The 144,179-nt window shown below is 39.3% G+C and overlaps 2 protein-coding genes, 1 non-coding gene and 1 pseudogene across 9 annotated transcripts; 1 reads left to right on the forward strand and 3 right to left on the reverse strand.

Moving 5' to 3' along the window:
- Positions 1 to 46,542: 46,542 nt before the first annotated feature.
- LOC129511228 (small nucleolar RNA SNORD52) lies at positions 46,543 to 46,610 on the forward strand. Its single transcript, XR_008664777.1, has one exon. It is a non-coding gene; the product is annotated as a small nucleolar RNA SNORD52 (small nucleolar RNA).
- Positions 46,611 to 67,860: 21,250 nt separating this feature from the next.
- RDH14 (retinol dehydrogenase 14) lies at positions 67,861 to 73,099 on the reverse strand. 3 transcript variants are annotated; one of them, XM_055327614.1, is made up of 2 exons: positions 72,639 to 73,099; positions 67,861 to 68,936 (listed from the first exon to the last, which is right to left on the reverse strand). In XM_055327614.1, the coding sequence occupies exons 1-2, from the start codon at positions 72,999 to 73,001 to the stop codon at positions 68,319 to 68,321; spliced, it is 981 nt and encodes a 326-aa protein (XP_055183589.1). In that variant the 5' UTR covers positions 73,002 to 73,099; the 3' UTR covers positions 67,861 to 68,318. The 3 variants fall into 3 exon arrangements, with proteins under 3 accessions (XP_055183589.1, XP_055183588.1, XP_055183587.1); XM_055327613.1 differs by having other exon boundaries at positions 72,618 to 73,099; XM_055327612.1 differs by having other exon boundaries at positions 72,609 to 73,098.
- Positions 73,100 to 73,347: 248 nt separating this feature from the next.
- On the reverse strand, positions 73,348 to 96,482 carry NT5C1B (5'-nucleotidase, cytosolic IB). Of its 5 annotated transcripts, XM_055327608.1 has the most exons (11): positions 96,450 to 96,482; positions 94,106 to 94,195; positions 93,587 to 93,769; positions 92,831 to 92,968; positions 91,559 to 91,564; positions 90,842 to 91,315; positions 90,381 to 90,548; positions 88,994 to 89,123; positions 86,233 to 86,355; positions 85,629 to 85,813; positions 73,348 to 76,478 (listed from the first exon to the last, which is right to left on the reverse strand). In XM_055327608.1, the coding sequence occupies exons 1-11, from the start codon at positions 96,480 to 96,482 to the stop codon at positions 76,155 to 76,157; spliced, it is 1,854 nt and encodes a 617-aa protein (XP_055183583.1). In that variant the 3' UTR covers positions 73,348 to 76,154. The 5 variants fall into 5 exon arrangements, with proteins under 5 accessions (XP_055183583.1, XP_055183584.1, XP_055183582.1 ...); XM_055327609.1 differs by lacking the exon at positions 91,559 to 91,564 and having other exon boundaries at positions 93,587 to 93,719; positions 94,107 to 94,195; XM_055327607.1 differs by lacking the exon at positions 91,559 to 91,564.
- LOC129511221 (U6 spliceosomal RNA) lies at positions 89,500 to 89,600 on the reverse strand (annotated as a pseudogene).
- Positions 96,483 to 144,179: the final 47,697 nt, after the last annotated feature.

Below are 144,179 nucleotides of genomic sequence, written 5' to 3' on the forward strand. Positions count from 1 at the left end.
ATCTGTTCTGGTCATCTGTTCATGTTTGACAAATCATCACAAAACCTGGCAGTATAAAATAGCAATATTTTATTATAGCTCATGGTTTTTTAAGAGTCAGGAATTTGAGAGAAGATGGGATAGACAGTTCTGGCATTGAGTATCACATGCAGTTGTCCTCAGGAGCTGGAAAAGTAGGAGCTGAAGTGAAGCCAGTAGGTGCATGCTGGGGTTTCCCTTCCCCTCTCTCTGCTTCTCCTTATCCCTCTTCATATAATCTCAGGAACCTTCATTGTGGTCTTTCCACCTGGGCTAATTTGGGCCTCCTTATAGCATGGCAGCCTTTGGAAAGTCAAAGTGCTTACATGGTGACTAAAAGCTTCAAGAGTGTGTATTCCAGGGGGCTCAACTGTTGAGCTATTTTTAGTATACTTGTGTTTGAAGATGAACAGAGGCATTCAAGATGATTTTTAATGGCTTGGAGTTACTTCCTTATCCTTTTACTAATCAATCATAAAGATTTGGTAGGAGGTGAGACCGAATTACTTCTATGTTCCTCTTCAAATCTATTTGTCTACTGTTGTCGATTTTAGTTATTCTGACAGGTGTGAGGTAATAGTTCATTGTAGTTTTGACTTGTATTATCCTGATGATAAATGATGTTGAGCATCTTTTCACGTGCCTGTTGGCCATCTGTATGCCTTCTTTGGAAAAAAGTCTATTCATGTCTTTTGCACATTTTTTTAAATTGGATTATTTATTTTCTGGGTGTTGAGTTTTATAAGTTTTTTTTCATCTATTTTGGATACTAGCCTTTTATCATATATGTCATTTGCAAATATCATCTCCCATTCCATAGATTGACTTTTTTTATTGTTTTCCTTCACTGTGAAAAAGCTTTTGATTTTGATACAGTCTCAAGACTTTATTTTTGCTTTTGTTTCCCTTCCCTTGAGACATACCTAGAAAGAAGTTGCCATGGTAGATGTCAAAGAAGTTACTGCCTGTGCTCCCTTCTAGGATTTTTGTGGTTTCAGATATCACATTTAGGTTATTCATCCATTTTGAATTTATTTTTGCGTCTCATGTAAAGAAAGTAATTCAGTTTCATTCTGTTGCATGTAGCTGTATAGTTTTCCCAACACCATTTGTTGAAGAGATGTTCTTTTTCCCATTAGATATTTTTCTTTCTTTGTCAGAGACTAATTGACCATATAATTTTGGACTAATTTCTGGGTTTTCTATTCTGTTCTATCGATCTATGTTTTTGTGCCAGTAACATACTGTTTTGATTATTACGGCTTTGTAGTATAACTTGAAGACTGGAATTATGATGCCTCCAGCTTTGCCTTTCTTTTTCAAAGTTGCTATGGCAATTTGGGGTCTTTTTTGGTTCCATACAAATTTTAGGATTGTTGTTCTAGCTCTGTGAAAAACGTTGTTGGTAGTATAGACATTTGGATAGTATAGACATTTTAACAATATTTATTCTTCCAATCCATGAGCATGGAAGTTCTTCCCATTTCTTTGTGTCATCTTCAATTTCTTTCATTGGAGTTTTATACTTTTCAGAGTACAGAGTGGCTAAAATCAACAACACGAGAAACAACAGACATTGGCAAGGATGTGTAAAGGAGGAACCCTCTTGCACTATTGGTGGGAATGCAAACTGGGTACTATCATACTGGAAAAGAGTATGAAGGTTCTTCAACAAGTTAAAAAATAGAACTACCATATGATGCAGTAATTTCACTACTAGGTATTTACCCAAAGAATACAAAAATACTAATGCAAAGAGATACATGCACTCTGATATTTATAGCAGCATTATCGACAATAGCCAAACTATGGAAACAACCTAAGTGTCCATTGACTAATGAATGGATAAAGGTATGAGATACACATTCTCTCTCTCTCTCTCTCTCACACACACACACACACACACACACACTATGGAATATTACTGAGCTATAAAAAATAATGAAATCTTGCCATTTACAATGACATGGATGGAGCTAGGGTATGATATGCTATGTGAAATAAGTCAGCCAGAGAAAGACAAATACCATGTGATTTCACTCATATGTAGAATTTAAAAAACAAAACAAATGAGCAAAGGGGGAAAAAGGAGAGAGAGACAAACCAAGAACAGACTCTTAACTATAGAGAAAAACAGATTGTTACCACAGACAGGAAGTGGGGGGGCATAAAATAGGTGATAGGGTTTAAGGAGTGCACTTGTGATGAGTACCGGGTGTTATATGGAAGTATTGAATCACTTTATTATATACCTGAAACTAATAGTAGGCTGTATGTAAACTAACTGGAATTTAAATAAAACTGAAAAAAAAAAAAAAGACTTACCTGTCTGGAATCCTATTGGGATTTTTTTTTTTATTAACCTCTTAAAAGCAGCCTGTTAAATGGGACTTTTAGGTCTTTGTTGAGACAGTCCTGTCCAGTTGATTTTCTGCTTTTGAGTGGCGCGTCCGGGCCATTAGTGTTTCTGTGCTTTTGGCTTGGTTGGTTGGTGTAGAGCTTGCCATTGGTTTCTTTTTGTCTTTTCTGTTCTGTGTTCTCCTTTTTCTGTTTTCTTTTGGATTAATGAATGTTTTTCCTAATTCCATCTAATTATCACCTTGGTTGCCTTGTTAGCTATACCTCACCGTGGTTTTTGTGTTTGCTTTGAGGGTTAAAGCAGGAATTGGTAGATCCTCTGTAACGGGCCAGGCCATGTGGCCACCTGACCGTGTCTCGGCTCCACGCCCATCTGCCTCTTCATGCACGGGCTGTTAGGCAGCCACGGTGGCTGTCTCTGTTAGAACGTCCTTCTCTAATATCCACTCACCCCACTTCTCAAAGTGTCTGAAGACGACAGCAGCACCCCTGCATTAGTCCCCTTGGCCCTGGTGCTGATGGGCTATTGTTACTAGGTGTCTCTTCTTAAAAGTGAGACAATAGTGACTCTACTGGGACGCCTGAGTGGCTCAGCTGTTGAGCATCTGCTTTTGGCTCAGGGTGTGATCCCAGAATCCCAGGATCAAGTCCCACATTGGGCTTCCTGCGTGGAACCTGCTGCTCCCTCTGTCTGTGTCTCTGCCTCTCTCTCTCGGTGTCTCTCATGAATAAACAAATAAAATCTTTTAAAAAAAAAGTGACTCTACTAATGCTTACTGAAGTGTCAGGTACTGTTTTATATACTTTTCATGCATTGAATGATTTAATTATTACAAATATGCTAGAGATTGGAACCATTTTTTTTCTTTTGCAGATGAGAAAAAAAGAAGTACAGAAACATTGAGCAACTTGTCAAAAGTCACACAGCTGGTAAGTGGCAGAGCCAGGATTTAAATTCAGGCAATTTGATTTAAGAGATTATCTTCTGGGGTGTCTGGATAGCTCAGTCAGTTAAGCATCTGGCTTCAGCTCAGGTCATGATCCTAGAGTTCTGGGATGGAGCTGTACATCAGGCTCCCTGCACAGTGGGGAGCCTACTTCTACCTCTCCTCCCCGCTCATACTCTCTCTTGCTAACTCTGTCTGTGTCTCTATCAAATGAATACATAAAATCTTTAAAAAAAAAAAAAACGTCATCAGTTTAAGCTGGTTTCACATTTAAGTTACAGAGAATTTTTGACATGTTTGTTCTTTACATGCACAAGGGATAAGACCTCTTAGACAAGCATCTGGAAATCTAACTGAAGAAACAAGCAGCATGCGACAGATCTTAATAAGGACTCCAGGCAAAGGTTATAGGAGCCATAAAAGGAAGAGAACTGGGAGTGAGCTGAGCTTCCCTTTGGAGAAAGAAACTTAAAAGGACTCTTAAGAACAGACTGAGGGGGGCACTTGATGGGTGAGCACTGGGTGTTATACTACATGTTGGCAAATTGAACTCCAATAAAAAAATACAAAAAAAAAAAAAAAGAACTGATGAGCATGAGAAAGATGGATTTGACAATCTAGGTGGTGGGAGGAACTTGCTATGCCACATAGCTGGTAATATTGCCAGTTCCAGTCTTAAATTCCTTTGGGTCCTGACCATTAGATTGTCACCCTAAGGGAGAAAAGAGGACAGTGCTCCTCCATAAGGTTGGGACAGAGATGAGAGGCCTCTGAAACCCAGAGTACTTAGTCTCTTTCTGGACTCCCCAACAAACTGCATAGAACTCCTGAAATCAAATGACATCTGGCTTCCTCTGGGGAAAATGGTTGCAGAGCCAGAGCCTTGAAAATAAATTAGTTGCCACTAATTCTGTCCTCATCTTCACCTGCCAGGGACTGAAGACCCTCTTTTACCAGGCAGGAATTATGAAAATGGAGAAAGACGCCATTTCCCTCAGACCCACAGTGTCACCCAGCTGCTGCTAGGTGGACCTTGAGTTCAGGAAGCAAAGATCATACCCACCTTCCTCACTAATGTGTCCCCAGTAAGTGACATGTGATCTGTATTCAGTAAATATGTGTTAAGTAAGTGAATGAGTGAAGTAATTGATGAATAAATGAACAAGTGGGATTTCTGCGTCTATGTTTATCAGAGATATCGACCTATAATTTTCTTTTTCTAGTGTCTTTGTCTGCTTTTGGTATCAAGGTGATGCTGGCCTTATAGGATGAATTTTAAAGCTTTCCTCCCTCTTCTATTTTTTGGACTAGTTTAAGAAGAATTGGCATTATCTCTTCTTTAAACGTTTGGTAGAATCTTCCTGTGAAGTTATCTGGTCCTCAACTTTTGTTTGTTGGGGGTTTTTTGATTACTGATTCAATTTCATTGCTAGCAATCTATTTTAGTGCTAGTATCTATCTATCTATCTATCTATCTATCTATCTATCTACCTACCTATCTATCATCTATCCATCCATCCATCCATCTATCCATCTATGAATGACAGAATATTACTCAACCATAAAAAAGAATGAACTCTTGGCATTTGCAAAAACATGAGTAGACCTAGAGGATATAATGCTCAATGAAATAAGTCACACAGAGAGAAATAAATGCTGTATGATTTCACTCATATGTGGAATTTTAAGAAACAAAACAAATGAACAATCAAAAAATAAAAGAGAGAAACAAACAAAAGAGACTTGAAGAACAAATTGGGGATTGCCAAAGGGGAGGTGGGAGAGTCAATGGCTGAAATAGATAAAGAGGGTTGAGAGTACATTTATTGTGATGAGCACTGAGTAATGAAAAAAAATAATGAAAAGAAACAGGTGAATTTGTATGGGTGGGTTTGGAAACCAACAACAGGAATCAGAAGCATTATAATGAAGATGAGATTGTCCCTCCTATTACCTAAAAAGGCAGGTAGTCTGAGGTGAGAGTCCTGTGTCCAGAGACCTGGCTTAGTGGTACAATTCCCACTTCCCTCTAGAGGCATTGAAACAGTGTGTTGGAACACTGAAAAGACCAGCCAATGTAAAATTTGCTACACTTAATTCTGAAACCTCTTTTCCCAGGTACTCAGAACTCAGGTTTGAATCTATTTGGGGGTAAACTGAACTCTAGAATTATCACAAACATACAGCTCTGGATGGTCCTTGCTGTTTCTCCTTGCTTATATTTGAAGCATTCTTACATGGTACCAAAATCAACTCAATGTGATGTTATCTTTGTCAGCAGGTGGCTTAGTCTGAATGCCTTAATAAACAGAAAGTTCATTATCCTTTTGATAAACTGCTCCCTTGTTGTATAATAGCATTTATTGTAGGAAAGGATTTCCCCAAAAGGAAACAAGCTGTGATCTCCTGGTGAGAAACATTAAAGCAAACTTTCACCATCTCAAAATAACTCTTCAGAATGAATTAAGATTCTGGATAAAAAACTAGTTTGCCCCAACTACCAGTAAATGATAATTTTTTGATGACTTGGGAGATTAGAAAATTTAAATGTGGTCTGGATATTAGATTTACTGAAATCTTACTGAAATGGAAAAAAAAAAGAGGTAAATAATTGACTGTAAAATATGGGTTTCCAAACCAGAATGTATGGTGTATACAAAGCAGGATCTTATTTTTACAAACATAATACAGTTAATATAATAATAAAGTATACCTAATAGTAAACATGTTATATGTATATCAACATATACATATGTGTTAATATGTACATATGTACACATATGTACATGTGTATATATACACACACACTCTATACACACATACACAAACACAGATGTATCCCTACCATGTTGAGGGTAGAACTCTTTCACATGATAGCGATGTAATGATTCCATTGTTTCTCTCTACCTGACTCGCTAATGGAAACCCACCCATTTCTGCATACACCCTCATACACCCATGATGCTGTCAGTCCTCCTTATACTCTTCCTGAGCCAGCAATGATATTGTGTTGTTCCTCTGGGCAGAAAAATCCTCCCTTAGCTTTTCTACCATCCTGCTCAAGACTCATGAAGCCTTTCTAGATCCTCTCCATCAGCCATCTGCATTGCTTCTGTGATTCTTTGTCAAGCTTCTCCCTGCACAAATTTCACTCTGCCTAAGAGTAGAGATTTGCTTAGAGAATTGCTTTTACAGATTGCTTACAGAATTGTGATGCATCAGAGAGAAAGCAAGTTAGAATCAGGATAGCCAGATGTAAAGTCTAAACTGTACTTCCATCAAACTGTTGGATTTTAGGAAAGTTTTACAGTTTCTATAGTTTCTACACATTCCAGATAGTGATGAAAAAGCCAATCTGACACCATTTATGAAGTTCTTGCAAGAAAATAGATGCAAAAAATGCTCTGAGATGGCCACATACCATGTGTGTGGATATAAGAGACAGTGGCTGCAAAATGTGGAATGAGGCTGGGACTGTAGTCATAGCCTGAGTGACATTGAACATGTCTTTCCCACCCTGCTCCTCATATTCTGACCTAAGATCAGAAGTCAGGTGCCAGATATTAGAAGCCAGCAGGTGACTCTGGAAGCTTACCAGGGACCTAGTGAGGTGGATAATCACAGAGTCACAGATCATTCCCTCCTTAGATTTTAAAGTCAGCGCAGGTGGTCAAGAGCAAATCCTGAGAAAAACTTACCCTGTAAATAAGAAGTATTTAGTTTTAAACAAGTCTTGATTTGAATTATAATTCTGTACTTTTCTACATATAGGCCTTGTGCTAGAAGCTAAGGACTCAGAGACACTTAAGACTTTGAGGGCCCCCAAGGTAATAGGGAGACAGCCTTGACTATAAAGCCAGTGAGAATATAAAGAACCAGAGTTGGATTTGGCTGAATATTCTATTCGGTTACTAAGTGCTGAGCTGAATGGACTAAATGAAAGCTCATGGATGCCTTTCACATGTCATCATGGCATCCATGTAATGTCCATGATAGCAGGCCCTGTGCTGAGTGGTTTGCATTTGATCTTATTTAATCTTTCCAACATTCTTGCAAAGTAGTTTCATAGTCCCTATATAAAGTTGAGAAACAGGTGGCTCAGAGCAGCTTGTTTTGGTGACACAGAAACATTTCCCAGTGGCTTCACTTCTCACTGGCTTGCTGTCTCCAGGTCCTTTGTCCTCGTCCATCCTGGTTCCCTCCCTGTAGGCCAACAAGACTGTCCGATGATTCTGTCTCAGGAAGGACACTGGAAGCCCAATGCTGTCCAGTTCCTGATGACTCTGGGTACTGCTACTCTAAGGCACAGAAAAGATGAGCCTAATTGGAATGTGGGCCAGTCTAATAGTCTTACTATCCCTGATTTCACATTTGGAATTGTTTTCTCAGATGAAAATCAGGAAAATAGACTCAGAGCCACAGAACTAAAATGAAGGCAAGATATCCCATGGTCATCTCACCTGCTTCTTGATCCAGGTGGCTCGATTGATGGTAGTTCTTACTCCATAGAGGAACAAGGAGGGCAGGTGACATGGTGGCCTGTGGACAGCCCCAGAGTGCAGTCTCTCCTAGAGCGGCTTATCTAAAAATAACAGATTGGGTTTTCCACCCTACTTCCTCCTCAGCCACATCTGAGGCCTGGGGAAAACGTGAGAGGCAACATCTCTGACTTCGAGGATCTCACTCCCTATGGAGACGGAGATGGTACCAGAGGTATGAACTTGACCAGAGTAAGTTTTGGCAATTCAATGTGAAGTCCAAACTCCTTCACTGGGCAGTCAATGCTTTCTACAATATGACTTCAACCCACTTTCTCAAATCATACACTCATTTCTACCACCACCCACGAAGTACTGTACCTGCCTGAACTGTTGGCCATCCCCTAAGCAAACCAGGTCATTGGTGGCTGAGCATGCAGCATAGCTCCACCCCACCCTTCCCACCTGTCACCTGTACAAGACCACTCACACTCCAGGATCTGCTTCAAGTCTGTCTCTTGCAAAGAGGTACCGGGAGCCACACATAGAGCCTCAACAGGCAGCCCTGCCTCCCAGGCCCTACCAAGACGAGAGGGGAGACATGGGCCAGGGCTGTAGACCAGCACTCCCATGCTGCCTCATGGACTCACTGAGTATGCAGGCTGGGCCATTCATTCAAGAGCCTCCAGCAGCAGCCCGTTCACCGAACCAAGAGGCAATAGTGGGCAAGCAGGAAAGGTGTCCAAGTTAGTGGCATCAGTGGGAAGACAAGCTAGAGGTGCTGGATGCTGAAGCCAGCATGGGCCTCTGTCCTTTACCCTTAAAGCCGCTGACCACCCAGAGGAAGTGAGAACAGAGCACAGAGAGCAGTATGTCCTTACGGTGGGGCAGACTCTGGGAATGAAATCAGTGTCTGTTGCTCCTCAGTGGTCCTGATCATTGACACTGAGAGAACATTTTGTCGAGGTTTATTCAAGTTTCTCTTAAAAGCCTTAAATGTTCTTTAAGTCACCGGGTAGAAGGATGCTAGGCAGCCCAGAGTGGGAGCAGAGCTGCCCCAGCTGTCTCCCTGAGCCTGTCTTGAAGCAGCAGATGAAGCAGCAAGGAGTGTCTCAACAGATATGGCTGAGAATGTTCCAGAGGCCTGCCTGCCAGGCTTCTACATTAACCCTTTGTTCTGCTACTCATAAGTGACTGGACCTCAGTTTCCCTAAATCTCTGAACTGAGTGCAGAATTGAGTTAGATCTACCATAAATCCTGAAACATCCTTCTAACCTGGAATGGAGACTCTAAAACATAATGAACGAATTCTTTTGGCATCAACCTCCAAATGGCCGATTTTCTCATTAAAACCAGGGAATGGATCATTTTAAAGAGATTATTTCCCCCCAAAGATAGTAATCTGCAATTTAATATTACAATATCATTTCTTGAAGTCAGTGGTTAGAACAGCTGCTCAGAGAAATTATTAATTTCCTGCAGTGAGCTGTGATCGGGAACTCACTGGCCAGAATGTCATTATTTTTTAAGATGTGCATTATGCATAGAAATATTGCCTCGAAACTCAAATGCATCATGATAGTGCTTAACTGTGGGCCATGTTGAAGAGGAGTGATTTAGTGGAGTTAGATTTTATTGAGTTGCAGAAACACATGGAAATTGATCAGCGGTCAGGCTAAGGCACACAGAGTAAAATGCACGCATTTTAGGTCATTTTAGGTCAAGTATTAGCTTGGTCACTTCTTCGGCTGACTCTGTTAAATCTGGAAAGTCATAGAGGCTAGCATTGGGGTCATTGGGTGTCTGCATTCTACTCATCTACTCCACGGGAGGCCTCCTGTTTTTCTTTCAATGAGGCAGGCTGTCTCAGCCATGGCATTTGATATTTTGAGCCAATCTTTTGTTGTGGAGACCGTCCTATGTATTGTCAGATGTTTAACAGCATCCTTGACCTCTACCCACCAGATGCTGTAGCACACTTCAGTTGTGACAACTAGAAATGTCTTCAGACCTTCTTTGCCAAATATTTTCTGGAGGTCAGGGGTTGGGGCAACATCACCTCTGGTAGAGAATCACTGCAAGAAGGGAGATCTGTATCCATTTAACTGGAGGTCCTTCTGGAGGCCAGGGATGGACCAAATAACCTCCCACCTATTTCCTAGCTCCAGCATCCCAAAGTTAATCTAAAATAAACTTATTTCATTGTTTATTCGGTTTAGTTACAAGCTGATTTCCAAATGAAAAATTGCTCCATGCTTTTCCTTTTTGCAATTTACAATGAGTAATGGACAATTTTTAAACTTCCTTGTAACTTACGAGAACAACAAAACGTACACAATTTCATTCTTACAGGGTGAGTAGTTGGCTTTAATAAGATGATATTTAACAACTTGCTGAAAAGTGTGCTATTAAACAGTGAAATAAATACCAGTGCAAGCTACCTTTGATGTCACTTATAAAATAACCATTTTATCCATTTTCTTGGATATCTTCATGCTGATATTCCATTTTTCCATCTCTTCCCGTTCCATGTAGGCCCCCGTAAGCCTCAGACATTATGTTCAGATGAAAACCATTCTCTCAACAGAGATGCTAGGTCTGTCTTCACCATGGCCCTACCCATTAGTCTATATTGCCTCCCATTCAGCTCCAAATGAGTCAGCTATGAGCTTCAGATTTAAACAGACCTGGCTTCTAATGACAATTCTGTCATTTACAAGCTATGTACTTTTCAACAAGACACTTAGCCTTCCTGAGCAAACATAGTAGACATTGTCTGTTTTGGGGAGTTGTGCAAAATTAATGAAAAAATGAGTAAGAAGGCCCTAAATATGTACCTGATACACATACACACACACACACACACGCACACACACACTGTTTGTTTCGTTCAGAGGGTGGTCATGCTAGTGTAATACGGAACATGTCTATGGGGCATTTCCTTCATTGTGATGATGCCCAGCCATGATTCCCACGCCCATTTTCTTAGCTCCTCATTTCACTTAGATCTGTACCTGAGTTCTTTAGCTTCAAGGCTCCATTTGGAAGAACAACATCTCCGAGCTGGGTTCCCCATGGGGCTACTCAGAACAGTTGGAGGGAACTCACTGGGCCAAACAGTCTTTCTCTAGAACTTGCCCACTGTGTGTCCAGCTTGCGTGAGGATTCCAACACTAATGACTAAGTGATGGATGATGGTGCTCAGTAGGCTAAGACCCAAGGCCAGGTGAGAATGGCTAAAATGTTACTCACTGTTCACCTCCATGACCACCTGGCCTACCATCCATATAGATTCCAAAAGAACACTGGAAAGGCTCTTTAACTTGGGACTCAGTGAAGATGACAAAAGCATTGTGAAGAACTGAGCCCTTACCATAATGAGACTGGACATGAACTCATGAACGGAGACAACTCATGCATCATATCTGAAGTAGAACATTAAGAATTCTAATATGGGCTTTGAGACTCTGCTTATTGCAATTCTTTTTTTTTTTTAAGATTTTATTTGAGAGAGACAGAGAGTGAGACAGCATAAGCAGGGGAAGGGGCAGAAGGAGAGGGAGAAGCAGACTCCCCATTGAGCAGGAAGTCCAATGTGGGTGGGGCTGCATCCCAGGTCCCTGGGATCATCACCTGAGCCAAAGGCAGATGCTTAACTGACTGAGCTAAAACAACAACAAAAAAAAAAAAAAAAAAAAAAAAAAAAAACACACACACACACACACAAAAACAAAAACAAAAAACAAAAAAACCAAAAACCTGACAGCCATCCAGGCACCCTTGCTTATTACAATTCTTATGGGACCCTCTAGCTAGAGAGTTGGAGGAACTGGAACTTAGCCTCTTGGATCCCTCTTACTAATCCTAGGTTCTCTGTTCTCTGCAATGTTACTTTTTTATTTCCTTGTTACCGCTTGCAGAAAATCTTAATTTTTTACTCATTCTTCCCCACACCAAGAAATGTCTTTATTAAATCTTTTTTATTTTTTTTATTTTTTTATCTATTTATGATAGTCACAGAGAGATAGAGAGAGAGAGGCAGAGACACAGGCAGAGGGAGAAGCAGGCTCCATGCACCGGGAGCCCGACGTGGGATTCGATCCCGGATCTCCAGGATCGTGCCCTGGGCCAAAGGCAGGCGCCAAACCGCTGCGCCACCCAGGGATCCCAAGAAATGTCTTTATTGATTGATTTCCATAGAGAGTCAGTCCCTTTAAACAGCTCTATGCAAGACCACTGCCCTCTTTTCGGATTAGCCTCAGCATGGCCTTCTTTTATTTATTTGGTTCCATAATTTTCTCTCAAATATGACCACTTTGCTCCATAACTAGGTTCCCTTTCTCTCTGTCTCCCTCCCCTCCCTTCTATTCCTCATGTTTTCTGTCCCTTTTCAATTTGGTGAATAATTTTAAGAATAATTTTAAAATAATAGAAAAGTCCCCATGTACTCAAAACTCAAAATTAATCAGTGTTAACATTACACTATATTTTTGCTTTGGGGTTTTTAATTCTTTTTTATTTGTTGATTTTTAAAAAATTTTAATAAAAGAAAAATATTAGTACGTAATAGGAAAACATATATTTACATCCTTCTAACAAACCCTAAAATTAATATCTCATTCTCCTAAATAAGACAGGAATCTCAGAAAGGTTTAATTTCTCTCTCAATTTCTTTCTCTTGTCCTCTGTGTTTTTACTTTCTTGTAATTACATCACATTCTGATGTTAACTTCCCCAAATATTACTGATATTTGTGGTTGATAAAATTTTGACACACTGCCATATTTTTACCATCATCTGTTCTCATGTTACTTCTTATTCGGTCCCATTCTCTTCTGGGTTTATTTTTCTTCTTGCCTTAAGTATATGATTTAGCATTTCTTTCAGAGAATCTGTGAGTGGCAAACCTGTTCTTATTGCAGAGGTTCTTTTTTAACCATTTAATTCTTTCCCAGTTTCATCTGGGTGAGGTCAGAACATGCACCTGACCTCCAGCATGCTTATATTCTACAATTGCTCTTGTAGAAATGAGCCCCAAAGTTGAAACTGTATTCACTAAAGACCAGTGATGATTAACTATCCCAGAGAGGTTATTTCTCTCAGTATTGTCTTAAGGATTTATGACTTAGTTGGAATTAGATCTCCTTTGATTTGAATAACATTTTATGCAACACATTTAAAAAGGAATGTAATCACATTACATTACAGAAAGAGTCCTATTAAGTGCATCCTAGAGGCTCTTATAGGATCACAGCAGGATTCCCAGATCTCTCCTGTGTTCCTGCCCCTAAAGGGCTGGAACAGGACATTCTGCTTCCCTGGCAGTCTCTGCTGCCCTCCACACTCTCCTGTTATTGCTTGCTTGTAGACTACTCCCTGTCCCAAGGGAGGCTGATCATTTGAGTTAGTTTGTCTCTTTCTTTTGCTGTCCTTGGAAAGCCTCTTCCCTCTGCTAGCAGTTTCAGGGATCAATTGTTCTTTGGCAGAAAAAGAGGCTCGATGACAATGAAGAGTTTCCATTTCTTCTTCCTGCAGCTGCTGACCCGAGAGAACAAGCCAAACTGTGCACCTCATCACAGGAGAGGAAGCAGCCTGAGCCCTGGAGGTTAAATGGATTAACTCCCCCAGTCACCTGAGCAAAAGAGACCAGGATGCCTCCTTCCGTTGGGGCCATCTGATGAAAACAGATGACCTGTCTTCTCATGTGTACCGATACTAGGCTACACAGTTCTCTACGTCTATGCAAGGATGGGGAAGTGAGCCCATTTACTGATAAACCAATCAGTCTGTAAGTTTCTGGGGAAGAGCTGATGACATGCAGAAGAAAGCATAACTGTTGGTAAGAGAGGCAGCAAAGCTAAAAGGAAGAGAATATAAGCTCTTTATCGATTTATTGCCAACTTTCCCCCTATTTATCAATATATTTCACAGTTTTTTTCAATGCTTTGAAGCAGAAATTGAAGCATTTTGCAACATCTCTTTTTTTCCCAGGTATTTTGTTGACTGTTCTTCCCGTCAAAGACTAACTTCAGTGCCAGATGAGGTGGATTAAGACCAGATTTGCTGTACATGTGCTGTGACAAAGAGTGCGGTTGGAATGCATCTCCTTTGAAAGGAATGATGGTCACATCATCTCTGTCCTGGTCCCCAAGGACTTCATCTGCCTCCTCTTCTCACTGTGTCTTTTCCGGAACATACTGGATGAAGGGTATGGGAGAGTATGTGACACAGTGCACTTCCAGCTCAACAGTGAGGTACAAGCAATTAGATGGGCCTGCTTCAGCTCTCCAGAGCTCCTTATTCCCTTGGGGCAAAGGTGCTTAAGACTAAACCTAAAACTGAAAAGGAGAGGAAATCCTAACATAAATATCACCTCTCAGTTACAGTTCATTTTCCTTTCCCTACTTGTCTCTCATAAACACATGCATATTCGCTTAGAGCAGTCTTACATTCCAGAAGTGAAGACATTCTAAGAGAGGAAAGTTTGAAAATTCAACATTCAGTTACCTTTGCCCTGATTGCTGTGTAAGTCCTGGTGAGTCATTGTTCTTTAAAAAATGGGGGTGAGCATCTCAATGATTAATGAAGGTTTTCTAGACTGGCAGGGGGCCTTACCCAGATGCTAATAAAATTTTCCACCTACGTCTTGGTTTTAGAATAAATAGTAGAAAAAGAAAAAAAAATATGCAATTGCATGCAGATTTTTTTTAAAGCTCACTGCTTTTGGACACATTAAGGATTTGTGTAATCATGGTGATTACCACTTTTCACTTGACTGTTTTTCAGTTACTAAATCAATTTTTCCCTTTTGAACTTGGATTTGACCTCTTTGACATTTATAAATGAGTTGCAAAGTAGAAATCTTATTTTTCAGAGTGCTATACCTTTTATTTTCAAAGACCGATTTGTACAGTGCCATTCTTTTATACTAAATTACAAACTACCACCAATTCTGGAAATACCCTGGATCAGCAATGGATACCTTCTCTCATGGATCCCATAGTGAAGGTTACCTGGATGGCAAAAACACTCTGCTTCCTAATTTATTGCAAAGAATATACCAAACTGCATGACTCTCATAGAGAAAGAGAACAGTTGCCTTCACAGCTTTGGGACAATAATGAGAACCCTAGAGACTATGTTAACTTCCCAGGTGATTACCTGATATATGAAAAAGATGGCAAAGCTGGTTTTTCCCATCATCTCATTTCTCTTTTAGGCTCCTACTTCAACCTACCATACTCTCTCTAAACCCCAGACACATTTTCCTGTTTGTCATCTTCTTGGGGAAACCAGTGCTTATACAGAACTCAATTCTCTTTCACTTTTAATAGAAATTTACTTATTTTGATGGATGCTTTAGCTGTATGCCAACATTTATTCTCCCATTTTTCCTGAGCACAGAACTAGACTACATTTCCCAGATTCCCTTGCTTTAGTTGTGATCATGTGATTGAGCTCTAGCCAATGAAATCATGAGTGCCCCTTCCAGGTATGGCCCATTAAATTTTTCATTTTTGCTATTTCATGCATTTTTAATCTTTAAGACTGAATGGAATCAGGACCTTCTGTCCCCTCAGCTGCCATCCACAGACCTGGAACCATCCTGAGATGTTAAGTGACTTAGAAATAAACTGCTCTTATGTTGAATGATACATATATGGAAATTTTTGTTACCTCAGTCTAATCTACACACAAAAAACTTATGCTTTAGTGCACCCTTCAGATAAATCTGGAGTTTGTCATGCATTGCCTTAAAGCTTGCAAGATACAATAAAAGTAGCTATCCAGTGGTGGGACTCTGATGATTGATAATAGGGAGTTTCTGGTCTTAAAGTTTAGTTTATGCTCATCAAAGAACAACCACAAATAAAATAATCAGTCTTGTAGAGATAGCACCTCTATCATTTAGTTCATGGCAGCCTTTTACCACCAGTCATAGGTGAACTGGCTGACAGGGGAGTTGGATATTTTTCTACATGTCTATGCTGGCTTTAGATATGGCTTGATATAGGAAAGAAACACTAGCATTTTGTAGGCCTTGCCTGCTGAGGAGCCTTGTTTGAAAACATTACTTTCTAATTCCCTTTCCAAGGGGCAGGATTCACAGTCCGGTATCTGGGAACCTGAGCTTGGTACCATTGTAAACTCCTGATGCCCAGAGAGATAAGTAAGCATCTGGGCTATTATCAGGAGCAGCATCCTCAGGGTTTCCCATCAGATTGCAGATACGGTATCTGGCATTGGATCATTAGGGCCAGTTTGGATAGGGCCAATGAAATGGAGTGCTAGCACACACAGGCAAATGAGCAGGGGATTGAGGGTTGCTGGTTCATGAGGAAACCAGGAGAGCTAGGTGGGATGGTGAGCCAAAAAGATGAGATTCCTGATGATGCAGAGCCAGGTCCTGGGCAGTGCAGAAGTAGGATATGTTTTACGCTTTATCACAAAGAGACATTGATTCTAAGATAATAATCATTTACCAGATGAACTTTATTGGATTGAAGAATCTTATTTTATTGCTGTTAGCCAAAGATCAACCTTGGGCATGTGATCTGTTTCTCCCTCCCTCCTTCTCCTTCCTTTCCCTCTCTCCTTCTTGCCTCCTTTTCTCCCTCCCTTCCTCCTTTCTTCTGTTTCTCCCTCTTCTTCCTCTTTTATTTACTGTGCACATTCTATGTGATAGAAATTGTGTGCAAAGCACTGCAGTTAAAAGAATAATTTAACTCGCTTTCTATCCCCATGGTGTTCACAGACTCCTGGAGAAAAACAAGAGTGAAAATAGATGCTCACACAATGTGGAAAGTTTCAAGGAACAGAATGCTAAGGGAACAAAGAGGAAAGACATCTAAATCTGACTTTAGGCTGCTCTTTCTAGATTCTTGACACACGTCTCTCCATTTCAGAAATCAGTTCCCTTCTGTCTTTGGGTGTTCTGTAATTCTGACGTGGACCAGGAACAGAAGAATCTTGAAATTAATCAGACCCTTATGGCAACTTCTATTCGTAGAAAACCTTAAAGAATCCAGCCCCCCTAAGAGTTTGCCCTGGCGGCCCTCCTTAGGCCCCTGGAAGAAGACCACTCTCCCACTCTGAGTGATGTCCTATTGGAGTTTGGCAACACAGAGCCAAGGTCAGTCTGGTGTTTCTCACTTTATAAATTCTCAGCTGTCAAGAGATGCTAAGGGCACCACTCACAGTCAAATGTACCCCAAGGCCATCAACATTTAAAAACCAGCCATTGTTTACCAAGTTCTGTCAACCAGAATTGGGTATTTCTTGCATTTGTTTGTTTGAGGAAAAAGTTATTTTGCTCTTTCTAACCACCCGCCCTGCAAAAAGGGAGAAAGTGTTTAAACAAACAAATTTCACAAGATAGTCTTCTTCCTCCAGTTGAGGGAGGGCAAGCTGTCTCTATAATGATACATAAAATTGACTTGGTCAATAGAATGAAGAAGCTACAGAGAGTTGCTTTAACCTAACATATATGCTTCAAGATCCTCATTGCAAATAGTATGTGAGGACTTTAATCTGTTTGGTTTTTTTTTTTTTTTTTTTTTTTTAGATTTTATTTATTTACTCATGAGGGACACAGAGAGAGAGAGAGAGAGAGAGAGAGAGAGAGAGAGGCAGAGACACAGGCAGAGGGAGAAGCAGGCTCCATGCAGGGAGCCCGATGTGGGACTAGATCCTGGGTCTCCAGGATCACACCCTGGGCTGAAGGCGGCACTAAACCGCTTAGCCACGGGGCTGCCCAAGAATTCCATTTTCATGTACATGTGGTCTTTGGCACTGAGTTGTCCAAAACTAAGACACTCTTGGGTTCGAATAGTCTACACAGAAAACCAATGCAAGTGTCGCCACAAAAGAGAAAACCCAAGAAACACAGAAAAGACACTTCTGAAAAGACCAGCTTTAATTGGTAAAGATGTGGTGGAGCTGTTACAAGATGCTAGTTTCCATAGGCTCCTGCTACCACCACCTCCATCCCTCTTGCACTTCTGCATGCTCCAGAAAATACCATGAATGAAGGGATGTGGTTTTGTGACTATTTGGAATATAGAACTCACCCTTTCATGGATGCCCCCCAAACCTCCATGTTCCAGCTCTCTGTGTTTAGTATAGCAACTTAGAATTAAAAGAAAAACATCACAACCCCAACAGATTATTTCAATTTGGGGTTTCTCAACCTCAGGACTATTGACATGTGGGAATAGATCATTCTTAGATGTGGGGGCTGTCCTGTGCAGTGAAGAATGATTAATATCCCTGGCTTCTACCCACTAGATTCCAGTAGCACCCCCAGTTGTGACAACTAAAAATGTCTCCAGACATTATCAAAGTCCCCCTGGGTAAAGAATCACTCCCTGTTTAAAACCACTGAGAGGCACTTCTTTGCCGTTTTTGTGTTTTGTTTCTTTTAATGATCTGGAAGACATTAAAAATATCACATGCTTGAGCCATTGTTCAGTAGACAGATTTTGGATTCTTTATAGCTTTCATGTGATCCCTCTGTAAGGATAATTGATCAATAGTTATCTTCTTTAATTGTTAGGGAATGTGAAGGTTGTTTTTATTTGCAGGGCTTGAGAAAATATGCTGAGACCGAAGATCTTGCAGGGGCATATTTGAGTGTGAGTTCTGACATCATTTTTAAATTGTGTAATCTTAAAATAAATAAATAAATAAATAAATAAATAAATAAATAAATAAGTGACCTTGGAGTTAATCTCTCTGGCTATGCATTATTTTATCTAATCCTTTGAAGAGCTGTTGCCAGAATTAGCAGATAAAAAACAGAACATTCAGTTAAATTAGAATTTCAGATCATTTTAAATAAACTTAAGGTAAATACTGAGTCTCTTCATTGAGGATTGAAAAGAATTGTTTTAGTGTGAGTATGTCCCATGCAATATTCAGTAAACTCATCATATCATATGTGGTCAAAGCTATTATTACTGTGAACTTAGCACTAGAGAGAGCCAGTTGAAAAAACTATGTGCAACCCCAGTCTTTAAAGCAAATGGATGTTTAACCCAAGCAGGACAAAGAGCTATTTGGGATCCTCCCAAAGGACTAGCTACAAACACTTCAAATCTTTCACAGCTCCTTATTCATTGTTTATCTTCTCTTTGTTATTCACATGTTCTGCTAGTCATGTGACCCAGTGTCTACTTTACTGTGTTGCTTTGTTATGGCTCACACCTGTGAGGTTATACAGAAAAATAATCAGAGAACAAACTTCCAAATATTTTGAGATATGAAGAAAGTCAAAGTGTGTCAGAAAGAGTTGCACAGGACAGCCCCCACATCTAAGAATGATCTATTCCGACATGTCAATAGTAGTGAAGGTAAAGTGGGTCATGGATTTCAAAAGAACTTTGTAGATAATCCCTGCAAGTAGATTTTCTTTATTTTCATTTTTCCCCCCTTACCCTGGATTAAATAATTTTGATTTTATTTAACCCCTTTGAAAAGAAATAGTGAGCTACAATTAAGGGACGGGATAAATGGAAAATTGTAACTCATAAGTCCAAAAATAATTTAGGGAGGATTGACAGGTTGTTAATCAATTTGCAGATAAAAAGACATGAGCTTTGGAGTTCATCAGATCTGGTTCAATTGTTGTCACATCCTCTTACTAACTGTTTAGCCCTGGGCAAGGTACTAAGATTTTCTAAGCTCATTTCATTCTTTGATAATGTACACAAAATATTTACTTCTCATGATGATGTGAGAAACAAATAGATAATACATATGATTTATTTTGTAAAGATTTGACAGAATCATGTAAAGATGATTTTTTTATAAGCCATAAATCAGTACAAAAGTGTTGGGCAGAAATGTTATATTTTTGTCAAAATATAAAAAAATTGTATCTCTGACTTCAGGAAATCATATGCACCCATTAAGTTTTGGTTTGAATGTGAGCTGTAGTAGAGACGTAGTTGCCTGTGTCCTGTTCTTTCTCTCCTGTTTTACAAACAGACACGTGACTTGATTCAGTGCAGCAGTCTACACAGCTAAAAGAATACATATCTCAGTCTACTTTGCAGCTTTAAGTGGCCAACGAGGTATAAATCAAGGTAAGTCAAGGCATTGAAGGGGTGGGCAGATCTTCCCAGAAGATTCTGGGGTCAACTCAGTGGAGAGGTGTGGGAATCTGTGCTTCTCCCTTTCTTTCCTGCAGTTTGGAATGTGGATGGGATGGTTAGAACTGCTGATGACATCTTACAACCATGATGTAAACTTGAGGATGAACTTTATATGCTAAGGAAAGTGGAAAATAAAAATAAAATTAGACTAAATCTCTGATGACCTCAGAGCTATCATAATTGACCCCCAACTATTTACTTTTTTATGTAATAGATAAGCAAACAGAAATGTGTGCTTTGCTAAAGCTTCTGGAATGTTTTGTTGTTGTTGTTGTTATATGCAGCCAAATTTATTTTTAGTACACTAGGGAAAGTGAAGTACTGTTATGTGTGTTTTTTTTATTTCAAGAAGGTTTACTCAAAGGAATTGAAAACTTACAGAGATACAAAAACCTGTGCTATGCTTATACAGCGTTATTATAATTTCCAAACCCTAGAAGATACCAAAATGTCCTCTACTAGCTGAATAATTAAACATACTGTGGTCCTTCCAACAATGGAATACTATTCAGCACTAAAAAGAATGGGCTATGATGCCATGAAAAGATGTGGAGGTCCCTTACATGCACATTGCTAAGTGAGAGAAGCCAATCTGAAAAGGCTGCAAACTGTAGGATTCAAAACATGGCATGGTGAAAAAAAGCAAAACTCTGGAGACAGTAAAAAAGATCAGTGGTTGCCAAAGACTATAGGGGAAAGGATGAAAAGGCAGAGGACAGAGGATTTTTAGGGCAGTGACATTACCATGTGTAATATCATCATGATGGATACATGACATCATACCTATGTCCAAACCCACAGAATGAATGGCAATAGTGAACACTAATGTAAACCACAGGCTTTGGGTGATTGTGATGTATCAATAGAAGTTCATCAAGTATAAAAAATGTATCACTCTGGTGGGGGATGTGGATAATAGGGGAGGTTGTGTATGTGTGGAGTGGGGGATACATGGGGAATCTCTGTACCTTCCCTTCAGTTTTGCTGTGAATCTGAAACTGCTCTAAAAAATAAAATCTTAGTTGAAAAATATTTCATGCAAGGGCCCCAGAAAGAAATACTTCTCTTCCTCAGTGCAGATGCTATGAACCTAAGCTTAAGCCTGACTCCATATAGGTTATTCACATGTGTTTCTCTTCATTCGTATGTGTTTCTCATCTCTGAGCAACTGTCTCCTATATGTAAGTGCCAGGGCCATAGCTGAATTGGTTGCTTGTATTCTAACTAATGCAAGGGGCAGATGAAAAGTCGTCCCTCTTGACTATGCATGACATGCCACTTGGAATACATAATGAATGTGTAGCAAGTTTCATGTTAGCATTGTGGCATTGTGGACTCTCTGGTGGATTGTGGTTCCCTGTGCATTCTGGGAACAACCGTGTAGGTGCTTAAAGAACTCCCCTTCTTCATCTCTGGGTGGTTTTCCACCCAGTTGACCACCATCGACATGTGTCTAATACATTTCTTGTACTATATGGAGGAAGAATGTTATTTCACATGTACAAATTTTGTTTTTTTTTATTTGTTTCAATTGAGTTTCTTTTTTTTTTCTTTCGCCATTTAAAAAAAAATTCCAGTTAGTTAACATACAGTGTAATATTAGTTTCCAGTGTAGAATTTAGTTATTCATCACTTAACATCCGGTGCTCATCACAAGTGCCCTCCTTAATACCCGTCCCTCATTTAGACCATCCCCCACCCAACTCCCTCCAGTAACCCTTGGTTTGTTCTCACATATTCAAGTTTTGAATTTCTCCTCACACTTTTGTAAAAATTATTACCATAGCTATATTTGTAACCATTTATATATCATTTTAAATGTCTATCTTATTAATAAGCATTTATTAATTGAAAATATCCATTCCATGCTTTTGTATAGTCATAATAGTATTCATGGTGGTCAGCCTTAAAAAAAAATCTCAAAACTTTAGGAACTAGCCAAAGTAGACCAAATTATTTAGAAGATATCTAATTGTTCTTCTTTTGTTTTTCTATCTATTCTGAGAGGTATCTATCCCATCATTAGATAAAGCAGAGAATCATGGATTAACGATGGAATGAAACCCTTTAATCATATTATTATAATAAAACAGCAACATCCATTGATTGAGCATTCTACTACATACCAGGAACTGTGCTAAGTGCTTTGCAAATGTGAACTTAATTAATTACCCTCAGCACACCTCTATTTATTGATTAGTATCAATCCCCTCTCTTTTATGAAATGAACTAAAACTTTAAGATTTACCATGATTGGTATGAACAAAAACTTTTAACTTTACCATGATTACAAAGCCAGTAAGCTCTATGTGCTGTAGGGGTGGGCATGAGAAGGGGCCAAGAGTCCATTCAAACCCAGGCCTGATTCCAAAACTCATGCATAGTCTCTCTGTGAGACTCCGCAGCATCTCCACCCCATCACACTAATTTCATGGTACACAATGACACTAGCAAAAGAGAGAGAGAGAAAAAAAAACAATCTTTAAAAAAAAGGGGGGTGCCTGGGTGGTTCAGTCAGTTAAGCATATGTCTTCAGTTCAGGTCATGATCCTGGGATCCTAGGATGAAGCTCCTGTCCATCTGGCTCCCTGCCCATCTGCTTCTCTGCCCCTCCTCTGCTCATGCTCTCTCTCTCAAATAAATGAATAAAATCTTTTTTAAAAACTAGCAAAAGGATTATTTCATCTCTACTTCCTCCCCATAGACCCTAATCATACTTCTTGTTGACATGAGAAGGTTCTTATTCATGGATAGACAACCTCAGCTACAGAAACATGAGGTTGTTTTCTTATGAGGACAGTGTGACTGAGGAGAAAGGGGTGTTAGGAGTGGGTTTGTTTACTCCCTGAACTTGAATAAGCCACTTCTCTTTGCTGAGCCTTGTTTTCTCCTCAAGAAACAGAGTCTTGACTAGGTGATCTCTCTTACCTCTAAAATCTTTTTAATTTAGGGGGACCTGGGTGGCTCAGTGGTTTAGTGTCTGACTTTGGCTCAGGTCATGATCCCAGGGTCCTGGGATCGAGTTCCACATCGGGCTCCCCATGGGGAGCCAGCTTCTCCCCCTGCATATGTCTCTGTGTCTCTCATGAATAAATAAATTCTTTTTAAAATAATCTTAAAAAATAGGGATCCCTGGGTGGCCCAGCGGTTTGGCGCCTGCCTTTGGCCCAGGGCGCGATCCTGGAGACCCGGGATCGAATCCCACATCGGGCTCCCGGTGCATGGAGCCTGCTTCTCCCTCTGCCTGTGTCTCTGCCTCTCTCTTTCTCTCTCTGTGACTATCAGAAATAAATAAAAATTAAAAAAAATTTTAAAATAATCTTAAAAAATAAAATCCATTTAATTTGCCCAGGACATGGGGTAAGATTGAGATGAAACTATCTGGGGAAGTGGGGTAACCCCTAGGGCATTGAGTCCTTCATGTGATTTTTCAATCTGTGATTTGTTTCTCTTATATTTTTATAAAGCTTAGCAATTAACAGGGTACCAATTTGTATTATCCTCACAGCAACTCCTATGGATAGTGATAGCATTAGTGTCCTCACTTTGCAGAGGAGAAATTAATCCTTCTAGAGAATGAGTGACTTCTTGAAGTTATAGAAGAACCTGGTTGGGGTGCTGGATTTGGACCCTGTTATGTTCTCTGATCCAATTCTCCTTCTAGACAGCACTAAGCTCATTATTTCTGTAATCAGAGATCAAGAAATATAAACTCACTCCCGCTATTGGAACCAAAGCTTCATTATTATACTCAGGGTGAATATTTGTGAACAGTGGCTCACAATAACAATTTCTGCCATGTAAAGCTTCCAGAGTTATTACTTTCTGTAAAAATAAAGGAAAGGAAATTGTACCTCTGACTTCGGGAAATCATATCAACCTGAAGTTCTCTGTCTATATTTCTCTCCATGAATGTATGTATGCATACATGACATAATTTGTAGAAGCGTATATTTATAGTTTCATCACTTATCCAAGTGATTTTTACCTTTATTCTTCCTAAAGAGCACCTGCTAATAGCCAGATACTCAGTCCTGGAGATATCAAGACAGATAAGACACTTCCATCACCACCACCACACATACAGGACTCACAGTCCACTAGGGGATTCAAATGTGTTGAAAAAAACTCTAACAAAAGGATTGAAGTATCCATTATATAATAACATAGAGAAGATGGAGTGGGCTTAGAAGAGTAATTGACCCCTTTACTCCTTATTTTGAAGATAGGTAAATCACTGACAGAAAAGGATAACAAGGATAACAAGTTTTAACCAACAGAAGGTCATTTTGACAAGTCCCTCAAATATATATTCATGTCTTAATATCACAGTGCCTGAAATTATGCCATTTGTTGGAAACCATTTGAGAAAGAATTTCTAAAAACTTCCCAGAATGGAATAAAGAAGTAGTTAGTTTGGACCTTGAATGTATTACCAGTTTAGTTATGGGAAGAAAAAAAAGTTCCAAATACTAGCAACTCTTGTTGGAGGCCCAAACTGAACACTTTTTCTGGAATCCCCACAAAGGTCATAAGTCCTTAACAAGCCTCTTCTATGAAAGCACTTACTCAAGTACTCAAGTCCCGGAAGATATTTCAGCATGGCCCCTGTCGTCAAGACGCTACTTATGCCTTCTACGTCCTTCCTTCAATTCTTGCACATATCCCTACCTTTATCCACCTCTTCAACCCTACTTTGAGACCTAACCCAAAGCCCAGCTTTTTCTTGAAGCCTTTCCTATGGTAGTTTGAGAATCAGCCCTTCTCTCCTTTCTAATTGTTGATATTACTCATTTGCCAATTACTTTGTTCGTTTATACCATAATGTACCTTGTCCTGAAATAACTGGATACATCAGGTGTATTTTTGTGTACTTTGAAGCCAGGGGATGTACTTTCTAGAACTGTGCATAAGGGGAAATCTTTTTTTTTAATAAATTAATTTTTATTGGTGTTCAATTTACCAACATACAGAATAACACCCAGTGCTCATTCCGTCAAGTGTCCCCCTCAGTGCCCGTCACCCATTCACCCCCACCCCCCACCCTCCTCCCCTTCCACCACCCCTAGTTCATTTCCCAGAGTTAGAAGTCTTTATGTTCTGTCTCCCTTTCTGATATTTTCCACACATTTCTTCTCCCTTCCCTTATATTCCATAAGGGGAAATCTATTTGACTTTCTTCATGTGACACATACTTAGCACATTTATTTATCTGAATGAAGGATAATGAGGTATAAACTTTGCATGCTGGACAGGGCTGTTAAGAGTATACTTCAAGGCCCAAGCCACATTATATCAGATATATTAAAATGTACTTATATCTCGACTGGATATTGTGTATATATGCAGATTTATATTTGGAAAATCCCACATACATATGCATATGTATGTCTCTATATGTGTGTGTGTATGTATATACATACATACATAAATTGAGTTCTATATTACTAGTTAACATAATGTTTTGTTTCACAGATATTTAATTGACCACATTTATTTTAACCTTCCAGTTTTCCTTTCTATTTTAGAACCAGTACTTCTTTTGGGATAACATTTTCGTGGAATCTTGACCATATTATAGACTGTAGGCACTGGGCCTAGAGTCCCCTAAGGGACAAAGCAGAAGTGTGTAAGGCACTCAGTGGGGTAGGACTGATTCATGACCATCCCTGTTAAGTGGCTCTGAGCTCTTGGTTTTGTCCTAGCAGTCCAGCCTCATTGGAAGGAAGACATCTTTGGGGGAATGTTGGGCATGTTGACACAGACATTAGGTTACATCCCTCACTGCTGTTTCCACTTGTCCTGATTTTTTCCTAGCGTCCTCTTTTGCTCTGAGATTTTCCAGGATTTTTCACACCACTTAGGAGATTTGGAGATGGAAATTTTGAGTAAAATGTGTTCACTCGTTTTCATGTTATGCAAGAGTGAAAACAAAAAAGCCTCAAACTCAATTTAGGATGGAGTGGGATGGGGTGGAGTGGTGCCCATGCACGAAAACTCCAAACTGCTAAATTGCAAAAAGGAAACTTTCCTTGAGTTTAATTTTTGGTTTGGGAGATTCTCTGAAGGGATTTTGGAAAAAATGACAGAATTTTAAAGCAAATGAGAAACACCACTCACACGCATCCTCACCAACATGGACTTTAAGTGATATACCCATCTCTGTATATAAGTTGACAAGCAATAAAGTCCTAGTACTGCTGGTGGCTTCCTAGGCTAACGTGGTGATTCTAGGGATGTTATCTCCAAGTTACCACTCCCACTACCCCATTCTCAACACCCTTACAGCATATACAACTCTAGCACTAGTTTACATTTTGATTTTTGTTCAAAGTAATATTTCAGACTCAGTTAAACCTCCAAAACACAATGATAAACTTTCCTACTTGAGGGAAAAGAACATGCTAATGTTCACCCCACAGAGGACAGTTCAGAATGGCCTTGTGACAGTTGCCAAGTGGCCTCATATGATGTAGGTGCAGATAGAGCTGTACAGAAGTGTACCCTATACCACCCCATCTTCCTCCACATCCACTGATGGATGCAAAGGAAATGACCTGGTGCTCCTGGTCACCATCTTTTTATCCATACATTCCATTTTTGGTCAAATATCTACTGCTTCTCCAGGTTGCAGCCATCTCTGAGTTAACTGAGGAGAAGACACAAAAGCTGGAAATATGTCTGTAAGATGTCTCGTCCCGCCAGGTCGGGGAATCTGGGAAGTATACATGACAATATGAACGCTAATAAATCAGGAAGAGGCATTTGAGGCAAGATTGATGAGAAGTCAGAGGAAATATTGGTGTGGACAGTGAGCATTTTCTTTTCAGAGAGCAGAGAACCCTAAAGGCCAGCTCGGCCAGAGAAGCTGAGAGAAGGGAAAAAATTTGAGCTGGTTCTGGAAGGAGCAACAGCACTCACACCATAAGCTCAACTCACTCCAGTACTCAGAGTCCAGTTTCTTCATTTGCAAAGAGGCCACGCATCCCTGCAGAACAATTGACATCGGCTAAACTGAATCATGTGCTTCAAGCAACTAGTGCAATATCTGACATATAGTATGGGCTTAATACTGAATTGAATTATTATCATTATTTTCATTTTAGCTGGAGCAAATCCTAATAAAATATATCTATGTATAAATCAGAATGTTCTCTATGTGTTAGAAACATGAACGCTCACTCACCCCATTAATATCGTCTCTTGAAGGGCACCTGGCTGGCTCAGTCAGTAGAGCATGTGACTCTTGATCTCGAGGTTGTGAGTTCGAGCTGAATGCTGGGTATAGAGGTTACTCAAAGAAATATGGTCTGTTAAGAGTTGAGTATTAGTTGGTCTACTGTTACCTCCCATTGCTGGAAGCTCCAGAGAAACAAATAATTGTACCCACATTCCTCCCATTCACCTGACATCAGTTCATTTCCAAATTGCGTTAGTAAGAAAGTACCTGCTGATAAAGTTAGAGGGGAATTTTTAATATTGTTCTGGTTTGTTTTGTTTTGTTTTTTAGAGAGGGAGAGAGTGAGCACACACCCAGGAGTAGGGATGGGAGGGACACGGGGAGAGAGAGAATCGTAAACAGGCTCCCGTCTGAGAGCAGAACCCACCACAGGGCATGATCTCATGACCCTGAGATCATGACCTGAGCCAAAATTGAGTTAGATGTTTAACCAACTCAACCACCCAGGCTCCTCATGAAGTTATGTTGAAGTATATATAAAATTTTTCAGTTCTCAGGGAGCAACTGAAAAAATAAATCCCCACATGACTTGAAATTCTGGAAGATAATGGTATTTCTCTCCTTGTCCTGACAATAAAGAAGTGATTGAAGCAGGGATCCCTGGGTGGCACAGCGGTTTGGCACCTGCCTTTGGCCCAGGGCGCGATCCTGGAGACCCGGGATCAAATCCCACGTCGGGCTCCCAGTGCAAGGAGCCTGCTTCTCCCTCTGCCTGTGTCTCTGCCTCTCTCTCTCTCTCTCTCTCTCTCTCTCTGACTATCATAAATAATAAATAAAAGGAAAAAAAAAGAAAGAAATGATTGAAGCAGTGAAAAGTGTCAGTCTCACTGACCAGTATCACAGAATGGGACAACCAGACATGAATCAATGCAAAAGGAAGGGGGAGAAAGAAAGGGAGAGACAGACAGAGACAGAGAGACAGGAGAGGTGACTCAATGTGGTCTTAATTAGCAACTGCAGGGTGGGAGAGATCTTAACTGCTGGAACTGGACATTCTGAGATGTGGTCAGGGGAAAGAAATCAGGTTTCCCTTTTGCCTGAGGGCAAAACATTGGCAGTTCCTCACAGAAGCAGAGTGCAGCCTCAGGTTCTTATAATCCAAGGCACTGCTGGCTTGGAGTTTATCTAGATCAGAGGTGCAAGGTTCAGGTCTGTATGGAATCTGGCATTTGAAAATTTCATTACACTGCCACCTCTGGGTGATGGCTCCTTTAGTGTTCCCGAGAAAGGTATCTGGGATGATTATGACATATCCAAACAATAAGCACATCCCAAAAGCTTGGATAACAACTCGAGGGGAGGGTGAGATCTGACATTTGTATCCATGAAGTCTGTCCAGTTCCCTTCTTTCTGTCCTTAGCCCCTCCCTCCCTCTCTCCTTCCTTTTCTTTCTCCCTTCCTTGTTCATAACATCTTCATATTGAAAGACATATATTTATTTATTTATTTATTTATTTATTTATTAAATAATAAATTTATTTTTTATTGGTGTTCAATTTGCTAGCATACAGAATAACACCCAGTGCTCATCCCGTCAAGTGCCCCCCTCAGTGCCCATCACCCATTCACCCCCACCCCCCGCCCTCCTCCCCTTCCACCACCCCTAGTTTGTTTCCCAGAGTTAGGAGAAAGACATATATTTAAAGGTGAATTACATGATACACACACACACACACACACACACACACACATATGCAAGGTTTAATGAATGATTACAAAGGGAAAATTTTGTGAAAACAGCACCCAGTCAAGCTATAGAGCATTTTTAAAAGGATTTTATTTATATATTTGAGAGAGAGGCAGAGAGAGAGAGACAGAGAGAGAGAGAGAGAGAGAATGAGTAAGAGTTGGGGGGAGAGGGAGAAGCAGACTCCCCATTGAGCAGAAAGCCCATGCAGGATCTCAATCCCAGGACCTTGAGATCATGACTGAAGCCGAAGGCAGTTAATGGACTGAGCCACCCAAGCGCCCCACAATAGGGCATTTACAGAATCCCAGAAGCCCTGAATCTGCCTCTACCCAATTACAAGCTTATTATCTGCTGGTGGTGACCGTGATGCTCACTACTGTACTACTGTCATAATCATGTTTGTTTTCCTGACATGCTTCCATGACTTTAATGACCTGTTCATCTTCAACATTGTGTTTGGAGATTTACCTGTGTTATGGCAGGTAACTTAAGTTTATTTATCTTACTTTCTGTTTAGAATCCAGTGATAGAAATGTACCCCAATTCACTTAGCTGCACTACTGTTGGTGGTCAGTGAGGTGTTTCCGGTTTGTGTCCTGGATATGCTTATACATGTCCAACGGTGTGCACACACGAGTTCCTCTAGCATGTGCAGCTAGGAGGAGAAAGACTGAATCATTGGCTCCATGGTCTTCACCTTTAGGAGATTATGCCCAACTGCTTTCCCAGGTGACTGTACCAGCTTGCATTCCAGCCAGCAGTGAATGAGAATGCAGTGATGAGACTTTCAAAACCCTAAACAGCCCCTTTTTCTGATTCACCCTCTGTTGTCCCCTCCTCCCTACCATTCTTCCCTCACTAACCATCTACACGATTAGCATGATTTTTTTTTGAAAAATCATGGATTTGCCAATTGTTTTTTCTATCTATAGCTCAGAACCCTATCTTCAGCTTGAAATTAAATGGTTTTATTTGATTTATTTCGGATTCTTAATACACAGAAGACTGTGCTGCCGATTGCAAAGGACTGTGAAAGAAGCCAGACAACCTGAGTTTTTGGTCCTGGCTCCACCATGACCCATTGGATGATTGTGGACAAATGGTCCCATCCTATCATCTGTCCTGTGGGAGGATAATAATATTTTTCCTGGTGCTGCCGGGGCTGTTGTGACAATCAGACTGGAGCTGGCCGAGGACGTGCTCTAAGTAAACACAGGCAGGCTGTGCACGTGTGAGGTGCTGTACATGGAGCCAGTCTAAACTTCTGGGAACACGTTTCTGGGCTGTATTCCCAGCTACTTTTCCCCCTGGTTGGTGACTGTGAGCAGAGCCCTTGAGTTTTGAGAAGCTCTGTTAGCACATGAATGTAAGAACATGAGAAAGAAATGATAATATTTTTTTCTCCATAGGGAACTTCCAGCATCTCTGAGGAAACAGATTTTCTTTTGATCACAGAAGAGCAGAAGAGGATATTAACCATAGAGTGTCCACCAGTGAGTAGGTCTCTGTGCATTGGCCTTTGTAGGGGACAAGGAGCCTTGATCATGGAGAACAGGCTGGAAATAACTGAGTGTGGTTGCATGCAGGTCATTGGCTGCACTAGCCTTGGACCTGACACCGGATCTCTTGTCTTTGGTGGGCTCTAGGACTCCCAATGTTATCTCAGGGTAGAGAGAGAAAAGACAAGTCTGGAAGCTATAAAACAAGGCAAGTATCAGAGCTGCTTACAAAGTTCAAAGCCTACAGGACCAGACAGATAAAGATGTGTGAATCTGGCAAACAGGAGAGCACGTATTGCCCAAAGGAGACTAGCCACTGCTCAGCTGCAGCCCCTTGCAGCCATACTAGGTAGGGAGAGAGAGAGAGAAAAAAAAAAAAAAAGACAGAGAGAGGTGGGAGTGCCTGGCAGTAGGGAAGGATTTGGGTAATTAGCATATCTATGAAAGCAAGAGCAGAAGCAGCAGTGATGAATAATCATGCACCCATGAGACTACATTACATCCTTCCAGGAGCTTCCTCTGTCTAAACGGTGCCACCACAGTGCTACCAAGAGTTAACATCCTCCCCGGGGCCTACATGTGTCTCTCCCTGGGTGTTGGCGGGCAAATTTGTAGATGTAAGTTTCTCAGAGGCAAACGTATGCCTCTGTTTCAAAGGGATTCCCCAGGCCAACCCTGATGGGGCCAAACAAAATACTCCTGAGAGCGGGATGTGATGTATGACTGCCAGTTTGAGTCTTCTTTTCTTAAGGGGAGGCAATCTGTTCAAAATCAGCATCTACGGCAATGCTTCACCCTTACTTCAAATGTTCGTTTTGTTTCCTTTCTTTCTCTCTCTTTCCCTTCCTCCCCCTCCTTCTTCCCTTCTTCTCCTCCTTCTCCTTCTCCTTCTCCTTTTGAGGAAACACATTTTTCTTCCTTTCTCATATCTCCTAATCCTAAATTCATCACCACAGACCCAGAGAGACCACATTGAGTTGGATGGAAGAGACAGAAGCAGCTACTTCACTCTTAGAGGATGTGGGATAGGCCACTTTTTGGCATAGGAGAGAAAGGTGAAAGCTGGAAATTATTTGCTCTGAGTGACTCTGAGTGTCAAAGTCTCTCACATACTTCAGTACTTCAGAAGTGATAACCAAACTCTTCTCAAATTTGCCTTTGGACCTTCCACTCCAAAGAGATAGCTGCTGACAGTAATGTTTAGAATCTTGGGACACAAAGGGTGACTGTCTCACTGGGCTTGTCATTTTCCAGGAAAAAAAAAAAAAGAGAAAAGCATCTCCCTGACTCCCCGACAGTGGTGACCAAAGATAAATACTACCAATGGCACTGGCACAAGCCTTTGGGGATTCTCCGAGGCTTGTTGAAAGCACTGGAGCTCCTGACCAGTCATCGGGACACGTGTAGATAGCCAGGCAAAACCTCCTGCCAGACCTTACACTCCAACCATTCAGAAGATGTCTCTGAGTAGTGCCCAAGACAGTCCCATCGAGCTTCGTGGAAGTAGCACTGCTGAAGCATAAACATGCCTCCTTTCCCCAGATGCTTGGGGCTCTGTTTACAGATTAAATCTCAGGATGTGTATATTTAGTGTTCTTATTCCAGGATATTAATGGCAAGATGAACTTGTCTGGTGATGGCTCTGTCACATTAATGTCTGATGGACGGTTCAGATGTGAAAGGTGCATGGGACGTGCTGCGGGCTCTGCATGTGCTAGTCGGAGGCTGTGAGGCTGGAATGTGAACTTGTTTAGAGTGATCCCAAATGGAGTCGATTTAACCCTGCAGGAGTCAAGTCATCTTGAATACCACAGCTCCAGAAGGCAGGGGCTTGATAAATAGAACGAAGCATGCAAAATATTTACGTTGTGATTCACAATCTGCGTGATGCGGCCGAGCAGCATTTCTAGGCAGCTTTGTGGGTTTTAACCATTATTTCAAAATCTTTAGTCAGTTCAGAGGTCAACTAGCTACAGGGCTCTGCAGATTCTTCATGTCTATTTAAACCTCCTGGAGAGGTACCTGGGTCATCTCCTGCCTGGAGAAATCTGGAGAGAACGCTCACAGAAGGTGAGGGATGTAACTAGGCTAGGGAGTGATCTCTTGGATTTATTGAACATTCAGTGAACATCCATACTGTGCCTATCAGCCAGCTGGGTGATGGATGGGAGGAACACCCATTATGGTTCCAGAGTCTGATTAGGAGGAGAGGCCATCTTACAGGAAACAAATATAGACCCAAATGGAACAATTAAACTCAATGCCTAGGAGTAGATGGAAGATGCAGCCAGACTTTGAAGGACTTGGTGAGATCTGCTAATGTGTATTGGCAGCTTTGAGATATATGGGTCTGAAGTGACCCAACTGGAAAAGCATTTGGTGTTTCTTCACACATCAGCTTGAGCTGAAGAGTGTGGTTTCAGGAAAGACAGAAAAAAAGAGGGAGTAAGGAGCAGTGGATTCTCTCCCCCTCTCCACCTCATATCTGCCAGCTTGTGTCTCATCTCTTGCCTTCCATCCTTGCCACATGTCTTACTCACAACCCTTGAGATGACAGAGCCACAGAGCTCAGACAAGAGAAACAGCTCGGAGATTTCTCTGTGATGCTGCTACCTGATTCATAAATTAAGCCTCAAGAAGTCACCCTTTCTACTGCCTTGGTTAGGACATGGCTTACCTTCCCCGTCTCACTAAGGACACTCCAGAATCTGCAAATCCACCAGCCCTGAGTCCTAAAACCAGTAGGAAAGAGGAGTTGTAATTTTTTTTAAAGTTTATTTTTGTTGTAAAAATCAACCTTAATTTTTTCCGGGTCTCACTTTGTAACAACTGGTTGAAAGCAAACATCAGATGCCTGTGTATATTTATACAATATTAGTCAGCTCCAGAGTATTTAACTAAATATAGAATTGCTTTAAAAAGATGAACATTTTTTTTTTTGAGAGTGAGTTGCTTTGTCTCATGGACATATACGAAAATAAAAATATTTTGGGCTCTTTAAAAACCCATTGCAATACAGAAACAATGCTAGTAAGAATGGAGGCACTGGCTTCAGGCCGTTTTTCCAGCCAACACTTTCTGTGTGCCCCTGAGGGCCACACACTGTGTCAGATACTGAGGACAGAGTGACTCAGACATGGTAATTGCCCCTTGAACCCACCTTGCTCCTTAATAGGCTGTAGTTGAGTAGCATTGTCTATGGGCATCTCTTCTGTAGGACAAAGAGTTCCCCACTACCCAGCATTTTTCATCGCTGCTCTTTCATGATTCACACCAAAAAAAGGTCTCGCTTGAATTTGAAAAGAAAGGAAAGAAATGAAGAAAGGAAGGAAGAAAGAAAGAGAAAAGAAAGAAAGAAAGAAAGAAAGAAGAAAGAAAGAAAGAAAGAAAGAAAGAAAGAAAGAAAGAAAGAAAGAAAGAAAGAAAAGGAAAGAAAGAGGAAGGACAGAAGAAAGAAAGATGAGAAGTAAATACATTTGACAATAAATCTGAGCTCATAAACCTTGGGATTCCTTTTATAATACCATGTACTTCGAAATCAGGCAGTATTTTTCATTCAACATAGATTTCAAGGTAGCTCAAAGAAAACATAGGATTAACTGTAAGTAGTGGGATAGTGAGTGGGAGCCAAACTTCCAAATAAACACATCAGAGGCTTGGTCTAAAAAAAGACAGAACACAAATAACCTCCCCTTGATGTGCCTACAGTTTCATTTAACTGTCCCTGGGTCATGAACTAATTTGCCAAAAGGAGGTTAACTTCAATGCAACGAGGCAGCATCTCAGGAAACAGGTTTTATGCATGTGGTCTGTAGAGGCTGGGCCACTCGAGGCCCTGCCAGTGGAATGGCTCTCACGTGAGCACTTTTGAAAACTCTTTAGTATACATTAGCTAATGGGCAGTGCTTTCAGAAATTGGGAGGATATGTCCTTCACAAACATGGGCTTGGCTTATACCCAAATGCTGATGTCTCCAAGTCAAAGAATTAGCCCAAATAAATATTTTTTGAAAGGCAATGTGACCTTGGGCAGCCTACTTCCCTTCCCAGGCTAGGTGTATTCCCTATAAAACAAGGAACTTGCATGAGCTGCTCTTTCAAATCCCTTCCAGTACACGGAGGCCCTTCCCCAAAAGACTCAGCGCAGGAAGGCTGGCCTCTGCCCCTAGAAGCTTCCAACTGAAGGAGAACAGTCAAGTAGCCAAAGTCCTCGAGCTCAGCTGTGGGGTGGTTTTTATTCATGCTAATCGTTCAGAACTCTGGGACCAGAGGAAGACCAACAGCATTATATCATTTCCAGGCAAAGACCTAAGTTCTCATTTCGGGTCGCATGATTTCTCCCCGAATTTTACACTTCATCATCTGCTGCCTCGTCTGACCTGACTCAGTGAGTCTGCTGCTTTTAATGTGTGCGGAAGTTACCTGGGGATTTCGTCCACATGCGCATTCCTGGGCCTTGCTTCAAATGACTCTCATTCAGTGGGTCTGGGCTGGAGCCAGGGAAGAGGCATGCTTCACATGCTCCCCCTCGCAAGGATTCCTTGCTTCCAGGACCACTCTTTGAACTATTCTGAATTCGGGATCTGTCCCCTTCACATCCTTAGTCTCCCACAGGCCAGGGACCCCTCTGACGCAGAGGGCGTAGCCAAAGGGACATGCCAGGTCTTCAACCCAAATTTGATGGGAAGTGCATCAGTGAATGAATAAGGCACAGGTAACAGGGCAGCACACTCTCGCCGTGAACTCCCAAACACGGAGGTCACCTGGAACTCTTCGGGCAAAGCTTGAAAAGCTAAGATGAGTGAGAGAGGGGTTCAAGACAGACTCCAAGGCTGCGTCTCTGCCCTATCACCAGAAACAGTAGGCTGCTTGCTGGGGGATGCTTCTTCTCTCGCAAACACATTTATCCAGAGGGAGTCCCTAAGCCTCGCCTATATTTTAAGCTGCATCCCTCAAAATGTCAAAAGTGGGATTAAAGTGTAAATGATTGTCAATTCACTCCTGTCCCCCTGGTACGGTGCTGAGCATTAGGGGCCATCTGGGGATGTAGGGCAGCAGAGGGCGGGGCATTGGGGACGGTGTTTAAATGTAACTGAATAGAGTGAGCTCCGGTGTGTCTTGGGAGGATAAAGCAGTTCACAGGCTGCTACTTTTTTGTGACATAGCTTTTATGGGGGGAGAGCCAGAATATTAAGCTCATTGCTTCCAGATGGGAAGGTTGGACAAGACAGTGGGGCCTTGGCTCGGGAAGCCTGGACGCCGTGGTGCGATATGGATGTGACATATTGAAGTAATCGAGATAGAAGATCTGGCTTTAGCCAAGGCTGTCAGATAGATACTTTTTAAAACATTACATGGTTTGTAACAAGGTATTGTGTATCCTCCCAGAAACCCTGCCGCCTCGGTCTCTGGGAAGGCGGTGGGGGGAAAAAGTGTGCTTATTTTGCTTGAGTTACTAAAGCTCCTTTTATATATGAGGAATTTGGCATCTCCCGGCTGGGAGCGGCTGAGCCAACAGTCCGATGCACTTGTAATGTAGATCATGCTAGTGACTCGCTAAGTAAGTCCAGGTGCTTGCATAAGAGGCAGGGTCCTAAGCGCTCCCTTATTTGAGCCCTGAAGCAATCATGGCCCAGCGCCTCAAATGAGCCTCAAATCTGTTTAATAAATCATCTGTCTATTTATAGACTTAATCCAGGGAGAAATCCTTCGGGTTGTCTGATGGGGCCTGTCCCAGCAGAGGGCGCCCCATGCCCACCTCTTGAGGTCTGGGCTGCTCTTGGTTTGCTGGGGGTTTCAGCTCCCCTGGAAGCCCTTTGTCCAGTCCTTTCCTCCTCCTGTAACCCTCAGGCCCTGGGTGCAGACTTACGGGCCAGGCTGGGGATGGGGAAGAAAACCTAGATCTCTCTGGAGGTCTCCTCCTTATAGTCCACGGCAAGGGTTTTGTTCTGGATTGGCCTGCCCACCTACCCCATGGAAAGGAAAAGAAGGTCCAGCTGCATTTGGAAGTCCTCAGTTTGCAACGTGCTATCTTCCTTGTAATTCTCTTAGTCAGGGGACTAAGTTCCTTGAAGGAACTTCACACCTGAGAACAGGTTGGGACGGACGTCCCCATGGAGCCAGTGTCTGCTTCACGTTTCAAAGCCTGGGAACTGTTAAGCTTGTGTTTTGATTAAAATTTTGCATTAGCTTTTCTTCCCCCTTTCAATGCAATTTCAGGATATTTAATTTCAACCAATCATCTGAGGGGAGGGGGGTGAGAGAGAAGGTATGTGATGTGAAACAGCACCCGGGGAAAGCCAGCCAAGTCAGAAAAGAGAGCAGCTCTGGCTGTGTAGATGTGACAACTGAAATCTCTTTTGTTCTCCCAGGCAGGCCCTGAAACCAGAGCCCCTCAAGGACAGGAGATCTAGCCCCCAGCTTGGAATCAAGGCGACCAATTGTCCGGGCTGGCCTAGACTCTGCTGCCTTTGGGGGCCATGGGCAAGTCCTTGAGAGTTTTCTGGCTTTGGTCACCTGGTCGAGCTCTGCCTACCATTGCCACTGGTCATGGGGATATGGAGACAAAAATAGCAAGTCTTCAGAAAAGCCAGTCTCTGGAGGCTCTGGTGGGACATTAGTTATAATATCCTAGGCTCAAACGTCAGGTTACAATGATTACACTAAGATAAATGAAGGGACGTTAGGCAACATTAATTCACCCCTGTCTTCTGTAGGATGGCAGTCACTTATTCAAATGTCTGCAGGGGCCAGGCAAGTAATGCAAGCATAATTATGAGAGCATTCCTGGCAAACGGCAGGTGTGCAGGAAATATCTGTTGATGGAATGAGTGAATAAGAGTGCATCTGGTATGAGACATTAGGGAAGGGTGGAGACCATGTTGCATGCACCGGCTGTGGTGTTCAAGTTACAGTTCTTGAAAACCTAAATGTCTTCTGAGCCAAAGGCTACTGATTTGTATCTCTACACATCCTTTTAAATATGTTATGCCTACTTAAAAGACCAAGTAAGGAGGAAAATAAATTTGGTACTATAGAAAACCCCAAATCTCCCTAGTTGAGCCTGATTCTAAGATCTTACTCTTGCTCATAAATGCAGTTCTATTTGCCATTCTACTTACCCACTTGGATTAGGTTAACACAGTCATTTTGGAAATCATATGTGTGGATGGTATCATATAGAATGAAGGATCATAAAAAATTCTCGATTGCAGACCTCTCTCTGGGAGGCAGACTAATGAGCTAATGACCAATCCCCACATCATCTTCTTCAAAGAAACCCCCCACCAACAAAACCACAAGGTTATGATAGAGCCAGAGGGACAGCTGGCCTTGATTTTAGACCTGGTCATGGGACTGGGCTCTCCTTAGTTCACTGGGCTGTTTGCGAGGCTTCATGAGATAATGTCACATGAAAGGGCTTTGTCAAGCGCAATGTGCTGAATGAATAAAAAGAGTTGACGCTATCAGTTTGGGGGAGAGAAACTGGAAGGATAGTCACATACCGGTTCATTTCATCCCTTGAATTGGATTATTGGCAGGAATCTCTCTAAAGCTGAATAAAATTCTTCTATTTATGGGTCAATCTTTGTTTCTCCCTAATGTTATTTCTGACTTAACAAGTGTCAAGCGCACATTTTCATGTTAGCTGTGACCATCCCTCAGTGCTCACCGACAGCCCTGTCCCCTCTTTAGAGTGCATGGGGTGTGAGGAGCTGTAGGGCCAGGCACCATATAGTCTGCTCCTCTGCCTCCCCCCGACCCCCGTCCTCCCACAGTGGGTCCCATTCTCAGTCAACTGCTGTTTGCACTTTTTCTTTTCTTTCTTTTTTCTTTTTTTCTTTTTTTTTTTTTTTTTTTTTTTTTTTTTTAGAGAGAGAGAGAGAGAAAGAGGAGAGGGGAGAGGGAAAGAGAATCTCAAGCAGGCTCCACACTCAGTGCAAAGCTGGACACAGGACTCCATCTCACCCCCTTGAGATCATAACCTGAGCCGAGATCAAGAGTCAGATGCTTAACCGACTGAGCCACCCAGGCACTGTTTGCATTTCTGTTGTTTCTGTATTTAACTCAAGGATTTGGAGTGCAGATTCCCTGTATTATATTCTAGGTAAACATGTAGTGTGATCTCATCCTGGAGCCTACGGGAATACACCTAGCATTGCTCATAAGCAGGTAAAGGGAAGGGGATGGCTAAAACCAGCTCTTTCTGCCAGAACCAGCACTGCTCTCTGCTTTGGTGGAGGCAGATGCTTAGAGTTATGTTTCCAATAAGAGGCATGGATTTGCACTGCCTAATGATCAAAGTCAAAGTCCTAAGCCTGGAATTCGAGGCTCTCCAAATCTGGCAATATCTTTCTGGTCATATCCTCCCCCACCTCCTTGTAAGCACCCAGGGCTTCAGGCATCACGGAGCACCCCCCTTCTGCACACACATTCCACATTTTCTCACATCAAGCCTTTATACATATGATTTTTTTCTGTCTGAAAATCTATTCTGGACTGTCTTCTTGCAACATTCATGTGCATTTTTAGAGAGAAATGCTTCTATGCCCTTCATATTTTCACAGAGAAGGAGAGGCAAGGTAGAGGGTTTCCTTATCCTCTCCAGGGGTGGAAAAGTAGAGGAACGTTTCTGGTCTTCTCTCTACCTCTCACAGGGAAGGGTTGACAGGGCCCAGGACCTACACATACACTGGCTCAGCCCTCCCTCCCTATTTGGAGGGCTCCCTCTGTTTGCAGGTCAATGGCTTCCTGCCTGGTCCCTACCAGCTGCCTGTGGCCAAAGCTTATTGCTGCCTTCTAGAAGCAATCACTACAGTCCACTCTCTGTGCTTGTTTGTCCACTGGGGCAGGACTGGCCCGAACTAGTGATGTCCCTGCAGTAGGCAGGCTAAGCACATCTGCTCTGCAGACCTTCACAGGGGCCTCCCAAGCTTCAGATGCAAGGGCGGGGGTGGGGGGTGAGGGGCGGGAGTGGGCCATGTTCTCCCATTCAGAGGTAGCAGCAGGAACACCGATGCTTTTAGCTTCTTCATGTGACTCCATCTCTCATGCTTGATCAGTTCTGAATCCTGAGGGTGAAGAGAGAAGTTATTAATTATATCCTCAGACCTCAACACCCAAATATCACATCTTCAAAGAAGTCTTCTCTCTCTTACCAGATGGACTAAATCCCTCTCTTTTTCCTCTTAGCTTATGCCCTACAGAATTTGTTTTACTTCATTCATTTATCCTTATGTTCAATATTTGTTTACGGGTGTTTGCAGAGCTGAGATTCTCCCGATTTTAGAAGGTGATGAAAAGTCACCTTTCAAGTGATTGCCTCTGAAAATCCAGTTCTCACCCTCCTGTGGTATAATGAAGACAAAATTGGACAGAAGGCCTAGACTTAGGTCTTGGATTCAGACCCTATTAGATGCCAGTGAGGGTGCTTGGTGCTTTTTGAGACACAATCTTGAGACAGCTGAGCACCATTATTATCTCCTTTTTATAAGAAAGATAGTTGAGACTCAAAGACAGAAACAATAACAAAAAACAATAATAAAGAACCCATGGTCTGTAGTCAGTGGTTGGCAGAGCTAGGGCCTTGATCACTATGCTTCCTGTGCCACATAACATTCACCTTCTCTGCCCTTTGCCGTCCATCTGCAGTGACAAGAGAAATCTATAAAATGTGTCTAGAGTGACAAAGGCAGTGAATGATGCATGCTTCAGGCTGCCTGTGTATAGAAAGCTCCTGTGCAGGGCTAATCTCGTGGCTTTGCACACTCGAGGCAGGTCCAGTGGAAGTGGCAGGGTTGACCTGAGCCCTGGGAGGGGAGCTCTCCAGTAGGCAGAGAGGACTGGAAGGAGTGTGGCAGGCAGCTGGTCCCACAGGAACACAGGAGCACAGGCAGGGTAGAACAGGGAAATTCAGAACACGGTGGATTTACCAGCCCAACCAGACCCACGGTGGCCACGGATGAGATGGGAGGTAGTCAGAAAGGACAGCCAGGTCTCTGCTTGACCAGACAGTAGCTGTCAACCTAGGATGAACCACAGTATCACTGTTTTTGAAAATACATATCACCAGTTCCCAGATCTACTGTATCAGAATCTCCAGGGATGGTTTAGGAGCACTCATTATTTTACTCTCCCACAGATGACTCTGATGCTGAATAAAGGCTGAACATCATCGAGAAAGGAAGAAAGGGCATAAGGCAGATAAGGAGCCCTGGATTCATGATTTGGATTTGGATTCATGAATGCTGGATTGGAGTTCCGGTCTTTGCATTCACAATCTGGTTCAATTTTCTCATTTTTAAGATAGAGGCAATAATAGGACTGCTTACCTTCCTAGAAAGGTCATTAGGACAAAATAGCAAAATGTGGTACTTAAGAACCCCAGAGCAGCACATGCCCAGGGGAATAGCTAGGTAGCTATGCGCTGATGCTGGGAGCTGGAAGGGCCTGCAGGTGGCTCCTGAAAGCACTTGAGGCCTACGTGGCATGCGGGGAGGGCACTGGATAGTGGCTAATGCAATGATTCAGGTGTGAGCTGATAGAGCACAGCAACGGTTAGGCCTTGAGGACATCTGTGTGGCCACAGGCCAAAAGCATCCAGATTCTCTGTGGGTGAAAAGTGAGGCAGTATCCATACCCAAAAATAAAACCGTCTTTTCCCAACACTGGCCTGCGTGCCTGGAAATGACAGGAGGGCAATGAGATGCAGTTCTAATTTTGAAAAAGTCGGCTCTATTAATACACACTCGGAAGCAGTATGCTGGGGGTGGAGCGGGGCGTGGATGGTGGGCGATGTCCATGTATTGTGTCTTCCAGAGTATTGTCAGTGATCCCAACAAATGTCAGATACAGAAGTATTGGGAGAGGGGCTGTCCAGGCAGGAGGTCCTGGGCTCTGTGGCTCCAGTGTCTTTCAGAGGGAGGGAAGGAAGGACAGAGAACCAAAGCTCTAGGAGGTTTCAAGAGTCTGAACTGTGATGCCACACTCCTGATGATGCTCCCACCTTCCTCTGACCTGGATCAACCCCTCCTGATCCTGAAAGAGTTACTCCACCCCAGGGTGGGGGTAGGGGCTGCTGCTCGCCTTCCCGCCCGCCCCCCTCCTGGCAGCTAGCTACAGGACCTATTATCTCATGAACTTTCCCCATATCCTTTGGAGATAAGTATTTCCTTATGGTAATAATTGTTATTCTCATTTTAACAGCTGAGCACGTGCAGACACAGGGATGGTCCTGAGAAGAGGGAGACATTTTCTTCCTTTTCTCTGGACTCTGTCAAGTTCAAATCATAAAAATGGAAAGCACAGGGAAGGTCTCTGAGCATTTTCAAACCCAAGGTGGCAGGAGTGGCTCGGGAGAAGGAAGACCGTGTGGCTCTGCTGTGCCTTAAAATTTACGTTCACCAGTTTTATATAATACCCAGTGCTCATTTTTAAGAACTTCAACATCTATTCTTTATTATTAAAGCATATTTAATTTGCCCACACAGGGACACCTGGGTGACTAAGTGGTTGAGCATCTGCCTTCAGCTCAGGTCATGATCCCGGGGTCTCAGGATATACTCCTGCATCGGCCTCCCTGCATGCAGCCTGCTTCTCCCTCTGCCTGTGTCTCTGCCTCTCTCTCTATGTCTCTCATGAATAAATAAATAAAATCTTAAAAAAAAAGTGCCCCCACACACAAAAAATTTACATTCAGTTTCTTTGGGGGGGGTGGAGTGGGAAGGGGGCAGGCAGTAGATAGTTCCTTTTTATTATCATATGCCTATCAAGAAAGATGGAGCTTCAGAAATAATCTCATGCAGATTTTATTTTGCATATGAGGAAATGGAGGCCAAAAGAATTGGTGGAACATGCTGTGTGGGCAAGGCTGAGCCTCCCCCACCCTTCCCCCCATGGTCACCCATATGCCCCCCTGTTGCCTCCCACCCTAAACTCTTTCACATGCTCCACAGGCTGATTCTCCCAGCAGAGACACATCCAAGGGTAGTGCTGCCTTTCCTCAAGGTCATTGTGAGAGCCTGGCTGGAGGCCGCACTTATCTGTGAAGTTTGAGAAACATATTGAAATTATCAAGACTTGGAGCACAGCCGTTCTTCGCACTGAGCTTTCACCGCCTTATCGAGTTCCTACACTTGAACCTCTCAAGGTTTAGCCAGTCAGTTTTATTTGCCTCGTCGGAAGCCCTGCAATCTTGGGCTGGTCCCCAGGCCTGGGGTAAGGATTCTGGGAGGTATGAGAGCCCGCTGGCTCCATGGCCCTCTGATGGCCACTGAGGAGCTAGAGGGGCTCTGGGAAACTCCCCCCATTGGGAACTTCCCCCAGGTCTGGGAAGACAGGCCACCAGCACAGAGCGAGGGCCTGGGTTCAAAAAGAAGAGGCCAGCACAGGGCGATCCCCTTCTCTGCGAGGGATTTACTACTGGAGACTTCTCAAAATCAGAAATTTGAATAATCCAAAACTCCTTTTCTTATAGGCATAAGGAAGGAAGGATGCATTTTTGAGACTTACAAATTCAGAATTATCATAAAGACTGCACTTTTCTTTTGCTTTGAATGTACTTTTAAAATAACAAGTAATACGTAAATAAAGACTTTCAGGAAACTTAGAGATGTGTGCTGAAATGCTGCTTTTTAAAAATTTTCTCGGGGTTAGCTCTAGTGTTTTCCTAAATCAACTCAAAATCAGCTGCTTGAGTTATTCTGGCATATATGGTTGGTCATCCATGTGGTATTTAAGAACATCTCGATCTATTTTCTAAGGTTTTTATTCTCAGGAATGTTTCTCAGCAAAAGCACTATCCCCACCGCTTAATGCACCCTTGGATGACATTAATGCAAGATATAGAAAAAGAATTAAATGATGAGAACACAGAATAGCAAAAGAAATGACAGCAAGAGTTCCCTCCCCTGACCTTTTTGGGTAAACAGCAGAATGGACAGGGGAGGAACTTGTGTGTGCCAACGACTATAGCATTGCCATGGGCAATCACGAGACCAGGTTACAACTAAATCAGCACTATTGGTCATTACGCAATTCTTAACTTGTATAAAGTTTGGAAATTAGAGTTATTTTGAATTTTGATCATTTAGTGTACTACTTATTTTATTTTTAAAAAGATTTTATTTACGTATTTGAGAGAGAGCAGGAGCCAGGGGGAGGGGCAGAGGGAGTAGGAGAAGCAGGCTCCCTGCTGAGGAGGGAACCCAAGGAGGGGCTCCAACCCCAGGACCCTGAGATCATGACCTGAGCTGAAGGCAGATGCTTAACCAACCCAACCACCCAGGTGCCCTTCATGTACTATGTTTAAATTCATCTGACTTTCTACCATACTATGCAATATACAAAGTAATGTAGAAGTTCAGAGAAGGGAATGGGGAAAAAAGATTAGAATAAGGATTAAAATTTCATATATGATTCACCCAGCAACATATCCTCCAGTAATGTGCCATTCCTATGTTTTTAGCACATTGGCACACACCGTTGCCTATTTTGGGGAAAATCACTGCTGAGAAAGCATTGTAGCAGGCACATTCGCTTTATTCCGTTCTTACAACAATACCATGATGTCAGTATCCTTATAGTCCAGTGCCCCTTATAGTCCATCCTTTTGTCACTTCCTTGAGTCTCTGCTGTCTCCAGAATCGTGGCCCTGCACGGGGCCAATTCCTGCCTGCCCCAGCCAGTCCTAAATTCCAATGTTTATCTGCCCAGGCTAAGATTGTCTCTTAGCAGTTACCCTCCGCCAGGCTTCCCTGCCCCTCTCTCTGCACCGAGAACTGGCAAACACGCCGCATCAAAACAGCGTTTAAAAAATTGTGCACACAACTCAGCCCAAAAAATCTTGGCTGCTTCAGTAGCTCTCTGCTGCCTTTTTACTTTATCTACTTTTCTTATTCTCAGCTAGAACAGTGGTTTGCTGTAGCTACTGCATCATAACCAGAAGTGGAAGTTAACATATGTTTTTGAGATTTGTATATATAGTTCTGGGTCATTCTTTTTAACAGATGAATAGAATTTACATATATAGTACATTGTATTTATTTATTTATAGATGGACCTTGGGGTGTTTTCCAATTTTTCACTGTTAAGAACACTGCTGCAATGAATAGTCTTGCACATGTTTTCTTGTGCACTTCTTAGAGAATCCCTTTAGAATAAACATCTGGAAATGGAATTGCAGAGCCAAAGAGGATGCTCATTTTTAATTTCATTACTTACTATTGCCAATTCTCTTTCCAAAGTAGACGAACCGCTTTACATTTTCCCCAGCAGTGTGTGAGTGTTTGTGTAAAACATTACCACTAGCTCCGGTAATGTTTGAAATGAGACCGTTTAATTTTTGCTCACAAAATGGAAATGGATTTGTATCTTCTTATTTTGATTACTAGCAGCATTCATTCTCAAGTTCATTGCATTTCAGGGTGCCTTTTCTGGAAATGCCTATTCACATTTCTGCTCTATTTCTCAATTAGGTTTTCAAGCCCACTAGACCACAGACCCGACCCAAGGGAGCAGTCCTTGCAGTTAGTTTCAAACGTCAAGGGTGACTTCCTCCAACAGGCTGCGTCAAAAGCCCAAGAATGCTCTCGCCCTTTCATCCTAAGCAAGGAACAAAGAGTGCTCCTTTCAGGTTTTAGTTTCTTTCTGCTGCTCTCCTATTATCTTTTTCCAACACTCCCACCAAGTTCATTTCTGACTTATTCCAGGAAGGCTGTCCAGACAGATCTCATCCACAAAGACCCTTCCTTCCTCTGAAAACCTACCTCCACTAATTTCAGCGTCTGCTGTGCTTGGTACAGTCTAGAACTGTCCCCCTCAGATCAACTCGAAGCCCCTGGAGTCCAGGGCAGGGGAGTGCTGCAGAGCTTGCAAGCAGACATACAGGCTCTGCCTTTACCAGTGTGTGATCTTGGACAAGACTCTTGACATTGTTTCCTCATCTGTACAGTAAAAATAGTAACACCAGCCTCATAGCAATATTGTGAAAATTAATGCCTTTGCACCTTCAGCAGAATACTTGACTTAATAATCACTCCAAAAATCTTTGTCATTTCCATTATTATTGTGACTTTGTGTTTCCTTCCATGCTTGTGTAACACTAGGTCCTGGAGGGAGTATAAGGACATTCACTTTCTTTCTGTTACCTCCTGCCCATCTGCCCATTTGCCCTAAAATTTGGGCAGTGCGGTAGCAGTAGATAGGGAATATGCTTGAGGGTGGTGCTTACAGGTCTCAGGTAACACATGGGACCCATTTCACAGTAAAACTAAGATGGGGCTCCCACTGTCTGCGGCTCCCATATGAAATATTTTTTAGCTTGGGGGGCCCCCGGCTATGAATAGCTCAGTTCTTGACTGCAACTCCAACCGAGCCAAGTCTATGAAGCATGTTTTTCCTTCGTCAGTTTATCAAGATCAAAAGCTTCTGAAAGTACGAGTCCTTCATGAGATTATTTGCTTTGTAACAATAAGAATCTCATATATTTGTACAGTACATTTACAATGTGCAAGGTACTTGCACATGTAGGGTGTCACACAGTCTCCAAAATAATGCTTGAAGATAGTCGGGGATCATTAACCCCGTGTTACAGATGAATCAGGGGAGGATAACTTGCTTCAGTCCATAAAACTGAGAGGGGACAAAATAGGGCTTGGATTCAGGGCTCTTAAATCTGAATGCTTATTGATATAGCGAATATTCAGAGTCTTTACTGTGTGCCATGCCCTCCATTGAGTATTTTACTTATGTCCCACTTATACTCATTTTGCATGCCAACGAGATAAGCTTAGAGAGCTGATGTAACTGAGCCCTAGCACACAGTTAGGGACAGTAGAGCTGAGACTGAAACCTAGCTTTCTGGTTCTAGAACCACTGCTTTAACCCATATGCCGGGCAGCTTCCAAATACCAAGGTGATGAGGCATCAGAAGGCGGGAGGGCACCTCACCTCAGGCCCTCTAGGCTGAGGTGACCCTAATGGTCAGTTGTCATTGAGCAGGGTCCCCCATTGTCACCCCTTAACTCCCCCTGGCCACCTCTCTACTCCTTGGACCAGGTGCTCTGTAGATGCTGGCTCTTAGGGAACATTTAGCTCACTGAGGATAGAGACCTAGGCCTGAGGAAAAAGAGGATAATTTTATTTTTAAGATTTTATTTGAGAATGATGATTTCTCAGGCTAGAGTCTCTGACACTGGCCTTGATGACAAAAATTAAGTTCTGACTCATTTGGAGAAGGGCAGCCCGGATGGCTCAGAGGTTTAGCACTGCCTTCTGCCCAGGGTGTGATCCTGGAGACCCGGGATCAAGTCCCACATCAGGCTCCCTGCATGGAGCCTGCTTTTCCCTCTGCCTGTGTCTCTGTGTCTGTTTCCCTCTCTCTGTGTGTGTCTCTCATGAATAAATAAATAAAATCTTTTAGAAAAAGAGAGAGAATGAAACATGTGTGAGAGAGCACAAACAGTGGAAAGGGGCAGAGGGAGAAGCAATCTCTCCACTGAGCAGAAAGCTGGACACAGGGCTTGATCTCAGGACGCCCGGGGAACATGACCTGAGCCAAAGTCAGATGTTTAACCGACTGAGCCACCCAGGTGCCCCAGGAGGATAAATTTTGACCATAATTATGCCAATCTGGGCATAGAACTGTCATTCAGATGCAGGCTTCCTTGTCCCACAAAAAACTACTTTGAAGGAGAACACTGGGGAGATTTTGAATGTGTGATTTAATTAAGTGATCTGCATAATGATGTTCTTTTCAATGAAATAAATTGTAAGACATCATTTGGGTATAAAGGAAAGTAAGAAAAATGTGTGAATGATAAAGTAAAGAGAGTTCTTAAACGTGCCACAAAATCCATTCATTCTCCCAGGAATTAAGGTGGGCTGGGTTGGGCTAGACTGGCCTTGAGACCTTTCACACACACACACACACACACACACACACACACACACACTGGGCATGAACTCTTCATTAGCTAACACCCTGGTCAGAGGAAAAGGCAGCACAGGGCCACAGGGCCACAGGGACATGGACCTACGTACAGAGCATCCGAATGTAGATTCTCAATCCATGTCCTCACGTTCATGGACTTCAGGCCTTCCTTGTTCAGCAGAGTCCATGAGAGTTCTGACTCCAGTGTCAGAGGGAGCCAGAGTCACATGTACTCAGAGCTATCGTGTCTGCTCAAAATCCTGCAGTGGCTCCCCACTTCTCTTAGCAGAAACCTAACTGCTTAAAAGTGTCTCCAGACCCTGTCTGGTGTGACCTCTTTGTTCATCCTTGCCCCTTGTGCACTTTTTAGGAGCTACAATGTCCTCTTGGCTGTTCTTCCTCAAACGATGCTGGACACAGTCCCCACTTTATGACCTTTGAATGCTCTTCCCTCCATCTCACTGGCTCCTTCACCTCCTTCTGTGTCTTTGCCTAAATGTCACCCTTTCACAAGACATGCCATGGGAGTTTTATAATTATTACTATTTCTGCAGGCCCTCCTTTATCCTCTCCAGGTTTTTCCTACCACCTTATTAGTTTATAATTGATCTATTTATAGTATTCATATAATTTTATTCTTTACTGATGTCCTTCTCAACTAGAATTCAAGTTTCATTAAGGTAGAGTCTTTGTTTTGTTCATTGATTGATTCCAAGTTCCTGGCACAGTGCTTAACATATAGTCAGAAATAATGGTTGAAAAATGTAATGAATGAATAAATAATGCATGGAAGCCAGGTAACTAACCTCTCCAAATCTGCTTTCTCTTCTCCAAGTAGGAATAACCATAATATGTGATGAGAAGCTACATGGTATTGCTTCTATGTGCAATAAAGCAGCTCCTCCTTCTTATGTTAAAGCCATTCCACGTGGTTTAGATGGCAATGACCACAAGCCTAACATTGTCACTTAGGCTAGCCTGGCTCACTGGGGGACACTACCCCCCTGACTATGGTGGTACACAGAGGTGGGCATGTGGTTCAAGCAGGGCCAGACTATGAGACTAGATCAGTGTGCTTTAGGGGAGGGGCAGTTTGGAGGAACCCAGGCTGGCAGGGCCTTGGGGGTTGGAGGCTGTCATCCTGCAAACAAGGGTAGGCAGCTTGCCCAAGGATGAAGCCCAGCAGAGGCAGGTAGAGCAGAGCCCAGGGCCTCAAGAAAAATCAGGTTTTGTGTTCTCTCTGTTAGTAATGACTGGCTGAGGGTCAGTAGAGGCAAACAAAACCTATACAATGGACCCCCAAACTAACATGGAGATAGGAACTGAGGAGCCAGAAAGGAGGAATTCCTCTGTCCAGGATGCCATCTTTCAGTTTTAGCTTGTCAAACTCCTACTCAACCTTCAAAACCTCACTGGAGAATGTATTCATCTCCTAGCTCTCCCAGGCTGAACTGATCACGATTCCCTTGTGCCCCATGATACCAGATTTAGACCTTATCACACTCGTATCACGCTCGTATCACTATTAATTACAGTTATCCATTATATTGGTCTGCTAGAGCTGCCATAACAAAATACCACAAACTAGGTGGCTTGAACAATAGGAGCTTATTTTCTCACCGTTCTGGAGGCTAGGAGTCCAAGATCAAGGTATCAGCGGGCTTGGTTTCTTCAGAAGCCTTTTCCCTTGGCTCGTAGATGGGTTGCCTTCTCTGTGTGTCCTCACGGCCATCCCTCTGCCTATGGTGTCTGTCCTGACCTAATCTTTTTGTGGGGACACCAATCATATAGAATTAGGAAACACTCATATGGTCTCATTTTACCTTAATGACCTCATTAAAGGCCCTGTCTCAAATAGATTCACGTTTTAAGGTACTGGGGAGGGGGGGCGGGATTTCAACATGAGTTTGGGTGGGGGAGACACAATTCAGCCCATAACATCCAACTACCTGCTTACTTCCTCCAACCTCACTGAAATCACAAGGAAGCTGCTGTGTAAATGTTGGATGGACAGTGGAATGAAAGAATGAGTGAGTGAGTGGAAAACATTGTACTTCCCTGGGCAAACAGACCTTTCATTCAGGGGCAATAGCCACCCCCCTGGTCTCTCTTCTGGTGGGTCCGAGAAGATCCTTGTGACTTCAGGGAAGTCCAAGAGGGAAAGAATTCTACCCGAGGTTATCAGAGTTCCTTTGGCCCTGTTTCAGGTGAGGGCAGTGCTGTCAGGATGCTTGTATTCGGATGCCCAAGAATCAGATTAATCATCTTAATCCATTTAAAGTCTTCCTCACCTCCGCTCTCTTGCTCTATTCCAGCATCCAATAAATCTCCCTGAGCTGTCCGTTCTCCTTCCAAAGTTGCTATCACTTCTGACTAGCTGTAGCTTGGACTGGGACCTTCAACCTTTAACTGGTTTGTCTCCACCATGTCCTCCGCTTCAATTACCTCACCCTTGTGATCACTGCCTATCTGAAATACAGAGCTAGCTGTGCCATTCACCTGCTACAAAACCCCAACGATGCCTCACAGTAAAAGCCTATGTCACTTTTCTGTCCCTCAGATGCCATTCACACATTTGTGAGCCTTGCCTCATCCATCTCTCTCATACTCTGTAGAGTCCACACTCCTGCCACGCCACAGCCAAGGACCTCAGCCTGTACTTCCACTGTTGTGACCCCCTTCTGTTCCTTCTACCCCAGGGAACCCACACTTCCCAGGCCAATGCATAACCACATGCTTCACTAAAGCTTTCCCACTCACTGTTCATTGTCCTGTGGGCTCTTTATCACAGATCCAATCGCTTAGTGTTTAGCTCCTTGGTATGCATGTATTTATCTATACCTGCTGGACTGGGAGTGTCTTGATGGGCAAAAATTGGTCTTATTCATCAATGTATTGCCAGCACCCTGCACAGTACCTGGAATTTAAAAGATACTTAGAAACAGTAAGATTTTTCTGGATGCCTAATATGTGCCAGGTATAGAGATGCACGTGGGTCTGCCTAGAGACAGACATGACTTACAGTAGTGTGTTCAGCACCCGAAAGCACATGGGGGTGGGGAAGGCTTCCTGTTGAGGTGGCATGTGATCTGGGGTTCATCACACGGCTAGTGATTTTATGAAGGAAGTGAAAAACAATCCCTTGCCCGTGGAGGGTGAAAACAAGGGGAAGCATTCCCAGCAGAAGTAAGTGACCCAGTTGGAGAAAACGAAGAAGCAGCCAAAAAAGCTTCAAGAATACTGAGTGCCTGAAGTTAGCTAAGAAGTAAGTATCGTTTGCTGAAAGTTTTCATGCTGAAGTGAAGGTCCTTGGCTTGCAACGCAGGTCACCTGTTTTCATGAACTTCCAGATAGCAGAATAAAAGGCGATGGCCCACATATGGGATGACTTACATTGGTGCGAGGGAATGTGTGTGTCACTCTGATCAGGGGTGGTACGTGCTGTGTTATTAGGCCCAGGCTGAGGCCACAGTACAGCCATAAATCAAGAAGCGGGTGTTTAAAAAACAGTGGAAGTGTTAAGGAAACATGAAGTGGCTGACCTGTGGGGCTGGCTGTTACTCCCTACAAGAATTTCGATGACTAATGATGTGGATAAATAAGTACTTAACTTTCTCATAACCACACGTGTAATTTATTTAATTCTGGGGGTATTATGCAGTTCTGGAAGCCCTTTAAGATGATGGTGATCAGTTGAAAAAGATTTCCCACTATTCAGAAAAGGCCAGAACCTTTTTCTCCCAGATTTTTCCCCCTGGTAACTGGGATTAACGTATGGAAGGATGGGATTCAGGAGTAGCCACTGGCCTTTCTAGTTTAATTTACAGTTTTTGAAGTTCCAGCAGTACATAATAATCATTCAACTGGGTCTTTCAGAGCCTTTAAAAAAAAGTAAAACTCATCGAGAAAGAGGTGAGTCTCACCTTAAGATTTATTGGGTCACATTGACAGAGATTCATGGATCTGCTGAGGGAAAGGCCTAAATGCTCGTGAGGTTGAAGGATGATGGCAGGCAGGGGAAGGCTGAGACTTCCCACCCTGCCATTCATTAGCTGTCACTTCACACCTCCAAGACTCAGTTTTCTCATCTCTAGACGGGGCAAATGAGATAGCCTCACAAGGTCTTACGAAGATTAAAAGGTAAAGTCACATGGTGATTTCCATACAGGATATGTTTCTTGCAGGTGTCTGAAAGTCAGCTATATTAGGCTGAACAACCAATATAGATGTATTATAAGCAATAGCTGATCCCAGATAATTAGAAATGACAAAATCCCTATTTGGGCCTGTTTTGGTATAATCTTAAAAGTAATATTTTTAGTATTTTGTTTATATCCTTTGAGATATATATATATATATATATATATATATTTAGTGTATAACTGAATACAGAAATAATGAGCTTGTGCCCAATGAACATATGATTGAGGTTATATGCTGTCTTTCAGCACTCATTTTGCTCTTTACTCAACAAACACCACCAAGAAATGAGTATCCATTACTCGATGATTTAATCTCAAATGTGTTACTCTTCTGATTTATGTTGATTTATTTCTTCCCTTTCAAAGACTATTTCAAGCAATTTTTAAATAATATCGATAAAATGCAGTCCATATCCAAGTAAGTTCTCAAACTTCTTCCAATACACCTCTTTATATGAAGTAAGCACTGTACAGTAAGTCACTTGCATGTGTATCTCTAGTTCAGAATCTTCTTCCCAGGGAAACTTTCTTGTGATGTATGAAAGACATATAAAATGGTATTTTGGGGTAGTCAGAAATTAAGGAATGTTAACATAGATGGATTATAAATTTTAAAGACAGAGTCTGTAATACCTGTGTTCATTCTATGTATCCTTAAATAAAAATAATCTGAGTTTTAATTTTCAGAATACTATAATTTAGGTTACCCTAGTCAGAGTAGTAGATTATCACAGAAAAAATATCAGATTTGTCAGAAAGGCTAATGTGGATCATTATTTATAAACTAGAAATTCTGTTTCAAATATTTACATGTCTGTAGAAGACAAACTCCAAATGAAATATGGTGATCTTTAGATATGTCAATTATTTTTATGTTTGGAAACAATTTCTCTTGACCAGGTGAAACACTGCATTGCATGTTCATTTGCTTGATATGCTTCATCCTCAGAGAATGTGAAAGCAATTCATTTCATCTTCAAACATGCTATTTCCAAAGTTCAATTAATTAAGTCTAAATAATGAGGTTTTATTTCATTTACAATTACTTTAGGAAAATGATGCATTTCTAGGTTCCAAACATAACTTAGCAATAGTTTTGATAATATTAAAACTATCTTGTAAACCTCTGAAAACTAACATTAGTTCTAAATTCAATTACTTTCCTTTTTTACTTATTTAAAAAATAATATATATATACCAAAAAAATCATAGCACATATGCAAAAAGTTAAAAGTGCCTGTACCCAACCACTCAAGAAATAGAACATTCCCAGCACCCCAGATACCTAGATCACAATTTTCTCCCTCCTTCTTATAGTTATTCATTATCCTGCCTTCTGTGATGCTCACTGTCTTAGTTTGCTGTATTGTTTTACCACTTACATATGTGTATTGAAGATCACAGATGATTATCAATGATTTGAAACTCCTCCCACTGAAAGGCAGGATTTAGACTGTCCTCCCCTTGAATCTGATGGGATCTACCATTAGTGTAACTAATAGGATCTGACAACAAGTAATGCTATGCTATGCTATGCAGATTTCCCCACCCAGGCCTTAGGAAACAGCAGCTGCCACTTGAAATCCAGATGCCATGCTATAAGAAGTCCAAAACCTCACATGGACAGGTCCACAAGGAACCATTCCCCCACCCACCCCCCAACAGTCCTGCCTGAGCAATCAGCTGACAGCCAGGACCAAGTATCCAGCCATGTGAATGAGTTCTCTTGGAACCGGATCTTCCATTTCAGGCAAGTTGCCCAATTGGGGCTAGCTACATAATTTTCGGGGCCCAGTGAAACTGAAAATTCAGAGACCCATGTTCTTAAAGTAGGAGAAAAACTTTCTTTTATTTATGACCTCTTGGTTGATCTGTTATAGATTTTTGTTATTGTTGTTTGCTATTTAGTATCATGTACCCTTTGGCACAGGGATAGAGACCAAGTGAGTGCAGACCCCCAAAGGTACCTGGGCACTTTGCAAAGATAAGGATGGTTCAAGTGGGTGCCTGATGGAGGCAGGAGCCAGACAGTTAGGGATCCTCCTTGGGGTGCTGGGATGTGGCTGAGGCTAACCTACATTCAACCCAGGCTCCAGCCCTTTATTGCACGTTTCATTGTTCTATCAGATTTCACTTACAAAACACAAATTCAAAGATAGAAGTTGAAGAAGGAGACTACAGAGTATTAAAACCCAAGCATGGGTCCTCTTATGGGCATGAGGCCCTCTGTACATACATGTACTACACACTCCAAAACAAATGTGTGTTCCAGCTACTGCCAAGAGGAAAAAAAGTGAGCCCCCACCCCATGCAGAGCTCAGTCCCAAATAGCTGACGCAAGAGCAAAATGCATGGTTGCTATTATTTTAAGTAGCTGAGTTCTAGAGTACTGTGTTTCACAGCAATGGGGAGGCAGAAGAAGTTTTGATACCTATTAGTGGAATGGCATAAAATTAAATAAATATAAAGATGCCATGGTTTTGGGACTAGATAGCAGACAGAACATTGGAAGAGTCTCACAGAGATCATTAGTGAAAGCAGGAAAGATCTTAAGGAATATTCTTCCAGTAAGGGCTTTAAGGGCTGTAAGTGACATTTTTATTTTTTTATTTATTTGTGCCTTCTCTACAAAAGGTAGGCCAATTTTATAAACATTTTCAAAGAACCAACATTGTTGATTTTCTCTATTACAAATTTATTTTCTATTTCATTAATGTCTGCTCTTTCAATTTTTTTCACTTTTCTTGAGCCAATATTTGCTCTACTTTCTTCAACCTCCAGAAATGAATGAATAGCTGATTGATTCCCAATTATTCTCTATTTTTCATATATTCCTTGAGACTATTATTTTATTTTTATTTTTTCAAAATATTTAAAAATTTCTATGTTGATTTCTCAGTTGACCCATTGATAATTTAAAAGTATATTTCTTAATTTTGAAACATAAAATAATTTCTTTTTTTTACATATGATTATGTACGAGAGTGTCTTTATTCTATGAAATTACTAGTTTGAAATGATTTCAAAACATTTTTAAAAGAGAAAGAAAATGGGCTTAGAGTTGGTACATGATTTCCATGGTCTTATAGGTTTTAATGTCAAAGACTACCCAATATTCTTGCCAAAACAATACACTGTCTTGAAGTGACTCCCTTTCTTTTTTCTTTTTAAAATTTAATTAGGTTCCTTTTCTTACATTAGATGACTTATTTTATCTCAGTTTATATTTTCACTGAGAAGACATGAATCTATATACAAACTGAAGTTTTTCAAGTTGTTAGTTCTCTCTTATACAAGATGGGAATAATAGAAATCCGCTGGCTTCATATATCCTATATGATTTATTCAAGTGAGCGATCTAAGAATTTTTAGTAAATTATTGTATTGATGATCTCCTGGCAAGCTTGTCTGATGCTATAAAATCTGAAAAAAAAATGTTTCTGAACTCTGAGTAGAAATCTGGTATTGGTGGCAAGGGACTGTATGACTCCATGACTACACTCTCCTAGAAATATTAACAAATTTTTGTTGAAGTACCCCACCCATCACATGGGGTATGTTAACCTTAAGGCATGTTAGTCTTTCAGTAGATTTAAGGGCAATTAAACTCAAGATGTGGTTTCTTTTTTTTCTTTAAATATAGATGTAAATTTTACTTTATTTCTGGTTGTTATTTAGTTCCTGTTGTTTATCTTAACTGCATTGTGATTGGGGAATACATTTTATATGATCTCAAATTTATGAGATATGTTGAAACTTGCTTTATACCCCAATATAAAATCACTTTGAAATTTTTCTGTATCTGCTTGAAAATTCATGTATTCTTCAGCTATTGAGCGCAGTGTTCTGCAGCTGTCCATTAAATTAACTTTGTTAATCAAATTATTGTTCAAATCTCCTGCAAGTTCATTGACATTTGGTCAGCTTTCTGTATTAGCTACTGAGCAATATATGTTAAAAACAAAACAAACAAATAATTAAAACACGATGACAGTAGATAATGCTTTTCTGCTTTTCGCTTTGTGTATTTTGAGGCTCTATAATTTTAAATTTTTATACAATTAGGTTCATGCAATGTTTGAAAAAAACTGTCATAACCTCCTGGTGAATTAAAACTATTATTTTGAAGTGACCTTCTTTATCTATAATAATGTTTTTTTGGCTTACATTTTACTTCATCTTAATAACGTCAATTTTCATCTGGTGACTCTTTTCCTTTGATGCATCTTTTTCCTTTCTTTTGCTCTCAATATCCTCATACTTACATTTAAGATATATCTCTTGAAACAATGCACAATTGCATTTAAAAGAAAACAGTCTAAAAATCTTTGTTACAGGAGTATTTAATCATTTACATTTACTATAACTATACATTTTGGTTTAATTCCACTATATTATTTTGTGTCCTGTATTTGTCTCACATTTTCTACTCTTTCTCTTATTATCTTCTTTTTAAAAGATTATTTTTTAAAACTTTGTGTTTATTTAGATAATCTTTATCCGCAACATGGTGCTAAAACTCAGAACCCCGAGATCAAGAGTCTCATGCTCTTCCAACTGAGCCAGCCAAGCACTCCTAGGAAGATGATTTTTATTCTGTTGTGCTTTTTTTTTTTTCTGCTGTATTAGTTTGGAGACTATACCTTTTAAAAATTACTTCAGTAATTACCCTCTAGTACAGCATGCATCCAATCTTGACTTTTTAATCCTACTCCTGGATAATGGAAAACCTTTAGAATACTTTAACTCAGCTCACTGCTTCCCGATTTCTACTTAAATCTTACCAAGTATATTAAGTCTATTCTTTCACATTATTATCTTTATACAATAAATGTTCATAGGATTCTTATTTTCTAATATAATTATCCATTATATACTTCATATTTTCTTTGGTCTTATCTCCTCAGGACTTCCATCTGGAATTACTTTTCTTATGACTGAAGTGAATTGTTTAGAATGTCCTCTGATGGGGTTCAGCTGTGGCCGGTTCTCTCCATTCTGGTATGTTTATGTTCACATTTTTATTTTACACCCATTCTGGATATATACTTTGATTGAGTATGGAATTCTGGGTTGGCAGTTAGTTTCATTCAGTCCATTACTACCTTTCACATGTGTATATATTTCAGATGTGGCCTTTTCAGATTGACTTCTTTCACTTAACAATATGCACTGAAGATACCTCCGTGTCTTCTCATGTCTTGAGATCTCATTTATTTTTAGTGCTGAGTAACATTACATTGTTTGGATGTACCACAGTTTACTTAACTAATTACCTACTGAAGTACATTTTGGTTGCTTCAAAGTTTTGGCACTCAGGAGTAAGGCTGCTCTAAATATCTGTGTGCAGTTTGTTGTATAAATGTTAGTTTACACTGTGTGCCTTTTGTAATACTCCTTTTAGAATTAGGCTTATTGAAGTTGTAGATTATTGTTTTTCATCAGTTCTGGAAAATTCTCTGTCACTATCTCTTCAAATATTGTCTGTATTCCTATTGTCTCTTTGTCTTCTTTCTATAACTCCAATAAAAAATATTTTTTTTGAGAGAGAGAGAGAGAAGTGAGGGGAGGGACAGAGACAGAGAGGAGAAAGACTCTCAAGTGGGCTCCACACTCAGCACAGAACCTAATGCAAGATTCTGAGCTGAAACCAAGAGTTGGATGCTTAATTGACTGAGCCACCCAGGCTCCCTTAAAAATATATTACTTTCTATCTACCACATATCTTGATCTTTCCCCTAAAATGTCCATCCTTATGTCTCCTTTTGCAGCATTCCACATTATTTCTCCTGATCCATCTCTTTAGTTTATTACTTCTCTCTTCCACTGTGTTCAATCAGCAGCCAAATCCACCCTCTGAATTTTGCATCTGTTATAATTTTGTTATAAATTATATTTGTTATGATTTGCTATAAATTATATAAATAAGCTCATTTCTAGAAGTGTTATATAGTTCTTTTTTTTTAATTATTTTTTAATTTTTATTTATGATAGCCACAGAGAGAGAGAGAGAGAGGGAGAGAGAGAGAGAGAGAGAGAGAGAGAGAGAGAGAGAGAGAGAGGCAGACACACAGGCAGAGGGAGAAGCAGGCTCCATGCACCGGGAGCCCGATGTGGGATTCGATCCTGGGTCTCCAGGATCGCACCCTGGGCCAAAGGCAGGCGCTAAACCGCTGCGCCACCCAGGGATCCCGTGTTATATAGTTCTAAAAGTTTTCACTTCCGTAGTTTCTCTCTGATGAAATTTTCAAACTCATTTTTATTTCTCTAAGAATAGTATGTATAATTATTATATCATCTATGTCTGATAATTCCTGTATCTGAAATTCTTGGATCAATGCTGCTGATTCCTACTCATGGTCCTGTGTGTGTACCTTAGCTATTCATTGACTTTGAAAAAAATATTTATGGAGATTGTCCAAGCCGCCTGATGAAGGCCCTTCATCAGAAGAGGATTTGGGTTTCTTTCTGCTGGTCATCTAGGGTACTGACTGCCAGTCCTTAAGTGACATTAGACCAAAATGATGGTTTGAGCTTTTTTTGGATTGCTCTGGTGAAATAAACACACATTTCTGCCTCAGGGCCAGGACTTAGCCTTTCTTCCAGAGATGGGTTTTCTCTTCTTTCATATGGTCCCTTTTCTGCTCAAAGTGAAGACAACTTCCCTGTTCCATGGGAAAATTGGGAGTATAATTCGGCACTAATTTTTGTTTATACTTACCATGAATGTGGAGTCCTTCAGAATCCCAGGTTGATGCGTATTTGTGTAAGTGTGTACCAGATTCCAGATTTTGTGCAGGATTCCCTTCTACCCTTCTTCAAGTTCTGGACAGTCAAAACAAAACTTCACATTCACCATTGTTTCTGCTAAGGAGACAAACGTCCTCTGGGCAAAAGCAATTTTGCCTGCTCTCTTAACTTCTAGGATTCTTACTTCATATTTGCCTCATTTTGATCTAAAAATCTCTCACCATCTTGTTCACATATTTGTTCTATTTTTATCCAGAATTGTCAGTTGTCCTTGAGCAAGTATTGGTCTAAGGAGGCTTGCCTGTCATTTTCAGAAGCCAAAGTGCCCTCAAGTATTTTTTTTGTTTTGAAAATGAAACAGAATAAGTATTTTCCTTGTCACCTCTTACTTTATTCAGAAAATTTTACATGAACTAATATTGATATGTCAAGTGTGCTATCAATTGCAAAGTGGGAAAATTATTCTAAGTATTTGGACCCTTTAGAGGGTTTTCACTAATAGGATATGTATAATCTCTGAATTTTCAGCAGATGTTGGAGAGTTAAAACTGCTTTATTTCAAAAGAAATAGATGCGTTTATTATAAAGTACAGTAATACAGCTCTTTTGATCATTGTATTATGATTTAACTCAGACATTTCATTGTTTGTGCAATTTCTGCAAACCCATGAAAGATGATATATATCCCTTTGGCAGGAATCCAACAGTCTGGATGGGGCACTGGGTTTTTTTAACCACCCTGATAAATAATTTACACTTAGGGATATTATGCAGAAACCTTTTCAATTAACTTGTGTTGACAGAGAAACTAAATATAGTAGTCAATGAAAAAAAATTAACACATTCTTGACCTATCATGCAGAAATAACCTTATTTAAAATATTATCTATTCTAGAAAATGAATATATTAAATGGACAGACTGGGAAAAATAATTATTACAAATATGAAAATGCAGTATCTACTATTGTTGTGGTTTGAGAGTAAATTTAAAATTTTCTAGGTCCATTATTTTAGTTCACTAAAAGAAGTGTACACTGGTAGGAAGAAGCCAAAGCCTCTACAATCTAAAAAATTTGGTTCAAATGCTAGTTTCATTACTTTCCAGGCAAGCCACTTAGATTTTCTGAAACTCTCTTACCTTACCTGCAAATTAGGACTTAGACTACCTCGCAGGTTGTTACAAGGATTAGAGATAATAAATGTGAAATATTTCACATAAATAATTATTCTAGAAGGAACTTTCTCTAGTGAGTTTAATCACATCTCCTAATTTGTCCTATGAATTGACAATCCATGGGTTCAGGGATTTGCAAGAATGGTGCCATATTTTAAAGGGAAAATAAACCCTCTCTATTTTTTTCATGCATACATACTTATTTAAAAATTAATTATGAGCCACAATAAATACATACTGGTTGTGGCAGAATTAATTGTGTTGGTTTTGGCGAATCCATTCGCATCACCCAAAGGAAGACTACCTACTGGAATCCACAGGAATCTGCAGAAAGAACTGGAAGGCACTAGTCAATAATTTGAATGAACTATATAGATGTTTCCGCAGATGTAATCTGTGGCAAGATTAATTTTTTTGGTCTCTGAGCTTTCTTTTGTTGACATTCTAGTTTTCCTCCTATGAAGTCCCAATTATTATTGACTATAGTTGTCCAAAATGATGATATACTTACTCAAGGCTCTTTCATACATATCATTCCCTGTTTTAAGTAAAAGTGTACAGAACAATCCAGCGTTACTGTCACAAGGCAAAAGCCCTCTTGATTCCTTGTGAAGGTTGAATTTATTTTCCAGGGTGTAGGAAGAGACTATCTGCCAGGCCAGTTAAATCGGCTCCATCTACCCTGGCCATCAATAGGGTGATAGACACCTTAGTTTTCTGTCATTAAATAACTAATTAAATAATCAACCTAATATCTTGTGAATAATTAATATATTATAGCCCCGTGCCAGATGTTAGCAGGAAGCAGAAAATGTTCCAACATGTTCCTTGCCTTCAATGCACTATAGTCTCATTCTTAAATACTCACATCTAGCCTTTGAATCCCCTCTTACCTTTACTTCTCTGATTTGATTTGCAGCAGATAAATAGAAATAAATATTCCTAGGGTAGCCAGGGTTTCGGTTATGAATGTCTTTCTAATCCATTCACACTGCTCGAAACACTTATGCAGGATTATCCATCACACGTCATTCTACAATCTTAATCAAATTGCCTGCTGAAGGAAGCCTAGTATTTATTACATTTTTCCTAAATGGAAAACAGCTGTGATAAATTAATCTGTTCACCAGAAATCTCATATTAGGAAAGATTCGCAGATACTCTCTCACATGTCAGCCTTTCCAACTATGAATAATATATTCCTCAACCCCTACCTGTGTCTCTGAGTGTGGCTAATTGACTTGGCTCCTTTTACTTCTCTGTGGGGTATAACAGAGGTGAAATGTTTCCTGAGGCAGACTAGCAATATTTAGGTGATAAACACATATTTAAAAAAAGAGAAAAGAAAATGTCACTCAGAAGGTGGCGTAGTCAGCAACAACAGAACACATCCTTACAAGGCCCACTTCAAGAGCCATGGCCATCCAGAGCATAAAGCTCCTGCTTATGGATTCACCTAATATGGGTATCACTGCTAATGTCACCAGACATTCAAACTCCAACAGAATTGACTCCTTTCTTCTCAGTCTATAATAACTAATCAAATTTCTGGTTATAATTTGGTTCCACAGATAGATCTCCTCATTGGGATACTATGTGCTACCCAAATTCCTTTGGTAGGTTTCCAGTTCCTTTGGTAATTTCACATTGTCAGCTGACATTTTGGTTAGTACAAATACATAAAGCTGCTAAGCTAGGGCACAGGCATTGTACCTTACAATGATTTCACCAAAGAAATTCCATGATGGCTGCATCTCTTTCATCAGCCCCCTCCCTTTCAACCTGTAACACTCAATTTCTTTGTGTCTTCTGTGTCATTGCTTGCTCATTTGCAAGATGCTTTTTATATTGATACTTTATGCTTCTTCTCTCTGGTCAGTAATCTTATTAATCTGCTTTTTTGTTTTGTTTTATTGTTGTTGTTGTTTTAATTAGGAAACAGAATCCTCACAGATATTTTAAGGAGAAAGGGATAGACTATAATAAAGTAGGTAAGTTGTTACCTACAAAATAATGAGAAGGGCTGAAAGAGGTTACAGTAATATGAATGAATCCTGAAATACTGTAGAACAGACCTGTAAGAGGAAGCTGCTACTTCTGCCATGGTCAGGAAGGTGGGAACCTAGAGGATGCTTATAAATACTTAGTTATAAGATACCAAACTGATTCTGGGATCAGGAAACCAGAATCAGGGTACTGCTACTATTGCAGCCCCCTCTTAACACCCTTTGAAAAGTGAGCGGACACAGAACAAAAGTTCTACCTCAATTGCCTCTTGTTACATCAAAAAAGCAAAACAAAAGAACAAAAACAAAACTGAATAAAAAGAAACAACAGTAATAGTATTTTTCTCAAGGTCTTGGAAACAGGACTATGAGAAAATAGCCAAAAAAGGTAGGAAGAAGCCTTCCTTTTTAATCCTCCCTACAAAAATCTCATGCTGGGGGCACCTATTTGTTGGAAACTGGTTTTCATCCAGACTGTGTGCTATGTAGTTCTTTGTTTTCATTTTTAGGAAAGAAAACTGAATGCCAGTCGAACATATGTAAGATATTTCTGGCTCTATTTGTCTTCTTGTGTTCCTATAAACTTAATACAGGGTATATTGAAATTACCTTGTTTTGCACATGAGCAGTTACTGTTGTTCACATGCAATCACTTAATGCATGTGTATGCATCCGTAGATATGATAAGAATTGTGTACTGGAACTAGTCATAAATTATATTCAGTGTAATGTACTGAGTGAGATCCTACATCTTTCCTTTCCCCAGAGGCTACAATGAAGGATTGAGTACATGATGTATGTATCTTTGAATGTCCCCATATCACACATAATGCAATAAATAAATAAATAAATAAATAAATAAATAAATAAATAACAAGACAAATCCCCGCTGAAAAGAAGAGTACACTCATTTAACTTCTTACATTTCACGTTTACTCTAATGAGATATAGACCTCTGAATCTGCTGCCTTTTCCATTCTATTCTGCTGCATACTTTTATAATTTAGCTATAGTCATTTCCTTGTAGCTTCAATTATTTCTTTTAAGATATTCCAAAATGGTTATTTTCCTCTTTTCCGGGTCACAAAGAGAGCTATAGATTTTAAGATGTGTGTTCAGAGAAGAATGAAAAGTATACATCCAAGCCTTCTCCACCCTCTTGCAAAAGGCTCCCCAACTTCATTTATCTATAGGATGGGTCTTGATAGCTTTGTGTGAGCTTTTTAAAGTTCAGCCAAGCCAGCTGCATGATCAACACAAAGACAATAGCTCCCACACACGGGGCTACATGGATTAAAGAACCCGATCCATCAGTAAATCTGCCAGATGGCAGTGGAAGAAAGCTTGTAACTCTCTCACTTTCATTTCAACAGCAGCAAACAATGTTCAATGTTTAAAATAAACTCTTCCAGATGAGCTAAAGATAAACTCTGAGGTGGGTGGACTTGAGCTTGCTAGGCTGCAGCTCTGAAGTGTTTGATTACATTAACACAAAACCCCTGGGTAGAACCCGCTTCTGTCAACAGAATGCTCAGACTCCTCAGACTCCAACACCTACTACATGAAGCCATTTCCTGTGCTTTCATGGGTTGGTGGCAGAAACTTGCTTTGCTTTTTTCACAAACTAATAATGATTATGTATTTCTTCATGCTCAGCATTTCCTCAAACCATGTGTACAACTTCAAGATATTCCTGAAATGCCAACACTGTATATAGGTCTGTACAGATAAAGGTCTTTTGACTATATTTACAACTTAAAATTCTATTTACTCATTCATCTTACTGCTCTCATAGTAGCAGAAAATGTGTCTTTAGGATTTAAAAATCATTCTTCTAATAACTGGATAGCTATCTAGACTATGGATATACCCCCTTCAAAAAAAAAAGGTACAAATATTTTTTTAAGTCAAAATTTATCAAGGAAGTTATTTCTTATTTGCTCTTGTTTTTTATAATAGACTTTAAAACTTAACAACTTAGGACAGACCAGGCTGTCCTATATTATATGTAACATGGCGACTTCTAAAGATAAAATGACATGTTGAAAAAATAACTTAAATATTCGGGAACTTACTATTTAACACAATTAGTAGGAGCTTTAAATGAAAAAGAGAAACAGACACAGGGTTGATGATGAAAATAAATCAGGCTGCAAAAACAGGACCAAATAAATCCAATAATCCATTAGGTATATTGGGGCACTAAAAATATGTATATCTCAATTTTAGATTAGACGTCTTAGGGAGAAAAAAGAAAAAAAAAAGAAGTCTTAGGGAAAATATGACTCACTATGCAGAACACATTTATTGCCAATTCCTTCAAACTGAAACTTTTCTGATGTCAGTGATAGCTTTATTTTATACAGTACTAGCCTTCTTATTTGGAATCAGTTGGTTACACAAACAAGTTGATTAAAGAAGGAAATCATAAAGATGAGTCATATGCACCCGGAATTTATTATTTGAACTTAAAACAGCACACTCATTCACTTAACTATCTTCTGATACAAGGTTAATTAAGGGCTTTTCTTTGTTGTTTTTCTAAGTATGAGTTCACTTGGAATTTCATCTTTTTGCATTATAGTCATTTAAACAATATAGTCTATGATTTCCCGCTTTTGCGTTTTTAAAATGAAGTCAAAGTTTAAAGTCACCTGCAGGGTGTCTGGGTGGCTCAGTTGGTTAAGCTTCTGCCTTCAGCTCAGGTCTTGATCTCAGGGTCCTGGAATCAAGCCTCACATTGGGCTCCCTGCTCAGTAGGGAGTCTACTTCTCCTTTTGCCTCTCCCTGCTGCTCATGCTCTCTTGGTCTTTCTCACACACTTTCTCTTTCAGATAAATAAAATAAATAAAGTTACTTGCAAAGTACTAAATAAAGACACCTTTTAGATTTTTATGATATCTATTTTTAGTATTTGACAGTTGCTTTGAAACTTTATTCAACAGTAAGTTTCTAGTGATTTGCCTTCAGTTCGTTTGTAGAAAGCGCTCAGCTTACTTTTCATAGAAACTCTTTCTCTTTGTACTCATATTTCATTGGTTTGTATTATGATGGATAACTTCCATTATGATTAATAGCAAGGACAACTAACACACACACACAGGTTTGGCTGGGTTTCCTTCTTGCCTCCTGCATCCCCAAAGCCTACAATAATGCCTGGCCCATGATAGGCATTCAATAAATATTTGTTAAATGAACAAGTGAGAGCTACACAACTCTCTACCTATATATATGATCTAACAGGTGGGAACAACAGTGCCAAGGGTGTGCTGGAGGGGAGCCTACAGCCTAGAGCATTTGCATACAGTGGGCATCAGTCAGTACGTTTTCCAAAAAGAATGGAATTATTACAGTAAGTCTGTTCAACAATGGTTAAAGGTGCTTCTCTGTACTTTGGTTAAACATCTAATTTAGCAAAAACTCTTCCTTACTGTCTGCATAAAAAGGAGTGCTCTACCTAACTTTCCTTTAGGAATAAACAACCTTCTTCCATGTTAACCTGTAACTAGTTTAACTCCCTATTGTCCAGTTATGCTTTGTGAAACATCTGAAGCTGTCTGTAGGGTCCAAGCTCCTGAAGGGTGATTAGTAACATGTTCTCTCTTCAGTGTTCCTTAGGACATTTGGAATCAATTAAATATTCAAATAGAGGTTCTCTCAGATCTTGGGCCAGGCTCAGCAGGTTTGTGAGGGGAGAGAGTTGAAGGCGGATAACTATGATTCCTCATACCTCATTCCTCATCGATAGCTGAAGAGAGATTTAAAAAATACATTCTCTAGACTTCCTGGGTCTGCAAACAAATAGTCCTATAGGATTAGAAATGATATGGAGAAACAACAGGAGCCATATTAAGAAATCAGAATTATAGTACACACAAGAACTGCTGCCATGCAGTGTCTTAAAGACAGTCCATTAGGCTATTGGATCAACATAATGATATGGCCTGCATGAGCTAAGAATGGTTTCAACATTTTTAAAAGATTCTAAAAGAAAAGAAAAAACATGTAACAGATTATATATGGCCTAGTAACTTTAAATATTTACACTCTGGCCTTTTATAAAAAAAATTGCTGACCCTTGGTTTAGTTTTGTTTCCATCATATGTACTTATGTAAACATTACTAACTACTATTACTACTAATAGTAATGATCAGGTGCATTGGGGAAGGAGAAACAGATGAGTGCCCAATACATGCCAGGCACTTTGCTAAATGCTTTATATACTGTTAATTTATTTACTGAGCAATCCTTTAAAGGATTATCTCAGTGACAAAGCCAAGAAAACAGAAGCTGGGTGGTGGTGGTGGCAGTAAAGTATCTTGCCAATGTGGCAGGGAGAACTGAGTAGTTGGAGCTGTTTATCAAACGCAAAGTGGTGGTGTGTTTATGTCCTAAGGTCCCTCTCCCAGTTAAATGCTCCTGGGAACTTCCTATAAAAAAGTTACTCTGAGTAGAGACGGAAGAGTTAGCAAACTCACTTCTTTTCAGAATAAGTTTGTTGAAGTAGGACAAGTTGGTTGAAGTAGAAGTCAACATTTCAGAAGATGAAGCCAGAAACCAACATGAAAATGGATTTCCAACTCCATTAGTCCACTATCTGGCACATTGCATCCTTCTAAGAATATTTTGCTAAGAGTGGGAAAAGTATCAATGTAACAAAATTGCCTTTTACTTCTTTGCCCAATGAAGTGGTTAGAAGTTAAGTCAGCAGAACAGAAAGGTTTAATAATCTTCAAAATCCAACTAGTCATCCTATAGCTATTAGTCCTCAATTCCATCTAACACAGGGTGGGAAGGACATCTTCCAAATGGCAGCTCATTTTACCTAAATACTTGGTGTTTCCAGATGAGTTTCTAGTTTTCCATCATGATAAATTAATATATCCTATTTTTATTAAGGTGCCACAAACAAGAACTCTGAAAGGCTCAATTCTTACAAAAGGCCCAACTCCCCTGAAAAGCATCAGGTATCAAAATGCAGCCAGAAAAGATGGTATTAAGTGAATAAAAAAGAAAAAAGAAAAAAAAAAAAGCGGTCTTTTTAATGAAGCCAAGGTGTAGGACAGATTTATTAGCTCCCATTTTTCCAAGTTGCATTCTGGTGTATTTCCTGCCCATATTTCTAAGTTCAGCAAGTCTCTTTGTAGGATTATTTTTAAAAAATACATTTCAAAGACCATGATGCAGATATACTCACTACACCTGCAAAGACACACCTGTGACAGTACAAACACTGTTTCTCATATTCACAACCCAATGCTCTAACAGCCGACAGATCTGTGATCTGCCAAGATCCTGCCATTCTCAAAAAGAATTGATAGTTACTAACCAGATAATATAGTTTCAAAAACAATAATCAATTGTTGGGATTGAAGATTATTCCTGACCAAAATGACCATTAAATTCAGTGTAATAGGTCTATCCTTTACTGTCCTAATGCCGTTTTCCAATAATAGATGGTTAAGACAAAGAATTACTAATTTTTGATGCTTCACAGATACCTAAAATATCCCTACTCAGACTGTTATTTTTATGTACACCATTGGTTTATTAGTTATTATTCATCCAAACATCATTATTCAGTGTTTACTGTGTGTCAAGTACGATACTTGATACTTGAGGAAGGAAAATTACTAAGAAGAATAAAATTTTTCCTTGGAGAATTCTTATTTTAATTGTCCAACTGGATTTTTGAACATATAATTAGTAAACTTGCCAAGATCAATTAAAACAAAATAGAAAAAGGATTGGTTCTGCCTACAGGGATTGAAAGAACAATACAAACAAAGGCCAAGAGACAAGTCACCATGGTCTATACTGGGGAGGGGTTATACAATGGAACAGAGATATGCTAAGACATTAGTCACTAAGCACATGTGCCTATTTAAATTTAAATTAACATTAAATAAGATTAGAAATCCAGTTGTATTTGAAGTACTCAATAACCACAAGTGTACAGAGTGTACCACAGAGGACAGTGTGGACAATTATTATCATTGCAGAGTGTTCTATCGGACAGCACTGAGGACAAGAGTTTAAACTTTAAATACAAAGTCCTTTCAGGAACTGACAAAAGGAACATATTTGTGGGGAAACTCTACCCCTTCAGTATTGTTATGACCTGTTTCACCCACCCAGATTCTATGTTTGAGACTTCTTTTGAAGAAAGAATTCTGCAGCTTGACTTAAAAAGGCTTAGAAATCCACTTATGGGCAACTGTAAATTACCACATATTGTTAAGGAACATGACACTGTGACACAAATTTGGGTTTTAGAAATATTATTTCTTAATACAGCATGCAAGATATGTGGGGAGAACAATCACTGAGCATACGAAGATCAGTGGAGGCTCATAAGATGATTAAGGACTCATTCCAGTGAAACTTGTTAAAAAAAAACAAAAAACACAATTAAGAATTTGCATCACTGAATTTATTCCAAGTAAGAATTGGGCACACAACAGGCTTGTTATTTTCACACAAAAAACGGCACTGCAATAAAAATATTTAACACTTTGGCCATGAAACTCAAAAGATATTTGAAAAACTTCTCGAGGTGTTTAAGTCACTGGATTCCTTAATATTTGTAGTCCATGCTTGCTCAGTTAAATTTCTAAAGTATATTATAATAATATTGCTCATCATACTATTAATTATGCTTATTATATATTTAAAACATCTTTTCTTAAATTTTACGTTCTCCAAAAAATAACTTCTTCGTAACCTTGAAATATCCATATTTACCTCTTAGCAGTACTACTGTAAAACCAAAACTGTGTTTTCAAGTAGCAAGTACTCAAGCCACACCATTTCTGATTACAGATATAACTGGCAGCCAGTTTTATAAATAGCTCTTTCACTCCTTGTTCCTATTTTAATATGCCAACCATGACTTCGCTGATGTCCCAGAGTTTTCTAGCAACAGACTCATCCATAGCTTTCGGCAATAGCTCTTCCTCTTTACAATCTCCAAAGTACTTTCCTGACACACCCTCTACCTCAGGTGAAGAGGCTAGATAAACTGAAGTCTGGGCGCCTTCTACTGGGGTTTTGAAAAAAGCCCAGGACACCAAATTGAAAAGTGGTCTGACCAACAGTGGAATGTGTATGTGCCTGCCAAGATTCGTCCGCACAATACCAGGATGTAATACGTTGACAGTAACGTTTGTGCCTTCTAAGCGGCGGGCTAGTTCTCTGGTAAAAAGAATGTTAGCCAGTTTGCTCCGACTATAACAAAAGCTTTTATTATAGCTCTGTTCACTGTTCAAGTCTTCAAAGTTGATGTCTCCATATTTATAAAGTTTGGAAGAAACTACCACAATCCTGCTAGGAGCTGAATTTTTGAGAAGTCCAAGGAGAAGATTGGTGAGTAGAAAGTGCCCCAGATGGTTCACTCCAAACTGCATCTCAAACCCATCTTCGGTCTTCATGTAAGGGCACTGGAAGATCCCTGCGTTGTTGATTAAGACGTCCAGTCTAGGTTCTTCCTTTAAATGTCAAAAAAGAGAATAGGACAATTATGAACACAGACCTAAAATGAGATTTTTAAAAATTCTTGCAAACTACTAAAATTCTATGAAGTGCCTCTGTGGATTTTCAACAACTGAGAGGGGGAGGGAGAGGGAAAGGCTTGCATGTTTAATAGGGGCCAGGCCTTGTGCTCTCTCACCTTCCTTCCCTCATCAACTCTATGAGCAAACTGAAGCACCCAAGGTAGGTGCTTTGTGCAGTATCACAGGGCTCTTAGTGGCAAACAAAAACTGGAAGATGAAATCTGCTGATACCAATGCCCCTGTTTTTAATTAGTAAGCTAGCTGCTTGTCTAATTGGGAGTTTCACACCATAGCTATAGAGTCTAAGTGAGCTAGAAAGTGGAAATCTGGCAGAAGGCAGGTCGGCATTGTTTATTCCCAGAGCTATTATCAACACCAGGGACAAACTAGAATTGCTTTGCTCTGTACTTTTCTAAGGGCAAATGGTATGACAGGGATGGAACAACTTCAAGTGGTTTCCTTAAAACTGGGACAAGCAACAGAAAGGGTCAGGAATGCAAATTAAAACTGGAGAGAATGTCAAAAGTAGAAATGTTATGAAAGCAAATAGGTAATGTAAAAATATCGCAAACAAAACAATGAATCACAAATACAAAGTCTCACAATAATAGCAAAGGACCTTTAGAAAGGAGTTAGGACCAACAAACACCTTTACCTTTTATTATAAATCTAGAATTCAGTTCTTTTTTTCGCTATATAAAATCTGTTTTTGAACTCTGAGGGGCCCCTGGCTTAGGGAATCTATCTAGTCAGAATTTTGCACTTTGTCCATGTCCAGTACCAAAATTTGTCCAATTTTAGTACTACGCTAAAATTCAGACTGTCCTAAAAAGGAAGTCTTTTCATTCCCTAATTCATATAAGTTGGTTTTCCCTAGCCCTTTCCTGGCTCCTCTCTGTCTCTTTTGATGGGCAGAGGAAAAGAAATGTACAACATGTTCCAGGTGTAAAGACACAGTGATGACCTACGATTAAATCAATTTGAGGTCAAATTTCAAATTTCACTGGCCCTTTTGCCAAGTCTAAGTAAAAAGAAAAATGTGTTAAATTTCACAACTGTTATCACAGCCTACCTGTCAGAGGATTAACTATTTATCATTCTGTCTGTCTAAGCACCTTTGGCTTTTCCAACAGTCAACTTCAAAAAGAAGGCAAAAGTTCACCCGTGGGGGAAAGAAAGGAGTGTTCTTTTTTAACTAATCCTTTGGACGAGTTTCCTGTATTAATCATTTCTGAACCATCATTCTTTGCTCGGCTTGTGTTATTTTAAGACTTTATCATTCACTATTTTTTAAATTCTAGGAGATAAATGACATAAATATCCTGAATACCAACCTGTGGGAAATCTACACTTCCACTTAAAAAAAAAAAAAAAAATTCTGGGTATAGTCACAGGACTTCAGAGACAGAAAGAAATTTAGTAAAATTTATCTCCTTAACTTTTAATAGGTTCTGTCTCAAGTGGCCAAAGTAATAAAATGCCTTAAGTATCAGAAATGAGAAACATACCCGAACGCATCTACATTTTTAATGGACAATAGGAAGACCCACTTTTAACGCTTCAACATCTTTTATACGCTAGTATTATTTATTTCTTAACCTGTTTTACGTGATAATGAAATACTAGCCATTATGACAAAAGAACAAACAACTTCTCCAGATCTACAAGAGTTTGCAAACTGCATCAAGATGCCCCAGAGGCTCACAAGGAACTCCATAGGGTGCTATGGATAATTTTAGATTTTCCAGAGAAAAAAAAAGTGATACTTCATTCAACATCTCAAGAACTAATAGCTGCAGGTGGGTCATACCTTCAACATCAAATTGTGCTAAATTCCTTTCAAAGGTGTCCTATCTTCGCAAAGCTGAGTTTTTAGTACAATGTTAAAAATCCAGGGCAGCCCGGGTGGCTCAGCGGTTTAGCGCCACCTTCAGCCCAGGGCGTGATCCTGGAGTCCCGGGATCGAGTCCCATGTCCTGCTCCCTGGGTGGAGCCTGCTTCTCCCTCTGCCTGTGTCTCTGCCTCTATCTGTATGCGTTTCTCATGAATAAATAAATTTAAAAAATCTTTAAAACAAAAATCGATGTAGAGCAAGAAATGAGCATGGACATTTCCAATCTGATTCCAAAGAGTGAGGAGTTGGTGCAGTGAACAAGTGCACATTTCTCGGTAGTAATCATGGTTACTAAAGAATGAAATATCCTTTTTTCCTCTCAATTATGTGTATTATTTTTTCAAACAGCTACTAAGTTGTTTGGACATAAATACATATTAGGTTGTTTGGACCTAGTTATTCCATGAACTGATAGATATTTCCTTCGGCCTACTGGTTATCATGAAAAAACAGCGAGTTTGGGAACCTCTGCTGTAGACTCAAGAGGCTCCATTTTATATAGCATACAGCTTTCCCATGCTGGCAAATTCTCAATTTCACTCTGCTATATGCCTTTTTGTAAGTCACCTCTGCAGGAAACTCTCCTAATCTCAATTTCAACAGAGGACATCCACTTCAGTGGAATATTTATTATCTAAACAGAAATCCTACACCTCACTGGCAGGCAGCAGGAGTATAGCAGTTGAAAGCAAGAGCTTTGGAGACAGATCTTGGGTAAATTATTTGCCTACTTATGCCTTTGTTGCCTAATGTAAAATGGGGATCGTAATGCCTACCAGGGGACAGCCCTGAGGGCTCAGTGGTTTAGGGCCCGGCATGCAGCCCACGGCGTGATCCCGGAGACCTAGGATTGAGTCCCACATCCCGCTCCCTGCATGGAGCCTGCCTCTCTCTGTATCTCTCATGAATAAATAACTAAAAATCTTAAAAAAAAAAAAGAAAAAAAAAGAAAAAAAAAGAAAAAACAATGCCTACCAGGGTTACTGAGGATTCAATGCCAATAGCAGCCAAGGGCACTCTAATTTCATTAAAAGAAAAAAAAATTAAAATATCTGAAATTCTTGGAACAGCTCCTGGCACATAGGAAACCTTCAATAAATACTCAGTATTAAATTTATTTCTGTCCCTGTTAGGGCACATGGCTACTGGGATTCCAAGCTCCAGTGTATTTAGAAATCGGGCCAGAGACTGTTTAAGGAGGTGGTGTAGTGAGTCCAGTGGTGGCAGAGAGCCAAACCTCCTACCCTAGCAGGAGAGAGAGAAAATGAATGAATGAATGAATGAATGAATGAAATACTTCAAGGTAAAAAAAAAATGAATAAATACTTCAAGGTAAATAAATAAATACTTCAAGATAAGTAAACAAATCAAGATAAATCAAAAAACAAAAAACAAAACAAAAAAAAAAACCTTCAAGGTCCCTGGCTCTCAGGCTCCCTGAAAGAAGGCTTGGTGCACTCACTGCGGACACAGGAAAAAAAAAAAAAAAAAAAAACAAGAGGAAGACCTGGCGGATCCCCGCCTGGGCCGTCCTCACGTGACAGAAGAAAATGTCGAGAACCTGCTTATTTTCTTCCTCTGGGGGCCATTGTTTCCTCAGCATCTCTGGCAAACAGAGGCCTGTCTCACGCATTTCCCCGGCCCTCGCGAAGCACCTGGCTCGGTCCTTCCCAAGGTCACACCCCGTCCGCGCGGCCCCCGGAGCCCCACACCTGGAGCACCTCCTGACAGAAGGCGCGCACCGAGCGCAGCGAGGCGAGGTCCAGCTCCCTGACGACGAGCTCGCCGGCCGCGCCGACGTCAGAGCCCGGCTCGCGGCCCCCGGCCTGGCGCAGCTCGCGGCGGAGCTGCCCCGCCGCCTCCTCGGCGCGCGCGCGGTCGCGGCAGCCCATGATCACCCGCGCGCCCAGGCGCAGCAGCGCGGCGGCGGTGGCGCGGCCCAGGCCGCTGTTCGCCCCGGTGATCAGCACGGTCTTCCCGTGCATGAGGCCCGAGTCCCCGCCTCCGTGCAGCTGCTGGACGCCGGGCCCCACGAACCGCCGGGCCGCCAGCCACAGGACCCCACTCAGTGCGGCCAGGAGTGCCGCTACCGCGGCCACGGCCATAGCCGCCGGGGCCAAGGGCCCACCGGCCCCCGCGCGGGACTTCCGGAGTCGCCACAAGCCCGGGGCTGAGGCCGTCACCTGCACGCCGGGAACTCTGGGGCGGGGCCTGTCGCCGTCTGACGGAGCGGCGTGGGGCATGCTGGGACTTGTAGTTTTCCTTCCGAGGGCCCCGGATTGGTGAGGGGACTAGGCGCCCCGGGTCGCGGTGACTCCAAGGAGCCGGCCCCCAGCCTGAGCGTGGAGGGTGAGCACAGCACCCAGAGCGGTGGTGGTCGACCCCATGGCAATACCTAATGAATATTTTGAGGTTGCAAACCCCACATATCAGGGCTTGCTTGGTGTGCTTTCCTGTTAAGGACCCCCGGAACTTGTTACCCCCTCAGTGCTGGTGCCTTTCACCCTCCGGAGAACGAGTGATGTCCGCCCTTCTGGGGTCTGAGGAAGGGCTCTTTTTTATTATGATGAGGCGAAGAACTTAGCAGCATGAACCAGTGGGAGACAGAATGGACCGGTGGTTCTCAGGCTTTAGTGTCGTGTCCGGATCCCCTGCAGAGCTCGTAAAAACAACACAACCCTCCCGCCCCGCCTCCCCCAGTTGAAGGATCTGGGTACCAGAGTTTAGGCTTCAACGGGTTCCAGATGGGACCTGAGACTTCGCATTTCCAACAAGTTCCCAGGTGATCCCGACGCTGCTGGTTGATGGACCACAGCCTGAGAACTGAAAACCACGGCGGTGTTGATGTCTATAGCAAGAGTCATCCTCCAGCGGTCTTAGGCGATGCTGCTCGAGATACCCTGGGAAAGCCTGGACTTACTGTAGACACACACTTCTGAGGAGGTCCGTTCACAAGGGCTTCCACGCACGCTCCAGGAGACGATTAAATGTAATAATGGAAGTGCAAGTGCTTTGTACACTGTAAAGTGATTGAAGACTGTCAGGGCTTATTGCCACAGGGACCCATCTTCAGGCTGCAAATGTCATAGCTTTTGACCAAGCTTTTCTCAAGTCATCATTCATTCATCTACTCACGCATCCAATATGCGCCAGACCCCGAGCCCTGTGAGAGTCACAGAGAAATAGGATGCCATTTCTGCCCTGCAGGTGCTTATCGTCTGGTACAGAGACCTCCACTGCCACAGCCCCCGTTATAGAATCTTCAGGGCAAGAGAAGAGACACACAGCCTGTGTAGTTTGAAATAAACTCCCTACATTATTTTGATAGACACTTCTTCACTCCTGTACATTGGGGAAGGATATAACATGCAGTGAACAGTCGCATTACAAATAGAAGAGGGTTAGAATGTCAGGAGAAGGTTTCAGGTGAGTGCTGAAGATGGAGCTCACAGGTGGAGAGGAGCACTGTCCCTGGTGATTCCACAAGGCACCAGAGCAGAAATCACCAGGGATGGGCCCTTATTCCACCCTTTCTGTAATTTGAAGCTGCCTCTCAAAGTCAATGATCCCAGAGCATCTGTTTCCTCTTTTTCTATCTATCCATACTTTTACTTCAAAGAGGACCTCAATTCTATGGTCTGACCACTTCCAGCCCATGCAGATCTCTACCTTTGTGACCTTCTCTTGGTACTGAGGACAAAAAAGCCCTCTTGTGTTGACTATATCAGTTTTCATGCTTGAGTTACTTTACCAGATTTTTTTTGAGATTTTCAATTTCCTAAAGGATGGGATTATGTCTGAGTTTCTTTTGTCGTCTTCACACTGAAGAACGCATAGAAAGTAGTAGGTACTGAATGAGGGTCATAACTGATATATGTTGGACTAGCTTACATCAAATTAAGAAGCAGGGCAAAAGCTATATGTCAAGCAGCAGTTTTCTCGAGGTAGAGCTGGGGTGGAGTATGTATACATAGTGCACTAGAGATAGAGGTGGGGATAGAAAGAACAGGAGAGGGCATGAAGAGGAGAGGAGGAGGAAGGAAATCCCCAGATCTGCTATGTAACTGCTGTGTACTTCAAGCATAGAACTTAATGGAAAGACTAATCTGTTCAAGATGGGTCCTTTGGCCATGGAATTAATAAGAACAACTTGATGTGGAAGGCTCTATAACATAGAGAGGGTAGACAGAATATAGCTTTTGAAGTTAAGGCCTGATTTTGGATCTTAGTTCTGCCATTTATTAGCTGCACATTATGGGACAAGCTACTTTTTCTTTGTGAGTATTAAGTTCTTCGTTGATAAAAATGGGGGTAATAATAATAATACTCTGTTACAAACATTTGATTTGTAAGAAAATGAGGTGGCATGAAAATAACCAGCTCACTGTGCCTATTATAAAATGGATTATGGTTAAAAACTGGTCAATGTTTCTTGAAAACAAAACAAAAATAATAAAAGAATGGTAACAGCGAAAGTCTAGGATATAGGATACCATACTTTATGTTACATTTTGAAATGGCAGCCAAGGCTTTTTCTCCTGTGTAAACCTTGGACCTACCTGCTGGCCCAGAGCTAAAGATTTCAAATATGAAGCCTTGTAGTCCAGAGGCAATGGACCCACCAGGTAAGCTTCAAAGGAGCTTGCTTACCCAGGAACTTCTGTCTGGATCTCATCTTAGATGGAAAGTGCCCGATATGAATAACCTGCCGATTTATTTCTGAATAAGCAGTTTCAGAATTGGTATACTTATGCAGGTGGAGTGACTTTTTAATTTTGTATTGATTAAAAAGCTGGTCATAGAGGCAACAGAATAAACTCTAATTTTCAAGAGTGTGTTTAACCTTACTCTTTCCTTCCTTGAAGACCAATATTCTACAGTGATGATGGGTAACAATTCATTCTATCTACCAACATCCAAAAATGAGCAATGCTTTGTAAAACCAACTAGGCTTTAGCCTTTCAGCATTTAAGCATTCAAGTACTAAGCTTATCCTAAAGAGTCATCATTATGATTTACCCATGAGGGTAGTAGGTGCAGTTGTATTCAACAGCACTGACAGCTCAAAGAGAAGTAGTTGAAGGTAACCTGAAAGTTCAAAATGTTTTCAAAAAAATCAAAAGGTAACCTCTTTTCCAAATGAACTAAGTTCTGGCCTGATCTTCTGAAATACCTATCTAATAACCTAGAGATCCACAAAAAGTGGTTTCTGTAATACCGGACTCACTGCTTTATTTCTCCTCTCCACCCCTAATTGTTCATTTTTGATTAATGCCATAAGGTACATGAGCTGATATGGTGCCGAGCTTCTGTGCCCCTTCAATGTGGAACATGTGGTCATCAAAGAAAATGTGGGGCCTTATCTTCACCAAAATGGGACCTTTGGGGGCTCCAGCAAGGAAAAGAGCTTCGTCTATCTCTAGACCCCAGCGGCGAAGGGTTTTCAGCACACGGGCGCCTGAACTGGCTGCACTCCTGGCTGTAACCAGGTAGGTCCTGATAGGGCAAAGTAACCGTTCGTCTTTGGCATAAAACTTCTTTTGCAGTCTGCCTAAATCTTCCAGAAAGCCTTTTAAGGGACCCTGTAAAAGGAACATATGTCACAACTGTGATCCAGTGAGCTAAAGGAAGTGAATGCTGAAAAAAAGCAGAGGCTTATAAGAGCTTATAAAAGGATATAGTACTGCACTAGGCATGCAGTATTATAACACCAATGGAACAATCCTGAAATTCTATGCATTTATGTGAGTATATTTCCTTGTAGTATGAAACTATCCTTGCATTCCTGGAATGAATGTAGGATGACTGTATAATTTATTATCTTAAATATTGGTGTTTTAAGAGTGAAAGAAGTTTCTATAAAAATTTAAACCAGGGCAGCAGACGTAAATTATCCATGACAAAATGGGATACTCTGAATAAAATTTGGTTAATCACCAAAAGAACTATTTTAGTTTTCTTTTTGTGAATTGCACATTTTAATATTATGAAGTATACTCCTTTATTTAGTTCAGTGCCTTCTGGGCTTGAATCTAACCTTGTCTCATATTTACAGTTACCTTTATGATCTTCAAACTCACTTTTATTTTCAACCTTTCTGAACACTTAATTTCAGCTGTTTTCTGGAATAGAACAAGAATTGGGTTTTGCTATGTGTTCCGATCTGGAAGTCTTAATTTTTTAAACAAAGTAGAATTTTAGGCCACTTACATTTATTGTATTATACATATATGTGATGGTTGTTTCTTATGATCTTTATTGCATTTTCCTTGTTTAAAGATTTTAAAGGATTGTTCATTGAATGTTTTTTTTTTTCCTTTGTGCATGTGTGTATGTGTGTTTTATCTAAGATTTAGGAAGGTTTGTATTCTTTCTTTCTATTGGTTTCTTTGTAACTATGTTTTTGTAGTTCTGTTTTTTATTTTTTTAATCCAGGATCTATTCTTTTTTTACAATGTGAAATAATTAAATCACATCATAATTAAATCTCTCTTATCCTCTATTTCTCCTGCACCACCCAATTTCACTTGTTCCCTCTTTCTCAGTGTTTACATTTGCATTATTAAAGATTCTTATATTTCTGTTTATCAGCTTTACATCTTATTCTTTGATCACCTATTATTACTGAAGATAACAACATACTTACTCTTCCTTAGGTATTTTCCTCCACATTTTTCCAGTTTTCATTAGTTATATCATTTCTACATTGTTAGGACACATAATGTGTGCTTTCTTTTCTGCCACCATATTCCCTACAATTGCTTTAGTTTTAGTTCTGGGATTAAATATATTCTGTGCCCGTTTGTCCCTTTGTGTTTCCAATCATCTACATGTTGGCCAAAATGTTGTCTTCTAGACTAGTTTTCTCAAGAAAATCTTATGGAAATAACAATCCCTGATATTTTCAATTGTTGATCTATATTCTTTTTACATGAATGAATTTTTAGCTGGGTATAGAATCTATGATTTATATTTTCCTTCCATTTTCTTAGATTTTTTAAAAAGATTTTATTTATTTATTCATGAGACACACACACACACACACACACACACACAGGGAAGCAGAGATACAGGCAGAAGGAGAAGCAGGCTCCATCAGGGAGCCTGATGTGGGACTCGATCCCGGAACTCCAGGATCACACCCTGGGAGCCACCCTGAAATCCCAGATTTTTTTTTTTTTAATAAGTAATGCTCCACTGTCTTTTTCTTTCGAGTGCTGCTGTGGAGAAGATTGAGGACAGCTTGATTTTCTTCCCCACTCATATGTGCAGACTGCCCAAAGAATTACTTCTTCATCTTTGATGTAAAACAATTTTACTAGGGAACATCTCCAATTTTATGATCACTTTGTTCAATTTCTGATTATATAATGTGGCCTTTAATCTTTTAATAGTTTAATGTATGCATTAAGATCTTATGACAGTTTTGAGATGTTTTATTGGTTTATATTTTTATATAAATTTGCATCTTTGTATTTACTACACACAACCCTCTCCTTCCCTCAGAATATAATGGCAGTGTTTTCTTCAGGGATTCCATTTATGTATATGTTTTCTTTACCTGTGATCTATTTTGTCATTTTTCCTCTCTAAAAACTTATTTTTCAACTCTACTTATTTCCAGAATTCTGCCATTTAGCTTTTTTACTATCTGTCCCCTGATTCTTGCAATTCTACTCTATGACCCTGACTTGCTTTATTAAGTTTTTAAAAGTTATAGTAAATGTTTAGTGATATTTTTTATCATACTTTGGCTACTATTTCTAGTGAGAGATCTACGTGTCTTATTAGATCTTGCCATTCTTTCCCTTTTCTTAGTATCTTTGCTTATATTCTTTGCTGGTTCTGTTTTTATTACTTATCACTGAAACAGATTGGTTTTCCTTGGAACATTTTGAGGATTTATGGCAAAGGTAAAAGATAATATTCTAAGGCTGACTTGCTTTCATAATTCCAAAGATCCCCTCTTCTCTGCTGTTCTGGAAATAAATTGTTTTTTTTTTTTTTAATAAACATGGCTTATTTAGATGATCACTATCTGTTTTGATCTAAACATTATTTAGATCACTGTTTCCCTGAGGCTGCATATATCAGGAAAAAAACAAGTAATATTCACTTTCTAAAGGTGAAAGACATATCTATATCTATCTCTATGTATGTGAAAAAAAACTATTAACTTTTTTTTTTTTGCAACAGTAGTAAAGGGGGTATAGTAACTATTAGCAGGAGCCACCCAACTCACAATAGTTTGGCTTTGAAACACAGAGGAATACAGTTCTCCTTGAGTGGTTTCCAAAGGGAGAAATAGGGACAAGTCAGTTTATGTTACTATATTCAAACCAGGTATCCATGTCATCCTTTCTTATTTCTATTTTTGGGTATGTTTTATAATTTAAACATTTGCGCAGCAGTAATGGTATATAATTTGTCAATAAAAATATCAAAATATGAAGTAAAGTTCCTAAAAAATACTTTTTGAGAAGCTATATGATTTAAAACATTTGGAATCTGCCTAGGATGCAGAAAGTTAGAAAAACTGATGATATTCCTATCTAAAATAAGAAAAAGCCAGATAATCTAAGAAAAAGATCAGAACATTTATTGAGCCAATTAGAGAGCTGAGGTAACAGGGCAACAGAATGACATGAAATGTAAGGGAAAAAAATCTAAGGGAAAATCTAAAGTTATCTTTAAGGACAGATGGAATTCAAGAACTGGCAACTAGCACATCTTTGGCAAAGCAATGGAGGAAGACATACCAGACACCATAAAGGCAAGTATGAAAAATTGAGATAATTTTTTAAAAGGCCAAATGTGGACTAATAAAAGTGCAAAGAAGCCCTGAAAGCCAGATACCCAAGAAACACACATTTCCTTATAGGTTTTTTCAATGGACTTCACTAGATGCTTCTAAGGAAAACTGTAGGCAGGATGGGAAATGAAAGAATGCAATCATTGTTAGTGCAGGCGTGGAGGAGAGGAGCAGTCACCACTCTGAGAAAAGACTAAAACTCCACTTGCCCTATGTTTCCTAAGTAACAAAAGTTTTACACTGCCAGAATAAGGGCTTTAAACACTGTCACCCCTAGGGCGCAGGTAAAGATCCATTACTACAGGGGAAGGGGAAAGAAACAAAAGTCTTCACCACTGGAAGTGGGCCTGGAGATGGCTGTTGAAGTAAAAAAAAAAAAAAAAAAAAAAAAAAAAAAAAAAAGTTGACTATTTTCAAAGTGCTGAAAGAAAAATATGGTAAATGCAGAAAACTATATGTGGTCAAAATAAAATATTTTTCAAAAATGAAGGAGAATGAGGAGTTTTTCAAACAAAGAAAAACAGAGCTTTTGGTAATAGCATATCTGTTCTACATGCAATGTTAATGGTTTTCTGGCAAAATAGCTATGATAACAGTGAGAAACCTGGATCTATGCAAAGAAATGAAGATTTTTAGAAATGGTTAAAATGAAGATTAATACAAAAGTCATATATTTTATCTTATCCATATTCATTCTAAAGATAATTGATTACCCAATGAAAAATAGTAGCAAAGTACTGTGAGTTGATAGTATAGGTGAAAATAAAATGTGTGACAATAGCATAAAATATGGGAGGAAGGGATTGGGAGTATCCTGTTGTAAGATTCTTACACTGTACATAATGTGGCAATATATTGTTTAAAAGTAGATTGTGCTTACTTAAAGTTGTATGTTGTCAATCCTAGCGTAATCACTGAAAAATTTTAAATGTGTTATAAGTTAATAGTGAAGATAAAATGGAATCCTAGAAACATACAATACATACAATAAATCCAAAAGCAAAAAGTAAGAAAAGGAAAAAGAAACAACAGATGAAACATATAGAAAAAAGTAGGAAGATGGTAGATTTTAATATTAAGTAATGATCATATTAAATACAAATGATCTAAGAATAGCAGTTAAAACACAAGGATTGTCAGATTGTACAAAAAAGGCAACATGAACTATATATGTATACTATCTACAAGAAAGCCAATTTAAATACAGAGACAATATAAATGTAAAAACAAAAATAGGATAAAAATAAAAATTATAGAAAAGATATACAATATAAACACCAGTCCAAAAAAAAATACAAAGAGCAAAAAGCTTGTGTGATTATGTGACTTTCAGACAGACAGACATTACATAATGAAAAGGGATTATTTAACCAAGAATTTATAACAATCCTAAATATTTGGGCACTAAGCAAGAGAGATTAAAAATACATGAAGCAAAATGTATATAATTGCAAGGTGAAATAGATTGATCCTCAGAATATACTTCAAGACTTTGACACTGCCTCCTCAATAGTGGATAGAAGATAGAAAATCATTGGCAGTATGGAAAATCTGGGCAATATTACCTGGCTAATACACTGTCAACTTAATCTGATTGACATTTTTGACTACTCAATAACACAGAATCAGCATTCTTCTCAAGTAGCCATCAAGTATTCACCAGGATAGGCCATATTCTGGGCTCTTCAACAAATTTAAAGAATTGAAATCATAAAAAATATATATTCTCTATATATACTTAGGAGTCAAAGAGTGAATGACCTACCCCAAAGATCAGGGACACGACAACGATGTCCCCTCTTACCACTCTTACTGAACCCCATTGAATGCACTAGCAAAGGTATTAAGGCAAGAAAGGTAACTAAAAGACATACAGAATGGAAACAATGAAATAAAAGTGCTTTTATTCCCAGTCAACATTGCCTATGTAGAAAATCTCAAAAAAAAATCTACAAAAATTTTTCTATACTAACTGGTGAGTTTAACAAAGTTGCAAGATACAAAGTCAATATGCAAAAACCAATTGTATTTCTGTATATTTACAACAAACAGATTGGAAATCAAAATTTTAAACTATCATTCACAATAGCACAAAAAATATGAAATACCTAGGTATAAAATCTAACAAAGTGTTGTGATAGCTGTATACAAAAATATTTGAAACACTGTTGAAAAAAAAAATCAAAGATGACCTAAATAAATGGAGGCGCAGTGGTTTGGCGCCTGCCTTTGGCCCAGGGCGCGATCCTGGAGACCCGGGATCAAATCCCACGTCGGGCTCCCAGTGCATGGAGCCTGCTTCTCCCTCTGCCTGTGTCTCTGCCTCTCTCTCTCTTTCTCTCTCTCTGCGTGTGACTATCATAAATAAATAAAAAAAAATTAAAAAAATATAAATAAATAAATAAATGGAGAGATATATAATGTCCATGGACTGAAAGACTTGATATTAAAACATCCCCCTCCCCAAGAGTAAGCTAAAAATTCAGCACAATCATAATAAAATATTCAAGCAGAATTTATTTTCCAAGGATGGACAAGCTAGTTGTTGAATCTGTAAAAAATGCAAAAGACTCAGAATATCCAAAAGAATTCTGAAAAATAACAAATTTGAAGAACTCACACTACCTAATCTCAAGACTTAATATAAAACTGTACTAATCAAGACAGTGTGATATTGGTAAAAGCATGGGCACCTATATTAAAGGAACAGAGAGCTAGTCTTTCCCACAAATAATGCTGGAGCAATTGGAACATCCATAAGCAGTAAAAGTGAACTTAACCAACACTTTGCACGAATACAAAAGTTAATTCAAAATAGATCATAATCCTTAAAAAAAACCCCTAAAATTACAAAATTTTGTAACATAGGAAAACATTAAGAAACATAGGAAATTTATGTGACTTTGATGGTTTTTAGATATGACATTAAAAGCACAATTCATGGGCAGCCCCGGTGGCTTAGCGGTTTAGCACCACCTTCCACGCAGGGTGTGATCCTGGAGACCTGGGATAGAGTCCCACATCAGGCTCCCTGCATGGAACCTGTTTCTCTCTCTCTCTCTCTCTCTCTCTAATAAATAAATATAAAATCTTTTTTTTAAAAAAAAGCACAATTCATCAAAGGACTAATTGATAAATTGAACTTCATCAAAATTATAAATTTCTGTTCATTGAAAGACACTGAAAGAGAATATATAAAGAGAATAAAAAAAACATGTTTATCTTGAGACTAAGAGAAAATATTTGCAAAACATATCTGCTAAAAGACTTATATCCCTAGTATGTTAAGAGCTCTTAAACTTCAATAATAAACCCAATACAAATGAGCAAGACATTTGAACAGATATATTTGCCAAAGAGTACACATGATGGCAGATAAACACCTGATAACATGTTCAATACCATTTGTCATTAGGGGAATGCAAAATAAAACCACAATGAGATACCATTATATATCCACTAGAACAGCTTAAAAGAGGCAAACAAAAAACAACTTGCCAGTACGAAATACTGTTAAGGATGCAGAGCAACAAAATCTCACATATAGAGCTATTGGGAATGCAAAGCTATCTGGTCATTTTGGAAAATAGTTTGCCAGTATCTTACAAAGTTAAACATATGACCTAGCGACATATATACCATATGACTTAGTAATCTTACTCCTAGTTATTTACTCAAGAGAAATCAGATCTTAAGTTTATATAGAACCTTGTATCCAAATGCTTAAAGTGGCTTTATTTATAAATGCCAAAAATTGGAAATAAGCTAAATATCCACCCAACAGGTAAATGGACAAAGAAAATGTGGTACAGTCATAAAAGAGACTCGTACTCAGCAATAAAAAGGAATAGACACTACTAATACATGGAATGACGTGGATGTATCTTTTTTCTTATTTGAGAAGTCAAATTCAAAAGATTATATCCTGTGTGGTTCCATTAATGTGACATCTAGAAAAGGAAAAACTTTGGGAAACAAATCAAATTAGTAGTGGAGAGATAGATCCTGAAGATTGCAGGGTAGGATGTCTACAAAGATGCATGAGGGAATTTTGTGAGTATAATGAGTATTTTGAGTTTGGTCATCATTTCATAATTGTATACACTTGTCAAAAAACGTTTAGAAGCATCCACTAAAAATTATGAATTTCACTATATCTAAATTATACCTCAATATTTCTGATTAAAACACAGACATACACACACACGATTGGAGACCACTGGCTGAGAATGGTGAGATGAGGTAGGCATCAAATCAGGAAATGTCTGTTACTTGCTGTGGTGCCACACTGGAGGCTTATAAATTGCACTGAGTGGACAAGTTAATCCTGTCCAGCTGTCTACTCCATCTGAGATGACTAGAACATTGTCATGACCAAGCCGCAAGTCCCATGATCAACATACTTGAAAGGTTTGGGCAGTAATTTCACCTCATAACGTCTTTCTCATCAGTGGAACACACTGGCAAAGCCTGGTCTTTATAGAAAAGCTACCCTCTTCTATGTAAAAAAAAAAAACAAAAACAAAAAAAAAAAAAAAACAAACCCAACATCTTTATCCACTGCCAGAAGGACTGCATAATGAAACAAGTAGGTTTAATAGAAATTTGTTGGGTATTCCAGTAATAACTAGTATTGGGCTTCAAAATTTCAATCGTTTAATGGGAAGAAAAATTTCTTTAACTTGGAAAAGGGAAATGATTAATGCCAAATCTAAAAGAAATTTGAATTATTTACCTGTAATGAGAAAATGATATTTTAAGATTATCTTGAAGTAATTATGTTTTTGAAGTTTTTTTTTTTAAGTGTTCTTTTTCTGGAACTCTTCCAAATTTCAGTAATAGTTAAAGGCTACTATACAATGGCCTCTGAATTTCAGCAAAGCAGACTTTAAGTAAAATACAACAAAAGACTTTCCTCTCAATTTGTTAGCATTAAGCAACTTCATAACATAAGATCAAGGCTTCAAAGAAGCTATTATGGAGGGGCCATGAAGTTATATGCATGTACACACACACACACACACACACACACACACACACACACTCTCTCTCTCTCTCTCTCTCTCATACACACAGTTTAAATATCACTTGCTATAACATGAGGTGAGTTAGTGAAACTTTTCAGCTTTCAGTTGGTCTATTTATATTTTTAGAAGTGTAATGAAAATAACAACTTTAAGTTTATCTTAAGTTCTAGAAGAGCTAAGAAAAAAAATACCAATTCTTTGGTAAAATTCTTAGATTAAAATTAAATAACCCATCAGTTCAGACTCAGTTTGGAGAATATTTTGATGTTTCAGATTTCTTTGGTTCAGAAGTTGTAAGTTTTGTTCATTTCAGACTGTGACTTTAACACTTCAGTTCATGGACTGATTCCAAAAAAACGAAATATTCAGTTTCATTTTGATTAGGTGTTCATAGCTTGCACTTGTTTGAGGCTCATTATTTTGATTCAATTTGAGCTCTCAGTTGTGCAGATTTTCTCAATTAAGTAATGCTGTTAGTGAGTTTGAGGTTTATGGGCAAAGAGGTCCACAAATGTTTACTGACCTATTGGAAATCATTTTACTATTCTGGGAATTTATTATGTAGAAATGGCTCACTGGTAAACCATATTACCTCTATTACTTATAATTTGGAGGTGAACTCATTATCACGAGAACATCATAGAAACACTTCCAAAAAGGCTAGATAAAAGAATGCTAAAACAAAACAAACAAACAAACAAAAAACCCAACAGACTAGTAGATGTTTCAAAATGAGGAGTTCATGAAAGGGAGAAAAGTATGAAGGATAAGAAAGGGAGCAAAGTGTAAAGAATAAGAAATGAGGAGTGGCCTGCCTAAAATAATTTAAACTATGTATATCTGTATTTTAGAAAATAGGCAGATGAAAAATAATTAGAACTCACTGAACCTACCTGAGCAAGAGGCTTATTTTCAAATAGTGTTTCATGTTGAAAGAATTTGTCCAGCCCATACTCCTTGGCAATATGTTCAGATTCGTCAGAGAAGAGGACGGCATCCCCGTCAAAGGCCACACGGAGCTGTGTGTCACAGTAAGCCATGTCTTTAGCTCCATCAAACATTGTTGCAGAGGCGATCCCTGGCAGACCATGGAGATTTATTAATACTTTTCTCAGGGGCATCAGTTTCTTCTACCATTTTAATGATTAAAGAAAAAGAAAAAAAAGGTCCGCCCAGACCTCACAATATTTTTGTCTAGCTAACCTGATGACTCAATTGCTCTTTATAACCACACATCTCAAAACAGTTGTCTATGCACTGCCTCCATTTCTGTAATGGATGGGAAAGTGTAAAATGGGTTTAGGACAATCACTGAGAATGTCCACTTCCAAGAAGGTCAAAAGCTCTAAAAGACGGATTTAGGGGCTGCGACTTGTGGAAACACCTTAGCAGAAAATTTAACAAGGACATAGCCATATAATCATATATGAAGCCCAATGAAAGTCCACACTAGTGCAAACCTCTTTATTAACTTGAGGGATAAAACCCAATGAATACCTTCTTGTATTGCTTCTTGTACTTTTTCAGAATCTGCAGAAAGATACAAGTTGGTAAGATATGCCTTCAAATAGCCAATGGGGCTTTTTCCACCGGTCAGACAGAAGCGGTCAATTAGTAAGCCTATTATTGGGCAAGAAAGACTTTGTTATGTCAGAGACAATATCCTTACTTTAAATGTAAATCAAAGTTATCTTAGGAATAATTGAGGAATAACCTTAGGAATAACTTCCTTATTGAGGTTTTAGAATTACCTTTGTAGCACTAATAATAAAAAACTGCTGTGTTACATATAACAATTATATTTTAAATTATATTATTATTTTATATAATAGTGAATGTGTTTGGTGTATGATAGCTTATTAAGTATGTTCACATAGACCATGCCAATTTACACTCACAACAGTTGTATGATAGGCATTATTATCATTGTTACAGAAAAGGATATTGAGACACAAAGATTTGTCTAAGCCCACTGATTCACAGTGACTCTTGTGACTAGACTAGACAAAGTTCTCTTCCTTCAACCACAGGCTCTTTACTTGTTGAAAGAGATAGTTAATGTGTGGCTTTATTTTAAGCACTATTTCTGTATTTCTGGAGGGACAATACAATAGTAATGACAAGCACTGCTAGGGTTTAAGCTGTTTTCTGAAAACAACAACAAAAGGTCTGAAATTGTTTCTGGACTTGAAACTGTATATATTTATTTGTTTATTTATTTTTAAAGATTTATTTATTTGAAAGAGAAAGAAACCAAGCACGGGGGGTGGGGTGGGGGAGGGCAGAGGGAGAGAGAATCCCGAGAATCCTCAAGCTGACCCCCTCCCTGAGGACTTGATCCCAGGACCCCAAGATCTTGCCCTGAGCCAAAACCAAGAACCAGCTGCTTAGCTGAGTTACCCAAGTGTCCCTTGACTTGAAATTTTAAATATAATTTAAAATTACACTAAATATTAAAATGCCATTATGTGTCTTTCGAATCAATAACAATTAAAAAACAAATGCTAGATATTGGTGAAAGGTTTGTGACATAGGCACCTATTTTTACTTTAGATGAAAGTATAAACTGGTACAAGCTATCTAGAAAGTAATTTGACAATATGTATCAAGAGCTTTTATTGGTTTATACTTTTTGACATTTTCTATCTTATTCTAAGGGAATAAACTGAAACTCTGATATAGATTTACGTGTAAAGGTCTCAGTTCAAGATTGTTTATAAGAGCACAACACTCTAATGATTTGAGAACAATTAAATAAAGCATAACATTATGCATATGATAGTATATATCCATTCAAAGTGGATACATAGTGAACTGTGTAGCTGTATGTGATATAAAGTAGAATTTTGTGTCTTGTCAGTTGTTTTTCCTCTGTATGGATTAACAGAATAGTAGGGTCCATCCATCCACAGTTAAGGTTGAAGTGTTTGCTATGATATTAACAAAATACCTTTTTTTTCACTTAAGCCAATATTGGGCATAAGTGACACAAAAGTGTATTCGTCAAACCCTTAAATAATATTAATTTAATGATCAGAAATAATTTGGTGGCATTGAGGACTTCAGAAGCAATTAAAACATCATCTCCCTTTTTAAGGAGATCACAGTTCACTGAGAGCCAGGCATGTAAAACAGAAATGATAATGTAATAGGTCATAGCAGAGGGAGATACAAATTGCCTTCAGCACCCAGATAATGGAAGAAACTAACTCTTCCAGGTGAAAGCCTATTGTTTCATGAATAAAGTTGCTTGAGAAGATGAACTCAACCAGCTCATTAGCAGAACTGATAGGTACATATGATTTCTTATGCCCTTGATGGGCTCAGTTTGGTGAAGAATCGATAGACCCAGGTTACCTACTAAATTGTGTAAGACTGTGTGTTGTAAAAAATAAAAGGTTTAGCATAGATGAGTACTATGATCTCTTCTCAGGTTGTAACACTATGAAAGCTGCTGTTTTGAAAGGCAACCATTTTTTAAAGTATGTCTCAGACATCAGACTTATAATTAGGATAATGTAAAACTCATAAGTTGTAAGACAGCTGGATTATTTATAACTATGCCCACTTTAAACCTTGAATTTAAATATGCAAAAGTTCAATGTTACTTTGACTTGACATATCCATAAACCTGGATAGGTACTTAGAAAATAGTCTAAAGCTCCCCAAATAACAAGTCGAGTAATTCCATAACAGGAAAATGGGGATTTTCTCTTAAAGTATCCAATATGCTGATGGAAATGCCATGAAGAACCTAGAGTCAATCAAAATTTCCATATTAAGGAACAAAGATAATTTTGCTGGCATGGATATGGATTTGATGTGTGAGGAGAGCAGTCAGGGAGAATCAGATTGTAAGAGTGGCCAGGAAAGGTGAAAACCCGTAAACCTCAAACACGGATCTGTGGTGAGCAAGAGGTTTGATCACACAGGGAAAGCCTCTGGGTTGATGGCTCCTTGAAGTCAAGTTTAGAAGTGAAAAACATAAAACAGAGAAATATATTGCGGGAGCTGGGATTAAGACTTTGAAATTCACACTTGACAAGTTAAGTCCAGAGCTTTCGGCCCAACTCTATGCTGAAGTTAAAAATGAACATGGCCTCTCTTTCTCTGACATAGGCAAATAAACATTCCTCACGCAGAGGGGGGTTTCAGTATCAAAGACACTGCATTAGTTAGGCCACAGTTAGCAAAATAACATGGCTTCTCTCTTCCAGAGCAGCAAGCTGTTCTTCCACATGGTATTTATTTTACTTACCATAGTGATTGACGCTGTTTATAAGCCGCACTCCCACTTGGGCATGGTTATTAGTCATCAGTACAATATCAAATAAGTCCTGTTCGTTAGGATACAGCTCACGGAGTCTAGCATTGACATGCTGCAGTGCCTGCAGGTTACAAACATGAATGCATGTAAAGAGGGCCAGGCAAGGTGGGCATTGAAGTCTGAAGTCTGGAGAGAAAAGATATCATTGGTGTCAAATTCAAACTCTGAAGACTCTTCACTGAGAGATCGTGGTTCCTTGAAGGTGGGGTTATGCCACTCATTTCTGTACTTTCAGCCTCTTATGCAAAGGACTTCAGTTAATGTTTACTGAATAGATAGGTAATGTTTGTTGAAAATTGCTACATTTGGTTTCCTAGAATTCTCTCTGTGGGGTAGGCAGAGAAAAGGATTGGGATAAAACCCTCTCATGCTTTGTCTAATTTTTTTTATTTCTAAAATCTGCTTTTCTTTATCATCTGGTGATTATCATTTATTGTGAAACTATAGAATGCTTCCTGAATTTGCATATTATCCTTGCAAAGGAGACATGCTAATGGTTTCTGTATTGTTCCAATTTTAGAATACATGCTACCAACACGCTTTGTCTATTTTCTAAACATGAGTCTTTAGAATAGGTTAGTAGTTTCTTCCCATACTTCTAAAATGCCCTATAATCACTTCCTACTCAGGGATCCCTGGGTGGCTCAGGAGTTTAGTGCCTGCTTTCCACCCAGGGTGTGATTCTGGAGTCCCAGGATCTCTGCCTATGTCTCTGCCTCTCTCTGTGTCTCATGAATAAGTAAATAAAATCTTTAAAAGAAAATCACTTCCTACTCACACCTTGCAGAAGTGGCATTTATTTCTGCCTGGTTATAATGTTATTGTGTAACATTTGTATAAGTTATATAGGGGATCAGTGTTAGGAGTTCAGAGAACCTTACATTTTCAATTAAAATCATGTCAACCAAGATCATCTTGATTTCCTTAATATGTTATATTTGGATCAAAAGCAGCTAAAGTGAATTTCATCTCATTTTAATGAGGCATTTTGTTTCTACTACAGGGATTGTAAACTCATTATTGCTTCTGGTTACCATTCCTTCTAGGAGGGAAACAAAGGTGTTTCTTAAAGGTGTCATGATTAGAACTGCACTGAGGCCATCTCAACATCCCAAATCTAGAACTGGAGGCCCTTTCTCATCAGTCTATGAGCCTCTATTGGAAGCATAAGCTGACCTGGGGTCAATTTGAAAAAGACAAGGATTACAAGAGTGGACCAGGAATTATCTGGGAACCTGGATGAGATCCCAAGGGTTTTCATGGGTCCTTCCCTCTGCATCCGGGGTCCTGCAATTCCAAACACAGTATAACAGCGTACCTTAACAAAGCGGAACGCAGGCCCTGGGGTCAGGATGACATTCTCATTGTTGAGCTGATATTCCATGTACTTTTCTAGACCCTCTTCCTCGTAGATTTTCCTGCCGTCCATCATGTTGAAAAGAGCCCGGGATGACACAGCGATGGTGATAGCATTCTTGGGTTTGGGCTACAGAGAAGGGCGCCATTGGGAGGACAGTCAGCCACACAGATGGAAGGGATCAGGAAAGGGGCTCATGCCAAGGCAAGGTGGGAAGAAAACAGCGAGGCCCCTGTTGGAGCCCTGGGATGCTGGAGACAGCCAAGGGCTGGGATTCCCTCCAACTCCTAAGGCTGCAGGGGTAGGGGAGAAGCTGGGCAGGACTTCCTACACATTGGAGAGGAGGGAGGCTGGGGGAGACTCAGGCTTGCAGGGTTGAGTGGAGGGGAGTCTCAGATACCAGGTGGGCGGACCCTTCTCACCGGTCGGGGGCGCGAGCAGCTCGGGATCTTCTCATACAGAGTTTTCACCGAGGCCCAGTAGGCTTCCTCCTCCTCCTCCTCTTCCTCCCGTTGGTGCTGCCGGGGTGGTTGAGGCAGTTCGGACAGACAGTCGCGGTCCAGCTGAGAGGAGTAAGTCGATCTGCGCTGGGAATACGACTTCCATTCGGTGGGGGGCGTGCGTGGGTAATCCCGCAGCTGCGAAGACTCCCGGGAGTCGCGGATATCCCGCACGATGCCGTGAGCCCAGGCTTCGGGATTCTCATGCATCCTGGTGCTGCGCCGGGATGAGCTATGGGGCTCCGGGGGAGTGGGAGGACGGGAGTCGAGAGGCATGGGCGGCGTGGATGGCAGAGGTGGCGTGGGCGGAGAGGCCTGCTCTGACAGCTGCTCTGGGGACTCGTGCTGGCTAGGGGAGGCTGATGAAGTCCGGGAGGTCGTGGAGCTATTGGGGAGCTGGAGCAAGAAAGTGAGTCTGCATTAGATGCGTATCTGTCCCCATCTCTAACCAGGAGGAGTCAAGGAGCCTTCCCCTCCCCTCTATCCATTCATAGCCCTTAATTTGATCCTAGTCAATCCTAGCTCCTTTCAGTGGGGCTTGAAGGGGCTCAGATGTTTCAAGGCCCCAGTTATTGGCTATTTCAGTTACATGGACACAGAGATAGACGGTTCTTATTTCCCTCTACCTTCCTCCAGCACCTCAAGCTTTTTTTTTTTTTCCCCCTTTGGAGTTGATAGGGCACAGGTCTTCTTCCTTGCTTGCCCTTAGGCAGCTGGCACTTAGTTTGCAACGTTTGTTGCTTCCTTTGCATTTGCTCAGAGACCTCCAGGTAGGATGGAGGGCTTGAATACAGGTCCTTGCTCACCACTGCCTTCACCTGTGACCTCCAGTTAATTCTATGAGCAACTAGACCAGACGTTCTCACCAGCAGACTCTATAAAACACCTGGAGGTACCTCTCTCTACATTGCCCTCTGATTAATGCCATGATTGCTGGGAAGGTTGGTGGATTGGAGAACCAAGCATCTCTCCATTGCCTTCAGAACTCTGTGTGCCTTGGAGCACCTGGGTGGCTCAGTGGTTGAGCATCTGCCTTTGGCTCAAGTCTTGATCCTGGGGTCTTGGAATCAAGTCGCACATCGGGCTCTGCATGGGGAGCCTGCCTCTGTCTCTGCCTCTGTCTCTGTGTCTCTCATGAAAAAATAAATAAAATCTTAAAAAAATAAAAGTAAAGAAAAGAACTCTATGTGCCAATGGAGCTCATTTGGAGAGAATCATCTTCCTAAGTAAAAAGGAAGAATTCTAGAGAAAAAATACCTTTATGAAGGTGTGCAATGAATTATTAAGCATCTATATATTATTTCAGTTTTTATGACTGTTTCATGTGTTTCAAAAGGCATATTTTTGGTTAGACTATTGAGCCACTTTTCACAGAGATACATGTTTCCTAGTGGCTAGGTCTGTGTCTTGTCTCTCCCTGTATCAAAAACTTGATCTCAAAACTAACATTTTCTTTTCATGGGGCCAGGCCTAGTTAAGGGACCAAAACAACACACAATCTAACACTTTTCAACAATTTATCTCTTTTGTTGATTTTTCCACTCCATCTTCTAAGGTTTGATTATTCAGTAAATAGTTGTTGAAGGAAGGAAGGAAGGAAGGAAGGAAAGAAGGAAAAAAGGGAGAAGCCAAAGGGCTTAATCATTAAGTGTACAGCTTATAGACCTTGTGACCCTGGGCTTTAATCTACCTCTATTAGTGTTATTAATGTGAGATCTTAGGTAAGTTACTCTGTGTCAATTTTCTCAACTTAAAATGGGGCTTATGGGGTTTTTGTTTGTTTGTTTTAATGATGATTGAATTAGCTAAAACATGTGAAGTACATAGAGGGGCCTGGCACATAGAAAGCATCAATAAATGTTAACTATTATTATTATATCATGTTCTCCATAATTTTATATCCATCTCTACCTTAAGACTGGTGCTCTTGCTTCTGGGTTCGTCTATTGATGGACCTCTGGTAGATGGGCTCCGTGAAGTTCGGGACCACTGATTTCGCACAAGGAACCCTCGGGAATCAGTCTTTGGCAATGATAATTCCTGTGATCCCTTTGGAGGAGAGAAGAGACCCAGGGATGTAACACCCCATCACCCACTCCTGCCATGCACATGCCTACAGAACAACTACTTCAAGCTGAACATAGCAGAGCCCAAAGAGAAGGTCCTTGTCCTATATGGCTTAACTCAACCTTGGCCCTTACATGCTATTCTAGCTCTGGCCCAATCCTAAACTCTCCAAGGAGCAAAAAAAATAGAGATCTACCTGGAGGAGAATCCAAAACTAAGAAACAAATCTGATGTCTCATATTTTTTCACCTGTGGCTCTTCTTAAATGGAAGATGGCAGAGTTGACCATTTTCCTTCCCTTTTTCTCATTTTCTCCCTTAAGGTTAAGCCTGTTAGCTGAAGCTAGGAAGACATATATATTTACCATTTTTGAGCACACTACAAAGATGAGGGCAGCTAGCACCTAAGTGAGGCTGCAGCAGGGCTCCCAAGCAGCTGCCTAAGAGGGAATAGAGCATTCTATAGCTTTTCCTTTGGGAGGAATCAAACTGGAGGATCCTATGGAGAGGCAAGTGGAAGAGTTTCTATTCCCCATATCCTTCCCCTCACCCAGATTGCCTGTGGCTCCCCTCCAAAATCAGTAGTTTGATCTCTGCTCACCCTGATCATGGTGATCTGCCGGCCCTGCTCCCACAACAGGCACATGTGAATATAAATACGTATTGTGCGGCAAGGGCCAAGAGGTACTGTTCCCTCAGCTGCACAAAGGCAGCGTCTACACGACGAGTGACCTCGCATGGGGCAACATCTCAGCAAGTGATTCGGACTGACTGCACGCCTCATCTGAAAGATTGTGCAGAAAATGGTCAATGCGATGGCCAGACTCCCCTGCCCTCCCTGATTTGAACAAAGACCAGTCTCCTCCCATAGGCAGAGCAGAGAAGGTGGCTGTGGTTTCTAATTATATATTCTACATGAACATGGGGATGTGTACTGGTGGGGAAAGCAGGCACCAGCTTCTCCTAGTTTGTCCTTAGCCTCTCCATAAGGATATTAGATATCCCTTAATAGAAATCTTGGAAGCTCAGTCTTATCTTCCAGAACGTCCCTGCCCCCTCAAATTTTCTGTTATGCTTTCTGCTCTGTTATTCTCTACCAACTCTTAAGAGGTCAGCTCACCTGAGTGCTCAGACGAACTCCTGATTTGTCAGAATCCTTTCTTTTCTCTGTGTCTATGCTGTCTTTTGAGTTCTTCGATCCAGTCTCATTCTTAATATGGAAACAAAGAATGTTTATTAATTAATCACAGGAGCATAAGAAACCTTGGGTTTAGGAATAAAAGGATAAACAAAAATTAGAATTTGTCTCTTTGCCAATATAAAGAAACATATGTACATATATATATGTATATACATGTATGCATTTTAGACATTTTCCGTCTTGTTCTAAGAGGCATAAATAAAAATAATACATATCAGAGAGCTATATAAACAATTTTTAATATATAAATTTGTTGGTTTATAGATTTGAGGCATGAGGCATTTATCATTTTAAAAAATGATGCCAGAGGAAATACTGTGGGATGTCTTTCCAGAGCTCAGTAGGACTTTGATTTAAATGTGAAATTACTCATACAGAATAACATTTATTTTCTCTACTACTCTAAAGATTGCTACTTAAGGAACTTTTCGTTTGGCCATGAAACTTCTTTTGTTTCTTTTTTTTTTTTAATTTTTTATTTATTTATGATAGGCACACGGTGAGAGAGAGAGAGAGGCAGAGACACAGGCAGAGGGAGAAGCAGGCTCCATGCACCGGGAGCCCGACGTGGGATTCGATCCGGGGTCTCCAGGATCGGGCCCTGGGCCAAAGGCAGGTGCCAAACCGCTGCACCACCCAGGGATCCCTGTTTCTTTTCTTAATAAACCTGAACTCCAATCTTCTGTGGATCTAAGCCTCACCAATATTAGCTGGATTTTTAAAATCAAGGTTATTAAGCCTGTGCAGATCTAACCTTCTGTACATATTTTCTAATTGTTCATACCAGCTAGGATGAAAAGAGGTTTCTTGTGAACAAGCTAAGCTAGTTAGGCGAGAACAGGGAGATAATTCATGTCATGGTCACTATTCAAATATGTTTATTTTCAACTGTGGGAAATATCATTGTATTGGAGCATTATTTGTATTGTTTCACGCTAACTCAGTAGCTATAATGTGATCAAGACTATTGTTATTTCCTATTTTAAGAGCTCATCTTCTAATATGGATCAATGTGCTCAGGAGCAGCATGTGCATTATTTCCTTTTTGCGTGCTCGCTTCGGCAGCACATATACTATTTCCTTTTTGCATCAGTGTTAGTTGGACATTTGAGTCTGTGCCTACAGAGAATGGCAGAGGTGTGTGGTCCTAGAACTGATCCTGAAACCCTTCCAGCCATTCCTTACATCATCACCATGAAATCCTGTCATTTATAACTGCAAAAGATATTTAAAACTCAGTTCCTCTTCTCTGTCCCTATTATCATTGCCTTGTTCCAGATCTCAGATCATTATGGGCCTTCATTCTTAGAATTATAGACTTTTGATTAGGCTTCATAACCTCAAATCCTCCCTGATTTCTAGATCCATAGACCCCATCTATTTAAAGTGATATTTATAAAACATAAATCCAATTATGCTTCATTTCTGGTACACTCTTCACTCACTTTTTTTTTTTTTTATTGACCAGGAGCCTCATGGTGTATCCTGTCTACCTCCAACTTGCCCTCCACTGTACACTTTTATAGGTATGTTTGCTTGTGCTAAATGACTTGTATTTGCCTACATATCAACCTGTTTCCTTGTAACCTCCTCTTCTCTTTAATGTTCTTCAAAATGCATCTCAGCATGACCTGGGAGAAGTTGCACAGGCAACACATTCCTTTGTGTTGCCTGTGTTTTTTGTACGTACTTTTACTGAGCACTGAATTGTACTTTGTTTATGTATTCTCTTTCCTACTATGCTGTGCATTCTTCAAAGATAGAGTATTTTCACTTCTTGTCACTAACATATAAGCATATGCTCAATAAATGCTGAATTATTAGATTGACTTATCCTGAAGGTTTTTTTTTTTAAGATTTTATTTATTTATTCATGAGAGATACAGAGAGAGAGAGAGAGAGAGAAAGAGAGAGAGAGAGGCAGAGACACAGGCAGAGGGAGAAGCAAACTCCATGCGGGGAGCACAATGTGGGACTCGATCCTGGGACTCCAGGGTAGATCCCGGGACCCCAGGATCACACCCTGGGCCAAAGGCAGGCACTAAACCACTGAGCCACCCAGGGATCCCTCCTGAATGCTTTAATCCTCTTTTGCTCCATTTTTCATATTCTTTATTTTCTTTCCATTTACTTCACTTGTAGTCAGTATATGAAATGATTTAATTGTTGCAGAACATTCCCAGAGGTAATGGTATTTACATTTGTTGATGTCTGCATTTTCTTAGCTCTATGGCAAGATTCTAGGACCATTCAATTCACTCACCTTCTTTTTTTGTTTCAGAGATGTTTGACTCATTTCTTTTCACTCTTGAATTTCTTTTGTTGTTATGCAGGTTTTCCTCTCCCCAGCTCCATTTCCTGTTGTTTCTGTTGCTCTAAGTTTGCATTTAGAATGTCAAATTTATGACATCATATGTGATTCCATAGTAACAAACTGACTCTGAATATGTGACTATAAAAAAAAAAAAACCAAGAGTATTTCTTCATATTTGAGTACATCCACTCATAACCATTCTTAGAGTTTTTAGGAAATGATTTCTAAACAATGTTAAAATTTTTAATATGAAGCAATATCAGTATCATTGCTTCTTTCTTTTTAAACATTACTATATTACTCATCATATAAGCCCCACTGTGGCTGTACATTTTCTGGCACTGCCAAAATGAATGGTAAACTTGTTTGTGGACCCAATCATGTATTATTGTTCATCCTGACAGATTTTGGAGAACTTTCTACATCTGCAAATTATTTTTGACAGCTAAGATTTCATTATACGTGGCATTTAGACTTGTCTTTTAGCTTTAGTGTTGGGTGTCTTTCACAATGCCAAGACCTGTCACGAATTTAAACTCCTCTCCCTATGGCCAGATATAGTAGTAGAATGATACTTGCACTATCTTCCCCACCATTTGCCCTATCCTTGAACTTTTAAACATACATTTGTCCCTCTTGTATACACAAGAAAATATGTAAAATCCTGCCCCAAACTCTGGTTTACAGGGTCTTCTGATGCAATGTATTTTATAACTCTGATTTTAACTTCACCCAAGCTTTAGATAAGAGACTCACATACCAGCCTGAGTTGGTCAAACCATCATGGACAAAAGCAAATTTCCACCTCTCTTAATTGGAGCTGATGACTTTGTTTGAAAATCAGAAGAAGTTTTTGATAGCTGTAAGCAAAGTTATCCAAGGGGTCTTCTAGATGGTAAAACATGCAGACTCACGTTTAGAGGACCTGAGTGTGAATTCCTTCTCTACTGTTCCCCTACATCCCAGCCCCTGCCATTACCTCACTGTGATCCTAAACAAGTGGTTTAATCATCCTAAATCTCAATTTCTGTATTTATAACATGGAGAAAATGGTGGTATCAACATCAAATGGTAGTTGAACTAATATGAAGTTCTTAAGACAGTGCCTGATATTTATAAGTGATTAATAAATGTTCACTATTACTGTTTTATTCATAATTCTACTGTAGCTATAGTAGAGAGTTCAAATAGAAATCTCTAATCTCCAATGCAATCTGTTTGAAGGAACAGAAGTTTTAAAATACTCACAGTTCATATACACGTATAATCAATCAAATGTCAGCTTGGTGATTCTTCCCATATCCTAAATTCTAGCCATACTAGTAGAGACAGCAAGGAGGGCAGGCTGGGAGGTGGAAATTGATACAGTAGCAGTTAGGAACAAAAGCTAGAGAGCTCTGAGACTTGTGTTCTACAAAACATAGGAGGAAGATTTTGCAGAGATTAGGGAATGAAAAAGTCTTTGGTTTCTGACTGGTCCTTCTGGTCTACAGCCAATATCAGCTTTTGCTTCTGGTCCTTTCCATGACTCTTTCATGCAAATCAGCATCCATATGTTCAATAAGTTCCTTGATTATTGGTCTTTTCCCATAGCACACAGCCTAGGATAGAATATCAGCCTCATGAGTGTTTTGAATTATTTTACGTGCTGAGATTTAAATATATCATTTTGTTCTGAGTGCTGAGGATGATGTTAAATAATTGGGTTTTTTTTTCAGATTTCCTAATTTGCTTTTATTTATTATTTTCTGATTATTAACTTTGTTATTGAGCACCAAAAATTATACATACATGTAGACAGCTTTGTTAGTCAGGGTTCTCTAGAGAAATAGAACCAATAGGAGATACACAGGTATATAAGAAGTCATTTCTTATGGAAACTGATTCATGTAATTGTGAAGGCTGGGAAGTTACATAATATTCCATCAACAAACTTGAGAACCAGGAAAACGAGTGATATAATTCAGTCTAAATCAGAAGACCTGAAAACTAAGGGAGCTAATGGTGAACTCTCAATCCAAGGTCAAAGGCCTGAAAACCCGAGGGACAACTGGTTTAAGACCCAGAGTCTGAAGGTATGAGTCTTAGGAACTCTGATATCTGAGGGTATAGGAGAAAATGGATATTTTAACCTCAAGAAAAGAGAGAGAATTCACCCTTCTTCCAACTTTTCTGCTCTATTTCAACCCTCAGTGGATTGGATGATGCTTGTCTACATTGGTGAGGGTGGATCTTTCTTACCCAAGTCTACAGATTCAGATGCTAATCTCTTCCAAAAGCATCCTCACATACACACTCAAAATAATGTTTAACTGGCTGTTTGAGCATCCCTTATCCCAGTCCAGTTGTAACATAAAATTAACCATCATAGCAACATATCTTCTGCTTGTCTTAGATTGTTTCTCCATGAATTCAACCTTGGTAATTAAGCTCAAGATGCTGCAAAGTTCTGACATTGTCATTCACCCTTCTCAGATCACCCAAAATTGGTTTTTATAATGAAATTTTAATTGTCAGTTCTAGTTGTGGGTAAAATTTTAGTTTTTTTAAAAAAGAGCTCTGTAAGGACTTAAAAGACTTTTTAGGATATCACAAACATGTCTAAGTAGGTATTCTCCACCTATTTTTGGCAAATGTGTTTTGATTCTTGCCATGGTTACTGAGAGGAATATACCCATTCCCTTGACAGAGCTAAGAAGACATTGCAGAGTCATTTGTGGGACATGATTCCTACTTGGCCATCCTTCTGCTATTTCTCATTTTCTTATGAAATTGTAATATTAAGCCAAATTTCTGGGGACATTAGTAAACTCTGCTTTAGCCAGGAGATTTTCATAATGCAGGATGCATACTGAGCAATACAACTAGGCACCAGTATACTGGGAAGACTCTGAAGAATCTTTTTCTTCACCATGTCCACCCTGGTCTACTGAAATTAATATTGTAGAAAGTGGCTCTATTGCCTTCATAGCTTTTCTTCCCTGAGTGTAAAGACACAGAAGTCACTAACTTGTCAGAATGTCAACATTTATTAATATTTAAAAACGTTTATATGTATGTAGATAAACAGGTTAAAAGATAATGAAATTTAGTGAAAATTATAGACTTAAAAAAAAGAAAGAATCTGTAAACTCAGTATCCTGATAGCCATAATTACAGTTATATTCTTCCAAAGTTTTTTCATTCATTTATCTGAAGTTTAATCTTTCTTTCTAAAATATTATTAGAATTATATAGTATATATAATTCAGTATCTTGATTTTTTCTAGGTAATATTAAATAGGTATTTTCATGCTATTACTTACTTGGTCTGACTAATCATCAATTTAATGAATCAATATGCTCTAGAGTGGGTCCACTACAATTTGCATAAGTATTTTGCTGGTATTGAATATTTAGAGTATCTCCAGGATTTTGCTCTTACGAGATATTTTCCTGAGTATCTCTTTCTCATCTAAAATAAAATTCCTAAATACAAAATCTTTCCACAGTGACTAGTAGATTCAAACATGTATTTGAGTGGGCTCATCAGAATCCAGGTGCTCATGATGGAGCTTCACCTATGTTCAAGAGGGGTGTAAGCAGATGGCATTTATTTTGACCTGACTTTATTGTCTGCTCTGGCATCACTATCCTGAAAGTAATTCATGAGAAAGGACCTGTATACCCTTTCCATTGCTGTCTTCCTGCTGCCCAGAACAATTACTAGGAGGTACCACAATACACATTTCTTAAATAAATGCATCAGTCCTTGAAGGAATGCATAGCAACCATAGTAGAATATTGTGTTAACAGTAGTGATGAAGATGAAAAGAAGTGGTTTCCCATACACTTTGAGAAGACCCATAAGATCAGTGAGTAGAAAGTGGAAGTAGAAAAATGCTTTTTTTTTTTTTCTTCCCTATCTTTTTAAGTTCTTTGTCTAGAGACCAGAGGTTCTTAAAAACAAACATGCATCAGAATTGCCTGGATGGCTTGTTGAAACAGGCTTGCAGTAGGTGAATGGTTATTCAAACATCCATACTTCTCAGCAATACAAAGAAACAAACTGATTGATTCACACAACCACCTGGATGACTCTCCAAAGAATTGTACCGAGTGAAAAAAGCCAATCCACAAAAGTTATATTGTTTGATTCCCTTATATAACATTGTTGAATGATAAAATTATGCAAATGGGGATAATAGTGGCCAGGGGTTAAGAAGTAGGTGACAGCAAGAGGGAAGTGGATATGGCTATAAAAGGCAACATGAGAGATCCTTATGATGGTAGAAGTACTCTATATTTTAACTTGACTATATCAATGTCAACATCCTGGCTATGATACTATAGATTTACAAAATATTGCCACTGGGATATATTGGGCAAAGGGTGATGAGATTGTTCTGTATTATTTCTTACAATTGCCTACGAATCTGTAATTATTTCAAGATTTTTAAGAAGTTTACTTAATTAAAAAATACACACAGATTGTTGGGCCTCATTTCCAGGGTTTGTGATCATTAAGTTGGGATTATAACCCAAGAATCTGAATTTCTAACGAGTACCTAGATGAAGTTGATGTGGGTTTGAGAACCACACTTTGATAATCACTGCCCAAGAATAGTTAGGAATTCTTAGTACTCAGTATAGCTCTAGCTAGCCCAATGATTCCATGTTAACTGGTTCAAATAGTCTTCTCTGTACCTTAAATTTTATCTGTTGTAGTAAAACCCACTGTCAGTAAAACTGCCTCTTGCATGGGCCCATCAGACCCCAAATTACTCATGATGGATGGGGTTTCACTTCTGTTCAGCAGAGCCAAGTTTTATTGGCGAGGCTGCAAGCATTTGGTGAGCAATAGCTGTACCCACTGCCAGCCTCAACTGGAAAGGAACTATCCAAGCCAGAGGTTCCTTCACATGCTTGGCTGCATGTTAGAATGACTTAGGAGCTCTTAAAAGTCCCACTGCCCAGACCATAACCACAGGCAGGCTTAATCGGAATCTCTGGATATAGGACCCACATATCAGTATCATTTGTGTTTAGCCAGAGGGCTGAGCCCTAGGATCTGAGTAGAATTTCTAGGTACCAATTCCCCTTCCCTCTACCTCCCACAATTTCCTTGGGTCCAGTTCCCCATGCTCTACAAAAGGCAAGGCAGCATTGTCCCTTACAAAGCTGGCCTCTCAAACTAGAAAGCCCAGTTGTCTTTCACTTCTCCTTCTTCCTTATCTCAGGCTCTTAAAAAGTTACAGCTCTTTTCTCTCTGCATTTTTTCTCAAACACCAGGCCTTCTTCCATTCCATCAGCTTTAGGTTAAGTCTATCTTTTCAATGAGTTAAGCAAGAGTCTCTTTACCAGCTTCCTAATGCACAGTATTATGTCCCTCTTCTCAAATTCATCTGTATGTAACCATTGGAGGTATCTTTCTAGAAAACTCATAGAATTTTTCACTCCCTTATTTAAAACCCTTTGTGTGGAACCATTATTTTTGAAGGAATAGATTTCAGTTAGATTAGCCTGATATGCAAGTCTTTCCATAACTTAGCCCATACCCACTCTACACCTGCTTCCCTCACCTTAGATAACTCAACTTCTCCTACAAAATCCTTCTCAATTTTCTTTTTAGAAAACTGCTTGAGACATAATTAACATGCTATACAATATCCATTTAAAGTATATAATTCAAAAAATAAATTATATAATTCATTAGTTTTTAGTGTATTCATAGAGATGTCAACCATTATTATAGTTAATTTTAGAATATTGTCATCATCTCCTATATACCCATTTCCAGCATGAAAAATCACTAATCTCCTTTCTTGGCAGCCCATTTTACAGATCTATGCACCACTCTCTCATAGAGTTCTGAGTTTAGGATTAAGACTGAGATGGGTTCAAATCCTACTTCTGATGGTCAGTATCTTTGGACCACTTAAGTTTATTCAAATTTCAGTTCTGTTGACCTCCAAACTGGAATAATATCTATCTGTCAGAGAGGTTGTAAAGATTACTGATAGCATAATAAGGTGCCTAGCAATAATGGGTGTTAATTATCATTTTGTTTTGATGAATTATGAACAGAACTTTGCATAAAACATTGCTATGACCTATGACCAAAGCTTTACTAATAAGGCAAGTTATTGAAAATGAGAATATGTGGCCTGATGATATATTTCAAATCAAGACTATTAGAATTTTTGATATAGTAATCCATGGATACCATCCATATTACAAAGTAAACAGTTTGGGGAATATCAGGCCTAAGATTAGTCAACACAGATGTACCTCGTTGAGATAACAGAGGGGGGTTGTGGAGAAAGGGAAAGACTCAGGTTTTCCATTGTCTCCATCTGCCACTTGAATCAGCTTGCTGTTTTCATTTTCTACTGCCATATGACAAATCCCGACTCATTTAATGGCTTAAAACAATGTCAATTTATTATCTCACAGTTCCGCAAAACAGAAATCTAGATAGGCTCATTTGGGTCCTCTGCTCAGGGTCTCCTAAGGCTAAAATCAAGGTGTTAGCCAGGCTGGGCTCTTATCTGGAAGTTCTGGAGAAAAATCTACTTCCAAGCCCATTCATGTTGTTGGCAGAATCTAGTATCTTGTGATTGTGGGATTGAAGTCCAAGTTGTTGGATTTTGGTCAAGGGTTACTCTTAGCTCCTGGAGGCCATTCTTAGATTCTTGCCCCACGTTTTCTATCTCATTAATGGAGAACCTCCCTTGGTTGAATTTTTCTCATGTTTTGAATCTTGCCGCCCTTTTCTTATGTTACCAGACAGGAAACTCTGTTTTTAAAGAATTCACATGATTAGATTTTGCCTACCCGGATAATCTCCTTTTCAATTAACTCAGAGTCAACTGGTAAGTAACCTTAATTATAGCTACAAAATCCCTTTTCCATATACAATAACATAATCATGGGAGTAATGTCCCATTGTATTCACAGGGAAGGGAATTATTCAAGGATGAGGGTGGGTTGTTTTTTTTTTTTTTTTTGTGGACAAACCATCTTAGACTATTGCCTACAACATTCATTTAACTGACTTGACCTTAGTGAGCTTTCAATTTTGAACTAAATGAATAAAATCTAGGTTTGCAAATTGATGATCACCATCATCTATTTCTGGGGATATGGGCTAACTAGGGCTGCTCTTGGCACTTCATTTAAAGACATTTCCTATTTTCTGAGAGTATGAGGCTGGGAAAAGTAATATATAAAGCATTGTTTGAGCCTATTTCTAAGTTCCTTGGATTCATGTCTTTGGACATTTTTGGAGGAGTGGTGGGCACTTCTCTATAGATTTTTGAGGCTGGCATGGAACAGACTTGGAAGCACCTTGACACCTAAATAGGGAGTTTATATACTCAATTTGGGTTTTTTTTTTTGAATAATCCTAAAAATAAATGTGATAATAAAGTACTATACATTTCTTTCCTCCTTCCTATAGACATGGAAACATTGCTTATGAATGAATATACTTTAAAGTATATATGAGTTATCAGTGTCAGTTTTGGAGTAAAACCTCTGTTTAAGCCGGGACACCTGCACCCCAATGTTTATAGCAGCAATGTCCACAATAGCCAAACTGTGGAAGGAGCCTCGGTGTCCATCGAAAGATGAATGGATAAAGAAGATGTGGTTTATGTATATAATGGAATATTACTCAGCCATTAGAAATGATAAATACCCACCATTTGCTTTGATGTGGATGGACCTGGAGGATATTATGCTGAGTGAAATAAGTCAATCAGAAAAGGACAAATATTATATTGTCTCATTCATTTGGGGAATATAAAAATTAGTGAAAGGGAATAAAGGGAAAGGAGAGAAAATGAGTGAAAATATCAGTGAGGGTGACAAAACATGAGAGACACCTAACTCTGGGAAATGAACAAGGGGTAGTGGAAGGGGAGGTGGGGGGGTTGGGGTGACTGGGTGATGGGCACTGAGGGGGCACTTGGCGGGATGAGCACTGGGTGTTATGCTATATGTTGGCAAATTGAACTCCAATAAAAAAGTAAAAATAAATAAAAAATTAAAAAACAAAACAAAACAAAAAAACAAAAACCTCTGTTTAAGATCCAGACCTGCTATTCACTACTTGGTTAATCTCAGATAAGTTCTTAATGTCTTTAAGCCTTGTTTTTCACATTTATAAAAGGGGCCTGTAACACCTAGTTTCAGGGTGTTTTAGGGAGAAATATATGGGCAATACATGTAGCATGTTTGACTAAGAGTACCCGGTTCTGTGGCTAAGTCATGCATAATATTTTGCAGACATTCTCATCAGGAAGTGCAGTCTGTTTCCCATTCCTTGAATTCAGGTCTGCCTGCGACGTGCTTTATCTTATATAATGCTGGGGCAGTAACATTGTATAAGTGCCAAAACCCAGGTCTTCAAAGGTTTGCAGTGACTACTTTTTTTTTTTTCCTTTTTGAGATACAAATGCCATAGGAATGGTTTGAAATCTTTATGAATTAAGAGACATTTTACACATTTTATACTATTTACTACTTTTCAACTACCAAGCAGAGTAAAGCAAATTGTCCAAAGTCACAAAATAGACAATTGGTAGAATCAAGATTCTCAGTCCTACCTGTCTAAAGCTTCAGTGACTGACTGCTTAATTGTACTTCCTCTTGAGGGAGCTTCTCCAATACCAAGGTTAACAACACCTCAATCTGAAATCCTATGCAGTTAATAAAATAGTCTAGAGAATGAGTCTTCATGTTTGTAAATATAAACCTTATCAGTTGAGACCATGTCTTTACAGGTCTGAGAGCATGATTAAGGAGCAGCTTATCATATCAACCCTATTCATAGTATATATGGAGAGTACTCTTGCTGAAAGCTGATAAATGGAAATTCCTTATTCAAAATATTGACTGGAGGCCAATGTGCATATTTACTAGGCTCTACCTAGATGGCTTTTAAAGTCAGCCTTCTACCTACGCAGGTCATGGCTGCATCATACATTGTTCTGAGAAGGCTCTTCAGAGAGGAGAGTGTGTCATTCAGAATTACTAGGGAAGAATAAGTTGTTTTTCAAGTTCATATTTCTTGGATCAGTCCATCTTGATTACCCACATGACTCAGGGGTTACCATGAATTCAAATGGCCAGAGAAATCTTTCTGTGGGACACTGGAATGGAATATATCCGAAGGATTGGGAAAGAATTAAAAAAAAAGAAGAATACTTGTACTTTAGAAAATAAGTTTTATAGGTTATCCTGGGGGAGTCTTAAAGGTAAAAATACTCTATAAAACATAAGGCCTTGAAAAATAAAAGTGCCACTTAGTTGTGTAGATTAGGGCTTTGGGTTTCAATCTTTTCATCTGTAAAATAGGAATTAGATGCATATATACATCTCACAATTGTGCTGTAAAACTTGAATGAAATCATGCAAGTCAAAGCACAGAGCATAGTTCACACTAAATTCTTAATAGCACATGCCTCCAAGACAACTTCCATTTAAAAATCTGCATGTCGAACAGGGAGGAAAGGTCAATTGGAAGATGGCCAAAGGGCCTGAAAATCAGGCAGGCAAAGTAGAAATTGGTGACCACTTTCTTAGAAAGGCAAAGGAGCTTGGTATCCCTGTGAAATCAGGGTCTTGCTTTTTTAAAGAAAATCATGAGGAGTTTTTTCCACTTTTCATTTGGCTTAGGCAAAGTGGGCCATGCTCACCTTTTTTTCTCCATCCTGCCTTCAACACTCACTTTCCTAAGTAAAGTTAACAAATGATCCCATTTCTCCCATTAGTAACAGCCATTAGCAGGAATGTTCGACACTCACCAGCATTAACCGAACCCTAATTAGCCAAATACTGCCTGCCACCCCCTTACAATGCACACCTTTCTTTCCCCATGCCGGCCATGGCTCTCCTAAAGGAAACATTTGGAAAACTCCCCTCCTTAGCCCACTCTCCCTCACATCATTAATCAGCTTGCTATGCCTCATCCAGGGGAAAAAAAAAATTATCCAGTTTCCTGCTGCATGCCGGTCAGATGAACCAAGTGCTAAATAGGACTTCAGTATGTGCCCTCCTTATGTTGAGGGCACGTAACTGCCGCACCTGGAACTCCTGTGTGTTAAGGAGGACGTATTTTGGATTTCACAGCAGCCGTCTGAGCTGTCTGGTTCTGTGTGATATTCTGATGCTTCTGTTTTCCAGAGTCAAGTTTTGAGTAGAACAAAGCAGGGAAATGCCTCCTGGCCTTCAGGACTTTATCAGCTTGCTCAGAAAACCCAAAATCTGAGAGGGACTGTAGGGACTGAGGGGCTTTCTCTATTAGGTATCTAAAAAAAAAAAAAAAGAAGAAGAAGAAGAAGAAGAAGAAGAAGAAGAAGGAAGAAAGAAAGATAGAAAGAAAAAGAAAGAAAAAAAGAAAGAAAGAAAAGAAAGAAAGAAAAACAACAAAAGGGGATGGCTGAGACACCTACTAATACACACATTCATCACACTGCCCCTGCATTGTCCTCAGGTTATTTCATGTGTGGAGATGATGTGGTTTTTGGAGTGATGTTGTTGGGACTGGGAGCCAACTGCCAGAAAGAATTCTTGAGAGGCCTTCGGTGCAAAAAAGGTGGTTTCATTAAAGCATGGGAATAGGACCCATGGGCAGAAAGAGCTGCTGCCACAAAATTGTGAGGAGCAACTGATTATATACTTTGGGGTTGGGGAAAGAAAGGGTAGGAGAGGTCCCCCAGGGGTTTTCACATGCTAAAGAAGACTCAAGGGATCCTGGAGGCTTTGCTATTGTCAAACCAAGTTATTTTACCCTCTTGCAAGACATTACATGTAGGACAGTTGGGGATTTTCTGGAGGAAACTTGTACTCTGCCTGGCTCAAATATTTGTCAATGGGCAGCAGGTTATAAGCACATCTAATGTTATCTGTGTTTCCTTCTGCCTTTGTTTCCCACATCAGAGATGGCAGTCCCAGGTGCTTCATTTCCAGCTACCAGGAGCTCCCAAGCAAGCATGCTTACCTCAGTGAGACAGGCAACACATTGCTGAGAAAACAAACAGCTTTGTCATCTGCAGGCTTAGCGTTGAACATTAGTGCTGCCACTGCCCAAGGGCCTCTGTGAGTTGCTTAACCCCACAGCCTGTTTCTTCCTTTGTGAAATAGGAATGATAATTATACTGACCTCCTAGAGAGACAGGAAATGCAGAACGTGGAGGGTGAAGCACAGTGCCTGGCACAGAGCAGGCACTCAGTAACCATCCCCTTTCCAGGGACCCTGACTCCTTACTCACCTGCATAAACAAATTTCAGGGGCTCTGGAAGGATTTTATCTGGACCGTGTGACCACCTAGAGAGGGCCTTGCCCTGAACTTCAGTGCCCCATGAACAGGAGACTAGGAGGCTTGTCTCTCTGTTTTCTTTTGGCTTGTTTTTGATTTGGGGTCTGTGTGATTTCCTGGTGAGAAAATATGTGTGTTTGCTATTTAAGGACAAACAGCTTGTTTCTAGATGTCCTCCGCTCCCCCTCCCCCTTGGTATTATTGCAAAATATAGGTCAATGACAAATGTCACTTGGTGCATCACAGCTCAGAATAGAGTCCTGAGTCCACTCCAGCTTGCATTTGGCATTTTTGGTAATGCATATGGACAAAATTGGTGTTTGTGACATTTTTTGGTTTTTGGTTTTTTTAGTTAGTCCCCTCTGCTGGCCACTTCCTCCTCCCCATTAAAACAAAAAGCTTGCTTCTATTCCTGTGTTCTTATTCCTGTCACTGGTACGACCATCCTTCCAGTAGCTCAGGTAAAATCTGTCCTGCCTCTTACTCTCTGTCATATTAGGTCAGGTCACTTCTTAACATCTTTTAGCGTGATTTCCTTAATATCTTCAAGACCAGCCACACCCCCAAATGCATGTTCACTGTCATACTCTATTCCCTTCCACACCATTCTGTGCAGCCTCCACCCTAAACACTCTGGTTTATAATTATTTTTCTTTTCCACTAGTCTGTGATAAACCTTGGGGGACAGGGCCTGTGAATTAATCATCTCTGTATCTCCACTGCCTTGTACAGTGTTTGAAGTAAATGTTTCCTGGATGAATTAAAAAATGAGTGTCAAGACATTGTGTCCCCTGGAAAGACTTTCAATGTCAGAGGTCAGGCTAGCATTTGAGGAGGTGGTTTCTGTGATCCTATAATTAGATCCCGATCCTATCCACCAACATGAGGCTTGAATGACATTGTACCTATTTGGGGTTTTCCAACTCTCAGCCAGATGTCCTCAGTGATTAATTAGTCTACCTGATAGCCTGACAGAGACTATTCTAAGTAAACAGAGGTGTCATTGCTGCCTGATGATCAGTGTGATGTTCAACATTTCCATAATTGGATTTATTCTCTTCCTCTAATATCTTTTCTTTATTTTGTGTTTGTTATGTGGTGAGCTCTGTTACCTGAGCAGGAGCACAAGAGGCATACAAAGCTTCTCCTAGCTCTGCTATCCAGCCATTTATTTGGTCAGTTTTACTGATTCAACTTTCACAATATCTCTTGAACCTGTCCCCTCCTCTGGTTTCAGCCCTCATCACTTCTGACAGGAACTTCTGAACTAAGTTCACTGATTTCCTCAAGCAGAGGTGACTACTTCTAATTTTGGGTCACCACTATGCCAGTAAATATCTCTACCAGCACAAGGTGTTCATGAAGTTGTTTAAATTCTTGCTATTGTACTGTGAACTGATTGAGAGCCAGAATTAGGTTCATTGAGTAAATGCAGGATATAGTTGATTTCAATGTAATTTGAAATTTACAGATAAGTAAATACTAAAAGCAACTCTTGAATTCCCTTTATTCAGATTGACTGACTATTTATATTTTATCCCGTTTACTTCTCTTTCCCTTTCTTCCTCACTCTTCCTGGATAGATAGATGATAGATAGATAGATAGATAGATAGATAGATAGATAGATAGATAGAGTTTTTTTTGATGATTTGGGAGTTGGATAAACTGTGCCCCCTTATACCCCTAAATATTTCAGTGTGCATTTACTAATTTAGGATGTTCTCTTGCATAACTACAATGTAGTTACTAAAATCAGAAAAGTTAATATTGATATAATATTATCTAATCCTGGGCTTCTATTCCTATCTGGCAACTGACAGCATAATGTCTCTTATAGTTATTGTTTTTCTTGTCTAGGATCTAGGCCAGGATCACATGTTACACATTAGTTTATATGTATCTTTAATCTTCTATTTCTGGTACCATTCTTCAGACTTTCTATGTTGTTTTGTTTTTAACTCTGCATTTTGAAAATTATTAGCAAAATATTCTTTAAAATGCTCCTCAGTTTGGGTTTTTCTGACAGTTCGTTATCATTAGATTCAGGATACTTATTCTTGAAATAATGTCATTGAAGCAATATTGTGTCCTCCTCAGTGCATCTCATTAGGAGAATCACAATGTCAGTTTTTCCTAATATTGATGATTTTAGTTTGAAGATTTGGTTGAATTTGTGTCTTCCAGGTCTCTTATGACTTTGAGTATATAAAGATCTTATGGATATTTGAAGCATTTATGTCCATGAACATTTTTATAGTTATGAGAAAACCACAAGCTTGATATGTTTTAATGTACAAATAGACCTTACAATAATCCTTTTATATGCATAGGTATCTGTGAAATAAGTATTCAACTAAAATCCCATTACTTATATTCCTATGGAGGGAGTCAATTCTTTATAATTTTTTACCCTGCCTTAAAAATAGCCTCAAGGGGGAGGGTATGTAACCCAGAATTATATTCCTCTTTTACTAATGGAGACTAGAAAATTTTGAAACTACCAAGCTAGTAGCAACTCTTACCAGATTCAGATGCTCCTTGGTGCTGCTATATCATCAAGTATATCCCTCTGTTATCAAACATATTACATGACACTTTGTCATTTTTATGTTTTCTCCTCTACAACATTTTGATTCTATTTTGTACTGTGATGCATGATATTGTCCTGCTTCATCATGGTCCTCAATAAATGTTTCCGAATGAATGAAGGATGGGTGATTAACTTCTGAAGTGGATAGCTTTCCCTTCTTTTAGGGTTTGTATAACCCATTCACTGCTGGACCTGATCTTATAATGTGATACTGTGGGATGGGAAAAAAGGGACATACATACATTTCTGAAATGGATCTGCAAGGTAGCAGGTGGATTATAAGCAAAAACATAATATTGAGAAACTGCTAGGTGCCAAATGACTGACTGCTTTATGTGTTTATCTTATTTTAGCCTTACAGCCCAACTCTGTGGTAAAGGAAATTGTATTTCACTTTGTAGGTTCAAGTTTCACAGAAGCTAAGTAACTTTCTGAGAAAGTAAAGGAACCAAATCTAAACTCTTGTTGGTCTGACTCCAAAATGTGAACTTTTTTTGGTACGTGATTCTGTCCACCACTGCTTGGATGCTCTCAGAGCTGTGCTAGTTGGGGAAATCAAGAGGAACAGAGCTGAAAAGTTAGCTACTAATGAAGTTCTTTGGGGAGACATTGCCAAAATAAGTCAACTTAGTGAGTAAATGTAGTAGTGAATACAAACAGCTTGCTGTATTGGGGAGGAAGTATGACATATCTGGTGAGACAGTAACCTTCTAAAAAAATTTCAGTTAATAGAGTATATGATATTTGAGATATTTCAGATACCATCCAGCAATATGAACTCATTTTACAGATGAGGAAACCAAGGCCTAGAAAGAAGAAAGGATTTACCTAAAGCCACATGGTATTGATGATGTAACCAGAGCCAACACTTTTTGTGTTCTGTCTTTTCTTATTATATCCAGCTAATCAGTCCATGCTATTCATCTGCTTTAATTCTACAACAAAGCACTAAATTAGAATTAGCTTTGTAACAAGCATCCACCAGGCACTAGAGATCCAAAGGCAGAAAAGTCTGGGATAAACAAAACATTTGCCTTTGTCTCTCTCTCTCAGTCTCTGTCTGTCTCTCCAATGGATGACCTCTTTCCCAAGTGCAGAGGTCAGAACATACCTGCGCATGAACATGGCCCCATCGTGTTTTGTGCCCATTACCGTGCATGTGTTCCAAAGCTCAATGTCATGTTATGCAGTGCCCACTGATAAATAGTAGGCAGAGAATGGACGAGAGTGTTGATAAAGAGAGAGAAATTGTCCAGATGTTAGTAGCTCATAATGTTTTAATTTAGAGCAGTGCTTTTCCCCAATGCCATCACCAAAGGTTTGTCTTTGGTTTATTTGTGTTATCACAACAGTGACGATGGAGTTAAATGAAGCCTTTGAAAAGAGGATTTTTGCTTGTTTCATTTATATTCTACTGTTCTTTCATTAAACATTTCTAAATATCCACGGGGCCCGATTCTTACAAAAATAAATCAGATAAACCTAGGGTTCTTGCCAAGTCAAATATCTACAGTTTCTTGCAATTATGTAATTTCCAACTCTGCGGCAGTAACTATTGCTGATAAGTCAATCGTCATAAAGAGAAATGTTCCAGACCAATCTTTATTAGTGTGTCCTTCACTGATATATGCAAAGTCTTTTTTTTTAAAGCAGAGCTGTACTTTTTTTTTGTCCCTAGTGAATAGCTTCTCATCATAACAATTTATATCTGGATAATGTCATAGTAAAATGTAAAAGTGGTAAATTAAAACCCATGAAATTAGGCTCTGCTGTTATTAATAAAAACTGCTCTGGTTTTCACCATTTTGTTATGATGGCACTGTCTTATAATGCAGAAATGTATTTCTGGCATCTCAAGTTGATTTGGCCCAGACAAAAGCAATATTTAGAAGGTTACTCTGTGGAACTTCTCTAGGAAAAGGAACTTGAGAGTCATGTGCTAATTTAAATACCTCTTTAATGTTGAGGTTAAACACATTATTGATCAGGAAAGGCTTTTTTTTTGGAGAGAAGGGCTATGTTATTCTGTAGGAGTGGTGGAAAATAAACAAACTGAAAATACCAGCATGCTATTTTTCCCCCAAATAACATATCTCCTCAGTGCAGATATACATTGTTTAAATTACTTAGATTAAAATAAAAGCATTATTTTCAAGTCATCATTTCTGCCCCCAGTTTGAGGAGACTCCTTAGAGCTGATTCTCCTCTGTAGCTAGAGCTTACATGCTTTGAACTTGCTTTTATTGGGGTCACTACAGTTTGTAGAATTCTTTGCTTACATGAACTTATTCATTTCCTGCAATAGGCTTAGGAGATTGGCATGGTTTCATTCCTGTGTTTTAGATGAGGAAGCTGATACACACACATTAGACAAAGTCCCTTTCAGTCCTGGCAAGTAGAAGCCCAGGGACTCAGCCAGGTTTTCTCTCTCTTGACTGCTCCCCACCCCAACACTGTACTGAAGGAAGGAAGTGGTCCTTTCATTATGCACATCAACAGAGTTTTATTTTCCTGATAAAGATATATAGTAGGTTAACCCCACTTTCATTTCTGTGAAGGGAAAGCAGCCTGATAGAGTCATCTTACTTTAGATGCTATCCATTCATATTACAGAGTGATAATCAAGGTGAATTAAAGATTCTTTCCCACCTTCCATGGATTCAGGGAGGAAGAAGCAAACTGGTGGGTGCCTGTGTCAATGAGGAGCTTAGACATTTAGGTTCTCTAAGAGCAGCATTGATTTGAAAATGGTTATTAGAAGTGTTCTGTTGATGTAGAACACTTCAATGTCTAATGTCAGTGTCTTCAATGTCAGTGTCCTTTCAATGTTTTAAGAATTTTCAAAGCCAGCTGGTTGCTGTCCTTTATGGAAAAATGCCACTTTTTTGCCAATATCAGTGAAAAAAGATTGGAAAGATGGGAAGAGAACTTACTCTTAATAGCTCGGAATGATTTCTTTCAGCATTCTACTTCTTTCTCTATAGAGCTACTGGAATGGACAGCTATAGGACATTTGGAGACAATCAGCCTAGATAGGTAAGAAAATGTCAACTGAGAAGCCAGATTGGGTGAAGAGGACTGGAAACAGGGTGTCACAGGGTCTTAAGACAAGTGAAATAAACTAAAATATATAGTATTACAGAGGATAGAGCTAAAAAGAAAATATGCTACACACACATGAGGATCACATTGACTTTGCAGCAAAATGCGAAATTCACACACATATATACAAATAATTTTGAAAGCAAATGATATTTAAGTTACAAAAATTAGGATACAAAAAGTATGATTTTTATTTTTTGGTTTGCATTCAATCAGCCTTGGGCTAATAGTATAGATTTTAAACTTTTGGACATTGGTGCTTATCCTCCTCACTTTGTGTCTACTGAACAATTATAGGTGAACAGGACATTGCAGGGTGAATAAATATATGATTGCAGGGTGATAAATGTATAATTTATTAGCTTGAGTCTTATAGTCATTTTTGTGATTGAATAGCAGGAATTAATCATGCTGTTGTCTACTTGTCTACTTGTCATTTTCTTCACTAGGCTGTAAAAGCTGCTTGCTGGGATGGGGTAGATCTCAGAGAATTGAGGAGAGGGCAGATTACCCAGGGAGGAGCCTGCAGCTGCTCTTCTGAGTCCCAGGTGGCATGATGGATCATCTAGTTAAAAGCTCAGAGAGCAGAACTTGTCCTCTTTGGAGGCCCTCTGCTGGATTCCTTCCTACTCCTGCTGATGTGGTTCTCAGAGTTCTTCCTCTGAACTTCCTTTAAAACAACTTTCCTGGAAGTAATGCGCCAAACAATGGGTAGAAATCTTTTGGGGTTTGGGATCAGCACTTAATAAAGGATCCAGAAAGCCACCTAGGTACCAAAGTCTTTTCGGAGATTGAGTTCTTATCTATATGTGAGATAGAGAGGATTTGAATAACTACATCTTTTGCTCCATATCTGTATTTATTATTCATACAATGAAACAACAGCCACAGGATAATAATGAATCCGTTGTCCTTCTTGTCCTTGCTCAGGCTCCATTTTACTGTGGTCATAATATATGGTAACCATCTCTGGAGTAAGAAGGAAGCCAGACAATGTCTTTCTTATTTATTCCAGTGATGATAGATTTTGCTCTGGCTGTTGCATGATGCAGCAGCACAGATGGGTAGCTCTCAGGGTGTGGGAAGGATTGCCAGAACCTACATATTCCATTTAGTACTAGTTGGGAAATGAGGACATTTGGATTCCCCGCTGCTCTTGTTTTATCTGGAACTTGCAACAGGAATGAGGATGGGGAGAAGTTGGCAAAGGCAATTATAGTGCAGTATACATGGCAAGTTTTGCAAGCATGGAATCTGTTCAGGTGTCCTTCCTAGGAGTGTTTCCTTCTGAATTAGAAAGCTCTAGTTTTCATTTGATGACTGCTTTCTGGTTAAATCGATTGTTCTACCCTTACTGGAACTAGAATAATGGATATTCAGGGAGACAACGTGGCTTTCTGAAGTGACTTCATAAACAGCATTGCCAGATTGAGCAAATAAAAATTCAGGGTGGCCAATTATATTGTTATTCTAGATAAATAATGAATAATTTTTTAGCATAAGTATGTTCCAAATATTGCATGGACTCTCAAATATCGCAAAGGACATACTTCTAATAAAAAAGTTGTTTATCTGAAATTCAAATTTAATTGAACATGCTGTATTTTATCTGGCAACCCTAATCACATATAATTAAATGTCAAAGGATGCCTGAGTGGCTCAGTGGGTTGCATGTCCGACTCTTGATTTCAGCTCAAGGCATGATTTTGGGGTTGTGGGATTGAGCCTTGCATCAAATTGCATTCAGCATGGAATCTGCTGGAGATTTTCTCTCTCCCTCTCCTTCTGTCCCTCCTATTCATGCTTTCTCTAAATAAATAAAATAAAATAAAATAAAACAAAATAAAATCTTTAAAATAAGTCAAAATTGCTTTTGCTCACAGGCAATAATCAATTCGATCACTGATTAGTTTTTTTCCTAGAATCAATAGGTATATTAGATATTTATCCTCATCTTTTTAGGTTGATTATAAAAGTAGGCTAAAATATATGTTTTCCATTTTATATTGTAGAAATATAATATGGGAATATCCATATAGATACGGATATTTGTTGTAATGTGCCATTTTTGTTGCTTTGTTTGTTGTTTGGTTGTTTTTGTTGTTGTTGATATTTGTTGTCTATATAGTAATGTACTGCACAGGTTTAGGTTTTTTTGTATAACCTATGATTGAAGAGTGATACTAAATTTGAAATTCTGGGATGTCTGTGTGGTTCAGCAGTTGAGTGTCTGTCTTTGGCTCAGGGCGTGATTCCGGAGTCCCGGAATCAAGTTCCATGTCGGGCTCCATGCATGGAATCTGCTTCTCCCTCTGCCTATGTCTCTACCTCTCTCTCTCTCTTTCTCCCTCTCTCTCTCTCTCTCTCTCTCTCTCTCTCTGTGTGTGTGTGTGTGTCCCATGAATAAAAAAATAAAATCTTTTTAAAAAATTTGAAATTCCTCTTTACTTTATGAAATTCATATACATAGTAAATATCAAGGATTAGATACACTGGGAAAATTGAAAAAAATAATCTTGTTCTGATTATATTAATATTTTCTCTTTGTAGAACACTTGAAAATATGTAATAAGAGAAATACACCTGTAATGTTTCTTATCTATTTTATTTTTTATTTAATTTATTTTTTATTTTTTTTTAAGATTTTATTTATTTATTCATGAGAGACACAGGGAGAGAGAGGCACAGACACAGGCAGAGGGAGAAGCAGGCTCCATGCAGGGAGCCTGATGTGGAACTTGATCCTGGGTCTCCAGGATCACATCCTGGGCCGAAGGCGGTGCTAAACTGCTGAGCCACCGGGGCTTCCCTGTTTCTTATCCATTTTATATTTTTTGGAAACACCTTTTAAAAATCAGTGTTGGGATTTTGTTGTAGTACAATTTTGTTGCCTTTAAAAAAAATTTATCATTTCAACATGAATGTCTTTCATTTTTATTAAAAAACATTTAGAAAACATTTTAATGGAGACTTGCTATTTTTTTTCTTTATTGTTTTGGCTTTTGTCCTGCTTTAATGTTAAAGTGAGGATGTTGGTACATAACTGTTTGTATCACTGATTATTTTCTTTCGATATATTTTGAAAGTTCAGTTACTTGATCTAAAGGTCAAAACATTTTTTTAGACCTGAGATATTTGTTGCCCATACTGTACAATGGAAGCCTCCACTTCCTGTGTTCATTGTTTTGGCCAGAGAGACCCTCCTGGTCTTTTTTTGCCCTCCTGTCTCCACTTACTTCTTCCCTTAGGGACAGACATGATTTATCTAATGGGTGAGTTTGGAAGCAGGCAATTTGGTTCAGCTCTTCCTAGATTCAATTTCTCTCAGATGTGGCTACCCACAAACAGAGTTTGTCTGGGTCTTCTCTTTGCTGTGTGGTCAGATTACCAGGACAACTTGGTTGGCTATGCATGCCTACAGTTGCCCACTCTGCTTATGGGTAAGTTGAAGTTTGGAGGAAATATTATTAGATAGTTCACCATGACTATCCCTCATTCACCTCCTCCTATCTAGTTATATTCAATAACACATCCGATTTGGGTCTTCATCTCTCTGACAGCCGTGTCTGACTCTCAACTAGTCCCAAAACTGAAATTGAGGAGTGAGGTGTACTTATCACAAGTTAAAACTCCAAATATAAACTCATTGGGCAGGAATAACAGAGCCCTAGTTAGGGGGACTGGCATTTAGAATGCAAAATAACACAAGGAGAATGAGATTTCGCATCCTGGTAGACTTGATGTAAGGCAGGTCAGCTTCGTTTGCATAGGCCTTGCAGCTTGTGGCCTCTTAAGCTGGCAGTTGGCAGGATGCATATTGTATAGCTGGATTATTCATTGTGATGGGCCAGGCAAACTCTGGTGAACATGAATTGTGTGGTGTCCTCTGTTGTGTCACCTAGGTGTGATCTTACAAAGGTCTGGTTTAGATGAGTTGGGAATTCAGTTGCTAGGAGAAAAGGTCTCTTAGTTCTTGTTAAAAATAATTTTAGAGCCAATATATAGGCTTTTAAACTATTTTTGAGTGAAAGCATTTTTTTTCTATCTTTACATTGGAAAGGCCTGGCCTGAACGTTTCAAAGGTGGGTAAATTCCATGAGGAATAGACAGGTTCTGTCCACTCTGACGTACTGGTGTTGACTTCCAGAGATAAAACACATTTTGCCTTACTTTTTTACTTCCCAACCCTCTCCTGCCTCTCCTTAGTAGATGGCAAGTCTAACATCCCAATTCCGGAACTTTACTCTAGGTTCATGGACGTTTCAATGTCCAAGCTATGAGAAAGTATTTCATCTGTTTCATTTTATTCTATGGGGCAGATCTAGTTTTGAGGCAAGTCTGAAACTTGAGAAAGAATACAAAATTACGAATACAAAATTAGGTATAAAGTAAATATTTGTTAAGAATGTGAAACATAATCATAACACATTACTGGAGACCTGAATATTCAGGTTTCTTTTCTTGAAATCTCTTTGCCAATTTATTAAAATGCTTCTCTAGAAATGTTTCTTGATAGTGATCTTGCTTGTTCTCCCCTGCTAGAGGACTCTGTGGTTCCCAGGACTCATATCGACAGACTTCGATGCTCAAACTTTATTAAGATTCATCATACTAAATTAGTTTTCTATTGCTACATAATTTGCCACAAATTTAATGGCTTAAAACAAGACCCAGTAAACATTCACACTGTGAATATGTGCTATTCATCAGAACTACCTTCTTCAGGAACTAGCCTTCTAAGCTCCTTAATTATCTAAGAGTATTTACCTCTTCCAAAAGGATATTAGCACACCTCAGGGACATCATTTTCTCCACTCAGAATTCTGAAAGTTCTCATAATCAGAAAGCTTAGTCTAACACAGAACAAAAGCACCCATTTCATGGGGTGCTATAGGCTGAATCATGTCCCCTTCTCCATTCATACATTGAAAACTCTACCTCGAGCACCTCAGGATGTGAGACACGGGCTGTATTTGGGGAAAGGGCCTTTAGAGAGGTAATTAATATAAAAGGAGGTCATGCAGGTGGGCTCTAACCCAAAATGACCAGTGTCCTTGTAAAAAGAGGAGATTAGGACACAGACATAGAGGGAAGACGATGCAAAGACACAGGTAAAAGATAATCTACAAGCCAAGGAGAGACCTCAAAAGGAGCCAATACTCAGCTTGATCTCAGACATTTAACCTCTGGAACTGTGAGAAAATAAATTTCTGGTGTTCAAGCCCCCTGGGTCTGTGAGACGTTGTTATAGCTGCCCTAACAAACTAATATAGTGGGATAGATACAAAAGGAGGGGCCTTTGCTTTACAGTGTGATTGCCTGGTAAATGGGGTAGCTTCCAAGATTGCAAGCAGGAGGGAGGAATGGTTATTCTTGAGTGCCAGGAGCCTGTAGAGCAACGTATCCTGAGGAGCCCTTTCTGAAGAACTGAGTCGGTTCCTTGTGGCCTTTTCTCAGTGACTGCTCCTTTCTTGTCTTCTGTCTTGTACTTTCTTGACTTGCATTCCAATCTGTTGCAAACTCATTGTAACCATCCCTCCTGACACTTTTTTAGATATCATTCCTGCTAGGGGTAACCACTGACTACAGGAGGTGGCTGTTTTTTGTTTTTTTTTTTTAACTGTGCCACCTACTGATCTCTTCTCTGTAAATTCATGCTCAGTCACCTGCTACTCAGTGAAATGCTGAACTGTTCAAATAAATATTGCTGGGAGAACTAAGATCAATGATGTAGGCCTGTGTGTTCAGAGTCACCTCCAAAAGAGTGGGGAGGTCCTGTCCTGGTTCCAGCTCTGCTGTTACTATCCCTGACATCCACTGCTTTCCTATCTCCCCATCCTGATCCCTAGATGAGTTAGACACTTCTGTTTTGGAATTCCCATAGAATTAACCCTGTGCTGCACTCTAACCTACTCCTTAGTACATTACAATGTGAATGTTTACTTGAATATGTCCTTTAATAGCCTGTAAGGCCTTTAACTGTAGGCTATATCTGATTCATCTTTGCATTACCAGGGGCTATCACAATGCCTGTCATAAGTAGGTGCCAAATAATTGAGACTTAAGGTAGTTCTTCAGCTGAAAGAAAAATAATTTTTATGTAGCATTGACCAAGGGCAGTTTCCTATAGGCTTTGTTCTTTATATGTTTTCCTGTTAATTATTTCTATCCAACAAACATGGGTTGAGTGCCTCTCCTGCACCAAGAACTGTGTTGAGTTTTAGGAATAAAATGATGAATTGGATCAGAGCTTCCAGTCCCTCAGAGAGAAGAACAGGTGCACACATGACTGTTGCACAGTCATATATACTAAATTAGTTTTCTATTGCTACATAATAATTTACCACAAATTTAGTGGCTTAAAACAAGACCCACTTTTTATATCATATTTCCCATGGGTCAGTAGGGTGGGTACCCTTCGCCAAGTCCTCTGCTCAGAATCTTAGAAGCTGCAATCAAGGCGTTGGCTGGAATGATAGTTGCTATCTGAGGTTAAGAGTGCTCTTTCATGCTCACATGATTTTTGGCAGAATTAATTTCCTTGCAGCTGTAGAACTCACAGTGGCTCTTTCAAACTCAGCAGAAGAAACTCTAAACTTTCTTTACAGTTTTATTTAAAGAGCTAATCTGATCAGGTCAGGCAAAATCTTGATTTTGATTGATTCATAGTCAACTGGTTAAAAGTCCTTAATTGTATCTGTAAAACTTCCTTCACTTTTGGAATCCATCATATGCAAAAGTCCTGCCCAAACTCAAGGGGAAGGGATTGCACATATCCCATGGGGTTAGAATCTTGGAGGACTACTTTAGATTTCAGCCTACCATAATATGATATGATTCCTTGATTACTATTCAGTACTAAAGGCTATGCACAAAGCTTTGATGTGTAGTTTCTGCTATACTCAAGCTTAGAGTAGTGTGAAAACAAAAAGATGGCAATGCAATAAACAATGACATAGGAATAATGCAGAGTCATGTGTGCCAGGAGTTCTAAGGAGCTCCTTGTGGTTAGAGTAAGGCTTCTTGGAGAACATAAAAAGTGGCTGAGCCTTTAAAGATGAGCTGAATTTAAACTGTCAAAAGGAATACTTGTGCTGTCAGTGCATACAAACATTTATTTTACTTCATGTTGTCTATATATTTTCACTGAATTAAATTAAATGTTGCTAAATAACAATTTTGATTAATTGCCTGAAGCACCCTTATCTCTATTGTAGTCTCTTTAACTCATTACTTGTTTTGGAGGGTTCTATTTAGAGAATAGGTAGCAAGATAGAGAGAGAAGTATATATAGAGACAGCCACTTCCCATTCTGCCTTTAAGTCCTGGGGTAAGCTGGTCATTTCCTCTCTCCAGCTTGAAATGGCTTTATTTGCAATTGAACATTCAGGTAGAATAATTTATAAAGTCTTTTCCCTGACTCACTTCCTCACCTAGATTTCTTTAACATCCCAGAATAAGACAGGTCTCCTTTTTTATAAATTTCTATAGTATTTACGCCTCTACTTCATAACCTTCATCTCATAATTACTTGTCAAAAGTTCATCCCTGCTAGATTCTACAGTATGGAATATATCTTGTTTACTACTATATCCCAATGTCTGGCACAGTGCTTGATATATAATAGGTGCTTAATAATTACTTGTTGACCAAGTGAGCAATCATTTATGATCCTGCCAAATGAATATACTTTTATTTCTTTTTTAAAAGATTTTATTTATTTGACAGAGAGAAAGCACAAGCAGGGAGAGTGCAGGCAGAGGGAGGGGGAGAAGCAGGCTTAGCCTGATGGGGGACTCAATCTCAGGACCCTGGGATCATGACCTGAGCCAAAGGCAGATACTTAACTGACTGAGCCACCCAAATGTACTCTTATTTCTATATGCCAGTCAATATTTAAAATAATCAGGCAGTTATGAGACATTTTCAACATTATGTGATTTTAACCAGTTAATAAACCCTGCCTATTTGATTATAAAGATTTTGGTCTTATTTTCTTCAATAGGCTGGACAGAGCTAATGGTGGCCTGGTCTGTGGAATATGCTGGAGCAAGAGGTCTTGGGACCATGTGGACTTTCTAAAGGATGCTCATTCCCAAGTCTATGTATTTATAATCCTATTATAAAAAGAGCAGGATTGTTGAGAGAAACCAAGGTTGAACTTAGAAAAGTGGCCGTAAATGACAGATTCAGTAGGTAATGTAGGGATGAAAATGGGCAGCAAGTCTAGTAGACAGAACTTGGAAGGCAGTGTGGAGTCAGCAGCAAGAAATGGGTCTGACAAAATGGTTTTGAATTAAAGCTATGAACAAAAAGAATGTGCAGCCTTTCCTGTTTTATGTTACACCTGGTGCACCTGTAGGCAGAGGGGGAAGTGTGGAATTGGTAGCCCAAGGAATTACATAGATAAGAGGTTTTTATGCCTAAGTGGATTTATAGGATACTGTTCTCTATTTACAGTACACATAATCAGATAATAGCCATAATCAGATAATTCACTTAAAGTTCTGTTTTATTTTGAAACTATTGCATTTTCCCATGGATCCAATGTTATATGAAGGTGGATTAGATTTTCAAGACAATTCAAGAATACAAATGTGTATTTTATAAGAATTTATAGAAGTGTTTATATGGCTTGTTTTTTGGGGGAATCAAACATATTTTATCTTTTCAGATTACTTTATAGGAAATAGTTCTGATATATGCATTAATGGTTACTATTTTCTTAGTCATAAATAACTAAAATACTTCTGTAAGTTACCACTGTTTTGCTTAAAATTACAGGTTGTTTTTTTAATTTCTTCACTTCATGGGAGTAAGTGCATTAATTTCCATTTTAAGCCTTCATCAGTTATTAAAATTAGAATAACTTGTTCAAATCCTGTAGTTTTTATCTTGAATAAATATTGCTAAACTTTATTGAACAACTTGAGTTAGTTTTGGAAAGTCATCAAAATCTTTCCCTTCCTCATTTATTCCTTCAGATCCAAATTTATTTTCATTTTCTTCCTTGATGAGGTTACTTCATTAGGCATTTCTTTGCCCAGCTATACAAGTTAATTTTTTTGTGTGTGGTGGCTCATTTTATTTAATTAATTAATTAAATTTTTAAAAAAGATTTTCTTTCTCTCTCTTTTTAAAGATTTTATTTATTCATTTGAGAGAGAGAGAGAGAGAGAGAGAGAGGGAGAGAAAGAGAGAGCGGAAGAGCAGGGGAAGGGGCAGAGGGAGAGGGAGAAAGAGTATCTCAAGAAGACTCCAACTGAGCGTGGAGCCTGACATGGGGCTTGATCTTGTGACACTGTGAGCTCACACCTGAGCCAAAATCAAGAGTTGGGCACTTAACCAACTGAACAGTACTCATTGTATGCTTTCATATAAGAGCATTGTATATATGTGTGGTATAAATTTGGCTCCATATGAAATTATTACCAGCCTCTTTCAGTTTTAGGGCATGGAGAACCCTTTGAGGTTAATAACCCATCTCAACCTACAGTCATGGAAAATGTGTCTAGAAAAGGTGAACAGTGTGTCCAAAATGACATGACAAGTCAAAGCTGAGACATAACCAGAATTCTGATGGTTTAATTCCTGTTCAACAACTTTTTTGATATACCATGCTACCTTGCCCATAGCATTTGTTTTCATTTTGAGTTCTAGTCTAGAATGCTTTCCTATATCCAAAAATGTATCTTGTGTATAATTTTAAGTATATTTAATGATTTAAAAATAGTCAACTAAATATTCCAAAAGTCTTAGAAGAACCTCTCAATTGAAAGGGGGATAAGATCATGTATTTCCTCTCAAACTTTAATTGAATAATTTGTAGTGATGTTAAGGAGCACTAAATATTGAGGCAAAGGATATTGAGACGATTAGCAGCACAAAACTTGTTTCTACAGCCTCCCACCCTACACAAATAGAGAAGTTCATGACCACATTGTTTAATTGTTTATACTCCTAGAGGAAAAATAAATATACAATGAGACATAGCCATGCCAAGTTGTAGAACATGATATTATGGAGCTTAGGGAACCAGAAAATGTAGTGTTGTGAGTCTAGGTGCTTGCACACCTCAGAGTTTACTGATTTTAATCATTCATTCAAAAAGCATTTACTGAGTTCTTAGGGTCAGACACACAGGGATGAAAGATGTGATCCTGTCCTCCAGATGCTCATAATTTGAGGTATGAAAGGAGAGATGACAGGGAGAAGGTTGGAGGAGACAATCTGAAAATAACCAGGCCCTTTCTGGAGTGAGAGAAAGAGTTGGCACCATTAATGTGATTATTCCCCCTTGTTATGCTTCCACTCATTAGAATTGATTGTCCCTGTTCCATTTTTCCATTTGCTGCCCACTGTCTTTGTTGTTCTCTGATTCTTTTTTTTTAAAGAACACATTCTTTTTTTTAAAAAAAGATTTTATTTATTTATTCATGAGAGACACACACAGAGAGAGAAGGAGAGGTAGAGACACAGGCAGAGGGAGAAGCAGGCTCCATGCAGGGAGCCTGACATAGAACTGGATCCCGGATCCCCAGGATCACAACCTGGGCCAAAGGTGGCTCTAAACCGCTGAGCCACCCGGGCTGCCCTATTCTCTGATTATTTCAATCCTTGCCCACCTTGTTGTAGCTGTGAACTATTTATTTTAATTGTTCTTTGGAAGAACTTGAGCTACTGGGCTGAGAACCCTCATGTTTTCCAAGGAAAATACTGTAAAAATTGCATGTAAACTAGAATTATTGTTTTAGACAAGCTCATGCAAGACAAATCATCCATGCTACCAGTATCTGACAAAGCCCTATCACTAACCATCCATCTCCTTCATATTTGAGGCTGAAGTACTTTCCTTACCTCATGCTTTGCCTTCCCTCATCATTTTCTAACATTCCTAGTTCTTGCCAAATATTTTTTGGGGAAAGGTTGCCTAGGTTTCTACCTCGTCTGTGATGATGTTGTTTAAGTACTCTGAGATTTGTATTGAGTACTGAAGCTCTATGATGGGGTTGTTTGGTATTTGTATATTTGTTCATCTTTTCTTAATATTTTTAAAGATTTTATTTATTTACTCATGAGAGACACACACACACACACAGAGAGAGAGAGAGAGAGAGAGAGAGAGAGAGAGAGAGAGAAGTGAGAGAGGCAGAGACACAGGCAGAGGGAGAAGCAGGCTCCTTGCAGGGAGCCTGACATGGGACTCGATCCTGGGTCTCCAGGATCACGCCCTGGACTGAAAGCAGTGCTGAACGGCTGAGCCACCCCAGCTGCCCTTGTTCATCTTTTCTTAAAGAGTTTATTGTTAATGCAACGGCTACACAGACCTGGAATGACTGGTTAAAGAGTTGAGGTCAGTCATTGAACCGTGAACAGTTTGTCTTTAGTGAAATATAATTTCTTTATGATGGCAGTGGGGGATGAAGGAGAAAGGCTAGAGTTCTAGAGGTCAGAGCTAAGTAAGAGGCAGTAGCCCACTTTTCTCTATGTACCTGGTACTCTGCTGAGTATTTTAACATGGACTATACCATATAATCTTCATAGGAAGGCTGTGGAGCACACTCTGTATTTCCATTTCACAGATAAGGATACCAATGAGGCTTAAAGTAAATGCTTTGCTTGTCACATATCCATTCAGTGCCAGGGTAAAGTTTGAACCCAAGGTCAGTCTGTTTTTAAGCCTTGAGTTCCTAATCATTGTGTTAAACTTAGCTTTTCCTTTATTTCATTGGATCTCACTTTTTCCCCCCATTTAATGAGTTCTATGTCTGTCTCCTCTCTCTTCATCTAAACCATGGGTGACTTAGTGTACATTTCAAACCTACACCTAGTAAAAAGGATCATAAGTTATTCACAGGATTGAGCAACCCAGTATTAATTTTAGATAGAACATTAGGCTATGTGACTTCCCAAACCTCTTCCATCTCTAATAGCCTGTGATTCCAGAGAGGGATCTGCGTCTGAGTCACTGCTGTACGACTTACCAATTACATAATTTCAGACCAGAAACCTTACTTCTTGGGGATTTAATCTCCTTTTCTATAAAATGAGAGTAAAGTGACATATCTTAGAATGATATAGCATTAGTGAAAACACTTAGCACAATGTTTGGAATATCCTATCTTTATACTTAGACTCTTCAGATGGTTACATTTCTCAGCCCTAACCTAATTTTTAAAGATGAAGTTGATTTCTCAAAATTCCATCAATTTGAAAAATCATGATCATTGCAGTTACGATAAAGCATATCGTTTCATGAAGATAAGACTTTCTCAACCAATGGACAGCTCACAGAATCTCAAAATGGTGAGTGACTCTAGAGATAATATAATCCAATTCCATTAGTTTGCAGATCTCAACACTGACCACAAAGAGGGAAATGAATTTCCCAAATCACATTGCAAATTGGTGATAAATTCAAGATCAGAACTTATTTCTCCTGATGTAAGGCCCAATGTTTTTGCTTCAGAGTTCTAATAAACTCAAGAGGAAGGTTGACCTTAGAGATTAGCTACATTGTAAAAAGAGACATTTTATATGCTCTTTATGTCAACAATTGTCTATATACTAAATATGATTGCCAATAAAGATTTATGTGTGTGTTATGGGGGGTACCTAAACTATAGAATCCAACAGACCTAGATTTAAGACACTGATCTGCTATTTATTAGCTATGTGCCCTCAAATCTTAAACTCTTAAAATCTTAGTTTTCTTATCAGTAAAATGGGGATAATGATAAGAGTCTAGTTAGTGGGGAGGATTAAATGAGATAATATATGTGAAGTACTTAGTGGAATGCCTGGCATATAGTCATCACGTCATAAACAGTAACTTAATGATAGCAATATTAACATAAAGTCAATGGGAACCACCACAACAGCTCCATCCATAGGTGAATTTATCTCAGTGGAACCAAAAATGCCTAATTTCTTGAGCCCCTGAGTGGCTTGGTCAATTAAGCCTCTAACTCTTGGTTTCAGCTCAGGTCATGATCTCATAGGTTGTGGGATGGAGCCCTCCTACTGGGCTCCACCCTCAGCAGGGAGTCTGCTTAAAGATTCTCCCTCATATCCTTCTGTCACTCTCTCTAGCTCTCTATCTCAAATAAATTAATAAATCTTTAAGAAAAAAATTGCCTGATTTCTTAGTGAAAGTCAATAGAAGCCAGGACCAACTAGACACACTGTTTTGACTCAGCTAAGCTGTCCTTGCCTATAGCCAGCGTCTATCACTGGGTGACTTAGGGAACTCTTTGGACTTTCAGATGCTGCTTAGCCCTGAGCAGGTCCATAGAATGGGCTCTTACTGAATATAAACAAAGAAGAAGTACTTATTGTCACCAGAAAGCCACTTACACTTCTCTTGCCTTTGGGTAAATAACTATGAGTAAATACATTGTGCTATTAGTCTTCAGGCTGTGGAGGCTTCACAGAAGAGATTAATGTCAGTAATAGTAACACTTTAAATGTTTGAATAAACCTGAAACTAGAGACGGTTCCTTGTTTGTCATGTCTCCTACTTAAAGGCCCCTAATGAAATCAAGGATAGAAGAAGATATATACAAGTGCCCATTGTTCTTTAAAAGAAAGACCATGACTGAATAAGCTGGTTTTATAGGGTTAAACACCAGAAATTCAACGGAGTAAATCTAATTGACTTTGTTACATCTCTTATGAATCTGTCTGTTCACATCCAGAAAGTAGAGGGAAGCTGGAAGAAGAGTTTTATTTTATTTTTTATTATTTTTAAAAAGATTTTTATTTATTCATGAGAGACAGTGAGAGAGAGGTATAGACATAGGCAGAGGGAGAAGCAGGCTTCCTATAGGGAGCCTGATGCAGGGCTTGATCCCAGGACCCCATGACATGACCTGAGCCAAGGCACCCCTCAGAAGAGTTTTACAAAATAGAAAGTTTTTATTAAGAAGGAGGGTAGAGCAAGAGTTATTAGCAAAAGAAAAGGATTGTTTCAAGCAAGGTCACTTTAGAGGGTAGGGCAGAGGGTCTTATCATGTAGATTACCTCATCAACCTTTAGGTGAGGAGACTGAACGTGTGACAGTACTTCATTAGTGCTGACCAGAAAATTCCTAAATGACCAGTGATTAAGACTACATCTCTGGGGGAGGTCAAAACTGCAGTTAGGTTATGTATTAAGTCCTAGTTTGGTGACTTGTCCTAGCATAAGTGACTCCATCTTGCGCCCGTGGTTTTCTTTGTAACAATAGAATGGTAAATACCATTAAGAGAAACGCTATCATATTTTTTATGTTTTATTTATTTATTTTTTATTTTTTATAATAAATTTATTTTTTATTGGTGTTCAATTTGCCAACTTACAGAATAACACCCAGTGCTCATCCCGTCAAGTGCCCCCCTCAGTGCCCGTCACCCATTCACCCCCACCCCCTGCCCTCCTCCCCTTCCACCACCCCTAGTTCATTTCCCAGAGTTAGGAGTCTTTATGTTCTGTCTCCCTTTCTGATATTTCCCACACACTTCTTCTCCCTTCCCTTATATTCCCTTTCACTATTATTTATATTCCCCAAATGAATGAGAACACAGCCACTCTGGAAAACTGTGTGGAGGTTCCTCAAAGAGTTAAAAATAGACCTGCCCTACGACCCAGCAATTGCACTGTTGGGGATTTACCCTGAAGATACAGATGCAATGAAATGCCAGGACACCTGCACCCCGATGTTTATAGCAGCAATGTCCACAATAGCCAAACTGTGGAAGGAGCCTCAGTGTCCATCGAAAGATGAATGGATAAAGAAGACGTGGTTTATATCTACAATGGAATATTACTCAGCCATTTGAAATGACAAATACCCACCATTTGCTTCAATGTGGATGGAACTGGAGGGTGTTATGCTGAGTGAAGTAAGTCAATCGGAGAAGGACAAACATTATATGTTCTCATTCATTTTTATGTTTTATTTAAATAAGTAACTATAGTAGTGCATTTTTCTCTCATTAAGAATTTCTCAAATCATAGAACAGTGGGAGAAATATTAAGTATTCCATTCTTGAATTCAAGGTAAACAATATTTGTCATAAATGCAGGCTATGCTATTCCAAAATAAAAAAAATTCTTAAAAATAATAAATTTCACAGCTCATCTTATGCTAAAGATAATCCAGTATTTTGGGGGTTAAGTTTTATACAAATAACAGCTTTCTGATATCTATTTACAAATATTCTTTCTGTTTTACTTAATATTAACTGTGTTGGTGAGAGAATAGGATTACTATTACAAAATATTAGTTTTGATTATTTAATCCTAGTGATAATGGAATCTAGAAGGAAGGGTGGATGCACTGAAGGGGAACTTAGGTCACTGCAAATTTTGTAAATTAATTCAATGTGGAATCTTGTAGTCAGTTCCCAAAGTTTAAGTAGATTAGATACTATAGCAGTACATTATTCACATGTTAATAATGGATATGTAGAAATTTGGCATGTATTTGACCATTAATTTCTTCTGTGGTTGACAATATCTTAAAAGAATCCCTGAATATTATGTGCTAATAATACAGTTTTTCACCCTGAGGCATTAAAGCTACAAGTTCAGGGAAAATGAGACAGAAAGAGCGAGAGGGGTTCAGGGGAAAGAGGAGGGAGAGGAGGAGGAAAAGGAGAGACATGGAAGTAGAGATAATGAAAGAGCAAGAGAAGAAGAAGAGGGGGGAGAGGAGGAGAAAGAGGGGAGGAAATATGACAGAGATGGAATAGGATGATGGCGGAAGGGTGGGAGAGAGAGAGAGAGAGGTATTGAGCAACTGAGAAAAATGCATTAAATGATTTTTGACCAATGTTTAGAGCAGCTATTTCTTACTTTAGCTTCTATCCTATAACCCAAAAGTGAAAGCAAATATCCTGTGACTGCTGCATCTCAGAAATAGAAAGAGCTCTGAATTTGTAAATCCTAAAGAAGGCATGCCTATCCTGAGACATATCCTAGGCCCTTATAAAGCGTCAATATATCTGTTCATCTGTCAGCACACATTTCTTTTGTCTGTCTTTCTCTCCAGAACAATGTTCCTACATGTCTATTGTGTCTTAACTGTTTTCATTCCTGTGTAAATATTTCATGATTTGGAATACTTCCACTTGCAATCATGTCATATTTAAGAAATCTGAACAGAGTACACGTTATCTTTGGTTGTGATGAGTTGATTCATTACCGGATACTGGTTAGCCAAAGATAGAAACAATTTTTATACTATTAATCATATTTCCCGTAAACTCTATGGTAGTTGTCAAAAAGGAAAATTATACAAACATTTCATCCCTTACCATCATCTTAATGTTTAAAGAATGTTTCATTATTCTTCAAGGAAGGAGCAGCATAATTTAGGAACAGTTTATGTCTATTAGTGTGTAGATTTTAAAAAAGAGGTAGATGATACATGTGCGCCCCAAAGGGAAGTCATTTGACCTTAAGAAGGAGAATTATGTTAGATTGGGGTGTTTTTTTATTTGAAAGTAATCTCCTTACTTATGCATTTTGTCTTATATAAATAATAAGCATGGAATTAGGGAGAAGAGCCTATGAAGGTTGGAATCTGTCTACTAGAACACAGCCAGGTTTTGAGCTTGGCCAATGAACGTCATGCTGATTGTCCTTTTGTCAATTGCACAATTTAATGTTGTAGTTATCACCATTCATTCACCTATCACATATGGGATGTTCACCATGAGTCACAAACTATGCTAGGCATTGAGGATATAAAGATAAGATAAATTCACACTCTTCAGAAGCACAGATGTTAAATGAAGATAAACAACAGACTTTTAAACATTGTAAGGCAAAGGGGAGTGCTGGTACCCAGTCCAAAATCCTTATAGTGGCTGAGTGATGCTGGACAAAGTACTTTGCCTTTCTGAAATTGATTCCCCATCTAAAAAATGGGGATGACAATGGCACAACTTCTGAGAAGGTTGTCGCTAATGTCAAACAAGAATGAATAACATGTCTTTTAAATGGTAGAGTGCTAAACATATGGGAGTTATGTTAGGAAGGAAATACGGTACAGTGGAATAGACATGACTTTGGAGTCACTAAACTCAGTTCAAATCTCAACTCCACCATTTAAAATTTTTATGAAATTGAGTTGTCATGAAGGTTAAATTCATTCATTCATTCATTCAATCATCCATCCAGGATGGATGTTCTTAAGCACCTACCATGGGACTGACACTGTTTTAGAACTGAGATTGGAAAGCTCTATAAAGGGCCAGATAGTATTTTAGATTTTGTAGACTATAAGGCTTTCATTGCAGCTACTCTACTCCGCTTTTGTAATGTCTCCTGCACAGGCTTAAAAAGTCTCTGTGTCCCAACATCTACTTAGGTAACTATATAAGGAAGAAATGTCCACTGGATTAAAATTAATTTTCTAACTATATTTTTTGGAATCTGCTTTTAAGCCCTCTATGACTTTAAAGAGCTATAGGAATACAAGGTAACCATGGGATCTCAGATTTTATAACTGTCACATTTTCAAACTGTGGTGGATCTCCTAGGACCACACAGTTTAGCCTTTCCCTTATCCTCCCCTTCCTCCTCAGAGGAATATAAGGCATATAGATACAAAGAAACAGCCAAAAGTCTCCATCCAACCACCATCCTAGCAAGTTATGTGGACTAAAGAGGACACAGATACCTTGATTAATCGTTGAAATTATAAAATTGTTGCTTTAAGAGTATTTAGATTTCATTCATTCTAAAACTCTTCATTTATGGATATAAAGTTTCCTAAAGAAGTTGATGATCATATCGGCTTTGGGGTTTGGAAATTGGGACATTTTAAAAGTGAAATTAACTTCATTTTGAAAATAAATGACAAGGGATCCCTGGGTGGTGCAGCGGTTTAGCGCCTGCCTTTGGCCCGGGGCGTGATCCTGGAGGACCTGGGATCGAATCCCACATCGGGCTCCTGGTGCATGGAGCCTGCTTCTCCCTCTGCCTGTGTCTCTGCCTCTCTCTCTTTCTGTGTCTCTCATGAATAAATAAATAAAATCTTAAAAAAAAAAAGAAAGCTCTTTAAAAAAAATGAAAATAAATGACAAAATTCCTTTTAATTTTTATAAAAATAGCTTTTTCAGAATCCAATATACAATCATATATTATTATAAACATTAACAATACCAACACGTGTGTAATGCCTACTATAGTCTGGGCACAGTAAAGCCTCCGAGTAGCCCAGGGAAGTGGGCACTATTATTAGTATTGTCATTCTACAGATGACACAACTGAAGAGGAAAGATTAGGAAATTTGCCTGAGAACACAAAGCTGGGAAGTCATAGAGCTAGGATTTGAACCTAGATCTGCTTGCAGATTGAGATGGGCTTTGTGATTTCTATTTCAGCTCTACTGAGGACACAATGAGACAGAGGTTAGACCCTGAGCAGGATTAACATTTGAATAAAGATGGGGATCCCTGGGTGGCTCAGCAGTTTAGCACCTGCCTTCAGCCCATGCCCAGGGCGCAGTCCTGGAGTCCCAGGATCAAGTCCTGCATCTGGCTCCCTGAGTGGAGCCTGCTTCTCCCTCTGCCTGTCTCTCTCTCTCTCTCTCTCTCTCTCTCTCTGTGTACGTCTCTCATGAATAAATAAATAAATAAATCTTTTAAAAAACATTTGAATAAAGAATTGCTTAAATATGTGTGTACAATCTAAATATTAGTCATTTTAGGCAAGATTTTTTTTCTAGATTTCCTAAATGCTGGTCACAAAAAAAAGACTGATACCCAAGATATACTTGATGGAAGTAGATTTTGAAGGCTATGATTTGACCACTTGCATGAATATCTACATGACAATGCACTATATGATGGGTGCTACCCAAAGGTATGCTTAGAATTTATCTTTGAGTTCTTAGCTGAAGTTCTCCAGGAGAATCTTGGGGAAAACTGCAAGTTTTCTTCTACTTGGTTCATATTGGTACTTTAAAAATATGAAAATCTGAAGGTAAGTATGCAATGTCTGGATTCAAGAGGTTCTCCAAACATACATTATTATTATTATTATTATTATTATTATTATTAATTATTATCTTAAAAAGCAAAATAAGAGAATTGGAAAAATAAGAACAAAGTCCTCAGCATGGCCTTTGAAAGCCTCCTGATCCTGCCTTGACTAGATTTTGACCTCTTTTCTGTCACTGACCCTGGTCCCCTTCCTCCTGCACTCCAGACTCACTGACCACTAGCTATTCCTTCCTACCCTAGGGCTCTGGCATCCTTCCCCCTGCCCTTCAGGGACTGCATTCCCACCCTTACTTCAGTTTCCCGCTCAATTTTCACCTAATCAGAGCAGCCTTCCCTGACTACCCTCAGTTGGACTGTCCCTACCCATCCCCAAGTCCCTCACTGTGCTTTTCTTGTGCTTCATAACTCTTATTATCAACTGACATTTATTGTGTGCTTATTTGTTTATTGTCTATTTTCATCACTAGAGAGTGAACTTAATGAGAAAAGGGACTTTCTTGGTTCACTGACATGTCCCCATGCTAGAACACTGCCTAGGACCTAATAAAAATTTGCTGAATGAATGAAACAGTGATGACACAAGAGGAAGACAAATGCAGAACTTTCCCCTCAGACTTGCTGAGGCTTTGCTGAGAACTGTAATAGTGACCACTGGGTGGCCACAGCTGCCTTCCCCATCCACAATGGGCCACACTCCTTGCAGGGCATACAGTGCCAGAGTTTTGTGAGCTCTGTAAGCTGTTGTTTTTCTGAGGAGAGGGCTTCAGGCTGCTGTTTTAGTTTTGATTTCCCAAAGGAAATAAGTCCTTGAAAGACCTAGGCAGACTACATTTACTAGACTGCTTTTCAATACACTCATTCACACATTGATTTATCAAACATTTACTGAGCACCTATTGTGTCCCAAGCTCTTAAGAGACAAAGATGAATACCCTAGTATCCCTGCTTCTGACAAGCTGGCCCAACCCTATTGGAGGAGCAGGGAAGGAAGTCTCAAAACTTCCCCATTAGCTCTCTGACACAGGGACAGAAAGTCTTGGAGACACAGGACTGGCACCCAGTGCAGGCTTCTGGAGAGATATGACAAAACTGTGAAAGAAACTGAGACTTATCCAGGTGGAGGTGGTGAAAATCTTTCCAGGAAGAGGAAGCAATGCTCAAAAACTCCAATAGCTGAGAGAACTTGGCATGTCTGAAAGTGAAGTGGATGCTTCTTCCTGGAGAGTGAGGTACCAGGTGGGAGAAAAGATGAGGCTGGAGAAAGAGAACTCAATGTTGCAAGGAAAAATCAAGCTGGTTTTATAATTCAAATTCCAGAAATGCCTATCTGTAGACCTCTTACTGGGTTTTCAAGGGAACTAGAACATTCCCTGACAGTAGCATATCATTGTTTCTATGTGGTTCAAGAAACAAAATATACAAAACTTTTAACTCTGGTCATTCCTGCTTTCTGCCTTCATCCTACTAACTTTGGTTTGAACACCTGCTATGTGCTAGGGTACTATGTTAGAATTGCTAGAATACAGAATTCAAATAAATACTTGATGCTAGGGGCACATAATTAAAATACTGTCTATGACAGTCAGTTTATATCCAGGAAAATAGGAATGCAATTAAGATATAAGTACATGACAGCCCAGCTTTGTGGATATGTGAGCTGTATAGTCGCAGAGGGCTCCATACTCAGAAGGGCCCCACACTGAGTTTAATGCTCTGCTGTAGCTGTCTTGAAATTCTGAATGATGTTTGATCTCCACACACTTTAGTTTTGCAACGGGCCCTGCAAATTATGTAACTTACCCTTATAACTGAGGTGGAATTGCGAAGCTGATCTAGAGCAACAGTTTGCAACCAATGGCCCATGGTTAAATCCAGCCTACCTCCTATTTTTATATGGTCTGTGACTGATGAATAGTTTTTACATTTTAAATAGTTGAAAATAAATCAAAAGACTAGTGTTTTGTGAGTGTGAAATTGACACGAAATTCAAATCTCAGTGTTCATAAAAATATATTTTTGGCACACAGCCATTTTTTTCCATGTTGTCTAGGATGCTTTTGTGGTACAATAGCATAATTGAGTAGTTGCAAGAGAAACTGTATGGTCTGTTAAGCCTAAAATCTTTACTATCTGAACCTTTACAGAGAAAGGGTGCTGACTCATGATCTGGAGGATATTCTACTATTTTAATTATTAGACTTCTTACTTTTATTTACTTTCTATTTGCTGTTAGAGATACTACTTTATTTTCATTTGCTTTTTAATTCTAACCAGCATTAAGTGTCAAGCTCACTGTAATAGTCCCCAGATCTAGGGTAGTGCCTGACACATAGTAGGCACTTAAAAATACTTAAGAGAAGTTGAATGTTGTGGGATGATTGTTGTGTGTATCTTTTGGTTTTCATTATATTTCATATCCTCAGGTCAGTGATGGTATAAGAGACAATTTCATTCCCAAAGGAATTCTATAGAGTGCTTGTGTATAGAATTTGCTCATGCTCCATAAATGTTTGTGATGATGAATGAGGGCCCAGTAGTGGCTGTTTAGCATAGTGTTGTTGTTGACTGCTGGACTCTGTTAGAAGCAGACGGTTTGTCAGTAGATAAATTCTTAAAGTATATTTGGAAGCTTCAAGTTGGAAGACTAAAGATAAAAAGCAATTTTTACTCATAAGGCTCAAGGGAAAAACAAATTGCAAAGTATGAGAAATGTTCTCTAGCAACAAATAGAAGAACCTAGCGGATCAAGGAGACTGATGCACACTGAAGAGCAGAATCTTATTTGTGTGCATGTAGCTTCCAAATCTGTATTTTCCAGTCCTGGATTCTAAATTTCTATATTCAATTGTTATTTGATGTTTCTACTGGATGCTGAATAGACAGTTCAAACAGGACAAATCCAAACTGAACTTTCTGATTTTTCCTTCTAAATCTGTTTCTGCCTATCTTCCCTATGCAAGTTAACACCATCCCAACAGTTACTCCAGGTGAAATGAGGAAGAAGTCTTAATTTTTATCTTTTTCCTCACCACTCCCTTTCCCATCTAATTCACAACCAAGACTTTTCCTTCCACCTCCAAAAAATATCCAACATATCTTCTCCTCATCTTGCATACTGCCTCTGGAACCCCAAATAATCTCCATTGTTTCTCTTCTAGACCACTGCCAACATCTCTTGTTGGCTATTGCTTTTACTACTTTCATCCCCACATATCCCCTACATGGCAACCAGAATTATCTTTTTTATTATGAAATATTTTGAATATACAAAAATTGTGGAGAATAATATAATGGATATTTATCTATCTATCACTCAGTTTTAGAGCTGAGCAATGAAAATAAAGGGAAACTTCCTGAATGCTCTGCCCATCATCCCTTTCTCCTTTACTCTTAAAATAACCATTATTTTCATTTTAGTGAATGTCATTTCTATGAATGCTTGATGTTTTTGCTATCTATATATTGCTAAAGAAGATATAGGATTTTTTTGCAATTTTTTTAACTGTGTGAACTATATTACATTATTTGAATCAAGTAGTATTTTTCTCTCAGATTTGTTTTTGAGATTCACTACCTGGCTCTAGTTTTTAAGTTTCACTTATATATAGAATTACACTATATAGTTGTATCATAAATTCATTTATTCCTTTCTGTGTTGATCAACATTGAAATTGTTTTTAATTTTTTACTGTATATAAAAACTGTTGTAGTTAACCTTTTTTGGATACTTCCCTATACACATGTGCAAGGATTTCTTTAGGGTAGTATTTTTTAAACATTTTTTAATGCAGTAAGACATGCTTTTTACATTATAACCTTTATGTTTTGTATTTCTATGTATTTATATGATTGAAATTGAAATTTCATAAAATAATATTTACCTTGATTACTTTCTGATAATTTCTGGTTATTTCCTATTCTTTGCCATACTGTGTTACACTATGCTATGTGATTCTAATTCATGAAAGTGTTACTCCTTATCTACAACATTGATTTTATGGTCTATTAATGAGTCAATAATCCCAGTTTGAGAATCATTGTTCTATTTCATACATTAGTAGTATAATTGTTGAGTATATATGTCTTTAACATCATACGAGTTGCCAAATGACTCTACAAGGGAGTTGTAATAATTCACAATTCTGTGTGCCCATTCATTCTTGGTATTGTTCAACTTATTTTTTAAAAGATTTTATTTATTTATTTGAAAGAGAGAGAGAGAGCACAAGTCAGGGGAAAGGCAGAGGGAGAAGAAGGACAAGCAGACGCCATGCCGAGCGTGGAGCCCCATGCAGGTTTGGATGTCAGGACCCTGAGATCATGATCTGAGCTGAAGTCAGATGCTAGGGCCTTCTCAGACTACAGTCATCTGGGACATTTGCGGATGTGATGGAAAAGTTATCTCTGAATCTGCTAGGTTCATTCTGGCTCCTCTTGGAGATTTAGATGACTATGTGTAGTGAGATATTGCTGGAGCCTTCCTAAGGTCCATTGAGGGGCTGCATAGATTCAACAATCTGTACTTTAGGCTTTCCTTCAGTGCTTGGTTAAGATATAGTTTTAAGCTCTGAGCCTCAATTTCTTCATGTGTAAAATGAGGATAACAATAGTGTCCATGTAATAATATTTGTATAATAGTTTATTATGTAAGGAAGTTATTTACCTGTGTTATACTTGTACTCTCCATGGTCTTTCTGTAATCTTTGGACTTTCTTTTATTATAGTACTTTTTAGCATTTTAAGTTGCATTTTGTAACTATGTTTTCTCTGATGCCTGAGATTTCTCCTCTTATATGTATGCATCTTTAGAACTTATTGTGTGCTGAGTCAGTATCCTGAGTACAAAGTTTGCTGGATATAGACCTGACTAAAGGAAATGCCTAAGATTTAATTGGATGGAAGAGTCACCACTGGAATCTAATCATCTCCTTGCACAAGTGCTCCTCTCTCCCCAACCATCATCCATGGGAAGTCAAGGTCACTTTCCTGGGCAGACTTGAGAGAAGTGGAGCCTTTCCTTCTTGCAGATATCTGAGCCAGGGTCACCACCATAGGCTAGGCCACCAATTGGCATACCATGTGCCTAAAGGGAAATATAGGTGATTGTGTGTCCTGAGATAGATTAACCCATAACCCAGAGTGAGCAAACAGTAGTACTACTAAAGTTCCTTGTCATCTTTAAATCAGTTAAAATAAAATCACTAAAAAATAAATAGAGTGATGACCTGGGATTAGTCTTCTAATGAAAAGTGATTTAATAGAACTGATAGTTCTGAAGTTTTCTTGCTATTATGGTTGATGGCTGTCCAGTTCATCTGCATAATTGGCAATAGGCTGCTTGAAGTGAGAATCTCAAGTTTGGTATAAGCAGTGAGTGATGATTGGTATCCTGAACTACGAGTAGGTAGGGCATGGGTTTTCTAACCAGCTGAGGTTCTCAAACTGTATCAGGATGGATCCCAGAAGGGAGTTTCACACCAAGCAAAGAACAACTTGAATGGGGTAGCTGGTATTGGTAGTAATAGGGATGAAATCCTCAACAGCACAAGATTTAGGAAATGGTGGAGTGGAGGGGGTGAAGTTGAATGTGACATGAGCAATGGCACAGAGCCTGGAAAGTACAGAGAAAAGCTACTTCTGAAATACTTCAGAGAGTGCCCCTTATCATTGTATCCTGAGTTCTCTGACAATAACAACACTGAACATGTAAGTTTGGAATGCAGAGTAAATAACCTATATAATGCTCAGATGGGGAGGAAGGTAAGAGTTTCCCTATATAACGTATGGCAATAGCTTGTCAGCATAGTGCCAGGAAATCCTCAGCTCCCTTTCTAGTTGAGGTTTTACATGTTACTTCATTTAATCTTTAGATAAATCTTACATGGTTAGTGGTTTTATTCTCAGAGTATAGAAAGAGAAACCAAGGCACAGAGCATTTAAATAAGTTGCCCAAGGTCACACAAGGACTCCGCGAAAGAGATGAAATTTGAGTGTGGTTCTGTATGACTCCAATACTGCTGTGCTAACCTTCTGCCCTTCTGCTTCTTCACATCCAACAATTGAGCTGTAACCTACTCTCCATTCCTGACAGGTCCTTTGCTTACTTTTTCTCCTGATGTTTCAGTGCCAGCTTTCTGGCTGATGACTCATCTGAAGTGGAACTAATATCTTTTCTAGTCCTACTCTATTGCTTGCTTGCTACATACCCATGACTCCCCATGATCTTAGGGGAGGAAATTCAGTGTTTAACAGTTTTTTTACTCTTTAAATCTTACCTCTAGTTGCATTTTTAGTATTCTTTCCCAATGGACTTCTCATAATCTGTACTACATCAACATCCAACCACATGAAAGTGCCCAAATGCCCCCTCATTTTCTCTGGCCCATGTCCATGCTTCCCTGGTGCCTAGCTAATTCCCAGAGAGTATTTCAAAACCGTTTTTAGGGAGCCTTGATCGACAGCCTCAGGCTAGGTTTGTGTTCTTTCTTTATATTCCTGTAATACCACATACTTCATTCTGTCAAAAAACGTTTTACTCTCTATTTAAATTTTCCAGTTTTTCATCTGGTTTTCTGATTAGATTGAGAACATATTGAAGGCAGGAACTATGACTAATTCGTTTTGTTGTTCACAGTGCTTAGCATGGGATCTGGTCCATAATAGTCCCACAGTAAATTAATGAAAAGAATAATGAAAGAATAAAAAAATAATTTGACTTTAATTTATTCACTTCTTTAACAAAATTGATAAACTACCAATGATATTCCTAGTCATATGCTAGACATTGAGGATGCTCCACAATGTCATTGTGTCATTGCTCTCTCTCTCTTTTTTTTAAAGATTTATTTAATTATTCATGAGAGACACAGAGGGAGAGGCAGAGACATAGTTAGAGGGAGAGGCAGGCTCCCCACAGGAAGCCCAATGTTCAACCGCTGAGCCACTCAGGTGTCCCCTAGTCATTGCTCTTTAGCAGCTCATACACTAGGCAGAGAAACAGATGTTTAAGTAAATAGTTGTAGCAATGTACTATCGGTTAATATAGATGATTGTGTATTTTTGAGCTGAAAGAAAAATACCTACAAAATCAGGTGAAACTTTTCCTTTGGTAGTACAGAGTACATTGTATTCCAAAGCCCTGAGCACTTTTTTCTGGCACTTGGACATTGGCAAGTTATCACACAGTGGTTGACAACACTGAGTCAATCTTCTTGAGTGCTAATCTTGTTATATGACCTCGGCCAATTTTTTTATTCTCCCTGTGTTTCAGTTTCTTCATTTGTAAAAAATGGGTGATGAATATACTTGTCTATCTCAAAAGATTATTGTTAGGGAAAATGTAGTAGTATGTTAGAATGACATCTTACACTCAATTCATGCTATTTTATCAGTATTTTTATTTTAGTGTTTGTGGTCCTCACAATAGAAACTGGCCTTCTCTACTTCTCTGGGGTAGACATGCTCAAAGATACTAGCATTCAGACTGGCAGCTCCAGTTCTCCATCTATGTACATGCCTGTAGTTTAGGGATTTGAGATTGAGGCACTAGAAGTGGAAAAGAGATACAGACTTCTCTTTGGATTGTCTGAAAGAATGTCTTTTTTAATAAGCTGACAAGTTAAAAAAAAGTAAACAACAAAGATACTCTAGAATGTGTCACTGAAAGTACTGGAGAAATTTCCTGATTTCTAGGAGCTGGAGAGGGAGAAGAAATATTTATTCTCTTCAATCTGAGAGAAAAACTGTCATGCTACAATTCAGCTTTTTCAGGTAGATGAGAAAAACAGATTCAAAAGCTTTCCAATGCCTTCAATGTTTAGTGAAAGATGTGAGTCTGATGGAGTCCCCTGGTCCCAGTTTGTAGCCTCATTATGCTTTCTGCTGGAATTTTCGGAATTCTTCTTCTACTCATGGAGTTTGGTGAATACAGTCCTGACTCATCACAGCCAACTTTGCCATGTGTTCCTTTCTGGGAATTTTCACCAACCTCTGAATAAATGGTACAACTCTTCCGTTGCAATTTCACAACCACTCATATCATCCCCCCACCATTTTGGAGTCTTGATATTTGCATTTTTCTGCTCTTCAATCAGTTCCCAAATCTTGAATTATTATATTATTTGTTTTATATCTGCGGAGTTTGCACATATATTTCATTCCAGGGGTGGTGCAGTCTGACATAACTAACCTATCTTGCCTGGAGAGAGAAGACTCTTGGTAGCAATCTCCCTCTGGGCTATCCAAATATTTTTAGTTTATTCTTGATTTAGAATCTGTCACTGTGCATGTTGACCCATTATTCTCAGAAAGAAATTTGATATTCTCAAGCAGCCCCAAACACCTTCACTGGCTGCCTCCCCATTTCTCTTTCCCTGTTCTCACCCGGCAGCCTCCAAGGACTAACTCCACACATTTCCCCTACACTTCTTGGCCTAACACTTACTCTACTCCTCTGTCCTGGCCTCCTCCTGTCCCCCTCCTGGTGACCTCAGGCTGTAAAATGCTACAGTATCTCTGGCTTGAGTTCCTTATCTGGCCCTAAATTCTTTCCTTCTTCCCTCCACTGAGGAAGAAGGAATGTTCATTTATAATATTTTACTTCTCTTTTTCCTCCAGGCTCCTTTAGATGACATTTTTGCTCATGCTGCCATAAAATTGAAATGTTCTCTTCTCACTTGCCCTAGGAGATGTGGCATTTCCCCAGAAGTAGTTGGGATCTGATTCTTAGGTTGTTGTAGAGGATGAGAAATAGTTTCACCAAAGTTGGTGACGGGCTGTATATCAAAACAGAGAGAAGTGGGAGGCATTAGCTGCTTTGAAGACAGCATCCTCCTTCCAAAATGGAATTTCTGGCACAGTCTTCAGGTTCTTGAGTTTCCTTCTCTCCTTTATTCCCAGGACTGTAGGAAAGAGTGATTTCATATTATTCGGGCTTCTTACCACCACTTTATTGTCCTGCCATGCTTTGTAACATGCTGTAAGTGAAACCTGAATATCACACAGGGCTTCCAGAATCAGGAAATATATTCAATGACTGTTCTAATTCCTCTGAACCAGATATGAAATTATGTTAATAATAGTATCTTTCACTGGGTGTACTTTTATATATTTCCAGAGCACTTTCACACACATTTTGGTTTGCCTTCAAAACCTGGCTTACCTACTTTCTGTCCAGGTGCTTGCCTCTGACTGAGTGGTTACAATGTGGTTAGGGAAAGAGTCACTTGCATCTATTAATGTAAAGAATTGAAACCAGCAGAAGTAGGAAACTTTGGTATTTATATTTGTATTTATGTATACATATATATATATATATATTTTTAATTCAGAGATACTAATTCCTGTTGGAAAAAAATTGTTAGGAGAATTAGAGGTTAGATCATAGAAATTGCTTTGCACATAGTTGGCACTGAATAGATGGAGTATTATTATTTTAAGAAGACTTTCATGTGTCCTCATTTAATTCTCACAACCATGGCTGGAGAATCACTGTTGTGACAGAAGCTTGGGATCAGAGAGACATAGGCAGTGACCTTAAATTTTGCATCCAGGAGACATTGAAGTAAGGACTCAAATTTTGCTCTTCCCATCATACCATATTGCCTCCTATAAGACTTAACTTTTACTTTGTTTATTTAGCTTATAGATATTAATTGAATACCAACTGTGTGCTGACTATTGGACTAAGTACTGGGGATATGCACTTAAGTAGACCTAGAACCTTCTGTGCTTTCTTTAGAATGCTCCAGGTCCACTTCTGATGAGTTTGTGGAAATATGTATATTTGCAGTATCTCAAAACCTGGATTTTAGTAAGATGTATCACTTACGTTTCTGCTTTTTATAATAACATAAGCCAAGTACTTTATAAGGCACTAAAAATATTTTATGAACAGTTTACGAACCCAAATATAAATGTGATCATTCATTGTACAGTAGAGTTCACATATAGGTTGCAACGAATTAAGAAACTGCTGACAGTCTGAATGTTGGGAAGTGGATATAATCAAAATCTATAGATAAATACATATATATGTATAAATGTCTATAAATACCACATACAAGTAGATATATTGCAGAGTTAATTAACATGATAAGTTATCAATTTTGTTTGAATATTTTGCTTTCTTTGTGGACAAATACATTTTATTTATTCTTATAAATAGCACTTTCTAAACAGGATTCTATTCAAGCAACCCTTGGTTTATTGCAGTGATGAGGAGCCTAGTGATGTTGACTTGGAAAACTAAAGTGTCTACTGTCATCACTTGTCATAAAGGCCTTGGTGTAGGAGAAGCCTCGTTGGAGGGATGGGGAGATACAGGGAGAGAAGTTTTTTTTTTTTTTTTTTGTAATGGAGTCATCCAGATGTTCAAACAGCTGTATTAGCAAAGTTGTTTGGACAATTTTACAAAATAATATTTTGTGATAAGACTTTGGTATGTGAAATGGCCATTGTTTTTCTCAACATTTTTTTACTTGGAAACAGAACATGAATTCAAGGGGTTCACAGTTTAATTGAGAATATAAAATATATCCTTTTGATATGTTACAACAAAACATAAATGGCTTTTCCTCCATCCCAGACATTAATTTGAAACAAGGCATTCTGCTGGAGAAGAAACCCATAAGGGCTTCTTTAAATGGGATACACTTTGATTGTGATCCAAGGAAGAGCTGATAGTGAGAGATTAAAACATTTTCAGGGTAATTTATAGCTTCCTGCATTTTTTAAGGTTACTTTATTTTATGCCTTAATGGTCAGGGATAATTTATATATGCCATGGCAAAAAGAAGCATGACCAGAGGCTTTCTCTGCTACTCAGACTCTTGGTTGATTTAAGAGAAGAGATGCTATCTCATGCTGTACCAAATGGAGCCAAGACCTATAGACTTCATACAGCAGCCAAGTATGTCCAGTTATGTTGACAAGTCTTACAGGCAATATATTTTGGAGTTCTTGATCAAGATAATAGTGATAAAAATAACAATGGCAACAACAACCATAAGAAGGATTCAAAGAGGAGAAGAAGAAGAAGAGGAGGAGCAAGTGTAATTGCTACTGCACCAGAAATGCTAAAATTAGCATCAGTAATTAATAATACAAAATCTTCTGTAATTCTAGTGTGGACATTAACTAGGTTAAACTCAGCACATGTGTTTTTAGTGTGCATGGTGTGCCAACCACTGTGCTAGCCACTGACAAGTTAGAAAGATGAATCAGAGTTAGCCCTACATAGTCTAATTGAGATATTCTTCTGTGGGAATTATTACCACCAAAACCAACCAAACAAAAAGGAACATTAAATGTAGCATAGAGACACAAAGAAAAAACCCATAGGAACAAAAACAGTTTATGTTAAATTTAGAGATTGGGAAAGACACATGGAAAAAGAGAAATATGAAAAAATAAAAGGATCTTACTGGAAGTGTAAATTTTGGTAAATTGATATGGATAAAAGAATAGTCATTCTAGCAAAATATGCAATGAACAAAAGTGTGGAGATAGGATTATATAGATTCTGTCCGCAGTCTGAGGAGCTGGAATGAAGTATGCTTTGTGGTGAGTGAGGCAAGGGAAGGCTAGATCATCATCAAGGGAATGTTTGTTCTTAGAAAACTAGGTTTACTCTAGTGCCGATTTAGATTATGCCTTATGCTAAAGCGTTATGTACATCAGCACTGC

This window comes from Nyctereutes procyonoides, unplaced genomic scaffold, assembly GCF_905146905.1.
Source record: "Nyctereutes procyonoides isolate TBG_1078 unplaced genomic scaffold, NYPRO_anot_genome, whole genome shotgun sequence".
NCBI lineage: Eukaryota > Metazoa > Chordata > Mammalia > Carnivora > Canidae > Nyctereutes > Nyctereutes procyonoides.

What these genes read in the sequence shown, in the direction of transcription:
- RDH14 (XM_055327612.1), bottom strand. Translation starts at nt 73,001, where the DNA reads ATGGCCGTGGCCGCGGTAGCGGCACTCCTGGCCGCACTGAGTGGGGTC. An exon ending in TCTGTCAGGAGGTGCTCCAG is followed by an intron (nt 68,937 to 72,608) that starts GTGTGGGGCTCC and finishes TGACATTTAAAG; the next exon opens with GAAGAACCTAGACTGGACGT.
- NT5C1B (XM_055327606.1), bottom strand. Translation starts at nt 96,482, where the DNA reads ATGAGTCAAACATCTCTGAAACAAAAAAAGAAG. An exon ending in CTGCGTTCCGCTTTGTTAAG is followed by an intron (nt 89,124 to 90,380) that starts GTACGCTGTTAT and finishes TGTAACCTGCAG; the next exon opens with GCACTGCAGCATGTCAATGC. An exon ending in AAAATAAGCCTCTTGCTCAG is followed by an intron (nt 76,479 to 85,628) that starts GTAGGTTCAGTG and finishes TTCCTTTTACAG; the next exon opens with GGTCCCTTAAAAGGCTTTCT.